Source organism: Crocodylus siamensis, chromosome 10 (genome assembly GCF_052110815.1).
Source record: "Crocodylus siamensis isolate JL-2025a chromosome 10, ASM5211081v1, whole genome shotgun sequence".
Classification (NCBI taxonomy): Eukaryota; Metazoa; Chordata; order Crocodylia; family Crocodylidae; genus Crocodylus; species Crocodylus siamensis.
The window spans coordinates 36386739-36530917 of record NC_143404.1 but is presented as its reverse complement, the minus strand read 5'-3'; the positions used below and the strand labels follow the sequence as shown (position 1 = coordinate 36530917).

The following is a 144179-nucleotide window of genomic DNA, read 5'->3' as shown; positions in this document are numbered from 1 at the left end:
ATGCTCAGTCTTGTTTCTTAGATGTTCATGATCAGAGTTGTATGAATAACTAATATTTGGTTTGCTATTAGTTCCAAAACTAAAAAATGCTTTAGAAAACCATTTCCCTCCTTTTTTTAAAGTTTTCATAGATGTTAGGGGCTAGAAGGGATGATCATCAGGTTCCATCCCCCCTGCACTTGAGCAGGAAAGACTGCTTGGGTCAGATGACCTCAGCAAGGTGTGTGTCCACTGTGCACTGAACAGTTTTGTTTGGGACCTTTTCAGTAAAAGGAAAAGGAATATGTGAACTGATGGTCATATTCAGAAGGAGCCTTAACTGCCAGCCTCAAAATGGGAGGAAGTAATAATTTCCTTGTACTCTGTAGCCCACAAGTGTTGGGCTTGCACTTTGGCACATTGAGCACCAGGTTAAAATCTCTTCTTTGCCTGATGTTATAGCAGGCACTTAACCCTAGTTCTTCTAGATTGGTGGTGAAAAATACTGAGCTATAGAGAACACTTTTTGTAAATTAATATTTACTTGAGACAGAGTGAGTGACTCCAAAGTGTTGGTTAGGACACTACTGTGAGGAGAAAAACCGGAGTTCCAGTTCCTACTCAAAAAATACTTTGTACAGTTAATATAATATTGGGGTGGAAGAATTTCAACAACATAGATGAACAGATACCTAGCCCACATTATTCCAAAGCCCGTTAGTTAGAGATCTCATGTAAGAGGTTGAGGCCTGGATTTAAGTCCTTGTTCCAATTCTGACAGAATTATATCTTCTGCATTCTTGGAGAGTGGTCTAACTACTGGGATATATCTCATACAATGGAACCACTGTTTTCTCTTTACTTGGGTGACACTCATAAAACTAATGTCATAAATCTAAGCCAAAAATCATAACATTTCATTCTGAAAATGCCAAAATCAGCTCTCTGGGGAATTTTTATTTTGTTTTGTCCAGAACTATTTAAAGTCAACCTGAATTCAAGTTTCAGTTGCCCCTAAACTGCATTTTTGGTAAATAAATTATTCCTTCTAAAGAGTTTCGCCCAGTCAGATTCATGAACAAATTCCAGCCCTGGATAATTTGTTTTCAGTTGCTAGGTAACAAGCATTACTTTTGGTACTCCTTAGTTTTCTCTTGTAATTAAACATTCCTTTCATATTGATATTATGTCACATCATTCCAGGGTCAAAAGAGTACATAATTATATCTATATTTATGATAAGTTTGTTTTATCACTTTCTCTGATGCTTTACTTGACTTTGCTTCTCTTCCTATCACCAGAGCAATGTGCATAAAAGCAAAAGTTATGTGACCTGGAGCATTCTAGTATTCACAAACAAACTGTCAGTTTTACTTGACTTGGTCTTCTGAAGAGTTGTACCTCACTTTTTCACTTTCATCTTTGTGCAGCTCTTAAGAAGATATATAGCCCCAAAAAATTCTAGTCACTTTTTGCATTGGTGTAAGGGACAGCCTTTCTCTTCAAAATTGGGTATATTGTCTTTCTTAGAAGGCCTGGACAGATGTTAGTAACAGATTAATACTAGAGAAGTGTAAATATGGTTTTACAAGCCATAGCACTGAAGTATATATGCACCCCTGATACAGCCTGTGGGTTGGATCAGGCCTGCGTATTCATTTCATCCAGCACACAGGGCTCCTAGAAGGGCTGGGAATTTGGGGGCAGGGTGAATGGCAATGGAACCCACTGCCAGATTCCCAGCTGTGGAACGATGTTGGGGGATACCTGTTGTGGGGTAGAAGCAGATGATGGCTTCAGTAATCACTTGATCCACCACTCCTCCCATATCCAGCCTGTGAAGCTCCTCACATTCTGGAACCAGCCTAAGTGACTGCATGAATTTGAAGCCCCATCTTAAGGTTTGTCTACTTAAACATATTGGCACATGGTAAGCTACAGCGTGAGCTTCCAGCATGTTAGCTATGCTGTGGTTGTTATCCATACACGTACACTCCTGTTGTGGTAAGTGGAATATAACTTGCTCCATTTCCACTGAGGGGCCAACCCATTAATGAGCATGTATCTTGGTTGTGTTAGGGAATAGCTAATGTGCTCTAAGTTGACACCCTATCTTAACTTATGGTATCGTTGTTGTGTACCTGTACTGTTAGCATTAATAATAATCCCAGTCACCATTCCATCCCCCTGCACTCATCTAGCCAGCACTGGTTGATAATGTCCCTTGTTGATTTGACCAAACAAAAAAGGAATTAAATCTGCTTTGTAAGGGAGTTTTCCAACTCCGCAGCCTACATTTGGAAACCTACCTAAAATGTCTCTTGCAGTCTCTTGCATTTTTTTTGGCTTAAAAATCTGTGGATAGCCTATGTCTGCATATTTCAAACAGAAATTAAAAGAGGAAATAGGAGAATATTGTGGTGCGGTGAGGAAATATGTGCAATTCTTTTTAAAAGAAGAATGTTGTTTTATGTTAATTCTACTTTTCTACCAAAGAGAGATCCTTGAACATTTACTCAAACTCTTATTATTATAAGGAAAATGCAAACTAATTATTTTTTCAATGCAAACTGAGATTCCACCGCTGTCTTGATCTAATCTCCAGAAAGAGTGGACAATGCCCTTTAAAAGCCGACTAACTACTATATCATTATTTTTGCTCATACTATATTTATCACAAACTCGGAGGTGTACCACTACTTGCTTTTTTTAAAGAACTAAGTATGAACAATGGTATAAATCTACCATCTAGTTAAGTGTCTAGCAATGCAGAAACTGCTGTTTGGAAGCTGTGTTACTATTTCTGTTTATTGAAGTAATGTAATATGCTAGAGCTGTTGACAGATCCAAAAAAAGTAAAAGCTAATGTAAACATGTTACAGGTGTAGGGCAAATACTGTTTTTTCCCTATCAAATGGGACAGGTGTGTGTTTCTGGCATACCACAGATAATTTTGAAGAAGTAAAGAACACCGTGTTTCGTTCTTTACTTTTAGCCCCTCAAGGGTAAGTAAATTTTATCAGTAGCACATATTTAATCTAGGTAACCTCTTGGGCATGTTAACCTCTTGTAGTTGCCCACACAAAATTAAAAATGGAACACTTAAAATATAGTTAATCCCTTTCTCTGTTAGTGCCATGAAGCTTTCAGACTTAGATGACACAGATATTATTGAATTATACACATGTTATTACACCTATCTTATAAAAATTTTTAAAGGTTTATTAAACCCAGTGCAAGGACCTGTCCACCTGTGTAATAGTGGAACACTGGATTAGATTTTTAAACTGTTGTTTGTTAGTAAATCATCATCCTGTTATAGACAAAAATAATATTTTCCAGCATAATTTTTCCCCAAGCAGCAAATAAGTGAAGTCTAGCTGTACTGAGAATTTTCTGATTCTTATCTGCTGTCCCTGTGACATAATCATAGGAGTAACTCCCATCCATTCTACGTCATGTGAGGTTATGTAAATGCGTCAATCAAAGGACATAATCTGCTTAATGAGATACAAAACCACACTAGAAAAGTAGCAAGATCTAGATACAAGAGCGGCAGTGGAAACTGTTTTTATTTAAAGCATGCGCAATAGTTGGTTACTATATTGTTTGTTAATCATTCATTGGAATTTATGGGTAATAGATAACTAGATGCAGTAAATAGGTTAAACTAAAGCTTAATTGGTGCGTAATAGTGTTATGTTGTAAACTACGTAGACAAATTATTTTTAGAATTTTTAAATGGAAGGGGAAAGGGCCTGTTTTAAGTGACAGTGATCTTGGACAGTACAGTTCTGTTCCAGTCGAGATGGATTGCTTTGGGATCAAGGTCAGATCATTGGAAGCCACACTTCCATTGGTTTTGGCCAGTGCTTAAAATGTGCTAATCCCATACTGAATTACTCTGAAAGCTTGAATGGCAGCACAAGTTCAGCATTAAAAAAATCTTTAAATAGATAAGGGCATGACTGGACTTAGCCCAACCTTTTCATGTTACTGAAAAACCTTGGTCTACAACATTGTGTGTGTGTGTGTGTGAGACGCTGAGCATTTGAACTAGAACATTGCGTTTGTTTATAAATATGCTAGGGTATAGTACATTGCATGCCAAATCATATGTTTACAAAACTATATTAAAAGAATATTAAGGTACTCGAAAAAGAACTGAATTAAGGTTAATTGTGGCAGTCCTCAGTTTTTCATATGCAGTCATAATATAATTTTAATGTGACATTTTGCTTGTAATTTTTTAATTTAAAAATTAATATCAGATTGGAACCCCAAAGCTGTCATAAAGTGGAACCACTCAATCCCTTGGTCAATTTGGAATCCAGAATCCTTTAATTCCATAACAACATCCTTTCCTACTTGAAATAAAAAGGTCATAGTACTAGTCTGTTATCCTCTCCAGGGGTCAACTACCAAAAGGGATGGGAGAACATTTTGCCAGGGACTTGCACAACTTTGCTAGACAGCAGAGGAATATTTAGAGCCAGGAATCTTGAGTTCTAAACTTGTCTTTGGAGTGTGACATGTGACCTAGTGATTACATAGCAGAACAAAGCACAAATTTGGCACATTCCTTGTGAAGGCAATGAAGCTAATAAGCACATGAATCTTGGGTCCACCATATTAGAGAACTGGGACTGTGTTCTTGTCCTTGCTCTGGCCCATTATGCTATACAACAGTGCTCTGCATTATGCTGCTCCCCTTGCAGTCTGTGGTTTACAGTACTAGAAACAGGAAGGGAATACTGTTGATTTGTATAGTGCCAGGAAGTTCTGAGTTTGGCAGCAGCATGTAGGCAGGGTGTGCAGCTGCAGTAAGTTAAAGTCTTAATTTTCTCTGCTTTACCTATAGCAAGTCAGGGTAGGTATGATGTTTTGGGCATTATGTTTGGTAGTTGAGACAAGGTTTTTGTGAAGCTTTTTAAGAATACATTAGATGAACACTTCTTTAGGATGGCTTAGATGAGGATGTTCTGTTTTAAGCAAGTGGTTGGACTAGATGACCATCTCAGGGTCCCTTCCAGCCCTACTTTTTATGATTCTAAGCTGTCTGCTTCTATACACAGCTCCAGCAGATGATGCTCTATTCAGCTACCTCATCTGTAAAATGGGGTCGTGAATTTTTTTCCTATGGCCAAAGGTGGGAAACATGTCACACCTAATGATCAGGGGTGAGGTGTACAGAATTATTAATGCCAATTTAGAACCCTGTGTCGCTTCGGCACCCATAGCTTCCCCCCAAGTTATTTAAGTAGAGGAGCTTTCCCACACAGTAGAAGGAGTTTTCACAAGCCTGCCCCCTGTCTCCTTATTTTTAATGTCTGCCTTCCCCTCACCCAGTGAGAGTAGAAATTGTTGCATTGACCCAAATCCCTAATGTTATGCTGGACTGCAGCATGCTCAGTGCAGATGAAATATTCAGATCTTAGCCACAAATATGTTTTACTGAGCATGTACAAATGGCAATTTTTACAAGTTTAGAACCTGGCCAAATTCTCCCTCGCTGGAAAAAAGAATGTGAAATTGGTGCAATCCATTGCTAAATTCAAGTGTAAACCTTGGAGGCATTAGAGCTTATCAAAGAAATGGTAGCAAGGATTGTTAACACTTGTTGAACAACATGTTTCTTCATAAGAAATACCTTGAACTAATTTTACTTCATTATTTTATATATATATATATATATATATATATATACACACTTCATTATAGTATATATAATGAAGTAAAATTAGTTCAAGGTATTTCATATACAGAGATAGAGATATAGATATCTATACAGAGATAGAGATTTTTACATTATTGTTTATAATATTTTTATTTTATTTTTGATGCATTTTACATTGATATATCTTTTGCATTCAAAATTTGCTACCTGAGCTTTATGGACCATTCTTTTAAATGAATAAAACATCAGGAATTGATTAATCTGTTCAACTATTTCAGCTGAACACTACTTGTACTCATACCAGTAAAAAGAAAAAAAAAAAAAGTGTATTGTACTGAAAGTGTATATGTGTGTGTGTGTATCTCACACACATGCGCGCACACACACTTTCAGTACTGTATGTATGTGTAATATGACATTTTCCTGCCATGGAAAATGTCAGCCTGAATGGTTAATTTGACAAAATTTTAAGTAACAGAAAACAGGGGCTCATAATGGAAAATGTTAAAAAAACCCCTATTTACTAGACGCATCACTAGAGCTCCTCCTTTAATAACTTATATGTCATAATATACTGCTTCTTTAAGTTGTGGTGAACAAGTATCTCCATAACCTCATCCAGCAACCGATCAAATATTTTTAAATGAATACCGTGTTTTGAAGTCAAATATAGTACATGTATTTGGTATAAACAAGTTGTGAGTTAATGGAATTGGTTACCCTGTGTAAACATGACTGGGTGTGTTGTGTGACACCAAAGAAGCTGACAGGTGATGGAGCTGACAAAGTTGCTGACCAGTAGTAGGAGTCTGAAGACTCCTTTGGAAGGAGAGGATATTGTAGTGCTCTCTACAGGAGTACAAGTATCTGGACTCTTAAGGGAAAATAAATTGCTTGCTGCACCTTGAATAAAGTCTGTAGTTGGGGACCAGCAGAGGGTTATTATGAGGAAAATAAAAATCACTCAAAAAATGTTAAAGCATTTTTTGGGAAGAGAGAGGTTATCTTTCTTCTGCTGCTTGGTACTTTGCTTTTTTCCACCCCCCATAAACTTCAGAGCCTGCAATCATTAGGAGATTGGAGCACATTAAAGAGGCTTAGTCAGAACCTTTTGGAAGAGCTGTCTTTTTTTTCTGGCAGCTTCAATTCTGGTTAATTCTCAACAGAATCTCACAAATTGTAACAGAAGAGCCTGATTTGTCTTGGTAGACTATAACTTGTTTTTTACCCCAGTTTTTAAGGACATTAGGGAGCACTTAATGTATCTAAAACATCTCTTGTCAACATTGATTAACTTTTCACTGGTACCACCAGCACAGGTAGTATTCATCTGATATAGTTGGGCAGATTCAACAATTCTTGACATCCTGTTCTTTTGAAAGAATGGTCCATAAAACTAAAGTTATATAAATAATATAATATTTGATATTTGACTGTTCTTACATTCAAAACTTGCAACCTTAGTTTTATGGACCATTCTTTCAAAAGAACAGGATGTCAGGAATTGTTGAATCTGTCCAACTATATCAGATAAATACTACTTGCGCTGGTGGTATCAGTGAAAAGTTGATCAATGCTGACAAGATCATGATTAAGCTTTACAGTTAACAGCACATAAAGCTGAAAGAGGCAATTCATATTTTTTCCTGGGAGGTGGTTTCATGCTATTTGGTTACAACATTCAGAAGGCATCAGTTCAAAAGACAGTTTCTGTTGCTCTGCTTGTTGGGGGTGAACAGTTTTTTGCCTTGGAAGAAAGAAGTGAAATGAGTTTGGCTTCATTCCAGTTCCCAGTTAATCCATGTCAAAATTTAAAAAAAACTCTGTGGAGCAGAGGTTGGCATTGATCTGGGATTTATACAGCTTTCTACATTGTTGGGCACTTAAAAAGCCTCACAGTTTAAATTAATAACTCTTGGGCTCTGTATGTAGGGGAAGCTTATTAATTGCCTCCTTTTATCCAGTTCATGTCAGTTCAGTTAGTTTTGCTCATTCAACTTCATAGCTGAAGGAACAAACCAATTGCTGTTATAGTGGCTCCATCCCACGCCTGTCCCACCCTGGCTGGGCAGCCCCAACCTCAGTCCCACTCCCTCACCGCGGGGGTCTTGATCTGCCCCCCACTCCCTCCCTTTCTCTTTCCCTTTCCCATCTCTCCTCTTCCCTTCCACCACATCAGATTTACCAGCTTCACACAGCTCTCCAGGCTGCTGGGTTGTGCTGCTTGCTGCCTACGTGCTGCACTGTGGCTACATACGAGCCATTTTTTGACCAAATTATCAGCCACATTAAGCTGATTTCTGATGCAGACAATTTTCTTTATATCTTTCTGATATCAGATCGACATATCAATGCACCTCTAGGGGCAGTGGACTTCAGTTGAATGAAAGTTGACAGATTATGTGAGCTGTAGATCTTTTCCTCCCTTTTAAATGTCTCAGAGTAGTCCTTTGTATGCTGGGTAGAAATGGATGTCCTAAGGCAGTAGTTCTCAACCTTTTTTTGTATTGGGACCCATTTGTAAACATTGATGGCCAGTCCTGATCCATTGCTCCTCACTCCCACACCCAGCGTGTGGGGTAGAGGGGGTTGTGTGGGGCATTGGGGTCCCAAACAGCCCCTTGCAGACTGGAACTCTGCCAGCCTGCAAGGGAAAAGCAACAATATCCTACGTTTTTTATTTCCTTTAAAGGAGAATCCATTTTAAAAGTTTGTTTGCTACCTTTTCTTGCAGCCCATGGGTTGAGAAACACTGCTTTAAGGGTTCAAGTCTCTGCAGTATCAGCTGGTAGTCGGTAACTTCATACACTCTGTGCCACATTCAAAATACTTTATTTTATTTGGATGTATGCCAAAGAAAGCACCTATCCCAGACCTTCCAGGTTCTTTTGACAAACTCAGATTCAATGGATTTAATACTGACATGTAACAGAAATAAAATTGTGTGTAATCTACTATAGTATGTACCACAGGAAAACATAAGTGTCTAATTTCTCCCATACTCAACAATGAACTACCATTCTAGTTGGGGCAGGGGTTGGCAACCTACGGTTTGTGGACCCAGTCTTGCCCATGAAGAGGTCAGATCTAGCTCCCAGGAGTGGTGGCATGGAGCTGTACTGTGCCACCTGTCCCATCTGCAGTGTTATCCTCTTGCAGAGCCTGATACTCTGCCATGTCTTGATTTACCTGCACTGCAAATGGGCCAAGAATCTGCAGTGAGAAGGCAGCTGGCCATTTGGGAGAGGCAGAGACTTGGGGTCTTGTAATAGGTGGTTGGTTTGCTGCAGCAGTTGGGTCACGAGCTCTGGCTTGCACCAGCAAAAGGTTTCTGACCCCTGAGCTAAGGTATTGGCTACATTCAGTAATATTTCTAAAGTTGGGCTAACATTGCTGAATTGTGTTTATTAAAAATATCCTGCTTTTGTGGTATACTACCTGTTTTTTGACTGCACAAAGTAGGCCTCCCTGCCTCTTCCAATGACTGGCAGAAACATCCTGTTTCCATAGCTGGGTGAAAATTCCATAGCTAGTTGTGGGGGGTGCTAAATAAATTAGTAAAACTGAAACTCTGGCACTTCTGAAAATGAAGCCAGTGATTTAGGTGGCTAAAAGTCAATGTAGTTTCTAGCTTTAAAGTCTCATTGCTTTCATTAGTTACACTGCATTTGAGAGTGGCCAGTCTAGCCTTGGGCTCTGGCTCATGGAAGGGCGTGCAAAGGGAAGATATTTTTTTTTCCAACTGACTGCTGTTGATGTATGCAGAAGATAAGCTTTTATTCAAGAGGGAAAATGTCCCATCTGGAAGATCTTTTTAAAATAAAGGTAATGTTCTGTAGTCTTCTGAAGTCTGCGTGAACAGCTTCAGTGGTGCTGGAACTGATTGCAGATTTTGTCAAGTTGCTGCACAGTAAAACTTAACCAGAATCATGTCAGTTTATTTTGCTGTTCAGAACAGTGGGCAGTAGGGGTGTGTACAGCGAGCCCTGTTTGATTTGGATTTGGCCTGAACCAGGGACAGTGATTTAGTTCATTGATTTGGATTTCACTTTTTCTACATACTTTGAGGTACCAGTGCAACTCGTGATCTCTGCGAAGCTGGGGCGGATAGAATGTCCCACAGGAGTGGGGGCGGGGGCCGCCTCTGTGTGCTCCGTGGCGAACCTGGAAGCGGACCAGAAATACTTGCGGTCTACTTCTGGGTGTGCTGGGGAGTGCACTTGGTGATTGGGTGCAGGGGGACCTCAGGTTCCCACCCCTCAGACCCAGGAGGCACCAGTCACTGAGCTGGGGGGGAGGCCACGGGACCCAGAAGTGGACTGGAAGTGCTTCTGGTCCATTTCTGGATCTGCTGCTGAGCGCGTTGGGGAGCCCCCTGCACTTCTGTGGGACGCTTCAAGCACCCCAGCATCACAACATTCATGAGCCCCTGCTACCTAGAGGTATGTAGAAAAAACTTTTAAAGCTGTGTCAGTGTTCACATTGGAGAGTTCTGATTCAATTCAGAGAGATTATAGGGTCCTCTGATTCTATTCGGATTCAGAGATTTGGCCACCGGGCAACAGTGAAACCAGATGAAGATCGGGGTCCCTTTAACTTGGGAAGGCAGTTTACAGCAGTGGTGTCAAATATATGGCTTGTGGTCAGATTTGTCCTGCCCAGCACCTTTATCTAGTCTACTAGGCTACTTGAGGGCACTAGAAGTTGGGCCCTTTGACACTTCTGGGTATGGCTGTCAGCAGTAAGCTTAGCTTGCTGCTGTTGGACCCTGAACTCCTGCCAGACCCTGTACTATGGCTCCTGCTGGATCCTGCATCATCCCCGCCATCACAGGACCATATGTCACTGCTGCAGTGGCTGTAGCAGCAGACCTCAGGCCCTGGGTTGCATCTGGCCCACAGAAACTCCCGTCTGGGGCCCTTGGTAAGTTTGATACCCCAGCTTTTCAGCAGATGTAACAGGTACTGAAGCTTTCCTTTTAGAAAATCCAACTCCACTGTTCCCTAACCCATGCATATCGTACAATAGGCAAGGAAGTGGAGATGTACCCATAACGAGAGAGGAAGTCAGAAACCAACTGCATGCAGGAGAAATCATTTATGTTGTAGCAACACTGAAATGCCCCTAGTTGTGTACCGGGACCTCATTTTGCTAGATCAGGGGTCAGCAACCCCTGGCATGCATTCCAAGCATGGCACGCAGGGCCATTTTGCTTGGCATGCCATAGCCAGCCCTGGTTCTGGGTAGTTGCTGCCAGCGACGCAGCCTGGGCTGCTCCTATCAGGGCTTGCAGCATCCCAGCTGTCTGCTGGGAGGAGCCTGGGTTCCTGGCTGGCAGCAGCTACCCAGAGTTGGGGCTGGCTGCAGCCAGGAGGGTCAAACAGCTGTGCCGGGCTCTGGAGCCCCGGCATCAGCTTCATACTGGTGTGTGCAGGTGTACCTTGGAGCTGGCAGTGGGGGAGGGGCCTGAGGCAGTGGAACCCCAGTCTCTCCCACACTCCTGGCACAGAGCTGGTGACTGGGCTCTGGAGTCTGCGCAACTGTTTGTAGCCAGCCTGGGCCCTGGGCAGCTGCAACACAAGCAGTGGGCAGGCTACAAATAGCTGTGCTGAGCTCCAGAGCCCTGGCATCAGCTCCATGCTGGTGGCAACTGTTCATGTGCCACGGGCACTTTGGGGCAGGCTTTGCTGCCCTGCTGTCTGCCCCGAGATGCCTGTGCAGTCACCACCAGCATGGAGCTGATGCCAGGGCTCTAGAGCCCGGCACAGCTGTTTTCAGTCTGTCTGCTGCTTGCTGCAGCTGCCCAGAGCCCAGGCTAGCTACAAACAGCTGCACTGGGCTCCAGGGTGGGGGGCAAGGGGCACAAGCAAGGCCTCCTGCCACGTACCCCTTGCCCTCATTTAGTTTTTCTGGCATGCCGGCACTTCAGCACTGTCCAAAGTAGGCATTGTGGTATTTTTCGGCACTGGCCAAAAAACGTTGCCTACCCCTGTGCTAGATGCTTTATGAGCACAGAACGGCACGACTGTCTGTGCCCCAAAAAGCCTACTGAGGTGGTGGAGGAGGAGGAATACTATCTTCCTGCAATCAGGGGTTGTGAGAGAACATAAAATATATCAATTCCCAGTAGCTGGAGAGTATTAAAGGTAGAAGAGTGGACAAGATGGAAGAGTATGCCTGATGGGAATGCCAGCAACATACCCTTCCTTCTTGGAGGTTGTGGGGTTGGGCTTAGCTTTTTACAGTGGCTTTGCTCCTGGCTGACATGACCCTCATTTTCATCTTAATTGTCTGACTGTTAAACAATTTTTATCTGCAAATGATACCAGTGGACTGGGATGAAGCCATGTGGGAGGGTGCAGGGAAAAGGCAGAAGGTGAAGGAATGCATTTTGTGGGTTTTTTGGTTTTTGTTTTTTTTAAAGGTATACAAGGAAGAGAGATTTGGGAGGAAAAAAGATATTGGGAAGATTCAGAGTATTGTATATAGGGAAGAAAGGAGCAGAGCTTCTGAAAACTACACGAAGTAGAACTAAATTCTAGAAGATGTAGACTACAAGCTGGTTAACTTTAGGTGGAAAATTAAATGTTAATGATAATGGACAAAGGAGAAGAAGTTTAAAGCCTAGAAAAAAATCACCAGTAAGGAGTTGAAAGAAAATACAGACAACCACGTAGTGCAGAATTACATAGGGAAAGGTAATGTAAGAGACGGCCAAGACAGTTGGACTCAAAAACACGAAATACACAGTAGCAGTGAGAGAGTGGAGTAAAACAGTGAAGGGGAAGTAAGTGTAAGAAAATCAGGAAAAGCATTGCAAAATGCAATTGAATATAAAATTCTCTTTACTGTTAATTGGCAACATATTAAGAATAAGCATAATATTCAGCTCTTCTGTTCCTATACATTTCAGGACTGATGGTACTACGCAGCTTTCATCTTGCCTTAATCCTGAGGCTGTTAGGTTTGAATTCATTTTCCAAGCTGTACATAGGGATGCCCATTTTTGTTCAAAGAGCATCTTTCAGCCCCTGCGTAAACATGTTAATAATATACATTTGTCATGGGACACAAGTTGAAGTCAAACTTTTGTGCAGGAGACGAGGAATGTCATCTGGCTCTGCCTAGTCTAAAGCTGTTTGTTTTAGTTGTTCAGTATGAGCACTTGTTACCTGGCATGAAGACATGGACCCAAATGCCAGTTGGCACTGCAGGGAGACCTTGAATACATTGATATGACCTGTGGGGGCTACTTTTAAATCCTTTTGGGTGACTTTGTAAGTAGTGAAGTGGCTAATCTATTGCTTGGACGTTTTTTGATGAGGGGTGGAAGGGTTGAAGGAAGTTATGTAAGGTTCCTAAAATGTATTTGAACTCAGTTATCCGTTACCTCTTTGCAAGCCGTCAGTAACCTATTCTGAGAGCTGTTTCCAATTCTGTTTCCTCAGAATGCTACTGAGAGTAATTTGGGAAGAGACTGCTTATGATAGCTGCATTGGATTGCTGTGACTAAACTGGAGTAATTGATAAGAAATTTATTGTCATGACTTATTTGCAAATTTGTCAAAAGGAAGAATAAGAAAATTGTGACTACAGTTTTAAAATAAGAAAAGGAGAAGAAACTGAACATTTTTAAAAAAGTGTAGTGGTTCAAAGTTCACTTAAAGCCTACTTGCTGGGAAAACTATAAAAGATCAGTAAAGGTACATGAACAATCAGAATTTTGTCTGTTATGACAGCAGTCATGAACCCTTTGGAACAGACTTATCTCAGCCATCAGACTGGTTTATAAAAACATTAGTACCCAACTCATTATCATTGAAACTGAACTGAGTTCAGCCTTTTTGAACATATGCTGCCCATGGATGAAGTCTTCTTTTAATGATTCTTAATTATACACATTGCATTTTTAAAGTAATCATTTTCCCTTTTTCCAAACTCTTGCTGTGAGATAAAAGAATGATGGGACCAACACCAAATACTAGTGGTAACAAAGTATCGTTTTTGTAGGGGTGTACCGATAGGGATTTTTGAGGCCGATACTGATAACCAATATTTAAGAAGGCATATTGGCCGATACCACTCTGATATGTAATGCACTGACTGCAGCAGGTAAGTCTGGTGTGGTAGGAGGAGGGAAGAGAAGGGGCAGGGGGAGAGGGAAGGGGTGTGGGGGGCAAATTAAGGCCCTGCTGTGAGGGAGGGGGGCAGGAGCAGGTGCTGCCCAGTCAGGGAGGGTGGGCTGGGGACAAAGTCGCAGCTGGTCTAGGGGGCATGGGATGGAGCAGGGCTCACCTGGCGGGGTGCAGGGAGAGGAGGAGACAGCTGGTCCGTTGGCTTGTCTGCCAGCTCCCGCCACTGCTGCTGTCACTCATCCAGCGGGGTGGGGCGGGGCATGTGCTCCCAGATCTGACCTGGGCAGGGCAGGCTGGGGCTGGGGCTGTTGCTCACAAAGCTGGGGTTACCTGGGTGGGGCATGGGGTGGGTGGTGGTGCTGCTGGGGGCTATGAGGGGGTTATGGCAAATTTTGGGGTGACTGCAGCCCCCACCATAGCCCCTTCCCTGTGACGCCAACCACCGCCCAGTCCAGGCTTTGCTGGGAACTGCCTTGGCCCCAGTCTGCCCCATGCAGATCTGGGGCCTGTTCCCTGCGGAGCCTTGGCTGGCTGGGCTGGGGGCCAGTGCTGCTGAGAGGGAGCTACAGCAGGGGCTGCAGCCACCCTGAAATTCTCTGTAGCCCCCACTTATAGCACCCCACGCCCTGCCCGTCCAGGCTCTGCTGGGAGCAGCCCCAGCCTGCCCCATGCAGATCTGAGTGCAGGCCCCCTGGTGCCCTCCTGGACAAGTGACAGCAGCAGTGGTGGGAGCTGGCAGATGAGCCACGCACAGCAGTGGGAGTCGCCTCTGCCTCCCCCTCTCCCGTGCCCCCTGGACAAGCCCTGCTCCATCCTGCACCTCTGCGTGAGCTGAGGCTTTGTTGCCTTCCTGCCCACCCCGAGTGGGCAGCACTTGCCCCTGCCTCCTTCCTTCCCTCGTGGCAGGGCATTGATCTGCTCCCTCCTCTCCCCCCAAAAACCAAAAAACCCCCGCAAAAACAAACCAAAACACTTACCAGCTGGAGATAGCTCACCACACTACGAGCTGTGTCTTCACTGCTTACATGCTGCGCTGTGGTTGTGCACAGCACAGGCATTTATTGGCCCAAATATTGGCCACTTAAGGCTGATATACAATATAGATAATTTTCTTTGTATCAGTACCAATCCAATATCGGACTGATGTATTGGTGCACCCCTACACTTTTGGCATATTTTAATAGTTATACAATGTATGCCTAAAGTTCATCTGCAAAATTGTGATTTCTCAAAATTAAGGCCATCCAGAAAAACAGGAGGTTGGCAACTGTGTTGCAAGGGGGGGTGAAAAGGATTAGAGCCACCTTGGGAGGAAAAACCTGCAGCACCCTTATAGGCTCGGCAGTGCTACGTTGGTTAGCACTACAGAAGAAAGAGACTTGGGGGTCATCATTGACCACAAGATGAACATGAGCCTGCAATGCGATGCTGCGGCTAGTAAAGTGACCAAAACGCTGGCATGCATCCATAGATGCTTCTCGAGCAAATCCCGGGACGTCATTCTCCCCTTGTACTTGGCCTTGGTGAGGCCGCAGCTGGAGTACTGCGTCCAGTTTTGGGCTCCACAATTCAAAAAGGATGTGGAGAAGCTTGAGAGAGTCCAGAGGAGAGCCACGTGCATGATCAGAGGTCAGGAAAACAGATCTTACGATGACAGGCTGAGAGCCATGGGACTCTTCAGCCTGGAAAAGTGCAGGTTCAGGGGTGATCTGATGGCCACCTATAAGTTTATCAGGGGTGACCACCAGGATCTGTGGGAACGTCTGTTCACCAGAGCGCCCCAAGGGATGACGAGGTCGAACGGTCACAAACTCCTGCAAGACCGTTTCAGGCTGGACATAAGGAAGAATTTCTTTACTGTCCGAGCCCCCAAGGTCTGGAACAGTCTGCCAGCGGAGGTGGTTCAAGCACCTACATTGAACACCTTCAAGAGTAAATTGGATGCTTATCTTGCTGGGATCCTATGACCCCAGCTGACTTCTTGCCCTTTGGGCAGGGGGCTGGACTTGATGATCTCCCGAGGTCCCTTCCAGCCCTAATGTCTATGAAATCTATGAAAGTAGAGTGTTTTTCATCTGTCATTGAGTACAGTCCATGCAGTCTTAAGTAGATGATGATCTCTATTACATAGCTGGGTTTTCTTAGCCTGTTGACTGAGTACTTGGAATTGCTTTTGTTATACTGAAAGCAGATGTCTCAAATATTTCTCATAGAGGATGAGAGTGAATAACTTCTGAATATGAATGTACTGTATTTATTTGAATATGACTACCCCAATAATTAAGTTCTATATATGAAAAAATTATAAATTTGATATAATTTTCCAGGTATAGAATCTAATTACTGGAGGTTTGTCTTGAATTTGTCCCCTACCCACTGATACTGCATGGAAAATAAATTTGGGGAGGAGGCACCTCTGTCCCCTGCAGCCTTTCATAAGACTGAAATAAACAGAGATGTAGTAATTTGCATGTAAAGCCCATAGACTTAGTTCTTCCAGAACTGGTGCAATTTATCTTTTCTGGAGCTGCTGCAAGTTTTAGCACAGGTACTCCATAAACACACTTTTAAGTCGGACTTTGGCATCTACTTATACATAATATAAACTATGCAAAATATTAGTCTAAAGCCAAAAGGCTCAGGATTTACCATGTTGTTCATTGGGTGGGCCTCACCAGAGTCGTCAACACTTCAAGCCATGGTGACGCCACTACTTGGTACAGCTTAACGCTACTCCAGATACCACCCAGAAAGGATCCATGTGCTAACTAGCACCCACTCATGACTGGGACTGGGTGTTCTTGCCGTGAGTCTTGGGATCCTCTGAAAACTTATGTGCAGATGAGGCACAGGGAAACCTGGTCTGGCTTCATGTCACGGAAGGTGGGGCCACAGTAACTATATGCAACAGGCTGAGAGAGGCTGACGGGGATTCTTAGTGAACTGTTTGAGGCTCAATTTGGTGATGTTTGCCAGACATATAATGCTGGTGAAGAAACAGCTATTATTGGAAATGGGAAAGAAAGATGCAACTCAACTGTAGGAGTGAAGAGGAAGTTGAAGTATATGCAGTGTGGTGGCTCACCATGACCTGAAAAGAGTTGGTGTTCAGGAGAACTGTGCTCAAAGGATGCTACCATAAATTTTATCCAGGTGGGCTGTGCTAATTTCTTTATGGTAGGTTCCCATCAGCATCTTGATCTTTTTTTGGCTAAGATCAAATGTAGATCAAAGGCCTTGACTCTGTGGCTATGATGCAGAGACCTTCCCCCATGCCAGAGCATGGCAGCTGTGCCACAGTGCTGTCCAGGACTGACTAGCCAAGGCCATCCTGGTCTCAGCAGGGTCTGTATCCATCAACTGCATCATCCTAGGCTGCGAAAGTCAGCTGCTCCTGGACATCATTGTGACCAATGAGGACAGCAAATGTTGTGATGGTAGATGTCACCATCCTCTTTGAGACCCAGCACCAAGCCTTTGTTAAAGCCTGTGAAAGGAAGCATGAGAAGTACCAGTTGCTGGCAGACATCCTGTGGAGCTGGGGCTGTGAAGTGACGGTTGAGGCGCTGGTTGTCAGGGCACTTGGAGCATGGGACCCCAGCGACGAGAGCGTTCTCCATGCCTGCTGCGTATGCCTGCTGCGTATCCCACTGCTACAGCAAACTGATGTGGCATCTCACAATGTTCAACACTGTTCGCTGGTCCAGGGATGTCTATGTAGAGCACATCACAGGACGGTGCCAGTACTTACTTGCTTCCAGTTAGGTGGGTCCAAGAGGGGACTGCCTGACCGAATCCCACTACTACATCTAAAGGATTGCCAGGACTTTCTAAATCCTGGACTCTTCTCTACCCCCATAACTGTATCCAACATCTTTCTTATAACTGTGTGTGTGCCTACAAAACATCTCCCTACTCAAGTGTGGTATTGTGGTGTTGTGGGAGGGTGTCAGAGCTGGCTCTGGCCCTCCTGGCGCTGAACTGGTATTGTAATATCTTCCAGTGCCAGTTCCCTGTGGAGGGAACACTCACCTGTTGTCTTTTTTTGTTGTTGTTTTTTTGCGGGGGGGGGGGGGGAGGTTTGAGATGCACACGGTTCCCTTCAGTATTTTTGGCACCAGGAGGAGGGTGTTGGAGTGTTCTCTGGCTTTTCTGAGTACCAGCCTGGTATTGCACTACCTGTAGACCCTGTGTTCATTCCCTTCAGGGGGAGCAACTGCAACTGCCTGGTTTTTTGGGGGTTTTTTTCAATTTGCCTGAGATGAGCCATGCGCTTTATAATTATGTTCAGTTTTAGCTGCATTTAATCAGCTTCATAGTTGTTTTCCATTTCTGAGTACATGCTTTTAGCAGCAGTTCAAAGATAGACAATGTACTCAGTGAGGTTTCCTCGTATGTGAATGTAAGCTTGAGAGCTTCCCCCCCGCCATGCTGACTAGAGGGAAAAACTCATCTTTTATTTAAGTAAATATGGTAGTTTAAGCGGGTGAGGGTTAAATCTTGGAGACTGTGGTAAATGTCTGACTTTCTTTTTTTACTCTAGGTTTATCCTTCAGTCAAAGGGAATGATTCACAGTCAGCTCTTAGAAAAACAGAGAACAGCAGAAGAGAAAATTAAGGAATTAGAGGTAAGCTTTAAATGAATGAAGGTGATGGCAGTGGAACCTTCAGAAAAAAATCTCAATGAGGTAGTCTTTGTCTTTTGTGCAATTTTATTTAATACTTTTTATCTTAAAGGATAATAATATATTAGAACTTTTATTCACCTGAAATGCAGTGAGGTAGAATGGACCAAGTCTCTTAGGAACACCCTGGATGTAATTAATGATTTAGTCATTTTATATTGTTTGAGTGATACGATAAATATATGGGAAATATGCAGTAGTTTCATTTGATTAACATCCTTTGCCAGTGCAAATTTGTTGAAACAAGAACTTTTATCCACTGCATCTTGACAAACATCTAGTGGTTACAAACAAGTGTCACTGTATCTGCTCTTGGCCTTGCTTACACTTGTTAATTCCACTGTTTTAGAAAGATTAATGCTATAAATGTGGTGGTGTTTCTTGTTTTATAAATGCTTGTAACATCTAAATAATTATTAGCATTTTGACTGAAGATTTTTTTTTAAACTAGGAATGTGTTTGACCAATCTGATGCATTAGTACAGGCTTTGGAGAGGCAAAGCTATTGAAGAAAGTGGAGGACTTGGTTGTATATATATAAAAGCATTGTGTTTTCAAATACTTTACATAGTTTTACTCTGATAAGAAGCACTATGGGGTTCCCAGTGTATTGATTCTCAGTGACACCAGATTAATTCTACCCTGGGGTGATTTAAAAAAAAAATGTTTTGTTTTTACTTTTTTAATATTTATTTTTTACAGTTGCTAACCCTGAAAAGTCAATTCAGTTTGTTCTGATTCCAGGCTAAATGTTATCTTTTGGATCACTCTCTTTAAAGAATCCATGATCAAAGCTTAATTAATGATTCTCTTGAAGTAGAAGGCAGAATAGAATCAAATTCATTTTATTGAACATCTGTCTTGGTTGTTGGGCCAGATTTTTTTTTCAGTGATAAGCCACACTAAGTCCCAGCATGCCCTGGAGTAGAAATGGTCCTTCAGTCTTGGAAATCAGGTTCTCAGATAGCATGCAGTAAAATATTTGACCAGGATTCTGAATGGGAACTGATCTGAGGTGTAATAATATGCTGGTTGGGGATATTTTTTTGGAGTATCCATTGTAGAGTCTGAGCATTGTAGAGTCTGAGCACTTAATGGTGTGAAAGTCTTTTTTGGCATTTCAAAAAGAAGTTTAGAGAAAAACAGAGAGAGAGTGTGAGTAGAAGAACTTTCATTCTGCATTTCCTTTCTTCCTAATCAGGATTTTTTCAAGTTAGACACTTGAAAGTAGTATATTCTTTAAGCTGGTGAGGTGTTTCTTAACCTTAACTTCACCATGACAAGACCCTGGTGTGGGGGAATATGTTCTTCCTAGATTAGCGTCTTAATAATAGTAGAGCCTGAGGAAAATTCACTTAACTTCTGACATTTATTTCTAATTGTGTTAATTTTAAAGGAGAGGAACAAATACCTATATCTAGGGGCAGACGTTTCATAGATTTCATAGACATTAGGGCTGGAAGGGACCTCGGGAGATCGAGTCCAGCCCCCTGCCCAAAGGGCAGGAAGTCAGCTGGGGTCATAGGATCCCAGCAAGATAAGCATCCAATTTACTCTTGAAGGTGTTCAATGTAGGTGCTTGAACCACCTCCGCTGGCAGACTGTTCCAGACCTTGGGGGCTCGGACAGTAAAGAAATTCTTCCTTATGTCCAGCCTAAAACGGTCTTGCAGGAGTTTGTGACCATTCGACCTCGTCATCCCTTGGGGCGCTCTGGTGAACAAACGTTCCCCCAGATCCTGGTGGTCACCCTTGATAAACTTATAGGTGGCCATCAGATCACCCCTGAGCCTACACTTTTCCAGGCTAAAGAGTCCCATGTCTCTCAGCCTGTCATCATAAGATCTGTTTTCCTGACCTCTGATCATGCGCGTGGCTCTCCTCTGGACTCTCTCAAGCTTCTCCACATCCTTTTTGAATTGTGGAGCCCAAAACTGGACGCAGTACTCCAGCTGCGGCCTCACCAAGGCCAAGTACAAGGGGAGAATGACGTCCCGGGATTTGCTCGAGAAGCATCTATGGATGCATGCCAGCGTTTTGGTCGCTTTATTAGCCGCAGCATCGCATTGCAGGCTCATGTTCATCTTGTGGTCAATGATGACCCCCAAGTCTCTTTCTTCTGTAGTGCTATCTAACGTAGCACTGCCGAGCCTATAAGGAAGCTGCAGGTTTTTCCTCCCAAGGTGGAGAACCTTGCATTTATCGGTGTTAAACACCATGAGGTTCTCGTCTGCCCATTTGCTGAGCTTGTCCAGGTCAGCCTGGATCACCCGCCTATCTTCTGGCGTGGATGCTTTGCCCCAAAGTTTGGTGTCATCGGCGAACTTGGCCAGTCCACTCCTGACTTCAATGTCCACATCATTAATGGAGATGTTGAACAATATGGGTCCCAGGACAGAGCCTTGATGGACCCCACTGGTCACAGGGCACCACGATGAGTGACTGCCATCAATCACAACCCTCTGGGTCCGACCACGGAGCCAATTTCCCAGCCAGCGGATCGTGGTGGAGCCAAGGCCACAACTGGGCAGTTTGGCCAAGAGGTGATCATGGGATACCAGATCAAAAGCTTTTTTGAAGTCAAGATATATGACGTCAATCTTTTCTCCCTTGTCCAGGTGATAGGTCACCTGGTCATAGAAGGAAATGAGATTGGTCAAACAAGACCTACCCACAACAAACCCGTGCTGGCTATCCCTTAGAATGTTAGCCTGGGCCAGTCCCTCAAGGATGGCCTCCTTAATAAACTTTTCTAAGATCTTCCCCAGGATAGAAGTCAGGCTAATGGGCCTGTAGTTAGCCGGATCCACTCTCCTCCCTTTCTTGAAGATCGGCACCACATTGGCCTTCTTCCAGTCTTTGGGCACTACACCAGAGCACCAGGAGTTTTCAAAGATCCGTGCCAGGGGCTGGGCTATGACGCTCACCAGCTCCTTGAGTACCCTGGGGTGCAGATTGTCAGGCCAGCTGACTTGAAGGTATCCAGCTTCTCAAGGTGTTCCTTCACGAGGTCAGCATTTATGGAGGGTAGGGGATCCCCCTCACCCAGATTTCCCTGTCCCATAGCAGGCATGGGCATCCCATGTGACTGATGAAAGACTGACGCAAAGTACCTATTTAATAGGTTGGCTTTTTCCTGGGCGTCAGTTGCCAGTTGCCCCATCTGGTTTAGCAGGGGTCCAACGTTGCCCTTGCTTTTCCTCTGGCTCCCCACATATCTGAAAAAGGACTTTTTGTTGTCCTTGATGCCTAAAGCTAGTTGGAGTTCAGTTGCAGCCTTGGCTTTCCTGGTTTGCTCCCTGCAGGACCGGACCAGCGCGGAGTAATCCTCCTTGGAGGTGAATCCCATCCTCCATCCTTTGTAGGCTTTCCTTTTAAGCCACAGGAGATCCGCTAGGTTCCTGGAGAGCCAGGGGGGCTGCTGTCCCTTCTTGCTGCCTTTCCTCCGTGTTAGAATAGATTTAGCTTGTGCATTGAGGATCGCTTCCTTGAGGAGCAACCACTCTTCTTGAACTCCCATCACCCTGGAGTCATGCTCCCTGAGGGCCTGACCGACAAGCCTCTTGAGCTTGTCAAAATCGGCTTTTCTGAAGTCAAGGACTTCTGTGTTGCTGACTGACTTGCCAGCTTTACGGCGGATGGTGAAGGTGATCAGCTCGTGGTCGCTGTCACCCAGCTTCCCATCGATCACTAGGTCGCCGATTAGGTCGTCCCCCGTAGCCAGTACCAGGTCGAGCAGCGCTTTGCCTCTCGTTGGCCCATAGACTTCTTGAGTCAGGTAGAGGTCATCCACGCACGAGAGAAAGCTTTGTGACCGCTTGGATTTTGCTGAGTGATCTTCCCAGGAGATGTCCAGGTAATTGAAGTCACCCATGACAACCAAGGTCCTGGAGCAAGCAGCCTCAGTCAGTTCCTGGGCAAACTCCTGGTCAAGCTCAGGACTTTGAGTGGGAGGTCTGTAGTAGACTCCCACCGTTGTGTCCCCTGTGCCGTATTCCCCACGAATTTTTACCCAGAGGGTCTCCTAGCTGTCCATGCCGGTCGCCAACATCAGCTTGCAGGGACATGTAGCTTTCCTTCACATAGAGAGCTACACCCCCGCCCCTTTTGTCAACACGATCCCTCCTGTACAGGGTATAGCCCTCTATACCCGTGGTCCAGTCATGGGTGGAGTCCCACCAGGTCTCTGTTATCCCAATGACATCGTATTTCTTTGCACTGAGCAGGAGGACGAGCTCGTCCTGCTTGTTGTCCAGGCTCCTGGCATTAGTGTACAGGCAGGCAAGTGTCCCCTTGGGGGCTCTTGCCATGCCCACAGATTGTGCCAGGGCTGAGGCAGGGGTGGGCTCCCTTAAGTGCCTTGGTCTGCTGGCTTTGCAAGAGTCGCTCAGCAGTGGCAGTAGTCCCCCCATCTCCCAGCGGGCTTAGTTTAAAGCCCGGTGGAGCATCAGCCAGCCTGGCTGAGAAGAGCCTCCTCCCCAGGGGAGAGAGGTGGAGGCCATCTCTTCCCAGCAGCTCGCTGCGTCTGTCACCAAAGAGCGGGCTATGGTCATGGAAGCCAAAGCCTTCCCGATGACACCAGCGCCACAGTCTTTGGTTCACTGCGTGGATCCTCCTCTCCCTCCTCAGCCCATAGCCCGAGACTGGGAGGATCGACGAAAACACCACCTGAGCTCCCAAAGCCCTAAGCCCTGCTCCCAACTCCCTCTAGCGCCTCATGACCTGGCTGGGGGTGCTCCGTGTTAATGATGTGATGAGGCAAGCTAACATTTTATTTTACCCTTTTGGAACTTAGCAAATAGTGCATGTTGGATTTGATCAAGCTGAAACTGAGCAGATGTATTGCCAGTCGATCCAGAGAAGTGTTCCTCCCCCTCTATTTGGCATTAGTGAGGCCATAGTTGGAGTACTGTGTCCAGTTCTAGGCACCACACTTCAAGAAGGATGTGGACAAGCTTGGAAGGGTACAGAGAAGGGCCACCTGCATGATCAAGGGTCTGGGGGATAAGCCTTATAAGAAGAGACTTTGGGACCCAAGTTAGTTCAGTCTGAGTAAAAGAAGGCTGAGGGGTGACTTGATAGCTGCCTACAAATATGTTAAGGGAGAGCACCAGGATCTGGGTGCAACATTTCAGAAAAGCGCCCCCTGGGAGGAAGAGGACCAATGGGCACAAGTTAGCTGGGGAAAAGTTTAGGCTAGACATAGGGGTAACCAAAATCTGGAACACATTCCGGCAGAGGTTGTGCAGTCACCATCTCTGGCGGTGTTCAAGAGGAGGCTGGACAAGTGCTTCATTGAGCTTGTTTGAGCCCGTTACCCCCTGCCCATGGCAGGGGACTGAACTTGATGGATCTTACAGGTCCCTTCTGGTCCTTCTTTCTATGATTCTATATATTTACAGTTTTAAAGCAATTTGGAAGCCTACCAGTGCCTTAATCATTATAATAAAATAAATTCTAAATGCCTATATATTTTGGCTCTTGTTTTGTTTTGTTTTTTTTAAATTGTGGAAAATCAGAGCCCCCCTGCTCTCTTCACTCATTGGACTGTGGGTCCAGCTGTGGCTGTGTCGTGTTTCCCCCCCCGGCTACTTTGTGGTGCTGAACAGCCCTGATATGCTGGTACCCTGCCCCTGCCATTGCCTGTCACTCCCAAGCCACAGCCCCAGTCAGCCCTTCTCATGCCTCTCATTCCTAGCCCACAGTCTCCCGGCCCTGGTGGCATCCCTGACTCCCAACCCACTGCTCTCCACCAGGCCTTAGCCCTCCAGTTCATGAAGAAGTGGGGTGGGTGTGTGGGGAACGGGGTATGAGCACAAGCAATGTGGGGGGACTCCCCCAACCTGTTGGAGAGAGAGACACATGCCTTCCCCACCCCACCTCCAGGTTTCTGCACCTACAAGATGTACGGGGCATGGGGCTGCAGCCTGGCTGGACCAGCTCTGGGCAGGAGCTGCCACGATGGCCCAGCGGGTAGGACCCAGTGTAGGTTGCAGTGCTGTACCCCCATGGCCACCAAGGTGAGGCATAGTGGCCGCACCATGGAATTGTGCCCCGTGCTGCTGCTGCTGGGCAAGCAGGGGATGTCTCACCTTGGTGGCCATGGCGGCAATGCACTTCCTCCTGCACCAGGTCCCACCTGATGAGCCATGGAGGTGACTCCTGCCTGAAGCTGTTCTGGTCCGGCTGCAGCCTGGGCACAGGAATTTGGAGGGGCACATAATCTCTCCTCACCCCCCCGACACATCACTTGTGCCCTGCCGCCCTCCCCACGCATTGTCTATGTTGTCCTGTGAACAGCAGAAAACTCAGATCTGTGCACATTATATTGGTGTTGGTAGCAACACTTTAATATGGGGAAACTTGGGAGTAGCCAAACTACAGACATTTCATAGATTTCATAGACGTTTGGGCTGGAAGGGACCCCGGAGGATCATCGAGTCCAGCCCCCTGCCCCAGGGGCAGGAAGTCAGCAGGGATCATAGGATCCCAGCAAGATAAGAATCCAAATGTGTCTTGAAGGCGTTCAGAGTGGGTGCTTGAACCGCCTCTGGCAGCAGTCTATTCCAAACCTTGGGGGCTCGGATAGTGAAGAATTTCTTTCTTATGTCCAGCCTGAATCGGTCACAGTGGAGTTTGTGACCATTCGATCTTGTCATCCCTTGGGGCGCTCTGGTGAACAGATGTTCCCCCAGATCCTGATGAGCACCCCTGATAAACTTATAGGTGGCCACCAGATCACCCCTGAGCCCGTTGACAATTCCACCATTGGTGGCACTTAGTATAGTTGCATTCAGACCTGCAGCTATAGAATTTTCTGGCTGGCTTCTTCTCTAATGTTAACTTAATGGAATGTGGTTGAGATCCTGACTGAACGCCTGACTTCCATGCTGCCCCTGTTGCCAGGCTGTCATCAGTTTCCAGTTATTATATAATCTTCAGCTGTATGTCTCTGTCTCTTGCTGTGTCTGGTGGGAAACAGCAGTTCTTAACCTCCTGAACTTTCAGATTGCTGGGTTCAGCAGAACGGGTGGAGTTCCCCTTAAATTATAACCTTCACAATTCTGACGCAGAGCTTCAGAGCTGGTCACTTGATGGATGTTTTTTCTCTTTGAAGCTTACCAGAAGTGGTAACTGATGTCAGAAAGTGGTAGAGTGGGAATATGGCTGCCAGTTGGATTGCTTTCTTTATTTTTAGCTAAAGATATCAGTGTGTAGATTATGTGAAGCTTTTATACTTTTGTGTCAAATGAAGATTCATCTTGAATTTGTGGTTTGAGCTGCCTGGCTGTCTTGTGAGAGCCAGGCTTCCTAAGCCGCAGTTTCTTCTGAAAAAGGCCAAAGCCTTATATTGATGTTGCCTTGGAGCTGAAAATGTAAGGGGTAACACCTGAATCCAAGTTAGAAGGTTGTTTATCATGGAAATGGTGGATTTCCCTGGTCATGAAACCAACTTGTACCACAAACAGAAAAGAATATATGAAGCATGTGTGACCTTAGTGTTTGCACTATGCCATTCTAGACAAAATACCAACTCAGATGATCAAGTTAAAAATACCCCAGTCTGGATTACTCAGATGGGATAGATTTTAAAGGTTGGATTTACCTTTTGCTGTGTTAGCTACTTTACTTGTAATTCCTTTAATTCATCTTCCACAATTAACCCAGAGAGCTGATTTCTCTAGTATCCCATAACAAAATTATCCTAAGGGTAGGCTGCAGACAGAACCATTAGAAGTAAATAAAGCTTTTGCCTGAAATTGAAACAAATATTCTGGATATATTTTCTTGCATAAAATTCAAGAAAGCTGTTATGCCCAGAGCTTACCTACCCAGTAATGTCCATTTTAAGCAGATCTTGAACAAAGTAATTGAGGGGGTATAATCTCTGCTCAGAATTCTTACTCGCTAGTCAGTGGTCTCTTATACAAGTTGAGCAGTTTGAAATGTCAAATTAAGGTTTTGTGTGCCTACATTATCATAACATCTTTAACGCTTTAATCTCGTGCGATTTTTTCCCCCCCCCAGGACGCTTGCCTCATCCAGTTCATAGGAGATGTAGTCATGTCAAACTAATGAAATAGCTTATGCTTTTTCATCAGTGTGAGGCGCTATATAATTTATTTCCTGCATATTGTTGAAACTCTGCTCTGACAGCCAAGTTGTTACCCTTCTTTTCAATTTCTGTGGCAGTCATCACTACAGTATTCATTCTTCACGGATATTGGTTTTTAAGAAGTTCGTGGAAGGGATGGTGGTATTCCCATTTTACACATTAGGGACAGATGCACATATGTTAAGGCCAAAATCATCCATTTGTTTTGGCTACCTGTTTGAAATAGCTGGGACTTGAATAATTACTTTTGTCAGAGTGATCAGCATTGTAGATACCAATATATAGTGCTATGTTGTAACTGCGAGTACTCAGAAGATCAGATTCTAGCATCTCAAGTCATGGACCCAAAAATTAGGGAATGTGCAATAATGATAATCTCTGTAACATGTTATTTTAAGTGACTTGCTGGGTCTCACATAGGAACTGTATGGCAGAGGCAGGGATAGAATCTAGTTCTCTAGGTCAGCATTTAATTACTTTAACCATTTTTCTTCTTGCAGGCCTCATTCACTACACATCTTACAAGCTGTGCAATAAAAGACAGCACATGTGGTCTGCCTCGTGAGTTAAAGGACTAAGTGGTAACAACAATAGGTTGTCATCCTATGTAAATAAGCAATATAGTGAGCTGAGACTGGTACTTTGCTGGTATATGATGGTAAAAGAATGGTTGGGGTTCACTTATCCTGGGTTCCATTCTAGCTTCTGAAGGGGCTGTACTCTGTTAAGCCATGGTTCTTTAGTTTTGTTTTCAATTATAATTTTCTGGGATTTAAGAACAAACTCTAAAATAAAAATTCCATTGTGTGATACTGAATTGACCCATAGGTCATTGGCAGATTCACCATAGAAATATCTTTTATTTGAGATATAGCAGAGTAACTAATAGCAATATTGGAAGTCATCTTCTATGTCAGTGGGAGTCGACCTTTTTGGCAGGTGTGCCACAACTTAGCCCTGCACCGTCCCTGATTGCCACGCAGTTCCCTTTACCTGGCCTGTCTGCCACTGTTACTTGTTCCACGCCCCCCATCTGCTGCATGTCACATGCAAAGACTGCTTCTGTCACTTGTGGCATGTGTGCCACAGTTTGACTTCCCCTGCTTTATGTGGACAAGCAGTACAGTATGATGAGATATCTTCTGCTGTCTAATTGGCAAAGAAAAATGGGGGGGACTTGTGAATCCTGGGCTTCATTTCAGCTTCTGGGAAAGCTGTGCTCTACTTTGCCCTGAACTTTACTTTACCTGTTTGTCCCAGTCCTGTTTCTTTCTTCAACCCTGGCTCCTTGTCAGAGTTTATCTCCTTTCTCCATTTCTTATCTCCTTGTTCTGCCATTCTTAGTCATGCTTTCCTTCCTGCCCTCACAGCTCCTTGTGTTCCCTTCTCCTTGCCAAGTCAGTCGGTTTCCCTGTTATGGTTCAATCTCTCATACCCTCATTCCTCTGGCTTTCCATCTCTTGTGTTCTTTCCCCCTGCTCCAGCTCATTCCCCAGTTTCTTTGCTTAACAAGTCCCAGCCCTCCTTCCTACCACAGGTCTTCATCAGATCGCCCACTCAACTGGCACCCAGTCTTTTTACCCAGTCAGTCCTAATCTCCCCTTCATCTCTTTATCTAGTGTCAACTTCCTCCTTCACTCGTTATCCAGTGTCAGCCTCTTTCCACCCACTGGCTCCCAGTAATCCTCTGTTTCCCCTGCTAGTTCCCATTCTTAATCTTGCTCTGCCAGTCTCTATATACCACTTACTTTTTTATGCCTTTTGCCCACCCTCCTTCTGCTAACTTCTGGTCTCTATCTCCCTTGTCCCCTTATTTTTTTTTGTTCCAATCTCCTCCCCTTTGTCATGTACCCCATACTCCAGGTGTGTAACTCTTGCCCCCTCTCCACTTAAATCTCTACTTCCTTCCCTATTCTGTCTGGGCCAGCCTAGTAGAGACATTGAAATCACAGGAGAGGGAGTCTCCCTGCCATCAGTTCTAATGCCTGGATCCAGCCTGTCCTGTATCATCTCAAAGATGCAGTTGCTAGAAAGTCCTTCTTGCCCTGGTTGCTATGTTGGAGCCTGATCGGTGCAGATGAAAATTCTGAAGAATTGATTTGTGAAGCTCCAGCTATATATGGGGAAAAATCACAGTTCACATAAAGGCTTCTGTGCTTGGCCACTTTTGCGTGGCAGCAAGAGCTAGATTTTTAGCTCACTGGCTCAACAACAACACATACCCATTTTGAAAGGTCTGACCACATGGGTTATGGTGAGAGCTGCTAGGTATTGAGTATTTGTGAAAGCATAACTCTGAATTTACTTTGAGACACGGCTGCACTGGAGTGCTTGGTGAGCTTCTTGAATTAATTTCTGAAGAGAAATGAAATGTGCTATGTAAGTCTTAATGCTGCAGTAGTACCAGAGTTTGGAAAGATTAAAAACCACACATACAAGAATTGAGGTGCTGTGTCAGTGGGGTCAGGGAGCAATATACTCATGGTCTAGCTCCCGTCCCATACAATCTCAGCTTCAGGAAAAAGGGAGAGGCTGGGATTTAGATTAATATACTAGTCTTCATATTTTGGTGCTCTGTCTTCCACATCTTCCTTTTGCTAGTAACCTGACTGAACTTGAGGGAGGTTTGATTTCAACCTGTTGGACTACTGGAAAAGAGAGAGAAAACTGTCGTTCCTCACCTTCCAGGACTTGTTACAGCCATATGGACTGGGGGAAGGGAAGGAACAAGGCGGTCTCTGCTGTTTTATTCTTCTTCTTCTGACTTCCTGGATCCTGTTTCCCATATAACTTTCCTCAAGGCAGTATTGTGAAATTGATGCAATTTTGGTTCGTTTTAGAGGGATGTTATTGTGTGGCAGAGTTTTAGGAACAGCATTAAGTGGAAACAGCACTGTCTGTATAGAAACCCAAAGATCGCACTGCCTTGACTTCACTTTCCCAATGTATATTGAATATAATCTTTGCAATTACAAGGGCCAGTCCTGCAACCACTTAGCACACTTACCTTCATACCTGTGCATAATCCCCTGGCAGTAAGTGGCATGTCTCTTGTGTTTATACTTGCAAGGTTGGGCCTATAAGGTATTTAAAAAGCTGCTTAAATTGTGCAGATATTGAAGGCCTAAGTTTATACCATTACAAAGGAAGCTTCCCATTTACCATTAGCAATTGGGTTTTTCCAGTCCTGAGGATGTCACTTTCTTGTTATGTTTGACTGTGCTAGGTGTGTGTGTGAAATGTATTTTGAAAGCGTTCTGAAAAGGTGAGCATAGGCCCTTTTTAGCTCAGCAGTGTTTGTGCAGCATTAGGGGAAAAAAAACCAAGTAATGTTTTTCTTCTCTTATTTTTAAGGAAACGTGATATGTGAGGGGTGGAACAATGCTTTTTTTCAGGAAATGTTATCCGTTTCCACTGTAAAGCTAGATGGATTCTGTTTTTAAATGTGGCATTTTAAAAAGAGCAAACTCTGTGATGTTATAAAGACATGGAAAATTATTCTTCCTCGAGGGTGGAGGAAGTGATTATTGCTGTGTCTTTCTTTTTTTTGTTTTGTTTTGTTTTTTTTCCTCCCTCTGGTAGTATCTGATAATCTCCTTCTCTCCTGCTATTCTCGGCATGTTTCGTTGTCAGGCGTTGTCAGTCTAAAGAGCTAAAAATAACAAACAGGGGGGAGGCTACTCTGGGGCAGCTTTCTCCTCTATATGCAATGTGTTGAATTTAGTTCCTTCATGGAAAGGGCAAAATGAACCTGCTTCTATTCTTGTTGAATGGGATTTTTGTTTTTAAAATGCTGACAAAAATGTTGCTGTGCATCTCGCATTTCCCAAACATTAATACTCTGCAGCATGTATGGAGGCTGAAAGCATGTGCTGCTGTAGAGTTGAAGTCCCAGTGTCTATTTACAGGAGAAAAAATGAAACACAAACATACAATTCTCTGAAACCACAGGGAGATGGAGGTAGTTGTATTGTAATTAAAAAATGTATGCGACTTCTTTGAACCAGCATAGAGAAACTGTCTCAATCCACTCCCAAGTTCTATCTATTCATCCTTTCCCATGATACTGGAGCGTAACCCTTCTGCCTGGCACCAGTCAGTGCAGCCATCAGCAAAAAGGGCTGGGTTCATATTTTGAGGTACTTCATAATTTATACCAGTGGCTCAAGCCCCCACCCAGAAATCTGGGAACACTATATGTGCTGGTGTGTCCCGTATAAACAACCCTGCCACCCCCTGCAAGCAGTATAAACACAAAACCCAAATCCAAAGAATAAAAACGAAGCAAAAGAAAACACTAAATATAATTTTGAAATGCCATTAATTACCAAGCAAAGTCTATAGGTGGCACCCTCTTGGGAAAAGATTCACTCGTATCCAGGCAGTCTGGGACTTGGGGCTCCCCAGTGGGTAGTTCTGGGGGCCTACACCCCTAAACCTGACCTTCAGGATGGGCTTGAGAGGGGGGCCCACACTGGACAGTCCTGAGGTGCTTCTTGGAGTCACTGCACTGTGGGGAGCTGCTTCAGAGCGTGGGTCCCCCTGTGTTGCAAGGGGGGCACCATTGCTCCTGGAGATGTGGTAGAGCACCGACCAGCACTTTTGCATGGTGACTTTGAGGAGTTAACTGCAGCTTTTGGTCTAGTCCCAATCCCAGCTCTGCTGGGCAAAAACCTGCAGAAGAACTCAAAGTAAAGGTCAGGCCTGTCTTGGCATGGGCCTGAACTACATCTAGTGCCCAACCACACCACTTGGTTGGGGCATAACTACAAAAGGGGCAAAGGGAGGCCCAGTCCTATTTGACTGGGCCTGAGCTGGGCAGCAAAAAGCTGGCCAGGCCTATACTGCGCTGAGACCTGGATAGACAACAAGTACAGCCAGGCTTCACCCTGGCTCAAACTGTGCCAGGCTTCACCCTGGCCCAAATCTGCCAGCCAAACATATGGCTGAGGTTCAGCCACACAACTAAACTGAAATGCAGTAGCTGTGAAATGGCAAAAAAGGCCAACGCCTGTGGCTGCAATGTGAACGTCCAGTCTCAGCTATACCACAATGCTGAAACAATACAGTTAACAAAGCAGAAGGACCAGTAACTGCCAGGACCCATTTCTGGTCAGTCTGCTCCAGGAATTAACACCCCCACAGTATTATCCCACTCAAGTGAAAAAAGGGGAAAGAGGAAGGAAATAGAAGTCTCAAACTTTGAGACAGACTTTCTCTCCCTGTAACTGAGGCTTTGCCATCCCATAGCTTTTGCTTGCCTCTCTAGTGAAGGCGGGGAAGGGAGACCCCCACCCTGCCCCCATGGGGAGCAGGTTTTCTGGCTCCCAATTCAGCTGTGCAGCTCTCAGCAACTGCAGGAGAAAGGGAGGTCTCAGACCAGGTGGCCTGAAACAACTTGTCTGACACCGTCATAGGGTCCCTCTCAATCAAGAAACAGCATCATTTGAACACTGCTAATGCAGACCAATCAATTCAAAGGTAGTCACTGCTCCTGGATCTGGCCAGTTAGTCACTAAACTGGTTTTACAGGTTCTTTTAAGGAATCTTAAGACAGTGGTCTGGATGCAAGGAGGGAGAGGGGAGGTGGTCCTCTTCCAGTCTCAAAAAAACCCACAATATGTAACAAGTAGAAACACACACTTTACCATGTACAGCCTTGAGCATGTGGGGGTGTTACAAGATAAACTAATATCTTATTCCACCTTATTTGGTCTTTCAAATACTGTTGCACTCCTTTAGTAAGAGTGGGAGTAGCAATTTGCAAGGCTACTTTGTAGTGGAATCAAAGGAAAAGGTCAGTGGCTCCCACTACCTTGCAGTGGTTAAAAATGAGCTTAGATGTCAGGACTATTGGGTTCTGTTCCTGACTGGTCATGAACATTGTCTGTGTTCTTCTTCAGGCCTCAGCTTTCTGTTTTGTAAAAGTATTCTACTTTGTTCATAGAGTTGATATTATTAGAAAGATAGCTTTCAGTGAACAAGCGGTACAAGGGAGTTTATTGGTTAAAAAGTGCCAATAAAAAAAAGAGGATGCACTAAGAGTTCTGGCTGTGTACGAGACCAGCCAGTTGCAGCACTGCATGGGAGGGCTCAGGAGCAGTGCAGTGTAGGGTGCTTGGAGGACCAACCAGATTTGTCACAGAAGACTTGGTGTTCTATGAGCTGGTTCAAAATAGTGCTTGATTTTTCCAAGTACACTTTTAAATAATTCTGAGTAGATTTAAACTAGTCTAACAGGCTTGTATGTCAGTCTGCCTACAGCTTAAACCACACTTGAATCTTTTTAAGTACCTAGTATGTCCATGCCAGCAGTCAGTGAGGAGCATGTTTGAGTCTTTTGACTCAGTAAATCCTTTGGTATCTCTGCCGAGACCCAGTAGAGGCTAACTGTGAGGGTAGCATAATGATGTGAAAACTGTTCTCTTGAGGACTGTGGAGAACCCCGATTTTAGTGCACAGACTGCTAGGCAGCCACTCAGAGGAACAATCTTTGGTCATTGCCAGACTTATTCCCCTGATTTTACAAGCTGAGAGACTCCATACCTCATTGTTGCGCCCAGACTGTGTGGTGGGTCTCTTAAACAACAAGTATAATGACTGTCCTTGTATAGTTTTTTGTGAGGGTAAACCTCAGGAGTTGTCCTTTTTGTGTTTTTCATTGAGTGTAGATTTTATTTTGGATATCTGTTTTCTCCTTTTGATGTATTAAAAAAACACAAAAAAACTCTACCAGCCTAGAAGCAACACATTGTTTTTAAGAACTGTTCCAAGTATGCTTTGAAGATGCCCGTTGCTGGCGTGCCTGATGATTGTCTTTTGGTTTTAGGCTTGTCTGCACTAGTTTGCAGATATTTGGTACCATTCCTAACACCAGTTTGCTAATGTTTAAGGGTCCTGGTGCAGTGTGGTTTCTGGCAGTTCAAGTACCATGTCTTTCTAGCATTATAAACCCCAAGCTGAACTGGTGATGCTGTTGCTGGTAGGAAATGTGTGTAAAATGTGTCTATTGGGTACAGAGTAATGTAGGATTATGCCTTTGCTGGATGTAAAATTAGTTTTAATTTGTAGGTATTTGTTGGGTGACTCGCTCATCTCTTTTGACAGCATTGGCATGGAAGCTCTGGGGCAGAATTCTGACCCCTTCCTTCCTCACATTTTAGGATGTGTAACAATTCTCATCTCTGAGGCACCCCATGACTTCATCAGGGCTGGAGGGTTTGGCTCTTGAAGAGAGCTTTGAAAATGCTTATGACACTTGGTGTGTGTGCTGTAAAGTTTGCTGTTCAGGGACTTGCACACTCTTAAGAGTCCTGTGTTTGGCTGTCAAAGCTGTGATACCTCATCTTAAATGGCCTCAAGTGATAGGTTTCAAAAGCATCTGCGTTGTATCTGACAGGCCAGTTACTGTGAGGGTATGAGGCTCCCATAATTGGACAGGAGGATGTCCTCTTACAGACTTATTCCATGTTGACTGCACTGGTAGTTTCCATGCTTTAGATAGTTAATCCAGCTTTTAGGGATGCCTACAATGGGTTTGTTCTGAGCTGTGTACACTAAAGCAGATTGGCTAGCATCCTCACATAGTAAGGTGTCCCAAATTACATCTGGGGTACTGTTGGGCACTGGTAAAATGATTGCAGAATATTCTGATTTTGATTGTTGCTATCCAACATCCGCCTTCCATGTAGTGTTTTATCCCAGGGACATTTGTTGGTGCTGGCAGTAGCTGGAGAGAAAAACCTAAACCTATGCTCCAAGCAAGTAGACAGATAGCATTGCACCCATCTAGCTCCCTTTTCTTTCATTGCCCTACTCCCTGTTCCGTGCATATGGAGAGCAGGACCCCTGTACTTCCATTTCTCTGCTTCACTTAGTGAGTCAAGATGTTCTAAAAAAGCTTTTCCCCAGTAGTAATTAGAACCTGCATCTGTGTATCCATACTAATGCAGTGTGGTCCCTGGAGCCATCTGCAAAGCCTCCACCTCTCAGGTTTTCCTGTGGCTTGTTTTGAAGAGGAAAACTGTTGAAGTTTATTTTTCTGTCTAGATCAGGATATTTTGATTTGGGGTGTGCCATCCACATCCCAGTTTCCCATTTAAAAGGGAAACTACTCCATTCAAAAATGTCCCTTAAAAGTACTATTTCTAAGAAGATAGAGAATATGGAGTACATACCATAAGCACTAGTATTATGGGGGTGGGGGGAGAGGAATTATGCTTGTATAGAGAGACTTGATGTCGCTTGCTGCTTTACAAATGTGATTTTTACTACATCAGTGAATACTGCAAGATGGGGAAGAGTTAGTGCACTAATTCTGTTTGTAGCCTCCTGCTTTTGTCTCTGTCCATAGTAACACCAGTAGCAGGAAAGGAGCAATTCTTACTACATAGTTGCAGCCTTGCAATTCAAAAGGAGAGCAGCTGCACTTTAGGAATTGCAGTGCTAGCTAGCAAGTCCATTTCTGTGTGCTGGTGGCATTAGGGATCAGTACTGATCTCAAATGAAATGCCCTTGTAAAGTGTGTGTTTGCACTTTTTAAAATTCATAGCAAAGCAGGGGTTGTATTAAGTGGTGCACAAACAACAAGGTCCTATAGTAGTAAACTTTAAACCTCAGTAGAAGAGTAGTAGGAGAGCTCTGCCATTTAGAAGAGATTTTTTTTAGCTTTCTAATAGGCTCATCTATTTGTCTGGATGGTTCTGAGTTGTAGAGACTTTTTTAATGTATGAAATAACTCTTTCACGTTACTGTGATATCAGTGTTTGCCAGGATTTGGAAAAGTACTTCTGTATGTCATTGCAGGCTTAGGTCTTTAATTTGACATCCTGCTTCTTAGCAGTGATCTTTTTGTAAACCCTGAAAGTTGCGTGGATAGCTGCTTGATTATTCTTTTCCCACAGTGTTAGCTCACTAAACCAGTCTCTGCTTGAATTGTAAATGGTACAAAATAAACATGCAGATTATCTGGGGGACTAAGGTTCCATGCAGTCAAAGTCTGAAATTCCAACCATGCCACTCTTATTGTTTTGTTTTGTATTAGTTCCTTTGACGGTTTTCCTGTCTTTATTTTTTTTAGGTGTATAAACATTTAGCAGATGTGAATTGAAGAAAATGATTAACATGAGTGTTTTGTTAATTGCTTTCATGAAAACCACCATGTTAGTAATTATTGGGAATATACTTTGTCACAGAATTTGGGGTTGTTTTTTTTTTTTTTAACATACACCATGTGGCTTATCTTTTTTAAATACCAGTTAAAAGAACTTACAAAAACATTTTCCTGCAGCGTTTGCATCCTATCTCTATCTCTACTGCAAGAGAACTAGAAAGTAATAGGGACTAGAAGCAGTATGGCCATTTCTAGTGAAATATGAAATCCAGGCTCCTAAATCTGTATTTGCATCCCCCAGGCGTGAATGTTTCAACTTTTACCTTTAGCACAAGAGTCTGTTCTGGTGAACAAACTGAAAACATGTTTACACAAAGCTGGTAGGTTAAATCATTTTCTGGCATGTTGGATTATAATGTTAAAAAGGAGGAATTATCCAAAGGAATAATCAGAATCACAGAAGGGTCCCTGCAAATTGTTACTCAGGTGAGTAACCCTTAGTCACAGAACTAGTGTCACTACTCACCTCTTAGTCACTGTGGTCCATGCAACTACTTTTCATTGTCCCTTACTCAGTACAGTTCTCTGCAGGGGAAAACCCATATTTTACCCCTCCCCCCTATTTTATTGGTGGGAACAGGAAATGACTGCTTAGATAGCCTAAATTGTTGCATGCCCTTACCTGTGCCAGATTCCACCAAGCCTTGTGAGTCAGCATAGTTAAACCACACCTTAGCTCTCAGGTATGCAAAGGTGTTGTGGCTTCTTGTTGGCATGCATACCTCTACCTTGCCTGGAGTTAAGAAAAATGTGAGTATGTGGCCACTCGTTTCCTTTTTTAATCTGTGAGGCAAGCACAAGTTCAGTTAGGAAAAAGGCTTATTTCTTATTGGCCAATGGCTGTGGCTTTTTTTTCGTTTTTTCTTTTAATAAGTACATACAGCTGCTGTAGGAGGAGTCCTTTTGAAGCCTACATGTTAAGTATTTTCCAAGGATAAAAGGTATCATTTCTGAACCAATAGTTCCAGATCTTTGCATTTAAAATATTTTCTAAGACATTCATGCAGCATCAAATGCCCAGTCTCTTTTAGGTGGACTACTCTGTGAATTAGTTACAATTGACTTGGGCCAAGTAAGCAGCAAAGTGACAGCCTTTCAGACCTGTCATTTTCAAAGATCAGGGGTAGACAAAAATAATTGACTTTGCCCCTTATCTTTGTGGGGACAGCAAAGTATCCTTTTGCTATGGCCTAGGCTATGTGAATGATTTCAAGAATCCCAGTGGTGGCAGCAGCCCTGTAGAGTAAGGGTAACCTCACACCACTCCTGTCTGACTCCTGGTTGTAGAGCAGAATCACTTTCTTCCCACTTGGGGAAAATCCTTCTCCAGACAGATTCATATGCCTAGCTATATCTCAGAATCTAATTATCGCTTTCCCAAAGAGTGTTTGCGCGCAGCCCCTGAGGAATGCTAAATATGACAAGTGTTAACTTTAGAGAGATAGAAACTCTTGGCCAAAAAGTTTGAGACAGTGTGACAAGATGAGTTGTATCAGGGGTTCTATTTGAAGCATTATGTCATGTCTGAAGACTTTAGAGCTTTCCTCAACGAAAGGCTTCTGATTGTGAGAATAAAATAACATCCGGCAGGCTGACACTCCAGAATGCGATGCAACACTTGGGGAAAAGGTGCTTTGGAAAAGAAGCTGCTGACTTGTTACTCATCATTTAGGGATTGTAAGAGCAAGGTTTTACAAAGCATAAAACTAGGAGGAAAGTTTCCATGGCAGATCTGTCAGTTTCCATCGTTTGGATTTAATTGTCTTTTGGCATTCATAGCTCAGGTGCTTGAGCATTGATCTGCAGCCTGAAATGTGAGCCAGAGGTTGAAACTAGCTGTTTGGTTGTCATTTTCCAAGCAGGAAGAGAAAAGCTAAAGTGATGAAAACTGTATTCTAAATGATTATTTAATAGAAAAATTATGTCTATAAATCTTGGGCATAGGCTAGTCCCGAAGAGTTTTTCCTTTCACATCCTGGTTTGTGGCTGAGAGCAGAAGTATAATATAGCGGCATTCTGTGAAAAGAAAGAATATATTCCCCATGATAACATCGCAGAGTGACTTTAGGCCAAGCCTAGCAAATGTATAAGTAACCAATCTCTCCCAGGAATGGAACTTTAGGTTCTTTATAGATATGCCCAGGCCAAATCCAACCAGCAGCTATCCTGCTCTCTCTGCATGTCGATACAATGTTTTAGCCATGGAGCTGCAGAAAATATTTCTTTAATCTTGTAAAACTGGTTGGTAAGGGTTCTGAGTCATAGGATTTTTTTCCCCTCACTGTGGAACTCTGTACACTGGCTTTTTAACGTATTAGGAATGTATAGTTTTCGTGTCATACCTCTGTCAGAAAGGTACCAGTTTAGCAGCTTGTTCTAGAGGTGATGCAACAAAATCTGCAGGTAGGAAGATTCCACACAGGAAGCTTTTTCCTGGAATGCAAGAGAGTGATTCTAATTTCTGTTCTCTGTTACCACTTTTTTCCTTTTTGAGAGAGTATCATCTGTACCACCCTTTGCCTTAAATCTAGGAGTACCTCAGTTGTTGATGAGACCCAACAATGGTGCTTAGATCAGAAAACAAGGTAGCAACATACACTGTGAAGAAGGGTGTGTAGCTAATCACAGGATCACATCCTTGAAGTTAGATGAAAGACATGAGCAGTAGTAGGTATTTATAATATCCTTCTTATTGTAAGAATAAGACACTAACTAGGGCACCAGAACAGCCTCTCAGATAGCCTATAATAGGAATTAACGTGGGAGTAACAGACTGACTTGTGTAAGCTCAAAACATGGAGGAAGACTCTAGTATCAGTAACTGAGAACATATGCTTAGAGTTGCTATATCCTCCTGGGAAGTAAAAGTGTGGAGGAAACCAGACCAATTCTTTTTCATCCACTATAATCACTGGTTTATCTGGCCCTGGTCAGCAGTGTCCAGAAGCCATTATCATCTGAAGACAGTATCTGAAGTCATTATCATTGGCATCCAGCAGGGGTCTGTGGACTGTCTGCTTCCAGTGTATGCTGTCCATTCATGGGAGAGTGGCTTTCCCCTTAGAAGGGAATCCCACTGGTGATGTGTGGTGGCGTGAAAGTGAACTTTGCAGTGCTGGCAATGTACTTGCTCTTTGGACAGAGAACGTCATTCTGAAGGGGTGCCAGGCTGGTACTTGGCGTTAAGGGCTAAAGGAGATGCAAGATCATGAAGCCAGGGAAATTAACATGAGCTGTTGGTATGACAAGAATGCATAAAAAGCTAGCACTATTTTTGCGTGCATCTCTGGCCATGTGGGAAGTAACACTTTTACTCTACAAAGGCTTGTCGTATCCTATACAGGTTATCATGTGTGGTTCTGCTTTCCATGCATTGGAAAAAGCAAAAGATTACAAAACAAGGATTCAGGAATGATACAAAGAGGCAACTAAGGGGACACAACATATAAGGTTTAGGAATAAGAGAGTCTAGGACAGGGGTGGGCAAAATATGGCCCTGCCCCTGTCTGCCTGTCAAAGATGACAGGAGATGGGGGCAATAGGACCCAGAAGAGGACTGCGGGTGATGGCCCCAGTCCTTGGAGCTGGACTGGCTCCTGCTGCGTTCTGCCATCGTGGTCAGGCAGCTGGGAGCCATGTGGTGCAAGAGTGGCCAGCAGACTGGCAGGAAAGCAGGGAAAGGGGCAGCAGGGGAGTGGAAGTAAACAAGAGCATGGGTCTTGCACCAGTACCCCGGGGCCAGTGCCGGTGGGACCCAGAGCAAGGCAGCAGGAGCACGAAGTATGGGCTGGCAGGGGTCTGTGGAGCCAGGCTGGGCTGCCCTACTCTGGGCCCTCCTGGCACTGGCCCCAGGGTACCAGTGCGGGCCCCATGCTCCTGTCCGGCTGTTGCCACGCACCCACTCACTCCCAGTCCCTTCCCATCCCAGCACAGCGGTACATGTGGGGACCAGCACCCACGGCCCCAACCTTGTGTGCTCTGCACTTGCCTGTCTGGGCTGAGCAGCGGCAGCATGGGACAAACTGCTGCTCATTGTGGTGGGGAAAGTGGCCCCACACGGTGCCTATGTTTCCTGGTGAAGCTGCTTGGAGCCTGCGCTGTACTGCCCTGCATCACTGCTGCCTCTGGGCTGCCTCGCAGGAAAGCGGTTGCAGTGCAGAGCAGATGCAGGGCAGCCCCACGCAGGCTTCAAGTGGCTGTACCAAGAAGCACCAGCAGCAGGAGGGAGAGGGGCTGCTTTACCCCCACACCGAGCAGCAGGTTGTCCCGCTCTGCTGCTGCTCAGCTGCTTGGGCCCCAGTGCCAGTTCTGGCATCACCCATCGGGGCTGAGCAGTGGCAGCAGCAGCTGGGCAGAAGCTTGGTATGGGGGAAAGCAGCCCTTCACTGCCTCTGAGAAGTTCTTGGTGCAGCTGCCTGGAGCCTGTGCCTGCTGGGCTGCCCTGCAGCTCCTTTGCTGCCACCCAGCAGCCTCACCAAAAACTGCCAGGTGGCAGCAAGGGACAAAGGCCACTTTCCCCTATGCTGAGCAGCAGTTTCTGCCCAGCTGCTCTTGCCTCTACTGCTGTTGCTCAGGCCCGATGGGCAAGTCCAGAGCCAGTGTGGGGCAAGCAGGGTTGGGGCTGTACACGCTAGTCCCCACCACTACGGCTGGTAAGATCAGTGCACGAATGTTTTCTATAAAAGGAGAAAAGTGCTACAATTCACCCTTGGGTGGCAGAACAATGAGCTTTGATTATTCTATATTAGGGGTGTCAAATTCACCCCTGGCCAGATCTGGACCACAAGGCTCCTCGCGTACCGGATCCAGATCTGACAGCAGCAGGATGAGCACTATTCCAGTGAGCCCCATAGCCCTGAATTCTGCGGCAAGCTCTGTCATTGTTTGCCCCACTCTTAAATTCCCAGCCCCTCTGGGAGCCCCAGGGGTTGGAGGAAATGGATCTGTGGGTCAAATTTTTGACACCCCTTGTCTAGACCCATGGAAACTGCACTGGTAATATTACAATATACACAATAAATTTCTATCAGAAAATCCCATCCCTCCCCCTCGCACCCCTTTCCCTCTCCCTATTGTAATGCTATGATAAATGTTTCTGCTGAGCAGGAGTTTTGGATCAGTGGAATAAAAACTAAGGAGTAGTCTGGGTTTCACCTTTGCAGATACAGAGTAGGTTAAAAGAGACCTCTTTGTGAATGGGATAGTGAGCAGTAATGTCAAGCACAGTCACTCATCTCTTCTGGCTCCCTATCTGAATTTAGGTTTGGTTTGGTTTTTAATTGAACTTTACGTAGGCCCTCTGCCCACAGATTCAGAATGGCAGGTCTCATTAAATTCTCACATGCACTTGGATGCCTTCAAGGCAGCCTTCTACATCTGCTCCTCAAACATGCAGAAGTTAAGACATTGCTTGGGTACATGCCGAATGGCGGTTGTAACCTCAGGTCATTTCTCTAAGTTTGGAAGTTCTTGTAAATGGCAGTTTAAGGCAAATGCCATAGGAAGAAACTGTCATTTCAGAAACCAGTTTCCAGGCAAGCTCCAGCCAGTCAGTGCTGGTGAAATGAAATGTATAGGAGTCCCTGGTCATTTTCATGTCTGGGTGACAACCTGTGTAAGATTGTGTATTGGTATTGCTGAGTCCTGCTGTTTAGCAGCAAGGAGTTAAGCCACTTGCCACAATATGTGCTAAGTAAACTTTAATAAAACTAAAAAGATGTATTTTCTTGGTAAAAAGGTCCTGATATGCAGATCCATAGCGAACTGAATTGAAGGGTCACTTGTATCCACAATGAGTTGGGGAGAGCTTTTCAGAAGGATACAAGATTTCTGCTCCAGACAAAGGCATCAGCTGGCAAACTGGTCTCTTTGTGCCACTAAACCGTTAATTTCCTCCCTTTGATGTAGCAGCAATTTAGCAATTTGTACATCCCTTCTGATGTAACCAGAGCTGGGAATTCAGTCCTCTTCACTAAGTCTGTATTTAACAAATATCTGGGATTCTGCTTGTGCTGTAAGTTCTGTCTATTGCACAGGTTGTGACATGGGTGCAGAGTGGTTGAGGTAATTAACATGGGGATTTTCCAAGACCCAGAGGCATTAAGTATCTGAATCATATTGAGATTTTGGAGGAATTGAGTGCCTAGGTCACTTAGCTTCCTATGAGAAGCCCAGTCTACAGTCCCAGTGTGTATAAAGGTAATAGCTTAACTGTCCTACTTCACAAGATTAGGTTCTACCTGTACAAAGTCCCCCTTCAGTTCCAAGTCTGTCTTGGTATAATCCATTTCCTCCACTGTTGTGTAATCACTGTGCCATGTAAAGCAGCCATCACTCTGAAGTGAACACAGCTGTTTTCTGGTGCCGATGACGGGATCAGTAGGTGTAATGGTCAACAGGTGTAAGCTCTGCAGTTTGTAGCAAAAATGTCATGCTGCACTTTCATGGAGCTGTTCTGAAATCACTGGGAATCTACACAGGCAGATCTATTCTAATAGTATGCTGTCACTTCTAGAATTAGGGCCATAGTTGGTAAACGCCTGCATTACAGCTTCTTAGAACATGCTCAGTTAGCAGGGAGATGCTGGCAAAGTTTTTCTCCCCTTTTAATTTAAAAAAAAGAAACAAAAAAACCGCATGAATTGACTGTAATTTGCTATCCATGTATGGAGAAGGGAGGGTGAAGCTGTGGCATTACACATATATCTGAATTTTTTTGTATAACTAGTTTCCTTGAAAAGAAAAGAAATAAAAAACAAAGACATCATGTGAATACCTCATGGTGGTTGGAGATACTCAGATAATCAAGCAAAGAACTGGAATATAAATTTGAAAGCCTGAGCATCCAGATTTGGAAACTCAAAAGCCATCCAGAAGAGCGAGCGAGGCCTGTGTTGAGCCAGCAGTTAATGGAGCATGTATTACTACCAATAAGGCTCTGTCACGTTTGTGTTAGTTGAATTGTCCACAAGCACAAATGTGGCAGTGAGAGGCAGGCTGTCGCAGAGATCAGCAAACCAGATGTTCTAGAAGGACCACCGAGGTAGGACATACTGGCATGTCCGGCATTGGCAGAAACAGTTCCAGCTCCACTCCCAGCACGATTTTGTTAGTGTGTTCCAGCTCCACAGTGTGTTCTGGCTGGTCATTGCTGGAATGTTAATGTAAAAACATGCACTATGGAGGTGAGTGGGCAGACCGGAAATGGAAGCCAGGGAGCAAAAGAACTGGACACCAGGCTGGATTGTTCCAGCAGGAGCAAATGGTGGGAACCGGAGCTGATTCCCATGAATTAGAGGCTCAGAGGAGCCTGTGTACTTACTGAGAGAATGGCAGCTTGGAGATCTGAATGGGCAGGGCGTCTTGGAGCATTGGCTGTCCTATATGAAGAGAAAAGAAAAAAACATCTAACCATGAGTGAAAAGGGAAGTGAGAAAAAGCTAAACCTCTCATTCTTCCCTCACACCTATTACCGATTATAGAAAGATTGTAGAATAAGCACCTGAATGGTGCAAGGAAGAATATTATTGTCTGGGCACAAGACTTGGTATAAAGGATAGCCTGTTGCTTTCAGAACTTTTTTTTGTTAAGCGAGGCTTCAGGATCAGTACTACGTAATAAGGTCATTCACAAAGATGCTGTGGGTACACAGTTGGTCCCACTTACCTATTTGTGACATTAACATCAGGCTGGCACTAGGACGGGATGTAGGGGAGGTGGAGCCCCAAGGTACATTGTTAAACCGAGCTGAAGGTTGATGTAGGAGATATTCAAACTTACACCTCCTCCAACCTAAAAGAAAACATCAAGATGTAGCAGGCTAGAGAATTTTTACCGTAACATTTTGGCAATTCAATCAAACTGTTCATTGTCAGGAGCAAGGATGTAGGAGACTGCCACAAGAAGTAGATGTCCAGCTAGAGAGAGACACGGACATCTACAAAATCTTTAAAATGTTTGGATCAGATCATGGTGGGTTTTTTGTTGTTTTTCTTTAAACTGGTCTGACCAAGCAGATTGCATTTCAAACTATCCTGCCCAGTGCTTTGCTGTCCAGGAAAGAGTGAGCTATGGAGTTGCGTACTAGATAGGAGTTTCTGTATAGATTCTGGTAAGTGGGGAGTGAGAACAGGTTCTTATATAAAAAGTTCCTGCTGTTGCTGCTGTGGTTACCTAATCAGAAACCAGCCTGCAGCTCTGGGGAAAACCAAGGTGCTCTTTTCTCTAAGTTACACTTTATAAGCGGATACTGTTGCAGTATGCGTGTCACACTCATTAGGATTCCAGCCTATTAGTCAGAATGTAACAAGCCAGGTATTGCCCTGATTCTTAAGTGCTGCTGGCTGGTTTGTGAAGTTTGTATGTGGTAAATTGTGCCCCCAGTGTTCCAGTTCCAGTTCTCCCTCTGGTGGTGAAATTTGTATCTAGCTCTCAAACCATTAATGTGGTGCAGGGAATTTACTGGATACTGGGAAGCACTCTAGAGCTCTGTTGCAGAACATGCTTGGGCTTTTCTTTCCCCTAGTTCCCTCTCTCAATTCCCTTCTCTCTACCTGAGGCATAGACATCCACTGTCTTGGTTGTGGAGCTTGTTGGGTTTGATTCTCCCTTTTTGCCAGGTCCTCAGCTTGCATTTGAGCTTCATCACTGGAATTGCTTACATGGAGATTTCCCATGGCACACTGAATGTGCTGCACTGCCTTATCTAGGACAGCTGCTGCCTTTGGAAAACTGGTCTATTGTGGGGCATCCTGGATGGAAGGAGAAGCAGAAGCCCTTTGGCAGACCAGGAATAAGTAGTAGATTCTCTAGGCCAGAGGTGTCAAGATCAAGCCCACACAGCCATGTTACCTGTTCCATGGGGCTCCTGGCAGGAGTAAGGAATCTGGGGGCAAAGCAAATTCCGAAGTAGTAAGCCCAAGTAGAGACATGGTTTGTAGCAGTAGGGTGAGCAGCAGCTCTGGCTTCTGACCTTACACAGCAACTCAGGCACCTGCAGCAGTTAACACTACTGATGGTCATCCTGTTGCCAGAGGTGAGTTGGGATCTGGTGGGAGAAGGAGGGGTTACACCCCTGCTCTAAGCTATTTTGCCTTGATCTTCAAAGCCAGGTAATGGGACATGGGTGCTATAAAAGGTGCGCTCTGAATCTGGAAACCAGGAACTGTTTATAAACAGTGCCGTCTTTGGTACTAAGGGCACTTTATGCTACCTCCCATTCTCATCTGTATATCAGGCTGAGACCCCTCACTGCCAACACAGAGGGAGCCCTGAGCATGGAATATAGATTTTCATGACCTATTGGGAATCTAGGTGCCTGAATGGTACTTAGGTGGAATTTAAATTCCTGTCCCCACTCAAGCAGCTGTAAAACAATCCTTCATTAAACATTTTGGTGAAAAGCTCTTTTGAGCTTAAGGAAGGTCCTCTATTCTTGGTGTCACTGCTGGGGTAGTCTTGTGTGAGAGGGCAGGGAGCTTATAAATTGTTCAGCCTAGCCCTAAGGGATACACCAAGTTGTCTGCCATGTTGTCATCCTGCCCCAGAGTTGAATAAAACCCCAGCTATGACTAGAAACATGTGCTTGGAAGGGATTTCCTTCTTGGAAGTACATTTTTAACCTCAGTCTTCCCAGGCAAGGTCAGCTCTGCATCTGGCATCACAGTTTGGGGTGGAGTTGAGCACCTGATAGTTACAAAAGAGTGAGCTAGGGACCATTTAGAAAAGCTGTACATGTGCAAGTCATTGGGGCCGGATATGATGTGCCAAAGGGTGTTGAGGGAGTTTGCTAGTATAATTGCAGAACTGCTGGCTGTTTACCTTTGGAAACTTGTAGTGATTGGGAGAGGTCCCAGATGGTTGGAAAAGGACAAATATAGTGCCCATCTTTAAGAAAGGGAAGAAGGATGATCTGGGGAACTATAGATGGGGCAGTCTCACCTCAGTTCCTGTAAAAATCAAGGAATCCATTTCTAAGCATTTGGAGCAGAAAAAGGGATTAGGAACAGTCAACATGCCTGACTAACCAACCTGGCATCCAGTATCAAGTGGAGTGCCCCATGGGCCAGTCTTGGGGCTGGTTTTGTTCAATATCTTCATCAGTGATCTGCAAGAGGGATTTTCAACCTTTTTGGATCAGAGTACTCCCAGCAGCTGAACGCAGAGAGGGGGCGGCTGCTGTGTGTAAGCTGCCTCCACATCCAGCCGGGCGGGCAGCATCTACAACAGCACAGGATGATGCATGGCGGCACTCTGTCCCTGTCCGCCCACACCCAAGGCCTTCTCAAGTACCCCCTGGGGTACATGTACCCTGGTTGACAACCCCTGATCTGGAAGATGGGATGGAGTATGTGGGAAAAGGCCACCTTTATTTCTTCCCCCAAAACTCTGCTCAGTGACAATTTGATTAGGAGGGGCCCAGCAGAGGAGACACAACTTTACTCTATCTCTTTGGGTAACCTGAGCTGGATACATTCCTGAGGGAGGGGGAAAACCTGTTTCCTCTGCCTATCCCTCTGCCTATGTGGCTGGTATCACATGCCTGGGTGAGGCTTGCTCCCTGGTGGGCTAGAGTCTGCCCGGCAACTAGTGATGTATTTCTCAAAGCTCATGATCAAGGAACTGCCTGCCTCCAGAGGGAATCTCCAACTGCTTCTGGATGATACTTGCGAGTAAGCTACCTGAGATCTAACTATATATGTATAGCTTGCAGTAACTCCGATGCGTGATCAAAGGCTACCCAGCCACGGGAGTTTGCTCTCCAGGATTTCTCTGACATTGCTTTACCCTGTACCCTATTCTAACCCTACCCTCTGTAACCAATAAAGTTCTCCTTTGTACCTAGTGTGGGAGACTTATTGGGAGTGGGTCTAGATTATGCCTTGGGGGGGTCTCCTTGGTTTGGCTGACTAAGGGAGACCACTACTTGAGCTTCTGACGGAGGGAAGCATCCCAACTTCTTGAAATGAATCAAGTACCCTTGAGGAACTAGGCCTGTGTTTCCCAGGGTGTGCAGAGCCAGAATCAGTCTAGAGCCCTAGGTGGTGGCAGTGGAACCCCCAGGCTAGCAGGTGTGCTCCAGGAAGGGGGTCAGCCAGACATCAGGTGCCCCTAGGGAGGCGTTCGGAGCCTAGCAGGTGGTCGGGCACAGTGAGGTGGGTGGCTCAACACAGGAGCATCCCTACTGGCCCACCACAGAGTGCACCCTCAGCAAGTCTGCAGATGACATCAGGCTGGGTGGAGTAGTAGACAATGTTGAGAGGGTAGGGCTAGGATTCAGAGACACCTAGATAAATTGGAGGATTGGATCAAAAGAAATCTCATGAAGTTTGATAAGGACAAGTGCAAAGTCCTTGCACTTAGGAATGCAACAATCCTGTGCACTGGTACAGGTTGGGGACTGACTGACTGACTAGCTGGCTAAGCAGCAGCTCTGCAGAAAAGAATATGGGGGTTACTGTGGACCCGAAGTTGAATAGGAGCTAACGGTATGCCCTTGTTGCCAAGAAGGCTAACAGCATACTGGGAGGCATTAGGAGTGTTTCCAGTAGATCAAGGGAAGTGATTATTTCCCTGTATTTGGCACGGTTCAGGAGGTGACATCTGGAGTGCTCTGTCCAGTTTTGGGCTCCCCATTACAGAAGGAATGTGGACAGATTAGAGGGGATCTGATGGAGGGCAACAAAGGTGGTTGGAGGGCTGGGGAACATGGCTTATGAAGAGAGGCAGGGGGAGCTGAGCTTGTTTAGTCTGGAGAAGAGAGGACTGAGGGGGAATTTAGTAACAGCTTTCAACTATCTGAAGGGTGGCTCCAAAGAGGATGGAGCTAGACTGTTCTCAGTGGTGGCAGATGACAGAACAATGAGCAGTGGTCTCAGGTTGCAGCAAGGGAAGTTTAGGTTGTATATTAGGAATAACTTTCTCGCTAGGAGGGTAGTAAAGCACTGGAACAGAAAAAAACCTAGAGAGGTTGTGGAATCTCTGTCCCAAGACAAAGAAAAAGCCTTGGCTGGGAGGATATAGTTGGGGCTGGTCCTGTTTTGAGTAGGGATTGGACTAGATAACCACCTGAGGTCCCTACCAACCTTAATTTTCAATTATTCTATTTTAATCGAGTGTATGGAAGCTCTTTGACAAAATCTGGCTCTAAGTATGCAGGCACAAAGTGATGCTGATCAGACTCTACTCAAGCAGGTTTGTTCTGTAGCTTGGGAACCTTCCAGAGATCTGGGAGGGTTTTACCTGTTGTTTGGAAACCAAGAGAAAATAGTCAAAGAGAACCTGAGTGCATATTTTTCCAATCTGCTAGGACTGCCAAAAGCAGAAAGGAAAAATGTTACATGCTGAATTTCTGTTTTGGGATACCCAGGTTGTATTAATTTCCTTGCCCAACTTAGCCTAATTAGCGATGATGAAAGAAACAAATGTATTTTCTGATGATGCAAAGGAATTTTCAGGCACACACCTCAAAGAAAGGGAGGGGATGGGGGGAGGATCAAGCTTGAAAACCTGAGTCAGTAGAAGATTTGATGGACGTTCCATTATTCCTGGAGAATGGGTGGATTTGTTATGCCTTTGCTTTGTGCCAGTTGATTCTTTAGTTGTCAGTTTACACTAGTCCCAATTTTCCCTAGTCCTGTTCCTGTTTCTTGCTCATGCCATTGAGTTTAAGTATGTGGTTTATTTCACTTTTTGTTCATTATTGCAGCTAATTTGTCAATCTCTTAACACAATATTACTGATACATAAATTACTATTATGAATATAACATGTTTTAAAAAATGAAATGCAAAGACATGTACATATCACACATCTAAAAAGACATAGAATATACTTCTTTTTCCAGAGATGCCTCTGGAGAAGGAAGGTAAAAATAATGCCTGTATTCAGAAGCCTATGGCTTCATAAACCAGGACTTGTATTTGCCATAATTATAATTTGCCTGAGATCTGCCCAGAATCAAAGACATTCTGCTGCACTTCCACTGTCCATGGTGACACGGATATTGATTCTCTTCTTGATTTTTGTACCTTCCAGCAGAAGAAGTCATACCTAGAACGGAGTGTGAAGGAAGCTGAGGATAACATCCGAGAAATGCTGATGGCCAGGAGAGCGCAGTAGGTGTGTGGTTCCTGCAAGGCTGTAGGCGAACTGGTTCATGTTGCTGATGTCTGAACTGGTTAGACAAGGATTTCCAGAAGTGACACTCAACTGTCCTGTTCACTGCTGGCCGGAGGAGCTTGTGTTTGTTTGTGCTGAATCTTGTGTTTTCACACTTTCTGTAATTGGAAGTTTTAATAAACTCTGCCTGAAGAGATTGCTGTATTAACAGGTTCAGTGTGAACATGAACTACAATGGTAACATGTAGCAGTTTGGCTGTTATACTCATCATACTGTTGTTCCCCTTGATTGAGACTTTTCTCAACTGAAATCCCAACTACTTCTGATACCTTCCTTCAGTTAGCACTGGGCCAGATTTTAGGAGCTCAGAATCCACACTCCGGTCTAGATTTGCCAAAGCAGTACCTATTATGATGAAGCTCAGATTCTTAAAAGCTCAGTGTCTGACATGCCTCCAGCATGCTGGGCTCTCTGGAAGGTCTGGCTCATAAAGTTTCAAATGAAAGTCTGATTCAGTGAATGATTACTGCCCAGCCTAGCACTTACTTCCATGCATCTGATGAGTTACTTCAGTTAGTCTGCTGTACTGGGATTGGGCAGAAGTAAGGCCTGTCTTGTGTTGAAAAACTGGGCTGCAACTTGTATTAAGAAGCAGCATGTTATCACCCTTCAGTGTACAGGGATTCCAGTCACAACTCGGACCACAGAGGCATAGTGAGCTTATTCAGCACCCAGGGTGAGTGGGAGAGGGAAGGGGATTACACAGACCACTGAAAAGCATGAGTAGGGGAGGGAAACAGTGTCTTATCTGCCCCATTTCTCTTTGCTTGGGCAGCAGCTGCTATTGCTATGGCTGCTGGTATAGCAGTGTGGGCTTGGCCTGCTGCCACTGGGGGACAAGCTCGCATACCAGCTGCAGCAGCTCTGTGGCACGGGTTCCCTGGGAGCAGCCCCTAGCACAGGGGCAGGCAATTATTTTGGGCAGAGGACTGCTTACTGAGTTTTGGCAAGCCATTGAGGGCCGCATGACAGGCAGCACAGGGCAGATAAAAACTTTAGAAAATTAATATTTAGGGGCTCTGCAAGCTGGATAGAATGGCCTGGCAGGCCCCATCCAGCCCTTGGGTTGCATTTTGGCCACCCCTGCCCTAGCACCATATTCACTCTCATCACCCAGATATGCCACTGGGTGGCAAAGACTCCTTGAGGACCTGCCATTCTTTCCCCATTCCTGTCTCCCCCCCCCAAGGTACACTACTGGGCAAGGGGGTTGTCAGAGGTCGGCAACCTACAGCCCATGAATGTGGGACTTTGGCAATCGTCACTCTCCCAGTGCCACTGGAGAGAAGAAAGAGTGGCAGCCAGCTGCGTATGCCTGTTTGTCCGCTTCTGACCTGAATTGTTCTGGCCCATGACCTGAACTGGGTGTTGACCACAGTGATAGGCAGTTCATAAACACAAAACAGATGTGGTCTACTTAAAAGGGTTTGTAAATCGGAGGTGGGATGGTGCTAACAGGCTAATACAAAGCTCACAATGCCAGTTTGCCACTGGGAAGCACACCTGAAACAAGCCTCTCTTCTGCGTAGCAGTATGTCCTGGCAGTTTTGTTCTGGTGCCACCATGTGGCTAACATTTGTAATGCATGTTCTTTGCTCTTGTGTAGAAAACAAAGTGAGGTGTAGGTTGTAGCCATGTTGGTCTAATGACATAGGCAGACAGTTCTTTGGGTAAATCTGATATCTTTTATTAGACCAACTTAAGCAGTTGGAGAACAATTTTTAAGCAAGCTTTTGGGTTCAAAACCAAATCAGGTTCCCCATCAGGGGAGATGCCTTGTTGGACCTGGTCCTGGCCATGGGCGACAACCTGGTGGGGGGTCTGCAGGTGCTTGACCACCTTGGCGACAGTGATCATCGCCTGCTGGAATTCACCATCCAGCGCGAGGTGGCAAAGGCCTGCAGCAAGGCAGCAGCCCTGGACTTCAGGAGGGTGGATTTCAATGAGGTAAGGAGAATAGTCAGGGAGGCACTGAGGTCCCAGAGGAGAGAGGAATCAGGTGTCCAAGGAAAATGGTCGTTTCTTAAGGAGACGTTCCTCCAAGCCCAAAGGGAGGTAATCCCAACATGGATCAAAGGGGGCAAGAAGGCGCAAAAGCCCCCGTGGCTCACCAAAAGCATATGGGAAAGTCTCCTAGCTAAAAAGGAGACGTACACCCACTGGAAGGGAGGAGCTGTCACCAGGGAGGACTATACTGCTGTTGCTCGGGGATGCAGGGAGCAGTCAGGAAGGCCAAGGCAGAGATGGAACTGGGACGAGCTACCTGGATCAAGGATAACAAGAAGTCCTTTTTTTAAATACCTAGGGGGCAAAAAGAAGGTACTGGCTAACGTGGGGACTCTGCAAGACATGCTAGGAAATCTGTTCATCACACCAGATAACAAAGCTAACCTATTTAACAATTTCTTTGCCTCCATTTTTCTGAGCAGTGACTGGACCACCTCCCCCACCAACACCCCCATAAGCCCCAGGGGAGGCGCACCCAGGTCTAGGGTCAGTGAAGATCTAGTCAGGGAACTTCTGGAGGGACTGGACGTATTTAACTCAGCTGATCTGGACGATCTCCATCCGAGAGTGCTGAGGGAATTAGCTGAGGTCATTGCAGGACCCCTGGCACGGCTTTACAAGCACGCATGGTGCGCTGGTGTGGTGCCAGAGGACTGGAAAAGGGCCAGTGTGGTTCCCATTTTCAAAAAAGGGAGGAAGGAGGACCCAGGAAACTATAGGCCAGTTAATCTTACCTCGATCTTACTGCGTCCAGTTTTGGGCTCCACAATTAAAAAAGGATGTGGAGAAACTTGAGAGAGTCCAGAGGAGAGCCACAGCATGATCAGAGGTCAGGAAAACAGATCTTACGATGACAGGCTGAGAGACATGGGACTCTTTAGCCTGGAAAAGCGCAGGCTCAGGGGTGATCTGATGGCCACCTATAAGTTTATCAGGGGTGACCACCAGGATCTGGGGGAACGTTTGTTCACCAGAGCGCCCCAAGGGATGACGAGGTCGAACGGTCACAAACTCCTGTAAGACCGTTTCAGGCTGGACATAAGGAAGAATTTCTTTACTGTCCGAGCCCCCAAGGTCTGGAACAGTCTGCCAGCGGAGGTGGTTCAAGCACCTACATTGAACACCTTCAAGAGTAAATTGGATGCTTATCTTGCTGGGATCCTATGACCCCAGCTGACTTCCTGCCCTTTGGGCAGGGGGCTGGACTCGATGATCTCCCGAGGTCCCTTCCAGCCCTAATGTCTATGAAATCTATGATCCTGGGTAAGCTTTTCGAGAGAGTTATCCTGGTGCGTGTCCACGAGGGGCCAGCAGGGGAGTGTATGCTTAGGGGCAACCAACAAGGGTTCGTTAGAGGCAGGTCCTGTCAGACACCTACACAGTCAGATGGCCACTAGTTGGCTGGAGGGCTGCACCCAGAGAGTGATGGTGGATGGGTCATTTTCAACATGGAGGGATGTGGGCAGTGGGGTTCCCCAGGGCTTTGTCCTTGGGCCCGCGCTGTTCAACATCTTCATCGGTGACTTGGACGAGGGGGTAAAAAGCACCCTGTTCAAATTTGCAGATGACACTAAGATGTGGGGGGATGTGGGCACGCTAGAAGGGAGGAATAGGCTGCAATTGGACCTAGACAGGTTACAGGGGTGGGCGGATGAGACAGGATGGGATTCAACACTGACAAGTGCAGGGTACTGCAACTGGGGAGGAAGAACCAGTGCCATACCTACAGGCTGGGGAACTCCCTTCTCATCAGTGCAGAGGCAGAAAAGGATCTTGGAGTCATCATTGATGCCAAAATAAACATAGGCCGACAGTGTGGGGGCACAGTCAGGAAGGCCAACTGTAACTTGTCATGCATCCACAGGTGCATTTCAAGCAGGTCCAAGGAGGTGATCCTCCTCCTCTATGCGGCACTGGTCAGGGTGCAGTTGGAGTACTGCATCCAGTTCTGGGTGCCACACTTCAGGAGGGATGTGGACAACATGGAGAGGGTCCAGAGGAGGGCCACTTGCATGATCAGGGGGCAGCAGGGCAGACCCTATGAGGAGAGGCTATGGGACCTGAACCTGTTCAGCCTCCACAAGAGAAGGCTGAGGGGGGATCTTGTGGCCTGTTACAAACTAGTCAGAGGGGACCAGCGGGCACTGGGGGAGTCCCTGTTCCCCCGAGCACTACCAGGAGTGACTAGGAATAACGGTCACAAGCTGGCAGAGGGTAGATTCAGGCTAGACATCAGGAGGTGCTACTTCATGGTCAGGGTGGCTAGGATCTGGAACCAGCTTCCAAGAGAAGTGGTGCTGGCTCCTACTCTGGGGGTCTTTCAGAGGAGTCTGGATGAGCATCTTGCTGGGGTCGTTTGACCCCAGTACTCTTTCCTGCCATGGCAGGGGGTCGGACTTGATGATCTGCTCACCCTACCAACTATGAAACTATGAAAAACCTTTTGCCAGGCTGAGGAAGTTTCAGCAGTTGGTGTGTGCTCTTCTTGGATGGAATGAAAAGTAAAAGAAGCCAGAGGCTGGGCTGGTACGCATACAAGATATGCAGTTAGTGAAGATGTAGATTGAGGAGTCAGTGAGCGAGAAACAGGCTGGGGGGGAGAGAAGAGGGATGAATAGTGGAGAAGTACCTGGCGAGTCAGATGTAAGGCAGGTTATAATGTGTCATAAATCAAATGTCTATATTTAGTCCATGATTTTTAGTATCCAGGAGGTAGATGAAGTAGAGTTCATAGGCTCATCCCTTGGAAGCATTTTGTAAGTTTCCTTTGAGGATCAGGACTCAGAGATTGGAGAAAGAGTGGTTTTCTTGTGAGAAATGTGCCCCTACAGGTAATTGGGTATTCCTGTCTTTGATAGCATTCTGGTATGCAGTTGTTGTTTGGTCTCTCCTACGTATTTTCCATCAGGGCATTTGGTGCATTGGATGAGTTTATTACATCTCTGGAGATGCAGCTGTAAGATCAGGAAACAGAGCCATCAGCAGAATGCTGATGCCTTGCCATGGCAATGTGGGGCTTGCATCAGCAGCATTGCTTCCCCACCTCACTCTGTCCTGCCACACTGGGTCCTGCCATACTGGGTTGCAGAGGTCCTGCTAGAGGGCAGCAGGGCAGGGAGCCCCAAGCCCTCAGTGGGCAACCTGTCCTTGCCCTGTGCACAGATCTGGGGGGCATGTGCTCCCCTATGGCACTCCCCTCCTGCCCCCTGGACAAGCCACCCATGGCTCCATTCTGTTCCCTGCTTGGGCCCTGTGGCCATGCATTATGGCCCCAAGGCCCATGCACCACCCTGGCTAAGCAGCAGCCCCAGCCCTGCCCAATTCCCTCCCTCACTATGGGGACCTCACCGCCCCCCCCCCCGCCCTTGCCAGACTTACCTGCAAGGAGCTGCTCTCCAGGCTTCCTGGCAGTGATGTGCTGTGTACGTGTGCACATGCACATGGCACTGCTCCCCCCCTCCCCCACACACACATCTGACCGCCCATCTCCCACTCCATCCAGCCCCTTGCAGGCTGGAACTCTACCAGCCTGCAAGGGGAAACCCACTGTTTGCTGCATTTTTCTCCTTTAAAGGAGAAAATCTGGGTTTTTCTCCTTAAAATGAGAAAACCAGGTTTTACTGCATTTTTCCATGGCAAACGGAAACCGTGGGTCCCTGCTTATGAGATTTCAAATCCTTGCACATATAAAGCAGTGTGAGTTCTGCTTTCTGCTCTGCTGTAGTGATAGGGAGATAGTTGAGCTTCTGCTTTCCCCTTACTAAACTAGGGTTAATGCCTTGTAACTCTAGGGAGCATCTAGAGCAAAGAACCACACAGCGTGTTTGAAAGTGCTACATAAGTGCAGTACGGGCGTTTACTGAGCTGTGCGCATGGTTAGATTTCACCGCTACATCGCCATAGCGGCGTGCTGTACTGGGGGAACACGCTGCTATGGCAGCATAGCTGCCAACTGTATGTAGACTCGCATGATCACTATATTGCCGTAGCATGCCATACAGCGATGTAGTGTGTCACTATTGTCACTGTAGGGCAATGTGTAGATGTGCCCAGAGATGCAAATGACAATGAAGGTCTAACCACATCGCTGAAGGCTGGATCCTAGTAGGCAGGTGTGAAGTCTGCTGAAGAGTCTAAAACAGTGTCCTGTGCTGATGCCCAGCATTGCTCCCTCCCTCATCCCAGCCTACAGGGATACCAGCAAGCCAGAGCTGGGGAAGGGCTGGAATGTCTGTGAGCTGCTGCCCTCTGCTGCCGGAAACCTGACGTTGCAGAATCTGGACCTGGGAGAGCTCAGCACCTCTGAAATAGCCACGTGTCATGTCTTTTATTCGACACCTGAAACTTCTGGCCACTGGCCCTCCTATCAGTTGTGGCCAAGTGATTGGCTACAGGAAGCTGGCTGAGTGTGCACATGCTCTCTCTCTCTGTCCCCCAACTGCAGCAGGTAATGATCCCACCCCACAACAAGAAAAGAGAGGGAACAAGTCAGACCTGGACAGGCATCTGTGCTGAGCTAACCCACAGCTATAAGTATAGCAGCCTCAGGCCTCTCAGCAAGGCCCCCTTAGCTCAGGTGCTGTAGGGCCTAGGGTTAGGGGCTATTGCTGAATGGTAGGCATGTGGGATCAGGGTGGTGCCACGAGTCCAGTGAGAGCTGCTCCACTTATTTAACTCCGTGCCAGAATTTAATCTTCCTGCCAGATGTGACACAGCCTTACTGCATCTTGCCTGGAGACACCTGGAGGCCAGGACTTGAATCAAATAATTGGCTTTGGGAGATCTGTGCTGGGGAGTCTGCCAACAGCTGGAAAAGCTCCTCCCATCTTGCCCACTATACTTCCTGCGCCATTTGCTGGTGAATGATGTTGGAGCTGCCCTGGTGGTAGGGTCAGTTTCCTGGTCCTCCAGGGATCTCTTATTTTAGAGAAGCCATCTCTTACTATGGGAGAGGTAAAGACTTTGGTATGAGCAGTCCTTCAGCCCCTGCAGGGAAGTTGTAGTGATTTTGCGGGGGGACTATTTGGACATGGAGAAGGGGGCAGAAGCCCACCTTTCAGTCTGGAGACCCCTGTTGGGTCCCCATGGCTTGCATAGACTAATGCAGTGCTCACTGTTCTTGATTGCATACAGACAAGGGCATTGTCTGTTCCCCAGGAAGAGCCTCTCCCTGAGCCCAGGTAGGTACTGTGAATCTGTTGCATCTCATGCTAGACCTTGTACTGCTCCCCAAAGAGCTCCTGTGTGGAGCAAATGATGGAGCCAGGTTCAAATTCTGAAACCATTTCTGAGCTGAATTAAGCCCCTGCCTTGTTCCCTCTCGAGGGTGCTGTGGATGCTTTTTGTCCTTGCCCCCTGCGACCAATCCAAGCCTTTTCCCATCACTCACAAAGTGCAGCTGCTTCCACCATGTTGTGGCTATGGATAGGGGGGTAATGCCCAGGCAGGCTGAAACATTCCTTCCCCTCCTAAATGTCAGTCTGGCTTTTATGCACCATGTGCTGGCCCTAGCTTACCCTTCCTGGAGCACCTGTACAGCAAGGGCATCCAGCAGTGGAAGTGCCCACCCTGATGTCAGGGCAGACACCAAGGGACACAAGTACTGGCAGAAGAGTGGGGAATTGAAGTCTTTGTACTCCTTGGCTTTGCAGAATCCCATATCCTTTGGTGCTCATTCGTCATGTCATCCAGCACTTGGGGATGTGGTATAATGGGTTGGTACCATGCCCTGGGTCTGTGTGTTGTGTCCTTTCTACCTTGCAAAGCAGAACAGTGCTTGCTCCAGTTACAAACACTGGTCTTGGCCAGAAAGGCCCCATGACTTGTCACATGGGGCAAGTCATGTTGGGCAGCACAGGCATGGCTTGGCACCACTACAGAGGAAGCTCCTTGAATTTTTTAGATGACAAGAGATTGGTTAAGCTTTGGGTGGTGTCTGGCATTTCTTCTGTGGGCTGGAGGTGTAACCCTGGCTCTGAGGAAACCTGGGTTTCCTTTAAGTCCATCTCTATTCCTACTGGTGATATGATGGCTCCTGTGACCAGATAGGCAGGTTTCAATGCACTTGCCTGGATGGGGGGTCAGATGCCACAAAAGAGGAGTGTGGTATGAAGATATGAATACTGGGCCTGTGGAACACCTAGCAATGGTACCAGGGGCTCAAAAGGCAAGAGCCATGTGGGTGATGCAGGTCTCTCTGTAACAGGGACATACAAGTCTCTACTGGTTTAGTTTTGGCTGCTTCCAGCTTGGTATTGAGTTCCAGAGTTATGGGTAACTGGAATAAACCTTCTTGGAGAGCCTGGGCTTGGGGGATCATCTCAGGGAGCCAAACTCCAAAGCCAGGGCTGGAGCAACATAGACAACTAGGCCCTGGAGGGACCTCAGGAAGTTATCTAGTCCAACCCCAGCCTGAGGCTCTGCTCGGGGGCCCCATCCAGCGGCAGTCCATAGATCCTGGTGGTCTAGACTGCGCTGCCGAGCCTGAGGCAGGATCAGCTCTATCCAAACCTTCCTAGACAGGTGTTCATATTACCTGTTATTAAAAACTTTGTGAACAACTCTCTCATGCAAATACCAGACACAATGCCCAAAACATCAAAAACACTGTAACTTGCCACAGGTAAAGCAGGGGGGATGAGAACCCTGCCAGTGTTTTGCCGCTGTAAGGACAGGAAGTGGTTAAAATATACTTAAAATCTGAGGAAGAAGACCGTGCCCTCTGCTATAGAGGAAGGCAAAAAACCCCACAGTCCATGCTGATCTCGCTGTGGGTCTGACTCTGAGAGAAGGATCAAGCCTGGAAACTCTCTCTGTTTCCTTAAGTCCCAGCAGGAACATCAACCCGCCCCAGTCAAAGTACTGAGCCTTGGTTTTGCCCAATACCCAGTGCTTCTGAAGGAGATTTAAAAAAAACAAAATGCCCTGGCATCCACAGCAGCAGGAAGGGGATTTTTTTGTTCCATTTCTTATGTGGTAACTAGCAAAGCTGAGAAGCGTGGGATAACCAAATACCCTCCACTGTACACTGCAACTTGGGGACTCCAAACATGACACCTCCATGCATAACACACCCTGACTGGAGAATCAGAATTCACCTTTATGTAGTTTTATCCCCTCTGTAAACTTATCCCCCAGCTCCTTTGATCTTCTTTCATACCCAACAAGTTGTGGTAGTGTCGGAGTGATGTAGCTGTGATGGTCCAGGAAACATGTGAGGCAAAGATTTATGTGGGTGATATATTTTATTGGACCAACTGGATGACTGGAACAGAGAACCTTTTGAATGTAGTTCATTCTTTTCCAAGACATGAAGAAGAATTACACTGCATCTGAAAGCTTTCTAGGTCTATCCCAACCATGCAACTGGTCCAATAAAAGATATTATGCACACAAAAAAATCCTTGATGCTTTCTTAACCAAGCTGGATATAGATAACTGCTTCATTCTTCTGCTGCTGAGCATGGTCCTCTCCAATTTCTGCCTATTCTAGGCTGCAGAGCTCTTTCCATGATCTCTGAATTACTTCTTTGTGTGGGGGGGAGGAAGGGGGGGTCTCTTGAATTTCCACCTCTTGCTCTTCACAGCACACTCCAGGCATACCAGCTCTTAAATCACCCCTAACTAATGCTTCTCCAGCCTCTTCTTGAAAACAATTCAGTGAAGGAGCTTTCCCTGCAACCCAGAAGACTGGCTGGTTGCAATCTTATTGGGCTGGTTGCCATGACACTAGTTTTTGGGAGAGTGCAGAGCTCATCACTACATGCTAAGAGGCTGCTTCTGAGCACAGCATAGATGGAAGGGCAGGGATTATCAGGGGATTAAGGGGAAAGGAAAACCTAGTTGTTGACTTTATCTTCTATGAATAGATCTACTTTGCTGCCTCCTGGCTCTGCTCCTTAAATGCTCCGGCAGCAGCAGGGACACTACTCAAGCAGCTGTTTGAACTGAGCTGCTATCAGGAGGCAGGAGTGTTCTCTTGAAATGCAGTAGCTGGATGGTGTTTTCTTCCCAGAATGGAAGCAAGTGGTGTGCTCAAGGTGGGTGAGATCCAGGAAGGAGTAATGAGCATAGATTCTGTTACTAGTATCACCAGACTAGAAATGGAAGCAGGCATGGGATGAGGGTAGTTCTTGCTGTGATGCAAAGCCTGCAAGCCTGCTATGCCATTCTCCCTATGGAGCGATTGCCCTCATATGCCTGCCCCACTGGCCTGATTTTCTTCTGAGTCAGGTGGCCATGGAGCTTGTACTCCTTGCTTTCCAGGCATCTGGCTGCCACCACCCCACGGCCCCACCCCCACCTCCACCTCCAGAGGGCATGCACAGCACTGTACATGGTCTGCATGGGGAAGAGGGTGCTTGATTGGTGGTGGGTGGGGTGGTTGGTGGAGGGGCTCTGTGGGTTGGGGGGTGGGGCTCTGTGGCTAGAGCCTCCAGGTCTTCCTGACTGCTGCAGTGGGGTGACACAGGGCCAGAGGAGGCTGGGATCAGGCTAGTGCCATGAGTAACAAATTTATTCCCAAATGGCTGCATGTATAGACACCTGCCCATAATGGCAGTAAAGCCATGTAGCACTAATTGCATGTGTAGACCTGCCTAGTGACAACAAAATGATAGAATTCAAGCTATGACAGGAGGAGGAAGGAAGGGGTGGGGGAAAACATTGGGCTTAAACTCAGGGAACTGGTGGACAGGATCCATGAGAGGCAAGTGTGAGGGAAAAAGGAGATTGTGAGAGCTGGCTGTATTTTAAGGAGGCTATATTAAGGACACAGGAGCAAGCTAACCCAATGCAATGGAAGAATGAGAAGTGTAACAGGAATGCAACCTGGCTGAACAGTGATCTCTTCAGTGAGTTGATAGTCAAAAAAGGAATCCTACAAAAAGTGGGAATGTGATCATATTACTAGGAAAGTGTGTAAGAGTATTGCATGGGTATACAGGGAGAAAATTAGGAAGGCCAAAGCATAATTTGAGATGCAGCTGGCAATAGTTGTAAAAGGCAATAATTCTGCATGTCAGAAGAGGAAGACCAAGTAAAGTGTAGGTCCCTTACTGAATGTTGAAGACAACATCATTTTGGATGCTGCAGAGAAGTCTGAAGTATCTAATGCCTTTTTTCTTCAGCCTTCATGCGTAAGGTCAGCTAACAGATGACAAGTGCAGTTGGTAGCAAAGATAGGGAAGGACACAAACTGTCTAAAGCAGTGGAAGAACAAGTTCAGGGATTACTCAGAGAAGCATTTTGTTTCAAGCCAGCAGGAAAAGATGGGGTATATATACCTTTAGGGTACTGAAAGAATTGGCTAAGTTAATTTCAGAGCCACACATTGGCTATCCTCTTCCAGAGCTTGTAGAGGTCAAGTAAGGTCCTGGATTATTGGAAAAGGCCAAATATAATGCCTATCTTCAGGAAGGGGAAGGAGGAGGATCTGGGAAATTACATACCAGCCAGCCTGACCTCCATACGTGAAAAGATCATGGAGCAGGTCCTCAATGAATTTATTCTGAAGTACCTACAGATGAGCAGGAACAGCCAGCATGGATTCATCAAGAGAAACTTGATTTCTTTCTATGCTAAGGTGAGAGACTGTGGATGGGGAGAGGGCAGTGGATGAGTTATACCTTGACTTAAACAAGGCTTTTGAAACCATCTCCCAAGACACTCTCCTTAATAAGCTAATGAAATATATACCAAATAAAAGCACTGTAAGATGGATACAAAACTGGTTGGATCATTGTCGTCAGTAAGTAATACTCATCAGTGGCTCAGTGTCTAATTGGGAGGAAGTATCAGTGAGGTTCCTCAGGAGGAATCTGGTGTTTAATATCTTCATTAGTGATTGGACAATGGAAGTGAGTACACACTTTACAAATTTGTGGATAACACCAAGTTGGGTAGAGTTGCAGATACTCTGGAGGGCATGGCTAGGATCCAAAATTACCTGGATAAACTGGAGAAATGGTCAAATGACATTAAAAAGGATAAGTGCAAAGTCCTGCATTTGGGAACAGAACAATTGCCTGCACAAATACAGACTGAGCAATGATTGGCTAGGCTACACTCCTGCAAAGAAGGACCTGAGTGTTACAGCATACCAGAAGTTGAAAGAAAGGCAGGAGTGTACTTTTGTTGCTGCACTGTATACAGCATTGTATTAACAGGAATGTCTCTTGCGAATCAAGGGAAGTGATGCTTTTGTTCCATTTGGCATTGGTGAGACCTCGCCTAGAGTACTGTGTCATTTTGGGCCCCATGCTTCCAAGATACGGACAGGCTAGGAAAAGCCCAGCAGAGAGCAACAAAAATGACAAGATGCCTGGGAAATGTGACTTGTGAGTAAGGACCTACTCAAATTGTGATTTTGCAATTTTCATGGAAATTGTGAAAAACTGGTTTCTGCGAACACCATGAAAAACGGCTGTTTCCACAATTTTGTGCAGAATTGCCAGAAAAAAAAACCTAACTAAAAATAAAATACTGGCTCCCCAGTGGGAGCAGCTAAGATAGTGGTTGCTCCCTTTGCTGCTAATTGGTTGTGCAAGCTGCCTTTCATGCAGCCCTGCTCCTCTCCACCAATCAGCAGCAAGGGAAAAGGCCACCTGAAGCACAGCCCTTTCCACCAATCAGTAATGAGAGGCAGGGCAGGTGGGGCCCTTTGGCCAATCAGCAGTGGAGAGGCCATGATAAGCCCGCAAAAATGGCAGCTAGCACCATGATCAGCCCACAAAATTGCCCATCTGCTGCCTCCATTTGGGCAGGTCTCTACTTATGAGGAAAGGCTGAAAGAACTAGGACTGTTTCATCTGGAGAGGAGAAGACTGAGGTGGGGATTTGATAACAGTCTTTCAATTCCTGAAGGGCAATTATAAAGAGGATGAAGATGGACTATTCTCTGTGGCCGTAGGGGCCAGGACTAGGAATAATGGCTTCATACAGAGGAAATTTAGTTGGAGATTGGGAAAAACTTCCTCCCTGTGAGGGTGGTAGAGCACTGGAACGGGCTGCCTGGAGCAGCTCTGGGATCGCCATCCCTGGAGCAGGTTGGACAGACACTCAGCTGGGACAGTTGTCAGGGATGCTCCTACCCTGCCAGTGAGCTGGGCTAGGTGATTTTGTGAGATCCCTTCCAGCCTGACTTTCCTATCAGCCTTCACTGGGACCAAGTAGAGGGCTATGGGGAGGAAAGTGCTGAGGGAGCATCCCATGAGTCTGAGGACTGCTGGATGACTTGGTTGATTTTGGGAGCAGAAGCCCGGTGGGATGTGCCCTGCCTGCGTTCAGCACAGCCACTGGCCTGGAGTAAGCCCTGCAGACTCCCTGAAGTTTGGCCGTTCTCTTCTGTTCTGAGTCCAAACTTGTGCCTCCAGGAACCTAGTCTGTGTAGCAAGGGTCCCCCACTTCTCCAAGATGCTCATTGCAACAGTGTCCTCCCAGCACTGGTCAAACCCCACAGTACCCAGGGACAGGAAAAAAACTGCAGTACCCTGTGCTAGGAACATCAGGCTCTCTCATTTACTTTTGGCACCAGGTGACAGAGAAAACAATAGCAGGAACCAAACGTGGCCTGGGGGAGGACTGAATACAGAACCTTCATTAAGAAGTAAGGGTGGAACACAGGCTCTGGAGCACAATGAGAAGCTTTGTGATAGCTCAGATAATTGGTGAATAGATTATTTAAAAAATCCATAAAGATCTGAGACCCCGCTCTAACTAAGCCCTCAGAAACATCAGCCTCTCACTACCCCTCCTCCCTGCAGCTGCTTTTCTACAAGCTAGAATCTGTACAATTTACTGGGAACTGCATCATTAGACCCGCGGTGTAACACATAAAGAAAGCAACTAGAGATCGGTCATGAGATTAACTCCTGAGAAAAATGTGTCACCAGACCCTTGACAGACCACAGCAGAAATTCACAGCACAGCAGAGATGTCAGACTCCCAGCAGAAGTACAGCAATCTGCTTAGAAGCTTCAAAGTGGCTGCAGAGTCCCTTAGTGTGGGGAGGACACAGGAGCAAAGTCTTCTGAATCTGAGAACCCAAATGGCTACTTTTGACCTCCCCCCAACCCCCCACAATCAGTGCAACCTGGATAGAACTGCAACATGTAGGCCTTAAAACATAAACAAGCCTCTTACTGCATAAGAGGCTGCAGAAGCCATTTCCTTTGAGACACAAGAATTGAAGTGAGAGCAGCTGTAAATGTATTCAGCAAGACTATTATAGTAATGGAAAAGTGGAATTTTTCACTCTTCCTAAGCAGACTACTTTATGAAAAATTGATATAATAAAAGCTGAACCAGGCAGTGTTCAGCTTTCCACATAAACTGGATTACTCTTAAAATGGTGTAATGCACATTTCTGAAGCAAAAAAAAATCCCACTGTATTTCCTCTGTGAGATGAGGTTTCAGAGCTGTTTGCATGTCATGGCTAATGCCACTCTCCCCCCCCCCTTTTCTGCATCTAAAAGGTTTGCACTTAGCATCCTGAAGAGCAGAGCTGGGTGAAATTCCAAGCACAATAAAATCAGGCTTAAGCAATAAACACTACTGCAATAAATTAATCCAAAGTCCTGCACACTCTCAGTGCTCAACCAGCATCACAAGGCATGAAAAACCTAAAACCAATATTAACTCTGCTACTAGCTCTAAGCATTGTGGCTGCTAACAGATGGGGGTGGGGGAGAGAAATGCTTTACTGGAAGCAGCAGCACATCAGTTCAACCCAGCTCTGCAACATCTGTATAGGTTGGGCACTTCAGCAGTGCTTTTTGGCACTTTTATCTATAGCTGATTCAATCAGCTATAGATAAAAGCACCAAAAGCCCCACTAAAGTGCCAGATCTATACAGACCCTGGGTGAACCAGGTCCAGATAACACGATGCCTCTTCTGGGCATGTGCAGGACTTGGTGCAGGGCTGTGCCAAGTTTGAAGTAAAAGCATTGTTTTGGGAAGTTTGTTTTGGTTTTTTACATCTGTAAGCAGCCATCAAGAATGGCTTAGGATGCTACTGTAGTGAAATCAAGACTCCCCAGCTTATTAAAGGCTTTGTATTCTGCAAATCCTAAAATTACTTGATATCATACCATTTTTCTTGAGAAAGAGACACAAGACTCCGGCCCACACAGCCAGGGGAGCATCTGTAGTTATATAGCAGCAGTGGGCAATTATTCAGGCTGAAGGGTCACTTAGGAATGTTTGGTGAGCTGTTGCACCCTGGGCCAGCTCCCCCTTCCTGTTCACAACTTACTAAAATTCTCAAAGTGGTTTGGGGGCAGCGTGTGGTCTCCATGGAGACTGGTTCAGGACCCCTTAGGGCAGGGCATGCTCAGCCAGGGGGATGGGATGATCGAGCCATTGGGAGTAGTATCTGGGAGCAGGATGGGCAGGTGGGGCTGGGGCCAGAATTGCAGGGTGGTGACAGTGTAGAACCGGGGACCAGGGCAGAGCTGCAATCCACTCCCTGCATGGCCCTCCAGTGTCACCACCCTGCAATCCCAGCTCTAACCCCAGCTACCTACCTTGCTCCTGGGGGCCACTTCCTATTTGCCCATGGCCCCAGGGCATGTGCCCAGTTAGCGTGCCCTGCCCACAGGGGTCCTGGGTCCATCTCCAGGGAGACCCTCCCACCCTGCTCATTCAGTACCCCTGGTGGTGGGTGTGGGGTGGACAAGCTGGAGTGCCTGGGCCACAGGGCTGGGTCCAGCAACAGTCACTATGCTGGTACTGTTGTACTTAGAAGGAGATGAATCTGGTCAGTGGCAGACCAGACCTCATATTGAAAGGGACATGAAATATTTGCAAGTGCATGCCATGCTGGAAGTTGTGCTGTGAATCTTCCAAGTTGTATCTCTTGGCTGGGTTTGCAATTCTGTGATTTCACATCTGGTACAAGACAAATAAATACAATGTTCCCACTACAGACTCTTTTGTTGCTGGTGAACAGGTACCAGAGGCTACCAAGGCGGGGACCCATTTAGCATCACTTGAGGGGGTGCAGGGCAGGGGCTGTTGCGCTGTGGCCAGCTGGCATGTCTTCCCCTCAATCCACGTAAACAGTATTTAAAATTTTCGTGTATACTAGCCTGTTGATTCTTTGAGGTTGTGTGCAGACCATCTTCATCTATCAGCTCACTGAGTAAGCTTCAGCCAGTGCAGGTCCATTCAGGGACAAAGGCTGATTTCACTGTGTTATTATTTACTTAACACTAATAGTGTTGACAACAGGAAGCTGCTGGTACCATGATAATAGTCTCTTACCTCAACTCATTACATGCACACATATCCAAGATGCCATATGGCAGCAGAGGAGACAATTACTGGTTCCCACAGCACCATGTCCCACAAAGCTCTTTGGGGCCAGTTAAGCAGAGCCCGGTTACTGTTTAGTACTGAATTTATACAGGAGGTACAAGATACCCAAGGGAATAAACAAATTAAAGCACCAACTCAGTATCAGACAGATTTATTGAAACCGATGTGGGAACTAGCAAAGAAAAAAAATAATTCAGTTGCTTTAATTATTGCATATTTCATTTCTAAGAATAGTAAATTTTAAAATGATAAATACATATTTCATAACAGTGAAGGCTTTGGCCAAAAAAATATCATTTAGCACATTCTTTACATTACAAACAAACAAACAAACTGTTATAAATGTATGTTAAAAAGGGATTTTCCTTTACTAAATTAAAGGAGTGCACACACCACCATGGCGCTAGGACTAACATCAGACAGATACTCTTGGCTGTGCAAAGCAGATCATTGATTACAGTAATAGAAAGAGGTCAGGAGAACAAAAGAAATCAGAGGAGAATGCATAGCACTCCAACTTAGAGGTATTGACAGTGGTGACTTCTTGCAGAATTCAAGTCAGCATGTCCCAAAGGCAGCAGCAGCACAGAGCAGTCCAACATGCCGTCAGACAGGTACTCTCTCCTGTGTCATCCCTTCTTCGCTCTTCTACAACATACACTGTGGGAAGAAAGGGAGAAATTTCAAAATGGCTGGGAACCCTCTAGGTAAAGAGCAGCAGCAGGGAAGTGCACAGTCAGTAGCCAGTGCCTTTGGCAAACTAGCCAGTTGCCTTCAGCCTTTTGTTCATAGCATGCCAAACTAGTCCAGACTGGTCTAGCTCTACCATCTGTCAGGCAAGGCTCCCGAAACCCCTGCCAAACACTAGGGCCCTCCATTCCTTGAGCAAATATCTTTAATGCACAAGTAGTTATTCCACAGGAGAAGGGTCTCCTTAAGAATGTATGTTTCTTGAAAGAGGGCAATGTTTCATTGTACATGTCTGCCGACAGACGGGGAAACATTAAAAATAGCCCTGGGTCTCCAAGGGTGGGTGCCAGCAAACTCCAGAAGTAGCAGCAGTTTGGAAACAGAAATAAATGGAAAAGGAGCATTCCTTGCCTCACTGTGGGTCAGAGGCACTTCTACCCATAATCACAGCATTTCCAAAGGCCCAAAGCACAGCATTTCCACCTGTGAAGAAGAGGGCCCACCCAGGACTAGCAAAAACAAAATGGGTGACCACAGTTACACTTGCAGGAGACACTGGATTTCCATAGTTGGTGGGGATGGGTAAGAAGGGGGCAGTCATCTGCTTGCCAGTGTACATAGATCCTGATGACATAAATATGGTTTATTACAAAAGCTTGGCTGGTATCACTTCAGTTCAACACACCCAGCAATAGTTGCATGTATGGGTTATTGCACTCACAATCTATTCTGGGAAATCAGCATGTGACAGTGTTTACAGTCACTTCTCCACCTCTGGGTAAACTGTTACGGCAGCACCATCTGTGGGGAGATGTATTTAGTGCTGCACAATGTCTTATAAAGAACCACATGGCAAAGTGGGCAACTTTCGAGCATCCCAGACCTAGCTGCTGCCTCCAGTAACCCCACCTACCCCAAGAAAGCCCAGAACTAGAACAGTTTACATTGCCCTAAGCTGCAAAGGGAGGTAAAGAGTCTGGACTACATAGGCTGGAGTGCACTATCACCTCAGCCTACTGGACAGGCCATCTGACCTCAGAACTGTTTAACTGCAGGCTCTTCATCGAAAGGACTAGGCCGATCATTGTACCAGAAAGGTTAATGGGACTTCTAAATGTGTTGCAGGAAGATTGAAAGCATGATGGTAACCTGGCAAGAGTCAGAAATCCAGCTTCCCGCTGCATTTGGTGCAACTCAATATATCCTGCTTCTATGTTGTAGACTCCTTGTTTACTTGGAGCAAACTTGCTCCAAGTAATATAGGAGCAAACTAGACAGCTCCCAACCTGGCACAGCATTCAGCAATAGATGGAAAAGACATTCTACACGGACAGCACCATAAACTGGCCACCCAGATTCCTGTCCTGTAATCACAAGGGGCCTTGCCACATGCCACAAAATGGGCATTTAAAGAGGCTTAAATGCCCTTTTACACTGCTTTAATTCTGCTACTGCTTACACATAGCAAAATAAAACATGTCCAAGGTGTTTTAGTTTGCTACCTTAGTAGCTGTGGAGGTAAGCACCGGGCCCTGTGCAGCTAGCGCTGTGCAAGCAGCCTGTGCAGGTAGGCTCAACTAGGGGGGTGAGGAAATGGTGAGCCTGATTTTCCCTGGCCTCGCCTCTCGGAGCCTGCCTGCCTGCCCGCCTGAGCTGCATGGAGGTTGCCCTCCCCCCCACCCCCTGGAGAGGCAGGTAAGGATCAGGCCCAGTCCTTGTGTACACGCCATGGGGGGGTTACTTTGGTTTAAATTGAAGCAGGGTTTTTTTAAAATCCACTGTTTCCATTTAGTGAGAATTAAACCGAAGTAAAACCCCATGGCGTGTACAAGCAACTAAGGAGGATTACCTGGCTTACAGTCCATATCAAACATGGGCTGAACTCTTTGTCCCTTGGGAGGATCTAAACTGCACTTGGGACAGTACCTACCTGGAGCAGCAGTCTTGGGAGAGGCTTGGGAAGGAAAGTGTTTCAAGGAAGTCATTTCACCCACCTGGGTATTATTAGCTAAAGGAGAAGCTTGCAGGAAGCAAAACAAAGCCCCATGGTTTTGTAAGCTTTTCAGTCAGGACATCAAGGTACATCCACACTGCAGAAGCCAGCACGATGCAGACATTCATGCTAGCACGGGTGCGAGTAGCAGTCCAGCCAGGAACTCCCAAGTTCTAATCCTGGCTCCAGCACCTACTAGCTGTGCAGCCCTTGGCAAATTACTTCCCTTCTGTACCTCAGTTTCCCCATCTGTCAATGGGGATCACTCTCCACTACCTCCAAACACACAGATGGTGAAGGGATTGGTTTGTTCTTGTATTATACTCCAAGTATCACCACTGTTACAGTTAAAGAGAGATATCCAAGTTTGCTCCATTACTATCTGTAAGAGACAGTTGTTTTCTCCCAGCTGAAATCCCACTCTAATTGGACATCTAAATAGCAGCCTCTCTGCATGCTGGAAACATAACCCATTACAAGGTGCCTCATGCTCTCTAGTCAGAAGGAAGCTCCAGATGAGAGGTAACAAGGCTCAGGCAGGGCAGCCTAGTTCACTTGGCATCTTCCAGGGACCCAGACTACATCATTCACATGTGAATTATAGCACTTGTCACCCTTCATTCTGCCTCAGATGCTGCAAAAGCAGATAAAGTGGCAAAACTGTTGCCAGCAAAGGCAGAGGAGCTTGTGTTGCAGTCCCAAGAAGGAGGCTGTCTACTTCCCTCCCCAGAACAGCAGCTTGAGGAGTGTTTCCACCTTGGCACAGCCTGGAGAAATGAGGACTCTTTCCTGCAGCTTGTTCCAACATCACAGCCCACCTGGACAGGTAAGAGAGGTTGTGCTGTTATGTGCATGCTACCCATCCTGTGAGGCTCCTGGGTTTTCAAAGCAGTATGTGGAACTGTGCGAGTGCTGTTCTCCCTTGGGTATTATTTGGCCCTCATTTGCACACTGTCCGAATGACTCGCACTCCTTCATGGATTTCCCCTCATATCCCCTGGGAGACAGGACAGTGTCACACTCCTGCTAGTCAGTCAGAAGACAGGCAGAAAGGGCCTGTCCACATGGTGGTGAATCCCAGCACCAAGGTGCTCACGATCCACCCATGCCTGTAAGCACACCCCAAACTTGGGACAGTTAGAGGTCAGGTTGTTCCAGGCCCTCCTCACCAACCATTCAAAAGCCTGCTGGAAACTAAGGGGGCTTAGTGTGGATTTGGAGGGATGAGCCCATAGCAGTTTCTTTGGTGAAGCTTTGGATCTAGAGCAGGGTTGGGCAATTATTTTGGGCAGACAGCTGCTCACTGAGTTTTGGCAAGCCATTGAGGGCTGCATGACAGGCAGCCAGCGGCAGATAGATATTCATTTTCTAAATGTTTTAGGGGCCCCATGTGCTGGACAGAATGGCTTGGTGGGCTGTTCCTGGCCCATGGGCAGCATTTTGCCCGCCCCTGGTTTAGAGCATGTCTACGGGCAGTGTGGTGGGGTGTTCTGCTGTCCCTCAGGGCTAGAAGTTGCTGCCAACACAGTGCAAGTGACCCCAGAGAAGTTATGTGAGTTGGGATGCAATCGTGCAGAAACACCGCCCCCCCGCCCCCAACTATAGCACAGCCACCGCTGCGTTATCTCATGGATTCCAAATGGTAACAAATCCCTTTCCCCCTCAGAAAGGGCTCAAGGTAGAAAATTTGCTCCAAAAGATGACAGGGTGGGGGAGTCTATGGATAGAAGAGGTCTCAGAGACAGGAACTGTGGTTTCCATCTAGTTAGCACAGAACAAGCATACTCTCTCAAGTGCCACCATTAGCTGCATGGAATTTCAGTGGTCTAAAAGGCAAAGGGACTAGACCAGAGACAATGCTTTGCTTTCCTCCTCAGATGACTGATTCTGTTCAGGGTCAGTGAAGCAAACTGGGGATGAGCTTGGATTTCCACTGGCCTGCCCTTGGGAAGAGTCTTGCCAAGAAGAGTGCTGTCAGTCCAGGCTCAGAACCAAAGATCTCTAAGTCCTTAGATTCAGAAATCACCATCTCTTCCCACCATCCTGAGAGGCTCTGGGGCATTGTTAAGCATCTGCCATCTCCTCCCTATTTTAGAGGTGGGCTAATTCATTCCTGTATATTCTCTGTAGAGACTTAAAAGGAGAGGAAGGTATAAGTGTGCATAGTTCTTTGAGATCCCCGGATTAGAATAAACTACTACAGAGACCACCTTAGGGCCAGCAATACTCTTATAACTAGGCAAGGAAGGGGCATATGCCTGCCCTGCTTAGACTGTATGGTGTTTCAGTCCAATTGCCTCAGGTTTCTTTTCTTTGCTGACCAAGGCTATTCAAAGAAGCCAGACACCTGCCATTCTATCCAGCTCAGATCCACTCCAATTACCCTCCTAAACATAAGGTCCATCCCTCCTCCAACAGATGATGGTCAGATTGATTCTCTAGCGACTGACTTTCCTCTTGGCATAAACACAAAAAGCTGCAACAAGAAATCAACTCTCATGCCATTTGTACATGCCCAGCCAAGAGAATACAGAGCTATTCAGGAACAGGTGGGAGCAAGTACACAATCTCCATTTATGCAATCCAAGGAAGGATGCAGTGTGTTTTAGGAGAATGGGCATCCAAACACCTGGGTTCTTTTCCTGGGCCCGATCCACCGTGTCGCTAACATTCTGGTGTCTTAGTAACTTCTCTGCAGTTGGGGGGAATAAGGTATGAGACTATTATACATTTGCAAATGTGCTTGGAGACCCTTGAACAGAAGATGCCTTTTAAACTGTCCTGTCTCTACAGCAGAAGGTATATAAGGGGCACATCCACACATGCAGGCACGTGTGCTTCCAACAGGTCAAATAGCAGCGGCACAATTTTTTTCTGGAGATTTTTGCCTCAGCACAAATGCCTGAACATGCATTTTGGCGCGGGTCAAGTTGTGCCACTTGGGCCAAACTGACATTGCCCAGATCCTCAGCCAAGGGAAACTAGGGGCTGGGGACAGCACCTGTGTTAGCCCCAGCTGCCCTGGTGAGCAGCTCAAGGCTATTTGCCCTCAGGAGCTTCTGAGGCCCAGCCAGTTGGTATCTGAGGACATGACCCCTTATGCCAGCTAGACTGCTAAAGCAGCTCTAACCTGGAGTGGTCCCTGCACCCTCTATCCCAGGGGTGGGCAAAATGCAGCCTGGGGGCTGGATGTGGCCCACCAGGCCATTTTATCCAGCTTGCAAGGCCCCTTAAATATTTAGAAAATTAAATATTTATCTGCCCCTGGCTGCCTATCATGCGGCCCTCGGTGGCTTGCTAAAATTCAGTAAGCGGTCCTCTGCCCAAAATAATTGCCTGTCCCTGCTCTACCCACTGCAGCAGGCTGGCAGTGGGGGCTGCTGCCTGGCTGTGACTTGCTGCCACCTGTGACAGCATCCACCCTCTTGGACCTGTGGCCCCATGGCTGCATGCCTGCCAGACCTGGACACAGCTGCCTGGGCTGTGGTATATGCCACTGCAGCAGAGCCTCCTGTACCTCTGGGCCAGCTGCCAGAGGGCTGTGGCTGCACAGTTGGCTTTTGGACAGCACTGCTGTCACGACTTCTGGTGGCCCCACTCCACCATCTGAGCAACTACTGCCCAGAAGATATGCTCTTTGTAGCAGCCTGCTTTGAACTGTCAATGCATGTCCTCTTGGCCCCAAATGGCCAAGAGGTAGCAACCTAATCTGCCCTCTAGCTGGCCCTAGGCAAGCTCCTTCTCTACCCAGGTCTTGTCACTTGTCTCACCAGCAGAGATCCTGGTGTTCTCTGTTTAAAAACCGCAAATTCTCTGACAAGAAACCCAAATGCTCCAATTAAAATAACCAAAATTCATGTCCTTCTGCTATTAAAATGAAATGCCACTATAAAGAGAGATCAGTTGGGCAACATTTTATTGACATATTTTCAAGTTTAAAGCAAATTGGAAGCCTGCCAGTGCCTCTATCATCATAATGAAATGGATTCTAAATATCTATACATTTTAGCATTTGTCAGATAAAAATCAGAGCTGGCCCTGCCCCCTTCACTCACCAGTACATAGCACCAATATGCTGGTGCCCTGCCCCTGCCCTTGCCCCTCATTCTCAACCCACAGCCCCGCCAGTGCTCCTCACTCCTGACCTGCAGCCCCTGCCTGCACCCACTAGTTCCCTCTTGGCCGCAGTTCTGTCCCAGCACCAGGACATGAGTCCAGCTGCAGCTGTCCCACCCGCTGCTTTGTGGCTCTGAGCAGTGCCAGCCCTTGCTGTTCTGCTCCCTGCGCCTATGCCCAGGCCCCAGCCATCCCCATGCTGTTCCTGGGAAGCCCCTGACTGGGGCTCAAGGACTGGGCTCGTCAAGGCCCTTCACTTCCAGGCCGGCGTCCCCCTGCACAGGGTGCTCTAAGCCTGGCTCCTGCAGCCTCTCCTACCCAGAACTCTTCCCCACCCCAGACCCCCACCTCTCTCTCTTTTACCCACATCCCTGCTGCCACCTCCACCACCCCTCCCCCCAGCCCATCACACACCCAGGTGGTTCGTGGGACCAGGAGCGCCCCCCCAGGCTGGGGCTGCATGTCCCAGCACTGGTGCGGGCAGGGGGCAAGGACTGCAGTGTCAGAGTTGCCCCTGCAGGAACAGTTCCTGCCAGCAGGTCACATCCCATCCTATGTGGCTGGTATGCAGAGTGCGATTTGTGTGTGGGGGGAGAGGGAGATGTGGGGAGTTGGTGTGGGAACTTCTTGGGAAAGGTGGGTCTTCCGCCTGCCCCCTGCACAATCCACAGTCCCCCTGAAGCAGCAGCAACAGCTGTGGGGGTGCTCAGGCCTACTCCCAGCAGACCCCCCATGGCATAGTGCAGTGCAGCCCCAGCACCTGGCACCCAGCACTGCCTGTGCCACATCACGCAGCTGCGGCTCAGGGCTGTATGCCTTTGGACAGAACGGGCCACTTTTGCTGTTACCCGGGGTCTTGGTACCACTCACAGGAGCCGTGCACCCTTAGGCTCACTCCACGGAGGCAGGACCCAGGCTAGCTCAAGGGTGCGTGGTTCCTGCAAGCAGTGCCAGGACCCTGGGTGGCAGCAAAAGTGGCCTGGTTCTGCCCAAAGGTGAACGCCCCCGAGCCAGGCCAGACCTGTGCAACGTGGCACAGGTGGCCGGGGCCATGCCATGTCACAGAGGGGGCTCTGCCAGGAGCGGGCCCTGAACAGTCACCCCCTCCACACCCATGTCCCTACTTACCTGGGACAGCACCTGGGTCTGGGTCACTGCTGCAGCCTTGCCCCATTCCTGCTTGCCCTGCACACTGAGGCAGCATGCCGGAGCACCAGGGCAAGGGGCAGCCAGAGAAAAGCTCTGGCCGGCTGCTAGAGCCTTTCTCTGGAGTACCCAGCTTCTGGTTGCCTCAGGGCACACTATGGGACCATGTCCTGCACTGTTGTTTTTCACTGGGTTGTTCACCTGGATTTCCAGGTATCATATTTAGAGCCTGCATTTTTTTTTTTTTGTTCCCAGTGTGCCTCTTGCAGTGCGTCAACTGCTTTGAGACACTGCAAGAGGCACATGCTCACTCATCTGGATGCGCCCAATATGTCCAGAGTACCAGAACAGATTGCCTGATAAGAAAGACTGATAGGTTGCCTATCCTGGCCCTCCCGTTGCACTTTGTCCTTCCTTCTACCTCCTTAGAATGGTTGGATCAGCTGGCACACCGAGGGTCCAGAATCTAACCACTGGAAAGAACTCAGAGCACACTGGTGGCAGGAGAAACTCGTTTCCCCTACTGATCTGATCAAATGATATGCTGCCCTTCGGGGCACATAGCAAGGCTTTGCTGCTCACTGTGGTGTTTACCTGAGGGGACTGGAGTTCTTGGGGCAGTTCCTTTAGCAGGCTGTTCCCAGTTTAGTTAGCTGTCGCTTCAAGGCAGTGGTACAGACTGCTGCTTTAGTTTGCAGAAAGCAAAGAAAACACTGAACAATTTAGCAGGTTCCTAGAAAAATCCCTTCCAGCTGCTTTCATTCTCATCAACTTCAGATGTTGAATGATGGCCTATGAGGAACTTTACATCTTCCTAGGCCCAGAAATAGAATTGCAGCATGGGTGAAGCTCTTCAGCCAGGCACCTAGTAACAGGACAGTGGCCATGGCCAGCATCACAAGACCCACACCTCACATGGCTGGGCTGAGCTGGGAGCATCTCTCATTCTCAACCTTTAAAAAAAAAAACACAGGGTGCAACAGGGAGCCTACAGTTCCTGTTACTTAGAGAGGAAAAATAGGGACAAATGGAACCCAAATTGACAGAAAGAGGTGGGCTATTGAGAGAGAGAGGGGGAGAGAGAGAGAGAGCGTGCCTAGGGAAGGAAAAGTAGGAAAGGAACCTGGGAAGCAGCAAGAGAGCTATGGCACTACTAGTTCTACTGCTATAGGCCATCCTGAAGACCAAGCAAGCCAAGCCCATTGGAGAACAACTGCAGACTGCCCAGGGAGTCACCAGATGGGAAGGGGGCAGGGCTCTACTGCCCTAAGACAGGTCCAGAGCCAGAGCAGTCATTGGGCCCTGGAGGCTGGAGGGCAAGGACCTCTGCAGTAAGATACCTGCTGAAGCTATCCTGCTATTCCTGACATGCCATCAAGAAGCTAAGTGGGGATGAGACTCTGAATGGAGGGGGATTTTAGATTGCCAGTGGGCTTAGAGAGTTATGTTACAGCCAGTGAGCCAATGCATTGGTTTGGGTTTTAGCTGATGGTTTGTAGAAAAGACTGAGGGATGGTTTGGAGGTCCCATTAGTGCCCTAGGGGCACGTGATTGCCTTAAACCCTGCTAAGGGCAGGTTCAAGGTGCAGTCAGAGGGCCCAGAGTCCAAGAAGGGCAGAGACAGGGGCCAGGGGCCTCAAGCCTGGGAGGGGCTAAGCCAGAGCCTGATAGGGTAAGGTTGGGGCTGTAGCCCAGAAGCTGGGTCCAGCATGGTGGATTCAGAGCTAAGTGGCCCAGAAAGAGAAAAAGGGGTGGAGGTCAAGTGGGCTGAGGCCCCAGTAAGGGAAATCAATTGGACAGGCAACATCAGCAAGGCACTGGTGTGGTGTAAAGGGAGGCTGGAGCCATGCAATAAGCCTTCAAGGCAAGCAGAGTCAAGAGAGTTGACCACTGCAAAGGAGAGAGCATCTTAAGTATATCAGTCTCTGAGGGCAGCCTCTCTTTCCTGAAGTTTCTGTCAAGACAAAGCAGGAGAGAAAGCAAGGCAAGAGACCTTAAGAAACAGGGCATAGATTAAGCTGGGCAGAAGCCATATGGCCAGAGGGCGTCATGGTAGCCCCGGGGCTCAGTGCTGTTAGACAGGGTCATTCCATCTCAGCTGCTCCGCTGTAGGATTTAGGGCTGGGTGTGCGCCACTGGGAGCTGTTCCCTTTTGCTGAGATGAGGATAATGGAGCAGGCTAGGTTTTCTGCCTCAAAAATACACACATCCCTAGGCTCAAGAATAGAACCAAGCGCAGGAGGGCAGGACAAAATAGCTATTTAAGCAGGCTGTCCCTCTGTCCTCATTGTATATTGCTATGGAAGTACTTCTGCCATTTCCCTCCTTTCCCAGTAGATTTCACAAATAGGAAAGGAGTGGACGCTCTTGCAATAAGGGCACAAGAAAGAAAAGCAGGAAACCCTACTTTAATTCTTAGCAGTGCAGAAGTTTTCCTAAAAGCCCTTACCAAAATCACAGCCACCATGCCTTGGTTTCCCCACAGGCAACCTAGAGCTGTCCTCACAAACTGAAGATGCCCATAATGGAATGAAGACAGCAGTGTCTGCAGCCATAGACAAGGCAGGACTCTTACCAAACAATCACCAGTCAATTTTGACTCTTAGAAAAGTCCAACAGTTTAACAGTCAGTAAACACAAGATAAGAGCTGGTATCTCAAGTTAGCAGGACAGTGCATTGCCTAGTCTCCTCTTTTCATTCACCTTCCTAATGAAGTCTGCTCAAGACAAAGATAGAGCCAACAGGAATTAAGCTTGGCCTTGAGGAAAACTGCATCTGCAGTCAGTACAGAGACACCATTTACAAAGGTGCAGATACCTAAAGATTTAGGACAATTATTTGTTAACACCAAAGTTAAAGTGTCCCACGAATGCTCATGACTCAGTACTTCTCTTCTGCTTGCCTGGCATAGAAGCAAGAATTATGGGTCACTCTGGATGGCAGGGAACACACAAAAGATCATCACAACAACCTGCAGCACCACTGCAAGCCAGCATACTCCTTGCTGACAATTTGTTAACAGAATCAAATTGAATTTAATTGCAAATTTCACTGGGCAGAAGTTTGGCTTCAGAATAACAGATGAGGACAATTATGCAAAATGCTGAAGTAACTGCAGTGCAGTGCAATTTGCATCAGGTATTCTGACCAGGAGCATAAAGAGGTTACTTGCGTATCTATGATTAATCTATTAGGAGTTTTGAACTACAGAGTTCTAAGGGCACTTCTACTCTGCAAATAATGTTTCAACAAGTGTTTCAAAACAGTAAGGTATAACATGGACGTTACATCTAGGAGTAGCCCATCATGGAACAAATGCAGAGAAACCTTTAAAGAACTGAAGATGCTGTCTCCGAGAGAACAACTGGGCAAAGATGACACCAAACTAAAACAGGAGACTTCTAAATCTAGCAGTACCCCCTTTCAAAAAGCTGTATAATCACAGTATAGTTAGATTACTGAAAAATACAGCAATCCTTCTGTTGCAAAGAGGTTAGAATGTTTTTTAACACTATGGTTCCCTATTTGAAATATTTTGGTTTATTTTGTAAATCATGGGCAGGTGTTTGCACATCTAATGGTGCTAATATTTTAGAGTGCTGTGAAGTACCCATAAAAGGATCTCGCAGCACCCCAGGATGCCATGGCGTCTCATGTGAGACTCACATTTTTAGGTGAGGGAAACTTGGAGGTGGGGAGAGTTACTGGTGTTTGGAAGTTGCAGACATTCCTGCTATTTGAATGCTCCTCTGTAGTGCTGAAAGCCTCCAGTATTGCTAGTTGTTAGCCACTAGTAAAAATAGACCTGATATATGTCAGGAAGCAAAACTGATCTTTGGTAGAGAGTGATTAAAGAGTCCTTTTCATAAAGCATCTTAGATTAATGCAACCGGAAACAACAGTTAATAAGATACCCAATATACTGTAAGTGGATTCAATATACTGTATTTACTGGAATCCAAGATGAGATCTTCCCTTTTGCCCCCAAAATCAGTAGGGGGAAAATAAAACCTTGTCTTGGATTCAACACTGACTTGGGGCACACAACAGCTCAGCTTCAACTCTGGGCTCAGGCCTGAAGCTGGAGCTAAGCCACTGCCTGTCCCAGATGGTAATGTCTCATTTGGAGGGGGAAGAGGCCCACAGTGCAGGAAGCACAAGGCGGGGGAAACCGCAGCCCTCCCCACCATCCCTTATCCCTCTGTGCCTGCCCCTGGCCCTTGCCCATCTCCCTCCTTCCCCCTTACATTCTGCTCTAACTTTGGTCACTCCAGCTGCGACTCAACCCAGCTGGGAGCTGCCACCAATTCTCCCTGGCCAGGCTGGGCTGGGGCAGAGTGGTCCCATTGCTGTTGCTGAGTGCCCCATCCAGAACAGAGCTGCAGCAGAAAGTAAGGGAGGCAGTGGGACGGGTGGGTAGGTGCAGGCAGCGGATGAGCAGGCACAGGTGCAGAGGGGCAGGCACCAGTGGGGTAAGGAGGGTAGTGGAGAAGCAAGGAGGCAGGAGTCTTTTGGCCCTCCTTTCCCCTGCCACAGCAGTGGGGGTACAAATTTAGGATGACCTTCCACAAATTAGATTCCATACATGGAAAATTATACCACATTTATCATTTTCCATGTATAGAATCTAATTATTTAGGGAGGGGGTGGTCTTACATATGAAGTCATCATGGATTTGGGTAAGTACCATAGTTATCCTGCAAACACATCTTTAAAAATGATCTGCAGGCTTTTAAACAGTAATGTCATTTGAGGTCAGCCACAGAGGATGTGAGGACTCGCAAAGCACCAATATATTTTAAGAGACAATCTCCTTTATTGCAAACCCTCCTGCCAGAGAAGAAAACCTTTATAACACAGCAGCATTGGGTGGATGCAGTATCAGCAGCTGTTGAAGCAAAACAGGGAAAAAATATTTAAACCTCTTTGAAAAGGAATGTTTCTTGCTGCAGGCTCTCACTGACTTGAAAAGACAGGTGTATCAGGCCTTAGAATATACATATACGTACACATAGACATACATGTATATTTAAGTGTGTGCACACACAGAAAAAATGGAGGGATTGATCTTCAAATTAAAAGTGAATCCTTTTAAACTCACTTCTTGAAGTCTAATCAATTTTTATAAAAGGAGTTTCAGCTACAGCTGGCGCTTGATGCTGCCAACCTGGATTTTACAGTCCGACTGTATTTATCTTCAGAATGCTTCCCTCCTCTCCTAACAGGAGGCCCCACCCAACAAGCCATAAAGGGAAGCAACACTATTTGTTTTGTGTATTTGATAGCAGTAAACACTCAGAAGACATGTTTCTCCCTAATTTCTTCCAGTCACATTAGCTTGTTTTGCTCACAAGAATAGCATGCAAAGCATTTCTAGCCAAATGCCATTTTAGGTTGAAGACTTAATGTTGTAATCTACACAGATCCTTCATTAGCAATTTGTGAACTCAACTAATTTTACTTATAATGAAGTTTCGCAATAGACATTACAGACTAGAATAATGATGTTTAATGTCCAGGAATAAGTGTTACTAATCACTGCCGCTTACATTTTTAAATGTGGTGTACCAATAAAGTCACTAGACTTTGGTAGAAAGGTCTACAAATCCAGGCAATTTTTTTTTTAGCTGATGGGATAAGGATTGGCATAGTACCAGGGAAACCTAAGAGCCTCATTCATCCTAATTAAAAAGAGCCTTGGCAGGCCAAGTCAGCACACCGCATCACAAGCAACAATTCACCAAAACTCCTTATGTGGGATGGGCTATGTGCAAGTGGGGAGTGATGTTCAGAAGCAGGACAGGTGGGCAAGGCTGGGATCATGGGGCAGTGACAGTGTGGGGCTAGGGCCCAGGGCAGAGCCACAATCTGCTGCCCACATGCCCTTACGGCAGGTGCGGGTTTTGCAGGTAAGGGCACACAGGGAGCAGACTGCAGTTCTGTTCCAGGTCCCAGCCCCGCACTGTCACCACTCCAAGATCCTGGCCCCAGACACAGCTCCCCACCTGCCCAGCCACAGGGACAGCATGGAGCCTGGGGCTGAGCCCCAGTTCTGTGGGCAGGGACCTGCAAGGCTGAGGCCCAGGGCAAAGCCATGATCTGCAACTTGCGCAACCCCTGCCTTGGGGGATGGGGGTGTCCACATGTATGTGTAGGCTGCCTGGGTGCTTAGCCCTGGGAGATGGGCAGAGGTCATGGCACAGGGTTACCATATTTCCAGTATCAAAAAAGGGGACAGCTATGAGGGGAAGGAGGTAGCAGGGGGAGGGGTATATGATTGGGGTGGAGGAGGGTGGCAGCAATATGCCCATGCCCTGCATCTGCCCCTCACTCCTAAGCCCATGCCCCCCAGCCCTGCCAGCCCCTCCTCACTCCCAACCCACACTTCCCTGCCCCCCCAGCCCTGCTGCCACCCTACTCCCATTCCACAGCCCCTTGCCCCAGCCCTGCTGCCCAAGCAGTTCCCTCATTGCACACACACATCTCTCTTTACCTAGGAGTGGCTTGCTGGGGCTGACACAGGAAGTACATGGCCCCCAACAGCCAATCACCTTGACCACTGCTCCCAGACCCAAGCAGCCAGCCCAGGAAAGCAGAAGAGTAAAAACCTGGACATTTGCTCTCATTTAAAAACCCACCTAGACACAAGGAGAAGGGGCCAAAAAATGAGGACATGTCCAGGAAAACCTGGCCATATGGTAACCCTACAGTCAGGGGGAGCAGAGGGCAGGTGCAGCACAGCTTGCCCAGTTACCATGGTTCAGACCGTGGCTGGCCCTGCAGCACTCTGCATGAAGCCAGGCCCCAGCTACTCCTGCCCAGGGCAGCCTGTGCTGTGCTCTTATCCACTCGCCCAGCCCTGCACACAGTTTCTGGGACGAGCTGTTCCTGGTGCAGCTGCAGCTACCTGGACGCTGCTCAGCTCCTCACCTCCAGCGGCTCCTCTACCTCCTGCCGTGCTGTTTCAGGCAGCAGGAAGGCTGCAGCCGGGTGGCTCCTGCCATAGTGCACAGGGTTCCAGCTCCAGCTCCCAGCCACCTTCCACCCACTCAGCCACCTGCAGGTGGCTGTTCATTGCACTGGGCGGACAGAATGGGTGGAAGGCATCCAAGAGCTGGAATTGGAGCTGAAGCCCTATGTGCTGGGGCAGGGGCCACCCAGCTGCAGCACACTAGGGGCAGGAGGAGAAGCCACCACTGGGAGGTGAGGGAAGCTGAGCACAGTGCTGGATTATGACATGTTGAGGCCCTAAACTATGCCCATCTTAAGAGGCCCCACACATGATGAAATTAATCCATGAAATCAACGAAAATGGATTTCCATTAAAATTTAAGGCGAGTTATTGTTATTTCTGCACAGATTTAGGAACTCAATATGACTCCAATAACTGTGGAGCCATATATATGTATATTGTTGTCATGTTAGAACAAAAATGTCCAGATTTTTTCTTATTTAGAGGCCTCTCATATTATGAGGCCCTAAGATTTAGCTTAAGTACCTTAAGCCTAAATCCAGCACTAGTTGAGCAGCACCTGGGTAGCTACAGTCACACTGGGAGCAGCCCTACCAGATGCTATGCATGCTGGCTGGGGCTTGGGCTGGCAGACGCGCAGCGTTGGCTGCCTTGGGCAGGGTCTGGCTCCATGTGGAGCACCACTAAGGCGGCCACAGGCCAGATCCAATCAGTTGGTTGGCTGGATCCGACCTATGGGCCATATTTTCATAGATTTCATAGACATTAGGGCTGGAAAGGACCTCGGGAGATCATCGAGTCCAGCCCCCTGCCCAAAGGGCAGGAAGTCAGCTGGGGTCATAGGATCCACCACTGCTTTAGTGCCTCACCTGTGACAGCTGGGGGTGGGGCCCACCCTGCTCCGCTGAAGCAGACTGCTTTGCAGTGCTGGGCTTGTGCTTTCTGGGATGCTGCGCGACCGTGAGTTAACTTGAATAGGGCGATCTGGGACAGAAGTTCCAAAACTGTTTTAAACCAAAATAAGTTAAGGTCTGACACTAAATCCAACCAGATTTATTTTAAACTGGGTTCAGCCATTCTGAAAGCAGTTTATGTGCACTAAATGTCTGTTCTGTTACATGTTTAAAATAGCTTTGGATTAGTTAACTAGTTTGTGTCATTTCAGTTCCCTAGTTCTGATGATACTCAGCTGTCAAGGATTCCCATGAAACAATGGCCACCTCTTACCCTAAGACAAGAACACAGGACATCATGGCAGAGAGAGTCCAACTAGGTTCAGAGAAGAGACTTGGAACAGGAAGTACTTTGGCAAAAATTGTGGAGTGTTTGGCTGAAGTTCTGGTATTTCAGTTTTTACAAAACCCCCCCACCCCACCAACAGAAGTGACTCCTCCACTTCCTGGTCAACTCCAATATCTCATTTGTTTTCCAGTTACGCAGTTTGATGTCAGAATGAATCATTCTTTCATATCCTCTAAGGTATTCCTTGTAATCACAGAGTACCAGCCTGTACAATCCAATGCAAATAGCCAGTGTTGCTTTGTTTTAAAGGCAAATATTACCTTTCCATTTGAAATGAAGCCTACTTTATCTTAAGCATATACCTTTAGTTTCTGCCTGTACCCATTCGCATGTTACTGGTTAACTTCACACAGAAAAGATTGCACCAAGACCTTTCCCCTTCTACAGTGTTAGTACTAGTGTTAACAACGTCAATACTAAAATTCAGATTGTCCCCAAATCCACATAGATTGTGTACAGCACAAACTCAGATTTGGGACAGCTGACTACACTGTATTTTCCAAAGGTCTTGGAACCAAGAGCACATTACATCAGAGTATAGGTACACATCTGTGAAGGTTATCCTCTAACAAATTGCACAGACTAGTTAAATGCATGTGCCCATTTACAGGCCTGGTAGGACTCCCATCGCTTCACTCTAGAATCATTAGGCCCAGGCCCTTGCCTAGGATACTTTGGCTGAGACACCAAGTCACTTCAGGACAACCTTACAGGAAATGAAAATACATTTCTAACTAATCCGAGTATGAATAGACTGACTGAGAAATTAAAGGCTCCTCAATTCTTTGGAGAGGAGCGTGGGGATCCATTAAGATGCATATCTGCAGAGAACAGTCACAAATAAGCAATTACATCTTCTAGACAGGGAAATCTCAGAGGATTCCCACCTTGAGGACTAAAACATCAGTATTGCCTTCTCTGACATCACTGAGCCAAAATGCAACAGGCAGTAAAACATTAACATTCAAGACAAAAGAAAAAAAAGAAAGAAAGAAACCTGAAAGATCTCTTTCCATCAAACGTGTGGACACTGTGTCTGACCCTACAAGAGCCGGCTCAGCTTAACTTGAGAGATGGATTTCACTGGGATAGGCATACAGGAGAAAGGCTGGCTTGGACAAACAACTAAAGTCATTATCTTTGAAGATAATTCAGAAGGCGCCCATCACACCAATTTCTAGGAATCATTTGTGACAAAACGTGAATCAGCTACAGTTACAAGCACAATCACTCAGCTGAAGTCACTGACACCAAGAAAGTAACCTTCTAGGCAACAAATCTAGAGGTCAGAGTTATTGAATGTCTCAAAAGCCAAGTGTTCATGATTTAAAATTTGAAAAACTAAACTAATATGCTGCCCTACCCAGGTCATTCTCTGTAGTCCTTCAGTGTGTTGAGACAAGGCACTCAGCATTTCCATGTGAAACATCTACTAGGTACACTTCAGAGCAACTCACTTAAATCCACACTGACACGTAAAAGCAGCAGACAATGGTAGAACATGTGACATGTACCTTTTAGACAGCAACCATTACCATCCTCAGTGGTACATCCTCCTGGGAGACTACTTCCAACCTCAGATATGCAGTGAAAGTCCACAAGCCTCTCCCATCATAGGAATGATGATGATGATGACGATGAGAGGAAGAGAACACTTAGGACAGGATGTAGGTGTCCTAGTTCTAGCTATGGAGTGATCCCATTACAAGGATAAGTCTTCTCCCATGCTACCGGCAGAGTTACTCAAAGTATAGGATGTCTGATTCCAACAAATGTCCTGAGGGGCTAAAAAGGACTTGCAGAAGATGCCAGCAAGGTCTCATCCTCTCTGCTTGTACAGGTCTTGTTTTAAAAGGTTTACATAATATGCAGGCAACCTGATAACAGTCTTTTACATGAAAGGGTAAAGATAACGTAAGCCTCAGAGAAGGGGACAAAGTCCATCTGTTTACTGCAGAGTAATACATTTCAGCAAATGGATGCTCAGAATAAGGTAACACTTGGTTTATTTAGTAGTTTGGGGCATGTCAGTATTACCATATTTACCTGAATCCAAGATGACTCTGAATTTAATGTGACCCCCACTTATTAGGCTCTACACATGGAATATTTATACATTTGTTATAATTTTCTACACACAGAATTTAATTATGGGAGGGTCATCTTAAATTTCACCCCTTCCTCAACCATAACAGCAGTAGGGTGCCAAGTGAAAAGGGAGGTGGTGGGAAGGCAGTAGGAGTCGAGTGGCCTGAACACTGCCCCTTGCCATCTGCTGCCGGTTACTCCCACCACTAACCCCCATCAGTGTGTGCACACCCTGTGCCTGCCTTCCAAGCACCAGCCCCCTACCCCACATGCCCCCTAGTGCCTGTCATTCATCCGTCCCCCCTCTCTCTCCCTCTGGCTGCAGCCCCAGCACACATGGCTGGCCTTAGAATGACCATATGGTCCATGTCCTGGGTTGAAGGGCTGGAGCCAGAGGGTAAGTGGAGAAGAGACAGCAGGCAGGCTCCACAAGGGAAAAAAAAATTGGGGATTGGGCTTGCCACTCCTCCCCACCCCCTGCGAGCTGCTGCTAGGACTTGCAACCCTTGGGCTGCAGGGGGCCCTGGTCCTTCCCTCCATGGTGGTGCCCCCTGAGGTCACCTGGTTGGGGTGCTAACAGGAGGGTGCTGCTCAGGGGTCGTTGCCACCATGGAGGGAAGGACTGGGGTCTCCCCACAGCTCAGGGGCTGCTTGCAGCTTGCCCCCCAGTTGTGCAATAGACAGGCAGGCTCTGTTGGGGGGGGGTGGAAAAATCAGGCCTTTCGTTGCCCCCCGCCCCTCGCAGAGCCTGCCTGGGGGGAATCTGATGGCAGGCATTAGGCCATCCTTGTTCCATGGCAGTGCCAGAAGCCCCTAAATTGAAACAGTGGGTTTTTAATTTGTGGGTTTTTGTGATCCACCATTTCAATTTAGAGGAACTAAACCCTCCCCACATGTACAAGCACCCTCAGGCTTGAGTAAATGTAGGAACAGCGCTGCAGGCATATGCAGTGGGAGAAGGGGCTCATGGCTGGCAGCGGGGGTGGGGGGAGGAAAAAACAGGAAGTACAGGGGAGAACTGCAGCCTGTTCCCCCCACCCCCCTGCCTCTCCCACCTGCAGCTGCCCCTTCCTCCTTACCTTCTTCTCTAGCTCCGGTCCCTCCAGCCCCTGTCCTGCTCCCTGGCCATGTTGGGCTGGAGTTGTACTGCTGATGGGTGCCCCAGAGCCAGGGAAAAATCCAGGAAAAGTTGAGGAAGGGTGAGGAGGGGGGCGGGGGGGGGCAGGCACAGAGGCCCAGGCAGTAGAGTAGGGGTGGGGAATCTTTTTCCTATCATGGGCCACTGACATGTGGGGGGGGGGGGGGGGGGGGGGGGGGGGGGGGGGGGGGGGGGGGGGGGGGGGGGGGGGGGGGGAAATCAATCATGGGCCACACACAAGTAAAAAGCAACTTTAAATTTTTTTTTTTATTTTTAGAGAGAAACATAAAACGTTTTTAGTCACCCGCTTCTTTAGTGTGATGGCTGAGGTTGCTTTTCTTCGGTGATTTTTATAATATCTGCTGGCTCTGAAGATGTTGTTACTCACAACTGGTTCTGCAAATTCATGTCTTAATCTGGCATACAGGCAGATACGAGTGATACTGCTCACAGCAGTATGTAGTACCAAATAGCAATGCAATTTTCAGCGCACGTCTCTTCAGGTTTGGAAATTCATTGGCACCCGGAAGAGGTAGGTTGTTGTATTTAGCCGTAAGTTCACTGTTGCTTTGTAGTTCTATGACTTTGTGTTGAAAGTTTTCAGATACATCGACTGCTTCAACATTGAATGGTGTGGCAAAAACATTTAATTCAAGTTCCTCCACTTTTAGGTCTTGAAATTGCTCACAAAATTTCTGAAGTAAATTTCCACACTCCCTTGCATACTCTGCTGTTGATGCAGGTTTTTGTCCCTGAAAAGTTGGAAACTGCACTGCGTTGCCCTTTTCCAGTTGCATTTGCCACAGCTTTAATTTAGCTTCGAATAATTTTACATTTAAAAAAAAGGAAAGTAAGAAGCTGGTTAGGGCCTTGCAATTTGACTGTGAGCTCTGAGATACTGAGTAATGTTGACCATGAATGTTAGGTCACAGTCACTTTGGGTCGCTCCGCTCAGCAACAGGTTTTCCCTTTGTCTCCATGAAAAGTTTCACTCCCTCAATTCATAAAACCGCTTCAGCATACTCCCTCGGCTAAGCCATCAGACTTCACAATAGTAAACTAAATCACTATATTCTGAATCAAAGTCTTTCTTTCAATAGCTCCTTAAATTGGTGGCTGTTTAATCCTCCATTTTTAATAAAATTAATGCTTGATACTACTACCAACATTACATTTTTCAGTTGCACTGAATGCGTGCACAGATTCTCTTGATGGATGATGCAATGACACACAATCAACTTACTCGGATTAAGGTTGGGGTGACCCATTTCTTTCTTGACTAGGGCAATTAATCTCTTCTGAGATCCAATCATAGCTGGAGCACCATTAGTAGTAAGACCACTTAATTTTTTTTTTTTTAAACAATAACTGAAACCCTTGCACTGCCAACGTTACCTTCTGTAATATATCTTCACCTTTGGCAGCATCAGACATTGCTACTAAAGAAAGCAAGTCCTCTCAAATCTCAAAACCAGGTGCGATTCCACACGGAAAAATAGCCAGCTGAGCTGTACTCGTTATGTCTGCTGTTTCATCAATAGCCAGTGAGTAGAACTCAAAAAATCAGCCGCAGAATCTTTCAGAGACATTTCAATATCCCAAGCCATATCATTAATTCGATCTGACACTGTCCTGCGAGATAAACTCACACTCTCAAATAATTTAAAGTTTCTCTAGAGCCAATACAGCTGCAGTTGCGACAATGCACTCCCTTACAAACTCCCCTGAATGAGGCCTGAGTGCTTTCGCAGTAAGTTCACTCACCACATAACTGGCTTGAGCAACACCGTTCACCTCCTTCCTTGGTTTTGTGAAAATTGCTTGTGAGTAGTCAAATTCTTCTTAAGGGCTATAATTTTGTCCGCACACACCTGCCCTCAAAATTCTTCATATTTGATGTGCTTTGTGTTGTAATGTCTTTCTAGGTTTGATTTTTTTACCACAGAAAGCGCTTCTCCACAAATCAGAGACAGGGGCTTGCACTTCACCTTGTGGCAGAGTACTGCTGGTGTCTGCCACTTTAACAGCCTGAAGAGGCAATGGGCAGGTGCTACCCAGCTCTGATGAGTGCCCATTTAAGATTCAGGCCAGCAGAGCTGGAGGCAGCACTCTCCTGCCCGGCACAGAGGGAAAAAACATCTCCTGGTGGAGCTGCTACTTTGGTAACACCAGGAGGTATGGGCAAGAGCTGATGGGGATGGTTAGGAGGCTCTTGGTCCTGGGCAAGACCTAAAACTACATCCTGCTGGGAATGGGTGGCCTGGTCAGGCTGTTTATGGCAGAACAGCCCCCCAGAAATGCCAGGCCAGTTACCACTCCAGTGGAAGGTGAGCAGGGGTGCATAAATCTCAGCCCCCACCTTCAGGTGGGTCAATAAACATTGGAGGTAGTCTGGGGCCAGGTACAGCCACCTGAGCCTATGGGGGGGGGGGGAGGGAGGTGACTTCAGTCCCCAGCATAGTGGGGGCAGAGTATGGGCCTCAGTGGATGCAGAGGTGTAGAGCGGGGTTCAGTGGGACACCTGACAGACTGTACCAGAGTGGCAGCTGGGAGGCCTGGAAAGGGATATGGAGCCTAGCAAAGAGGCAAGGCGCCTTGAAACTAGGAGCCCCGACTATGTGTGTGTGGGGGAAGGAGCCCAGTGAGGATGAGGGGGCTCAGAGCCCAAGGACAGAGGCCAGAGTTAGGGGCTGGGATATAGTTGCAACATGTGAAATGCCAAGAGGGGCGAGTAGTGAGGCCCTATGAACAGGAGTCCTGAGATGAAGCCCTGGGAGGAAAAAGTGCAAAGTGGGCCCCGGTGAGCAGGGGGCTCGAGGGTAAGTCCTGCTAACATGGGGGCCAGGCTAGGTCCAGGTAAGCCTTTGGGTGCCTGAAGCCACAGGTGGGCCAGAGGACCGATTAGGGAAGGGCCGTGGGTAAACAACGGAGCGAGTCAGGGCAGCTGGGTGAGCAACCCAGCGAGAGACTAGAGGCAGAGTCACTCCAGTGTTTTGTAAACCACCCAGCGCTCGCTCAGATGAGGGTTGTGGGAGAGGCCCAAGAGGCCACGCACTTGCTGGCTGGAGAGTGCAGGGAAACAAGCCCCAGGACCCTTCAGGTGACGGCAAGGTGAGTATGGCCCTGGGAAAAGGAGGAGCGGTCTGAGAGTGGCCCTGCAAAGTGGCAGGATCAAAGAGACCATGTGAGAGGCCTGAGTGAGAGGGAGGCAGTATGAGTGTGGCCTGTAATAGGGCAGAGAGTGAGAGGCTTAAATTTGGGATGTGTTGAGCCGGGGCTGGAGCAGAGCTCAGTTGTTAGGAACATCTGGAAGGCATGGGATGCAGTATAGAGATGGTTGGAGCTGCATACATAGGCCCAGGAGACCAGGGCTTGGAAGGGCAGCCTCCCACCCAATTAACACCTTAATTATGTGTTATCAAGGTGTGGCAGGAAAGAAAGGTGGGCGGTGTGCCCAGAGCCAGGTAAGGAGACTAGCGCTGTGGCTAGTCAGGGAGTTCCCACTTTGCCATGCATTTCCACAAAAAAATAACTGTTTGTCCATTTTTCATTATTCCACATCTACTTTTCTTATTTTTTTTGCAGTAGCCATTGTAAAAAGTAAAGGTTGGAAGAAACACTGTTTTTTTTTTTCCGCAAGCAACGACTGTGCAGAGTACCTGAAGAATGAAAGTTAGGACACAAGAAACACGCCGCACAGTTGGGACCTGAAGAAAATAACTGCAAGATTCAAAACGCATGAGATTTGAAAATCAGGCGCTGGTCGCTGTTTCAATGCAGATGTTATGCTACCAACCACTTCACCATCAGCACATTTGCTTAAGTAACGATGAAGATAGGTTGCAAGCACTAAAAATGCAATTTTAAAAAAGTTAAAAGTGCTACTGTCATAGGTGTATATTTTCAGAAATACAGTATAACCTCAGGACCAAGCACCTGCCATATATTTGAAAATTCTGGATTTCTGAACTAAGCAAAGTGCATAGTTTTCATTGTGGGGGGGGGAGGATAGTGGTGGCCGATCAGGAAGCCATGCTGTGCTGGATGACCATGGTGCACAGCCACGTTCAAGCTTCTCTCTCCAAAAACTGGGGGGTAGTGGCAACCAGGCAGGGAGCAGCCACCGCACCACACTGTGCTGGATGGCTGTGGCATGACAGGTCCCTGCCTGCTCATTGCTATGCCCCAGTCCCTGGAGGGATGAGCTTGCATGCAGCCATGTGCCATGGCCATCCAGCACTGCATGGCACAGCGGCTGCTCCCTGCCTGGTCGCTGCTACCCCCAACCCCTGGAGGGGGAAGCTTGAATGTGGTAGCTATCACCACCACCCATACCACAGCTCCGCGTATGGCTGGTGCTCTGGGACCAGCCATGCTACTCCCCAATGTATTTTTAAAAAACTGCCGGGTTTTAGAGCATTCTGGATTTCTGAGTCCCGGGTTTATGAAGTTACTAGCCAATTACCCACCAAGAATGCCTGGGTTGGGGAGGAGGGGGCTGGGATGGAGTACCGCCACCTAACACCCCATGCTGCCACTGTTCTGCCTCTTGCAGGGAGCAGGGTGGGGGAGCCGAGGCCAGCAGTGCTCCGTCCAGTCCTTTAACACGGCTTTGGAATCATGGCGGTGCTCCCCCATACTTGGAGCACTCCAATAGGCTGTTTCCATTAGCCAATTGGAGCACAAATAGAGCATTAGACAGACTTAGGCTTTTATAATATTAGAATTCTCTACTTGCCGTGGGCCAGATGAAATTATACTGCAGGCCCACAAGCCGTAGGTTCCCCATCCCTGCAGTAGAGGGTGACATGGTGTGGGGACAGGCACAGGAGAACGAGGGGCAGGGAGGTGAATTTTAGACAACCTCCCCAAAAATTAATTAGATTATATACATGGAAAAATTACTACAAAATTTATAGTTTTCCCATGTATAGATTCTAATTATGGCAAAAGTCATCTTAAATTTTATAGTCATCTTGGATTCAAGTAAATACAGTATATCGAGTATGAATCTCAATATTGCCATTTGTACATTTATTTTAATATCAGGCTGCCCAGTTCAAAACTTCATTCTCTCCTGTAGTGGGCAAAACACTCAAAAGGTAAAACAGGATTATTTTTTGGCTAAGTTGAATCAATAGTGAAGCTGGCTACAAAAAGGGTAATCCGATCTCATGCTTTAAGGCAGATGTAAAGAATCCTACATACTGTATACACAGCACTGCACCTTGGCCAAGCGCACAGCGAAAGCTTTATTTGCCTTTCTCTGAAATATCAGCTGGTGATGGAAACTACTTCTTTTAGTGTGGCAAGCAATAGTCTGGATCCATTATGCTGCTCTGAACCAATACATGCAAGGTACCAAAGCTGAACAGATTGCTAACATAAGCTGGTTCTTTCAAAATCTGTATGGCACTTTGTACTTTGGCTGGAGTTGCTTACTTTTAAAGCAGGCCAATAATATCTTTTCATTTCAACTTAATTTATAGCAGTGACAAAGTACCTGCTGACTAATCAGTGAACATATTGGCTTTCCTTACTCCCGTTGACACATTAGAGGGGGAAAGAGGGAGGGGAAATAAGATAGGTTTCAAGAATATCTTCCTTCTGAGTCAGTCACAGGACAGTAATTTAAAGAAGCCATGCCACACATTGTGTGTCCTCTGCACCATGCAGACTCACTAAATTTAGTACTGCATTTAACAGCCTCATTTCATTAAAGTCAAGGTCAGGTTTTTCTATTTTTAATGAACCAAAATGTTCCATGGTGTTAGAATAGCTAGTAGCCCAGTTTCCTTTGGTGTCCAAAATGAAGCCTACAGAATCTATAATTTACCATCGCAGGGGAAAAAATCACTGAAGATAGATTAGTGAGCTTTTTAGGAGGGGGACAAGATATAGACATAGAAAGTTAACAAACCACCGCACTGAACTAGAACCTTAGCTCAATTAACACCAGGGTATGAACTGATCAGTTATGAGATCTAGAAAAATGCTTTCTTCTAATGAGCAACAGTTGTTACAACAACGTTGTGGGTGTTTAGGGGTTGGGAAGGGATTTATTTTTAGGAAAGAACTACACAGTGCTGCTGAAGGCAGGATTGAAACTAGCTACCTGGAGACAAAGTTGATTAGGGCACTTGTCTAAGATGCTTTCAAAACAAGTCTTACATTTCCACAGGTATCCTCATGTTCTATATTTTATCCCTATCCTTCCAACTGCTTCCAGTAAACAAAAGTAATTTTAATTTTAATGCCGAGACAACTCCTTGCTTTTCACTTAAAATTTCTGCATGTCTTTATCATAACGTGAGATTAATAAAATCAGATGCAAAAGTCTGAGAAGTGTACGGTCTACAAGAAACATGACATTGATCAGGGCACAGCTATCATACCTGGTTTTTTGTTTTCCTCTTTTTCCTTTCCTTTTTACATGCAAGTGACTACTGAAATCTGATGCTGTGGGTGATGTTTAGTCTGAGGAATCCTTTAATTTCAGCTGTGCAGAGGCAGTTGTTTCTCAGATCATTTCACTGAGCATTTAACAGAGTGGGTGGGATTAGTATGATCAATGCATTGTTCATCATCCTTAAGGCCCCAAGGAGTTCATGGAAAGATGTGCCCATTACTGCTAGAATCAGATCTTCCAAGCTGCTTTTAAAGGGCCATCTGGCCAAGCTAATTCTATTATTATTTATTACCCTGTAGGCAGGTTATGCAACTTTGAACTGAATTTAATTCGTAAAATGCTGCCAGCTTTAAAGGTTGCTTTCCTGCCAAGTTCTTTCTGGAAGGCCCTTTTTTTTTTGTTGAAAAGCAGATTATCATATTTAGTGATTGATACAGAGAGGCATCCTAACATGGGGGATATAAGGATTCTTGCAGAATATACCAGGTGTGTAGTCACTTCAGCTACTTGGCAAAAATTTTATATAGCTGGAATCCACTTTGTGTAGCATACCAGGGCGCATTGCAGTATACAGTAAAACAGAATTAGTAATATCCATGCATTGTAGCCTGCCAGTCAATCTATATTATAGCAAAATCTCTATTTAAGGCTTGTCTACAGAAAGTTAGATTAGACTATGAATTCAGAGCAGAATAATTTTTCCTACTTAACTACCTGTGTGGAAGCTCTCCTTCTGAAATAACATTTTCCTCCCCCTTGGCTTGAACAGTAAATGAGCAACTACATTACTGGCCGTTTACCATAGCAAGAAACTGTAAACCTCACTAATGAAGGAAAACAAAAATTCATCCATCAAGCCACACAGGAACTGTGCTACTTAGAAATACTGAGATAAAACTGGGTCAGGTTCCAGCTTGCATTGCTGAAATGCTTCTTTCCTCTCCCCCTCCCCAGCCCCCCACCAAAAAAAACAAACCAACCAGGAACGACTAAGCAGAGCTACAAAGGAATCCCCACAACAACCCGTTCAGAGACAGGTCGTTGGTATGTCCTGGCATGAGCATTGGATTTTGTTTTGATATCTGGGACCTGTAGCACATGCATTTATACTGCATTTAGCTGGCTTTAGCATCTAGAACTTAATTTTCAGAAACTCTATGAGCTTGCATATAGCTCAGTAGCTATACAAAATGATTTATTTGGGGCTGGTCCTGTTTTGAGCAGGGGGTTAGACTAGATGACCCCCTGAGGTCCCTTCCAACACTAATTTTCTATGATTCTATGAATAGGTCTGAAATTAGTCAAATTACAACTGAACCCAAACTGGGCTAAATGCTGTCCAGATGTGCAGAATGCTAATTCTAACAGGATTCAGATATACAAACTATCTTTTGGTTTAATTGAGGCTCCTGGTTTCATTTGGATCATCAAGCATTAATTCCTACTGACCTGCCATGTTTTCCATTGTTTGCTGCAGAGAAGTTCTCTCACAAGGGAGCCTCTTACCCTGACCTATCATTGCAGAAACATAACATTTCACCCCTTTGCCAGGCTGTGGTCCTAAGGCTGGGAAACCTGGGAGCCAAAACATTTGTTTTCAGTCCGATCTTCCCTCTAGTCAATGGGTTAGAGCAAGTAACTTGGTAACATGGTACCTGCCACAGCAGAAGACTGGACCTGACCCAGGAGATCCCCTTAAGTCCTGTATCAGAGGGTTGAACATCTTCAACCCTGCTCATTTCACCTGTAATTTAAAACAACAAACACACCCGTTTCCTGGAGCTACAGCTGAACCTCCAAAAGATGTTACCAGTTGGTGCCAAGCTCCAACCAACCAAGACAAGTTTCAATTAGCCGTAGTTTAAGGAGCTCCAGCCTGCATTCTTACAGCACTACCACTGGATTGGCCTCTACCTACTTAAAAGCCAGCTCTGCTTTTTCCAGAAGATGGGCTTCTCAAGCACTTCATTGCACACACAGGTAGGTGATTTCAGGGAGGGCTCTCTTGAAAGCATACCAACTCCAACATTGGGAAAGTCCAGCTTGATACAGGGGCAGTGGGAACATAGAAGAAAGGCTCAGTGGGATATTACTAAGCCAAAAGAGAATCCCTTTCTTTCCCTCCTCACCCCACATACCCTCTCGTCATCTTCCTTATGCCAGCACATGAAAGGGAAGAGAAGGGCAGTGGATAAGGTCCCACCCTTCTTGTCAGCTCTTCTGTCTCTTTGGGCATGCCAGCAGATGTCACAACCAAACAAAACACAGCATAGCAAGACTCCCAATACAAAAAGGAGTGAATGGCTTTACTGAAAGTGAGTTTGGAACCAGATAAAATTGATGAATCTAAACACAAAATGCCAGTAAGAGCTAGCACTGATTAAAGCTCTTTCTGAACAAAGCCATCCAGAGTCATACAAGCTAGAAAGCCCCGTGACAACTCAGAAGCTGAATCTTATATGCCAAGCAGATAACGGTGCTACACATTCAACCCACTCTAGAGACACAGTTCTACACCAAGTTGCTGACTTGAGCAGCCGGCTAGTATTTAGTTGCCTTGTTTGAAATTCCACTTTAGGGCCCCCAATATAGTAGCCCATAGCCCTCAAGGAATTAGAAGGTTTGTAGGATTTTATTCCCAAGAAAAAAAGGAATGTTTGGATTTAGGTTCTGGCAGGGACTGGCTGATCCTTTAACTTAGTGGTTTTGCTTATATTAGCCTGTCCTTCACGTAGGAACACTACAAGTTTTCTCTTCCGAAAAAACATACATTCTCAAATGGGGAAAGGGTGAAGGAGTGGATGGGAGGCATTTTCAGACCCCCAAGGAGGAGAGAAGGGCAAGGTGAACCTGTTTTCTTCCAGAACAGACATAAACATCTACTTGTTTTCCTAGAAGTATAAAGTTAAATGCCACCATGATTATGTAGGTATTTTGCTAAAGTCACATACATGACACTCTTGCTCATGGTTTTCTCTTTCCCTTTCCTTCATTCAGTTATACCTTCTACTTCTGCCTTAAATTTCCAGGTGTCCGTCACCTCTTCCTTCTTCCCCACACCATTTCTACAGACACTTTGCTTCCCTGCTGTACTGTGTTCTCATTTCCCTGCCTCAACCCCTTTCTCCTAACTCCCCTGGTCTCGTACACTCTCCATACACTGTTCCTCCATCAAAGCAAACCCTACTGCACTCTCCTGCCTTCACTTCTGGAGCCAGGTAAACCCATCTTCAGCTCCTGGCCTGGACTCCAAAGGTCTGACCCAAAACCCATTAAAATAAAATTAAAAGATACCCACTGATTTCCAGTAGCTTTGGATCAGCCTTCTCTATCACCTTACTGCAACCAAAGCAACTTATAAACATATGGCACCTATACACATGCTCCAGGGTGGGGGCATTCTAATTAAAACACCAACAGTGTCTCATGTATTCAGCATCCCACATTAGAAAATGGTGGTGGGGCACTTTAACTAAAGTTTGATAACATGTAAAAGTGCTCATGGGTACAAGATTCCTCATCTGAGGGTTATTCTGATAGTCTCCAGCTCTGTTCCATGCTACAATTAAATAAAAGAAGCTCTCAGGACAGCCATTCAGCCCACCCCTTCTCAAATGAAGAGCAGGAGGTGGCTGGACACCATTTTGCCCAACTCCACTAAAGAACATCTAAAAGCAGGGGTGTCAATGATATGACCCACGGGCCAGTTCCAGCCAAGGCAGCCCTATCATCTGGCTTCTGGTGCTGGCCCTGGATTTAAATTGACCTGCACGTGCTGACCCAGCCTCATGGCCAGGGCCCAGGACACACTCACGTTGCAGGTTCCAGAGTAGCTGGAATGGGTGCTACACGTGGACCTTTCTCCCACCCCCAGGCAGTCTGGGACCCACACAGTACGCAGGCTGGAGACCCCTGCCACACCCAGCTCTAGCTAGGGGGTGCTGCATGCAGCATGGATTCTGGAACAGAGGCTGCATGCAGTGTAGTTCAGCCAGGGAAGCTGCTGTGTACTGCACACACTGCTTGCTCCAGCCAATCCAGGACCCATGGTGCACACGGCACCCGCTCCAGCCAAACTGTGCTATGTGTTGCTCTTGTTCCAGCTGCTTTGGCATCTGTGCCACACAGTGCTCACTCCAGTCAAGCCAGGACCCATGCTACACATGGCACCCACAGCACCACATGCAGTGCAGGTCTTGGAGTAGGTGGAACTCGAGTGGCATGCAGTGGATCCACCACGCAGGGGGGACAGAAGGAGGAAGGGGTGGGAAAGGCTTTGTGGGTTAATATCACTGATCTAAAGAAAGACCCTCCAACAGCAAGAAGTTGCTGCATTTCTAAATGCAACTCTTAACTTCAGGTCGCATAGGCAGCTTGCAGATGTTAAAAAACAAATCCATGCTTTACCAGAAGAAGCAGTGCATTAGTTCGACCTGGCTCCGCAGTGTCTGTATAGACTGGATGCTTCAGCAGGGTTTTTTTGCACTTTTATCTAAAAGCTGATTCAATCAGCTTTTAGATAAAAAAGTGCCAGAAAAGCCCCACTAAAGCACCTGATCTACACAGATGTTGGCAAACCAGGTCTCAACTAATGCAATGCCTCTTCTGGGCATGTGTTTGGTGCAAGAGTACACCAAATTTAAAATAAAGTGGGGTTTCTTTGGTTTTAGTTTTACATTTTTTTTTGGATTGTTAGTTTTTTTTAAACATCTGTAAGCAGCCTCTGTGTATTTTTGCAGAACCCAATCTTGGTAGCTGCCTGAGGGGGCAGGGCGAGGAGGAAATCAGAGACCTACAGAGCGCTCTGGATGTGCATACAATACAGTAGAACAAAGACACCTGCTTTTTTCTAGGTTTAGATATAGAACTCCCATTCATTCCTATAAAACTGTGCATCTTAAATCACTAAAGTGGTATCAAGTCTCTCAGCCTAGGGCTGGACAGTTACTAATTGCAGAAAAACAGGGCAGAATGAAGGCAAAAAACAGTTGTGAAAGATGGATGGAGAATAAGCAATTAACAGAGATTACAATGACAAAATGAAGCAGTACCTGAAAAAATATCACAGGAGTCAAAACAAGAAAGAAACAACATCTTCCACTCAGTCACCTCAACAGGATGCTTCTTGAAGCCCAGAAAGTAGCAATCCTATCACTTCAGGCTGAAGTCTTTCAGGTCAAAGCAGACAAGGCACAACAGACAAAAAGCACACCAGCACAATGCCATTAGGGTAACATCTCACATGCTGCTTAGCATACCTGTGTTTTTAGGTCCATCAGCATAGACTGGTCCAGGAGGTGGTGGTGCATTCTGCCATCCATACTGTGGATACCCTTGATAACCTGGTTGACCTGGTGGATATGGTCCGGTAGGCCCTGGTGGATACGGTCCAGTAGGCCCTGGTGGATAGCCTGGGTATTGATTGGGGCCTGGAGGTCCACCTGGCTGTTGTGTATATGGTGGGTATGGAGCATTCGGGCCTGGGCCAGAATAAGGTGGAGGATTTTCGTAATTCATGTGGGATGCAAAATCTTTCCTAAGGGGAGAGAGGGTAGGGGGAAAGGAAAAAGAAAGATATGATTTTGCTTTAGCCTGCTGAGTTTCTTATAAGCAGGGCACATAAATCCTAATTCAAATAACGATAAAGCTTTGCTTTTCCTCTGCTCCCTTACAGAGACTGTGTAATTACTTAAAGGCATTAAATATACAGACCTGACAAGGATCCTGTCAGGCAGATACAAATCTTGAGCCTGAACCTGGCTCATGAGACTCATGCTGTCTTTTAATTTTCCATGCCTCTGGTTCCCATGTTATTGGGTAGGGTTAATTCATAAGCACTACTATGCTTTAGCTACAAAGTCAGCCTGTATAGTAATTGCAAAGAAGATTCCTGAAACTTCCACAAAGTTAAAGAGATTTGGTATGATCACTTAAAAGCAATTATTTTGCCTTTCTTCAAGAGCTTGAAAAGAAAAAAAGCTAAAGTAGTTCACATCATCTGTAAATTATTTGCAACAAGTATGGGACAGTGAATGGATTTAATGGAGTGAGGGGAGAGAGAGAATCTGATCTTAGTTGCAGTACAGCCAAGTCTGGGACAGCACACACCAAAATGTTCCTTTCACTCCTAAGCTGCTGTAAATACCTATATTCAAATCAGAACTAGAGAGGAATGCAGCATGCGAGTAATTTGTTAAGTTCAGATTTGGTCAGGAAACGGCACTCACTTCAAAAGTGACAAAGCTGGAGCATTAACAGCCACAAACAATCCCAGATTTCAGGTATCACTCCAAAGCATGACTAAGGAGACTGAAAGTTCATAAACTGTGCCTAATTATTGCTCACAGCATTACCATCTTGGAACCAAAGCTTTGTAATTTTAATAAGCCTACAAATAACATGACAAACTTTTTTTCCAAATGGGGCTATCACTAGTGAAAGGTTTACAGCAGTATTTTTATTTAAAATGCATTGCTGTAATGAGTGTGGAATAAGGAACAAATTCATCCATCATCTTTCAATGCAATATGTACAAGGACAATAGGAGAAGGGATATAAAGTTTAAAAGATTTTTGAAAATTTTGTTAATCAGAAATGTTATTAAATTTCACAATAATGTAGGTTAAAAAGACATTCCTATTTTCTACAGTGATTCTACTGTCTCTCTACAGATCAGGAGAGTTCTGCTTCCTTTCTCAGTCTGTGTTATCTACCCCTTCACAAACTCTGCTGGTTCATACTAATACTCTAGAATTGGATGATTCATGGCAACTGCAAATTTCTGGTGCTGGCACCAACAAGGCAGCAGAGGTGTGACTGGACTATTAATTGATCATAAATCTGCAGGATTCTCCTCCAAGAACCCCAGACAGGGAAAGGGTGGAGGGAAAAAACAGCCAAACTGGGGTGACCATTTTTCTGCACTAAAATTTGCAACTTTACTGAGGTTTAGGTAGAAGAAACTGTTAGATTAAGTCTGACTTCCTGTATGTCACAGCCCAATACTTCTTACTGGACTAAGTTTGAGATGTGAAGAGACTCACCCAAGGTTACACTTCAGGTAAGTGGCAGAACCAGGAAAATAACTGATCTGAGTCTGACTCTGAGTCCTAACTGCTGGACTATAGCCCATCATGAATAACCCATACCAATCAAAACTAAACATCCTTTCTAGCCATCTGTAAAATATAGAACAAACAGCATATGACATTTTTTCCTCTAGAGCTGTGGCCAAAGGAAACATTCCTGTTTTACAGACAGGTAAATAATTCACCTTTTTGTGCCTTCATTTTTCTAGGGTCACACAGCAGATTAACAACAAAGATTACAGATCACATTTAAAAAGGCAGATAATATTCAGCAGAAGCAACTAAACATCAGCTAGCGTGATCAGACAAACCAGTCAATGGAGCTAGTTTCTGCTTTAAACAGCATTCAGGAGGAAAGGCTGCAAATGTTTTCTTTTTGAATCAGGTTTTAGGCCAGTTTAGCTGCTGCAAGCTCTGACTTAATAAGCCATAAACAAGCCATGTTGTTCACATCAACTGTATTTCATCAGAACCTAAGCATCATTCCCCAAGGCTTGATCTCTAGGTCCTCTGCTTATTTACAGGTTGCTCTTGCCTGGGTAGAAGTCAACATCATGCTGATTTCTATCAGCATGCATGAAGAAATTAAGGAATACAAAACAGAGCCACAATTTTCGCAGAGGCCATAAAAGCCAGGATGATTACAGAGTTATCCCAGCAATATACCCCCTGAAGGTAATGGGCTGAATCTCCCACATTACTGGAAAGTCTTTAAATCGCAGTGGACTGACAGGATTGGGGAAATCCGAGGCTGAATTTTTGTAGTTCATTCTGCCACTTGAGATCCTATTCCAAGACTCTCTTTGCCACAGAGGCCAGAGACAGTCAGACTCATCAACTGCCTCTATTGAAATAATTATGTTGTTGTTTTCTTTATCCATCCACACACAGCGATTTTCTATTGCCAGGTGCAGTGAACTGAGCTTAAGCTGTCCAGCTAATAAGGCAAATACAAACAGGGGTCCCTCCACCCCACCCCCCACTTTTTTTTAAAAACCTGTCATTAGGGTAGACAGACTTCAAAAAATACCTGCCCCAAATGAACCAAAATATGGCCAACAGCAAACAGCAACTTGATTTATCAACAGTACTACTTTGCTATGATTTATCTTCTGTCAAAGTAACAGCTATGGAAAATCCAAGGAAGAGGCCCACAAGTTAGTAACTTAGACGGCTGCGCAAAATGGCACCACTCCATTTCAACTTGCGTTTCAATGGAACAATGTTTCATTTAGAATTTTGTTTGGATTGGAAACCGCTGTTCCGTTTCGTCAAAACAGTGACACGGTTTCGTGTTTCGCTCATAGGCTATAACGGGGAAGCTCAAAACAGCCTCTCTCATCTGGCAGGCAGATCGGGGCCCACCACCCTGGGAGGGCTGCGGGGACTGTGCAATAGGGTTCAGTTCCCTTCTCCAGCCCAGTCGAGCTGGAGAAGGGAACTGAGCCCTGTCACTCAGTTCCCCTCCCCAGCACTACGATCCATTAGGCTGGGGAGGGGAAGTCGGGTCAGCTGGGCTGAGTTGCCTTTCCCAGCCCAATGGATCGCAGCGCTGGGGAGGAGAACTCAGCCAGGCTGCTTCAAAACTCAAAGTGTTTCAACTGCCCTAGTTTTGTTTTGAGGCTGTTTCAAAGCTCTTTGTTTCATTTCAATTTCGCTGTTTTGAGCTTGAGATGAGTCGAAACAGCGTTGAAATGAAACAGCCGGCGAAATTTCGCACAGCCCTACTAACTTAGCTCCTGATCTGGCAGGTGCAGATCAGCCCACCTCTGCCCAGGAAGAATCCAATGTTAATAGGATGTGTACACAATTACATATGCACACAGGGAGCTTCAGTTATGTTTTAGAGCTCTCAGGAGGCCTAGCAGTAAACTAGTGCCCCCCTAGGCTAGGCTGCTGCACAGACATAGAATAGACATAGTCCCTGCTCCCAAAAAAGCTTATAACTCAAGTGAAAAGACAAGAGATGGATAAACTGAGACAGGAGCACAAAGAAGGAAGTGGCAGGACAGGGAGCAGTCATATGAATTCAGCCGTATTTGATCTATTTTTTCCAGCTAGAACAGCAAAGGAGAGTTTAAAGGGGATAATGAGTAGCTTTGACCATGTTTATAATGGGGCAGCATGGGAGAAAACACAAAGGTGTTGTCTGAAAAATATAACACATGATGGATAACACATGATGGATGCCAGCTTCATGGATTGAGCAGAGGCAGGATTTCATAGATTTCATAGACATTAGGGCTGGAAGGGACCTTGGGAGATCATCGAGTCCAGCCCCCTGCCCAAAGGGCAGGAAGTCAGCTGGGGTCATAGGATCCCAGCAAGATAAGCATCCAATTTACTCTTGAAGGTGTTCAATGTAGGTGCTTGAACCACCTCCGCTGGCAGACTGTTCCAGACCTTGGGGGCTTGGACAGTAAAAAAATTCTTCCTTATGTCCAGCCTGAAACGGTCTTGCAGGAGTTTGTGACCGTTCGACCTCGTCATCCCTTGGGGCGCTCTGGTGAACAGACGTTCCCCCAGATCCTGGTGGTCACCCCTGATAAACTTATAGGTGGCCATCAGATCACCCCTGAGCCTGCGCTTTTCCAGGCTAAAGAGTCCCATGGCTCTCAGCCTGTCATCGTAAGATCTGTTTTCCTGACCTCTGATCACGCGTGTGGCTCTCCTCTGGACTCTCTCAAGCTTCTCCACATCCTTTTTGAATTGTGGAGCCCAAAACTGGACGCAGTACTCCAGCTGCGGCCTCACCAAGGCCGAGTACAAGGGGAGAATGACGTCCCGGGATTTGCTCGAGAAGCATCTATGGATGCACGCCAGCATTTTGGTCGCTTTACTAGCCGCAGCATCGCATTGCAGGCTCATGTTCATCTTGTGGTCATCTTGTGGAGATGCAGCAGCATAAGGATGCAGCAGCATAAGGGCAAGCAGGGCACGAGCCGCAGGCACTAAGGGTTGGGGCCACCAGAATGGACCAGAGAATTCCTCACTCTACTGTCCCCAGTCCACCTGCATTTCCCAACTCCAGGCCCAACAGTAAGCAGCAGTAGCACAGGAACGCAAGACAGTCTGATAAATGTAGTTCTGTAAAGCAGCCTTATTTTTTGCCACTGAAAACAGGAGGTCTGTGTGTCCCACTTCCCTTACAAGTCCCTCTCTGACTCATTTTATGCCCTTTTCCTCACGTCTGACAGAATGTTGTACTTGTGTGTGTTTGCAAAATTTGTCTAAGTGTGCACACACACACACAAGTCCTATTTGCAGACCTGTATAAGTATTTACAGAACTGGGGATGTCATCAACTATGCAGGTACTCTTTAATAAACGGATCCTGCTCAAAACCTGCCTTCCTGTGAGCCCCTAAATCAACAGGGATGTCAAGCCCTGATTTCCCATGGTAGGGACAATATACTGTCAATACATCCTAACTAGTAATTTCAGTCCATCTACAGCCTGGACTAACAAGATTATACATTTAGAGTAGCTACATGCTCTTACTTCATATGAATCATGCCATCTGTGTTTCCTGATTTGATTTTTTTTTTTTTTTGTAATTCACTAAACCAAAAGAAAACCAAGGGTTTTTCTTCTGCCCTTGTTTTTCATTCTACTCCTAAAACGTTTTTCTTAACTCAGGGGTATTAAACTCATCCAGCCCTGATGCTTGGCATGGGGCTGGTCCACAGGCTGGATCAGCACCACAGACCAGATGTTGCATGCAGAACAGTCCCAGAGTAGCTATGCTGTGACACGAGCTGGAGGGTGTGTACAAGACTAGCCAGCACACCCCACAGGATGTCTGCAGATAAATTCAGAGACCCACAGGCAGCACCAGGGGCTAGATGATAGGGCTCTGTGGGTTGGATATAGCTGGCAGGCCATTACTAACACCTCTGCCTTAAATCAATAAAGCACTAATAGTCCTGGCTTAACAGTTCTTAAAAAACAAACATACTTTCTTATTAGAATTTAAAGGGATACATTTTAGGTCCCAAATATAGACTGGTGAAAAGAAATTGTAAAAATTTTCATAGAATCATAGAATCAATGAGTGGGAAGGGACCTAGACAGATCATCCAGTCCAACCCCCTGCCATGGGCAGGAAGGAGCACTGGGGGTGGCAGGGGTCATAAGACCCCAGCCAGATGCCTATCCAGTCTCCTCTTGAAGATTTCCAGGGAAGGTGAGAGCACCACCTCTCTGGGAAGCCTATTCCAGGCTCTGGCCACCCTTACCGTGAAGTAGTTCTTCCTAATATCTAACCTAAACCTATCCTCAGCTTGTGGCCATTGTTCCTGGTGACTCCAAGGGGGGCCCTGGTGAACAGACTTTCCCCGAGTCCCTGCTGCTGGCCCCTGATAAGGTTATAGGCAGCCACAAGATCCCCCCTCAGTCTCCTCTTGCGGAGACTGAAGAGATTCAGGCCCCTCAGCCTCTTCGCACAGGGCTGGCCACAGAGGCCCCCAACCATACGAGTTGCCTCCTCTGGACCCCCTCCGGGTTCTCCATGTCCCTCTTGAAGTGCAGCGCCCAAAACTGGACACAGTACTCCAGCTGCGGCCTGACCAGTGCTGCATAGAGGGGGAGCAAGACCTCTCTGGACCTGTTAGTGATGTCCCTGTTGATGCATGACAGGGTGCGGGTGGCTCTGCCTATTGCTTCGTTGCATTGGCGACTCATATTCATCCTGGAGTCAATCCTGACTCCAAGATCCCTCTCTGCCTCTGTGCTGCTGAGAGGGTCAGCCCCTAACCTATAACCATAATGCTGGTTCCCTCTCCCCAGGTGCAGCACCCTGCACTTGTCCTTGTTGAACCACATCCTGTTCAGATCTGCCCACTTCTCTAACCTATCCAGGTCTGCCTGGATGCGGTCCCTGCCTGCCGGTGTATTCGCTTTACCCCACAGCTTGGTTTCATCAGTGAACTTGAACAGGGTGCACTCCACACCCTCGTCCAGGTCGTTAATGAAGATGTTGAACAGCACCAGCCCAAGGACCGAGCCCTGGGGGACTCTGCTGCCCACACCCTCCCAGGTTGACATTGACTCATCCACCACCACCCTCTGCGTGCGCCCCTGGAGCCAGTTTGCCACCCATGTGACTGTGCATTCGTCGATGCCGCAGTCCCTCAGCTTGCCCACTAGAATTGGGTGGGACACTGTGTCAAAGGCCTTCTGGAAGTCCAAGATGACATCAACTTCCTCCTTCACATCTAAGCTCTTTGTTACCTGGTCATAGAAAGAGTCCTCCTTCACATCTAAGCTCTTTGTTACCTGGTCATAGAAAGAGACCAGGTTAGTCAGTTTCATAGTTTCTAGGGTTGGAAGGGACCTGAGCAGATCATCTAGTCCGACCCCCTGCCATGGCAGGAAAGAATACTGGGGTCAAATGACCCAGGCAAGATGTTCATCTAACCTCCTCTTAAACACCCCCAGGGTAGGAGCCAGCACCACTTCTCTTGGAAGCTTGTTCCAGACCCTAGCCACCCTGACTGTGAAGTAGCGCCTCCTGATATCTAACCTAAACCTACCTTCTACCAGTTTGTGACTGTTATTCCTGGTCAGGCAGGATCGGCCTTGCACAAACCCATACTGGTTACCCCTCAACATCACTTCTCCTGCAGGGCTCTCACAAATGTGGCCCTTGATAATTTTTTCAAAGACCTTCCCCAGGATAGAAGTGAAGCTGACTGGCCTGTAATTGCCAGGCTCTTCCTTCCACCCCTTCTTGAAAATAGGGACCACATTGGCCCTTTTCCAGTCCTTAGGTACTTGGCCCGAGCACCAGGAATCCTCGAACAGCCATGCCAATGGCTCCGCAATGACACCAGCCAATTCTCTCAGCACCCATGGATGAAGGTCATCCGGGCCCACCGACTTGGACACATCTAAGCCCTCTAGGTAATCCTCAACTACATCTGAACTAACAGTCGGAGGACTCGCATCCTTCCTGGGCCTCTCTATGCTATCACCCGAGAGCACCCATTGTCAGCAGACAGGAACATGGAGGCAAAGAACTTGTTGAAGAGTTCTGCCTTCTCTCGCTTATCCGTCACCAACTGCCCTGCCCTGTCCCGTGGGGGTCCAATGTTACCCCAAGATTTCTTTTTTGCTACCTATATACTTGAAGAAGGACTTTGTTATCCTTAATCCCAGAAGCTAATCTAAGCTCTAGTGTTGCTTTAGCCTTCCTCACCAAATTCCTACAAGCTCGGGTCACAGGTGTACTCCTCCTTTGTCCCTGCCCCCTGCTTCTACCGCCAGTATGCTTTTTTCTTTGCTTTCAGGCCAGCCTGGATATCCATGCTCAGCCATGAAGGTTTCTTGGACCCTTTCCCCACCTTCCTGCACAGAGGAATTGCGTCCTGCTGCGCCCCAAGGATAGCCTCCTTGAGGAAGGACCACCTTTCCTGGACCCCCCATACTAGCTACCCCCTGGGCTCCGAGTGCCTCCCTGACTACTGCCCTGAGCACGTCAAAGTTGACTTCCTTAAAGTCAAGCATTTGTGCTGTGCTAGTTACCCTCCCCACCTTTCTCTGAATAGCAAACTGGATCATTTCATGATCACTGTCCCCTAGCCTCCTTTGTACTAGGACTTCACCCACCAGGTCATCCCCAGAGGCTAACACCAGATCCAGTATGGCGCTTCCCCTAGTGGGGACGAGTACCTCCTGCACGAGGTGTAGGTCCTGTACGCACGTCAGGAACCTTCGTGAGTGGCTAGACCTTGCCGACTGCTCCTCCCAGTTGATGTCAGGGTAGTTCATATCACCCATGACCACAACATCCTTTGCACGCACGGCCTCCCCCAGCTGCCTTGAAAATTCCAGATCCAGCTCTTCCTCCTGATGTGGTGGCCTGTAGTAAACCCCTACCACCAGATCCCTCTCCCCCCGCTCTCCTTGAAGTTTATGACCCACAGGGTCTCAGCTAAGCCTTCCTCTGGTCCCATTTGGAAGGTAGAACTGGTATACTGTTCCCTAACAGAGTGCTACCCCCCCACCATCTTTCTCCTTCCTATCTCTTCTAAACAACCTATAGCCCTCTATGTCTACTGCCCAGTCAAAAGTTTCATCCCACCATGTCTCCACTAGGCCAACCAGGTCGATTTTACTACTTGCAAGCAGGAGAACAAGCTCCTCCTGCTTGTTCCCCATGCTTCTTGCATTAGTGAAGAGACACCTTAATCCCCCCAAGAGTGCCCTGGACACCCCCCCACTTCCTGAGACACAACTGTTCCCTTGGTATATACCTGAGCTCTTACCTGGGCAGGTCCTACACCTGGTTGAGTTTTCTCTTGGAAAATCTACTTACAAAGAAAAAAAACTTTTTATAGTTTAAAATCTTATGCAGTGTTAATGCATAAGAAAAAAGGAAAAGCAAGCATTGGAACCAACTGATTATTGGTCTACTTTCTTCATCTGCAGTAAAGGAAGTATATCATTCACACAGAACAAACTGGAAGAAGTAAATTAAATTTTAAGATTTCCTATTTTAAATAGTTTAGGAAGTCTTGTAATACAATTAAGGAAACTTGGTTAAGTAAATGTGATTTTTTCCATCCACATCCTTAATATGTATGGCCAAGTGATCAAAGAGTCTATTGTTATATAATGCTCTTCTTTCTCCGTGAAAGAAGTCACTTTCCACATGCTGTACATAGTTAATTGATTTTTGGACATTTCACAAAGATGGTCCTATATGAACCTTATGGCCACAAGTCCCGCCATCCCTACATGGAGAAGGAGATGAAACAAACAATAACCAACCAAAAACCCACACAGGATTCAGACAAGAAAGGATAAGAAAGGATAAGAAGAAACCTCCTCTTGACCCATCTTCTCTGAATACAGAAGCCAGTACCAAACTCCCCATGGTACCCAAACTTCTCTCCAGCCAAAAAAAGCCTTCTACAAAAAATAAAAGTTCATCTAGATTGTTGTGTTTTCAAATTTGGAGTCTGCTGCAAGTAGCAGAATAGTTGCTCATGAACTTGATGGAAGTCTCTGTGGGTGCATCTACATGTCCACTTTACTGCAAAGTAAACTAAATTAGCTCCACAGTAAAGTGTCACAATCTACACATGTGCTGGCTTTAGGGCACAGTAAATTAATTAACTCTGCCATAAGACAGTACCATCAGCAGAGTAATTAACTGCACTGAAATGCACAGGTAGATGCTGACCAGGGAAGCAAGTTGTGCCTTGTCAACCCAGTCAGCTGGGGGCCTGCTCCATTCCAGCTCAAATTGCTACTGTCCTGTGCATACTCATATGCACTGCAACCTGGAGCAATTTCCTCCAGCTCAAACTGCTTTAGAGTTTATTGCATCACATTAATTGTAAGTGTAGATGTACCCTGTAAAAGCATTCTTACACCATCTCCCATGAGAGATGATACATTCAGACATTTAACTCAGTGGAACACAACATATTTAATGTTGTTTCCCCACCCCTAGCCTTCTCTGCAGTCTTGCTTCACTAAACAAGCACTGGACCCTTCCTTGGACACCAGCTACTTTTACTGGTAGAAAAGCTTGAAACATTCTTTAAAAACCTCCTAAGCTGACCAAAGCTAAGAAATCTATACAACTGCTTCTTCGGGGTTAGGAAAACTGCACTGCAGTACAGAGTTCAGACACTCTGATCAACAGGTATGTTCTTTCATTCCAACATCCTGTCAAACCAGCTTTCAAGCCAAACTGGGGAACAGTGTTTAAAGGCATTCTGATCATACAGCAATGTGGCCCACTACAAGTACCTAGACTGATCTAGCCAATTCAATTCAACACTGGCTAGGACTCTATTTGTAAACAGTTTGATCCTAGATGCACTGGAAATGGCTTATTCAGCAGTGTCTCCTCGTAGGTTAAGCTCCACAGAAGACAAGATCAGGCACCTTATACTTTCTATAGTAACTCCCATGTATGCTTTCTACTGCCAGTTTGCCAACAGCATTAACAGTGCTACTGAAAGCAGTGGGACACAGATTCCAAACTCCTGCATGCCAGGATTGTACCAGAAATAATTGTACAATTGTACTAGGATTGTATACCTGCAGTTTTGGCTTGAGAAGATAAACTTGGCAAAATGGTCATATGATGGAAAACAAGCAAAGTGAAGAGCAAGCAAGGAAGAAGGAAAAGCAAGAGAGTAAGGAAGAAGTTATAAGGAAGTGAGGAAACAGATTCTCACATCTTGCCATCTTAAAAGGATTTGCAAAGAACACACAGTGAAAACAGCCTGCACAACCTGCCAGAGATGCCTGCCGAGCAGTACTGCATTTTTCACAATGCAGCCTCCCCCAGGAATGCACTTACAAAGCTGGCCTTTCACAAGCTTCTCTTTGAAATCAGCACATTTCTGGCCTTTAAGACACTAGGAATCAGTACAAGTTTGCCTTCACACGTAAGCAGCAAGACTAGACTGTTCCTGTTATCTCAGCCATGGAAAAAGCATTAGAGAATATGAGCATGAAAGCGCTATATACATTTTTTTTTTTAATGTGGAGGATGCTCACAACTGCTAACCTGGCTGTCTAAAGATGACAAGCAAAAGAATATCAGGAAGGACTGGCAAGTCAAAGCAAACACTCCTGTTCAGTGGGAAAGTGTCAGATTTAAGTTGACAAGGGGGAGTTCATTTGTGAAACAACAAAAGCTTGATTTGCTAAGAGGATGGAAATAAGAAACATGAAGAGTCAGTCCTATGGGAGTGGGAGATAATGGGTTTAAATGTACCCATGTATCAGTACACAACACTAACTTAGGTATACCCAGACTTTTCTTCAGCACAGAACTGTGTTAGTAGATGGCTGGGAGACTGATGTCCAGAGATCCTGGTTTTCTCTGCCAGTGCCTCTCACTCCCAACCCGCAGTCCTCCACCACCTCAGTTGGTGCTCCTCACTCCAAACGCAGTCCCCTGGCCCTGCCGGTGCCCCTCACTCCTGACCTGCAGCCCCCTCCCCAGCCCTGTCAGCAGGGGCCCCATGCTGCGCCCCCCCCCGGAGTGGACACACAGGATGGTGGTCTGTGGGGACACAGGAGGGACAGGCTCCAACATGAGGAGCAAGCAGCACAATTCATGAGGAACCACAGGCAGCAGCTGGGGCACCACACACTGCCGCGTGCCATTGGCTGGGGCTGGGGCATGGTGAAAAGGATCAGTGGCACACGCTACAGCAACAGCTTTAAGCAGAGCACAGCTCTAGCCGGGGCCATGCTGCGGGCAGCAGGAAGAGGGTACAGGGCTCCAGGTGCTCTCCGCTCTGCCTGGGCTGAAGTGCAGCAGCTATGGCTCCTGCAGGCAGCTGTGGAGCTAAATGGGCCTCTGATGCAGGCTGGAAGGAGGAAGAGGGGATGCCTGTGGCACCTGCCCTGGGCTGGAGCTCCCATGCCAAGCCAGGCACCCTGGCCTAGTGGCACTGGCCTCAGCCACCACACCCCAAACAAGGGCATGCAATCAGAATGTAACATATTACTACATATTGATCCAACTGGCCTGTGTGCAGATAAAGAAATAGCTGTAACTGGGGCACCCCTAATGTAACTTCCCCTTTCCAGCTCCAGGAAGTAATTTTCCAGTATAGAGCTTTTAACAGCAAATATACTCAGCACCAACAAATCCCAGCTGCTGGCAACATGCCTGGAATTTAAATTATGTTTTGGATAGATACAATCCCAGTATCTGTAAGAAAGAAAGAAACAGTCTCTGCTTCTATATTTTCCATAACTGACAGGTACTTTCCATGCTCTGCACTGAGAGTTCTATAGCTATACACAGCAGTAAAGTCTGCCAGAGCTGCATTACAGACAAATATTTACTTTATTTGTACTCATAGTGAATCCTTCCTTTCAGGGTTGCCCAATTCCTGCTCCATGTCCTTACTAACTTAGTGCAAGAGAATGACAGAGTACTTCATCTAACCCTTTCTGGAGCAAGCAAAAAGCACCTCTAGTTTGCTGATCACTACTCTGCTAGCTTTAATTTTCAAGAACTCCATCTGTCAGACTTTTTTCTACTTCTTAATAAGTGTCAACATTTTTTTTGTCAAAAAACTTTCCACAAAGAACAACCTAATTTAAGTGTAAAGAATTCTTGGTCAACTCTTAGTAGGATTATCGTATTAGATATGAGTATGAGGTAATGTGTTACTTACACACTTGAGTTTTGTTTGGAGTTTGTCTTTGGACATGATCAAAGATTGATCATGCCAGTCAGCAAGCAGGCCATCACACCTCAACTCCAATCAGGACTGAAAACTTTCTGCCATACTTGACCTGGCTCAGATCAGCTGTCCGTCCCTAACAACATGCAAATACCACATAAAAGCATCAGCCAATCTGGATGATCTAATCACATATAGACCTTCCTCTCCACCAGCCTGTTTTAGCAGCTCTTCTTCCTTACCACTAGACCATTTGACTCAGAGAGCAATATTCTTAACTCGGTTTTATTTCACTTCAGTTTAAGCAAACACAGACAAAGTACTGCAGTCTCCAACTTTGCAAAGAACTTCCCCTGGGTTGAAAGGGGGTAGTGGGAAATCCCCTCCCCTATTCTCCCTAACATCTTGCCTGAGGTCCACTACTTGACGAATCATAGACACAGGTCTATTTGCATGAGCTTCCCATGGCCTTAGTGTATGACTCTGCTGGTGTAAAAACCTACAAGCCCGAGTGATCATCTTCCAAGGAATCCTGACCCAAAGTCTGCCTTGTTGTTGGATTACTGACATAGTACCTTTAGAAGACTACGCAGTAGGGTTGTATAAGGTAGCCCATGATATCCAGGAACTGACAGATTCCCTTGACTTAGTCCAGGCAGTTGGAGAGTTCTGCACAGTTGGCCATATTCAAGATCTCATGTTAGCAAGGTTGCCCCTGGCCTGAATTACTTAATAGAATTGTTTTTGTACCACTGCAAGAGCTAGGCCATAGGGGATGGGGAAGCAGGGAAGAGGCTAGGAGTGGAGGTGCAGCCACTCCTGCAGTGCTAGTCACTGCTTCTGCACCCCCCTTTTGCAAAAACCTGGATCTGCTTCTGGCTGTAAGGCCAAAATATCAACTTTGCACTCTAAAGCTAAGAAACACCCCCTGAACTCCGATGGCACATACTTTCTCAGGGTACCCTTTACTCCACTTGCAATTCATCCAGATAATGACAGAACTTCCTCTGCAAATAAGATTATGACATCTCAAGGCTGGTCTTGAGCATTTTCAATGATGATAGATCCAAAATCTCAGAGTTTTTGGCCAATTTTGGTTATGATGTTGAAATTCTTCTGCATACTTAAGGTCCCCTATGTATATTTTAATTGAAGATGACAAGGGGTATAGCTGCATTCTGTTATTAGTCAGCACTATCAATGCTTCCATTAGAGAAGAGAAGGTGCTGACCTTCCTTGAACACTAAGTGGGTCTGTGGTGAGTCAAACTCCCCATTTTTGGGGAAAAAGAGCTCAGAAGACAAAAACTACTGAAGTGCTAGACAAATTCTATTCTTCCTTCAGGATGTCAGACATGCAAGTGGTCCCCTACTAGACTGCTATTTTGGCCATGTTGAACTTCAACACCTTTAAGTTTAAGGAACTTTTGGGGAGGGGTGGGGTGGGGAGTGTGTGGAAAGGAGCTTCTTTGGTAATTAAAGGATGCTCCTAGTATGACCAGAATTGTCTGGAGGACTTACCTAGAAGAGAGAACAAGTTGATGATGGAGATTTGTCTCTTAACCAGTAGCGCGCTAGGATTCTCAGGAACTGATCCCTTTGCCTATGTCCTGTAACATATATAGACTAATCAAAAACCATTTCTGCCAAGACATGTGGGATATTATTTATATGCCCCACCCAAGGACTCTTGCCCCAAGGATCCTTCAAATTCAGTCTGGTTTGGAAGAATGACACTAAAAAATCCCCTTGCCATATAACCCTAGCTGTGAAATAGTTTGACTGTAGCATGGAGGTCAAGAGTTAAGAAGTGACTAGAGACAAGTTACATTTCACAAGATGTTTTAAAATTTCAGAAGCTGTTTCTAGGGGTGCACTGATGTATTGGTTGGCTATCGGATCAGCACTGATAAAAGGAGAAGTGATGTTATTGGCTAAACGGCTTTTTTTGGTCATTATAGCTGATAATTATAGCCACGTGCCTGGAACACTCTGGTAAGTGTAGTCTGGTCCTTGTGCCCCAGCACTGGTTGGCACCTGCAGCAGACTACAGGTCCTGGCAATGGGATGGGAAAGGGGTGCCAGGGAATGGTCACGGGGCACCATGCTCAGCAATAAACAGAGCGTTACTGGCTTCTGCTGCCATGGCAGTGCCTGGTGCACAGAGGCCTGAGCACCAGGGTTGCCATGGAAACACTGAGCTGAGCATGGATGGGGTAAAGTGCTGTGCGAGGGCCATTCTGCTCTACCAGGCACTAGGCACCTTTGCAAAAGTGGCTTCTCCCTGGCGGCTGCAGCTCCGCTGCTGTGCAGGGCTTGTCAGTGCTGAGGCAGCAGTGTGCTTTGGGGCCAAACATGCCTGGCACCACTGTCCATGCAAGAGTCCACACTGCCTACCTGGGACAGCAGCTCAGGCAGTGTGGAAAGTAAGGCTGCAGGCAGGAGCTGTGGGTGAGGGGAAGACTGGACCGCCTTCCCCAACAATGGCCAGAGCAGACAGGCGGTGTGCGTGGGTGGCTGTGTTTAGAAATGCAAAACAAAAAACGGTTTATGTCAGTAACCTAAAATGCCTTATTGGTATCAGCCAAGAAAATCTTTATCGGTGCACCCCTAGTTGTTTCTGTTCTGAAGAGATCCATTAGTTCCCCCTTGGAACTGTTTCTGAAGGAGGTAGGGTGAGAGTTTCTGGCTGTGCCCTGCCTAATTTGAAGCCACATTTTAAATCTGGGCCTACCTCATTCTAGGTCAGTGCCCAAACCTGGGCAGCTCGCTAGATAGTTCTTCCTTGTTTTGACTTGGGTCCACCCTGGACTCAAGAAACCTTCTTAGAATCGTAGAGAATAGGGCTGGAAGGACTCCAGCCCACTCAAAATCAGATACTTTGATCAGTCTGTCAATCATCACAGTATAGCTATTGATAGTGTCCTTCCCATAGATATCCCCTATTCGTGGAGCATGATATGACTGTTAAAGTCCATGCGTGTTTGGCAGTGAACCACTGGTGCTTGCCACTGTAAGGGAAGGAGCAGGCAGCCGCCAGGTGCCTGGTGAGGGCAGCCATTTTCAAACACAGGCCAGAGGCAGCAAGGCAACATCCGGCTGAGCTGCTCCTGGAAGACCCTGGAAGTAAGGGTGAGGCTATGGGGAAGGAGGAGGCCTCACTGGTCCTGGGCATGACTGAAAACTGCACCCTGCTGGGGAAGGAAGGCCTGGTGGGACTGCCCGTGGTGCAGCACCTCTACCCAAATACCAGGACCCCTTACTTCCCTGGTGAAAGGTGGGTTGGGGCACCTTAGTAACCCCATTAATTGTAATGACTTTACAACAGCAATTCAGTCCCAAATGTACTTAGGACTCCTTTGGTGAAATTCCCTTGTGAAGAGAGAATTACATCCATCTACCTCTGAATCATTAAAGAAAAAAACCGAAGAGCTTAGTCTTTGAAGACTCCACACTTGTTTAGTTTTCTTGGCTTCGAGACTGCATTTTATTCTGATGCTTGCAATTCGTTCCCCAGTTCATACCCTTATATCTTTGTTTATGCATAAAAGAGCAAGTGCTATATGTGCTTCCATAGAAAAAAGGCAAAGCATTAGGTATAATATCATCACTGAAGCTTTTTCCAACTATATCAATCCTAGTTTCATAGTTTCTAGGGTTGGAAGGGACCTGAGTAGATCATCTAGTCCGACCCCCTGCCATGGCAGGAAACAATACTGGGGTCAAACAACCCCAGCAAGATGTTCATCTAACCTTCTCTTAAAAACCCCCAGGGTAGGAGCCAGGACCACCTCTCTTGGAAGCTGGTTCCAGATCCTAGCCGCCCTGACCGTGAACTAGTGCTTCCTGATGTCTAGCCTAAATCTACCCTCTGTCAGCTTGTGGCCGTTATTCCTGGTCACTCCTGGTAGTGCTCGGGGAAACAGGGACTCCCCCAGTGCCTGCTGGTCCCCTCTGACTAGTTTATAACAGGCCACTAGATCCCCCCTCAGCCTTCTCTTGTGGAGGCTGAACAGGTTCAGGTCCCATAGCCTCTCCTCATAGGGCCTGCCCTGCTGCCCCCTGCTCATGCGAGTGGCCCTCCTCTGGACCCTCTCCATGCTGTCCACATCCCTCTTGAAGTGCGGCGCCCAGAACTGGACGCAGTACTCCAACTGCAGCCTGACCAGTGCCGCATAGAGGGGGAGGATCACCTCCTTGGACCTGCTTGAGATGCATCTGTGGATGCATGACAAGGTACGGTTGGCCTTCCTGACTGCCTCCCCACACTGCCGGCTCATGTTCATCTTGGAGTCAATGATGACTCCAAGATCCTTTTCTGCCTCCGTGCTGACAAGAGGGGAGTTCCCTAACCTGTAGGTATGGTGCTGGTTGTTCCTCCCCAGGTGCATCACCTTGTACTCGTCTGTGTTGAACCCCATCCTATTCACATCCACCCACCCTTGTAGCCTGTCTAGGTCTAGAAGGAAGCATCAGGCTTCAATCAGTGTGCCCACATCCCTTCACATCTTAGTGTCATCAGCAAATTTGAACAGGGTGCTTTTTAACCCCTCATCCAAATCGCTGATGAAGATGTTGAACAGTGCGGGCCCAAGGACCGAGCCCTGCAGAACCCCTCTGCCCACGTCCTTCCAGGTTGAGAAGGACCCAACCACTACCACCCTCTGGGTGCAGCCCTCCAGCCAGTTGGCGACCCAACTGACTGTGTGGGCATCGACACCACAGTCCCCCAGTTTCTTAATGAGAACGGGGTGAGAGACAGTGTCGAATGCCTTCCGGAAGTCCAGGAAGATTATGTCCACTGCTACCCCTGAATCTAATGATCTGGTAACCTGATCATAGAAGGCCACCAGGTTGGTCTGACAGGACCTGCCACTGATGAACCCGTGTTTGTTGCCCCCAAGCATGCAGTCCCCTGCTGGACCCTCATGGATGTGTGCCAGCATAATTTTCTCAAACAGCTTGCCTAGGATCAAGGTAAGACTGACTGGCCTATAGTTTCCTGAGTCTTCCTTCCTCCCCTTTTTGAAGATTGGAACCACGCTGGCCCTCTTCCAGTCCTTTGGGACCACACCAGAGCACCACGAGTGCTCATAGAGCCATGCCAGGGGTCCTGCAATGACCTCAGCCAATTCCTTAAGGACTCTAGGGTGGAGATCGTTCGGGCCGGCTGACTTAAACATGTCCAGCCCCTCCAGAAGTCCCCTAACTAGTTTCATGCTAACATTTGGCCCAGGTGTGCTTCCCCTGGGGCCTGAGGGGGGCCCAGCAGGGAGGTGGCTGTTCTGGTCCCTACTTAGGAAGACAGAGGCAAAGAAATCGTTAAACATGTTAGCTTTGTCATCTGGTGTGACGACCAAATTCCCCAACGCGTCCTGCAAGGGCCCCACATTACCCGGGACCTTCTTTTTGCCCCCTATGTATTTAAAAAAGGACTTCTTACTGTCCTTAATATGAGAAGCTAGTCCTAATTCCATCTTTGCCTTGGCCTTCCTAACTGCCCCCCTACAACCCCGAGCAACTGCAGAATAGTCATCCCTGGCGATGACCCCTTCCTTCCATTGGGTATATGTCTCCTTTTTTCCCGGATGCTTCTGGTGAGCCATGGAGGCTTGTGTGCTCTCCTGCAATTATACAGTATAAAAATTGGATGCTTATCTTGCTGGGATCCTACAACCCTAGCTGACTTCCTGCCCTTTGGGTAGGGGGCTGGACTCAATCTTCCGAGGTCCCTTCCAGCCCTAATTTCTATGAAATCTATGAAAAGACTTTCAGGTCTTGCCACTATGTGGTACAGCTGAGACAGCCATGAAGCTTGCACCAGATTCTTCAGCTGGGGTGAATGGCAATAGCTTCACTGAATTTCTGTGATAATAATACCAGTTGCAGATCTCCCCATAAATGTAGGAATCTGCAACAGCTCTACAATGGGCTGGGAAAGAAAAGTCCTTATACTCGCATGGAGCTCCCTGCAGGGGAGGGGCCCTTCACACAGATTTCATAGACATTAGGGCTGGAAGGGACCTTGGAAGATCATTGAGTCAAGCCCCCTGCCCCAGGGGCAGGAAGTCAGATGGGGTCATAGGATCCCAGCAAGATAAACATGCAAATTTCTCTTGAAGGTGTTCAATGTGAGTGCTTGAACCACCTCCAGCTGGCAGGCTATTCCAGACCTTGGGGGCTCAGACAGTAAAGAAATTCTTCCTTATGTCCAGCCTGAAATGGTCTTGCAGGAGGAGTTTATAACCGTTCAACCTTGTCATCCCTTGAGGCGCTCTGGTGAACACTCCTTATAAGCTTATAGGTGTCCATCAGATTGCCCCTGAGCCTGCACTTTTCCAGGCTGAAGAGCCCCATGGCTCTCAGCCTCTTCTGTTTTCCTGACCTCTGATCATGTGCGTGGCTCTTCTCTGGACTCTCTCAAGTTTCTCCGCATCATTTTTGAATTCTGGAGCCCAAAACTGGATGCCGTACTCCAGCTGCGACCTCACCAAGGCTGAGTACAACAGGAGAACGACGTCCTGGGATTTGCTTGAGAAGCATCTGTGAATGCAAGCCAGCGTTTTGGTCACTTTACTAGCCACAGCATCAAACTGATGGCTCACGTTCAACTTGTGGTCAGTCATGACCCCCAAGTCCCTTTCGTCCGTAGTGCTAGCCAGCATAGCACTGCTGAGCCTATAAGCATGCTGCAGATTTTCCCTCCCAAGGTGCAGAACCTTGCATTTTTTGCCGTTAAACACCATCAGGTTCTCATCTGCCCATTTCCTGAGCCTGTCAACGTCAGCCTGGATCACCCTTCTGTCCTCAGGCGTGGACGCTTTACCCCAGAGTCTGGTGTCATCAGTGAACTTGGCCAGCCCACTTCTGATACCAATGTCCACATCATTAAATGAAGATGTTGAATAGTGCAGACACAAGGACAGAGCCTTGAGGGACCCCACTGGTCACACAGCATCATGATGATTGACTTCCATCAACCACCACCCTCTGGGTCCTACCATGGAGCCAATTCCCCAGCCAGAGGATCGTGGTAAGGCTGAGGCTGCAGTTGGCCAGTTTTCCTAAGAGGGTGATCATGGGATATCAGATTGAAGACTTTTTTAAAGTCAAGATATATGACATCAATCTCCTCTGCCTTGTCCAGGTGTTAGGTCACCTGGTCGTAGAAGGAAATAAGATTGGTCAAGCAGGACCTACCCACAGCAAACCCATGCTGGCTATCCCTCAGGATATTGCCACTGGACAGTCTGTTAAGAATGGCCTTTTTGATAATCTTTTCTAAGACTTTCCCCGGGATAGAGGTCAGGCTGATGGGCCTATAGTTTGCTGGATCCACTTTCCTCCCTTTCTTGAAGATAGGCACCACATGTTCTTCCAGTCTTCAGGCACTTCACCAGAGAGCCAGGAGTTCTCAAAGATCTGTGCCAGGGACTGAGCTATAATGCTAGCCAGCTCCTTGAGTACTGTGAGGTGTAGATTGTCAGGGCCGGCTGACTGGAAGGTGTCCAGCCTCTCAAGGTGTTCCTTCACAAGGTCAGCACTGATAGAGGGCAAGGAAGGAGGACACAAACCTGTCCATTTCAAAACATGAAAGAATATCCTGCAGAACATATTCTATTTTACAAAAATACAACTAAGACACTGCACAGCTGCTCTCTTAGACACTTGGCCTACATTTGTCTGGGCCTACATGAAGTCTGGGCCTACATTTTAGTGCTTACTGTAAACACACTAACTGTTACAAAACATAGAAATCTCTCTCTCGTATCAGTAGAAACAGTCTGATTTTTTAACATTCACTTGTAGCCCTAAACACAATGCATAGAATCAGTATGGAAGTATCAATAAGAGTGAAACAAACTAAAACATTTTCATTGGTCACGTTGAAAGAAATGTGAACCATTAATTATGTGGCTGCAAAGCAGGTAATTAGAAACTGAAGTTGACAACCCAAGGATTTTTTTTTTTTTAACAAACTTTTTTACCAACATTTTTTTTTTATATAATACTAGCCAATTGCCTATCAAGAACAATGGGGGGGGGCCCTACCCAATGTCCTGTGCTGCCGCTGCTCTGCCTCTGCTCCATGGCCCCCCTCCCCTTCCCCCCATTGGCTCCATTTGCCCTCCCCCTCCATATCTGCTGAATCCACCTCTGGCCCCATGCAGTCTGTCCCAACCTCCACAGTGGGGATGACCGCCACCATGACAGTGGAGACTGAGGGGCTGGGGCCAATCTCTCCCACCCCTCAGTCCACAGTGTCATGGGAGGGGCGGGGATGGAACCCCATATCCAGCCCCACCCCCGCTTCTTGTCCAACCCCATCCCCTCCCCCCCCCAATGTCAGGTCTGGGCCCATTTCTCCCCATGCTCTGTGGTCACCGCCTGTGGGGGGCAGGGCTGGGAGGGGAGGCAAAGCCAGTGCCCCTCCACCTGCTCCACTTTTGTGACCTGCATGGAGCAGGGGGGCAGAGCCAGCGCTGCTGGCCCCGCCTCCCCTCAGTCTGCTCCATCCCTGTTGCCTATAGGAAAAAGGGCAGGGGGAGTCCCCTGTGCCCCTACTGTCATGGGGCCCCTGCTGTTCCCCCTCAAGCCGGTCTCCCTCTCCCCCTTGCCACTTCAGGCCTCACCTACCATCCCCCCAGTCTATTGCCACTGTCACCTCAGGCTGTCGGGAGGCAAGGCCAGAGCTGGCTTGGCCACACCCCTGCAGGTCATGGCAGCATGGCCGCAACCTGCTGTCCGAACGCTTGCACTCTGATTGGTTGTTTTAGACAATTAGAGTGTGAAAAAAGTGTTACGGATAGACAGACTAAGGTTTTTATAAATATTAAAATAATCGACATTAGCAAACATACACACTCCATGGAGGAATCTGGCTCCTCTTCTCCAGAGGAGACTCACTGCATGAGGTCCCAGAGGAAGCTAGTGTGAAAAGATCCCAGGAGTGCTCCAGACTGGCTCTTTGCCAGGGCTCACTGCTTTGGGGGCAGCCCTCAACTGCAGGCAGGGCACAGTGCTGGGATGCGCACACAGAGCCCAGAGGCACCTGACCCCTCTGTGGCAGCTCAAGCTCCACAACCTGTCCTCTTATCTCTGGAACATCACTGCCTCCGTGTCCAGTCCCTGAAGCACCCTACTCTGTTCCCCAGCTGGCTCCATGCTAGCTACACTGCCACAAGGGACACATGCTCCAGAAAGTGTGTGTGGGGGGGTTCAAGTACAGGACTGGGACACTCCAAGCCCCAACCCCTGTGTTCAGACACACTCCCTGCCATTCAGTCCTTTACTTCCCTACCCACTCTCCCCTCCTTGAAGAGCAAGGGAGAAGAAATCCCCCCTCTCACACACACAATACCCAAGCATTTTTGCTTTCTGAAGGGGGGTGGGGAAGCAGGGTTAACAACCATCTGTAAACTTTACAGACATTGAAATATGTTTACAGACTTTATGGACAAGCATTTTAACCACATTTTTTAAAACAGTGACAACTCTGTTAAAGATCCTGAGTAAACATGCAAAAGGTGTTCATTGCTTGTTATGCAACTGCTAGCCCCACCACACCCATCACATAAGACCAGTAATTGTCTATATCTGCAAGTTAAACATTAACGACTGGTTGGGATGTTCTAATGTCAGATACTACCCTCAGTCTGAGAAGAAATTTTCACACTGCTATATGGAATACAAATATCCTCCTCGATGGCCCTAGGCATTGCTCTTTCAACTATAATCACATTTATTTAAGAAATGTCTGTCCTCTTCCCACATTGTCTTATTCCTCATGTTTCTCAAATTCAGGACTCTCCAATCAGACTGACTATTGGAATGGAGTAAGATCATGGCTTTTACCTTTGCTGTGCTCTTTAGCACGTGGAAAGTGAGAGAAATGGCAGCAGGAGGGTGCAAAATTCCTGTTTAATAGGTCCACAAGCCACAGAGCAAAGGGGTGCAACTAAAACCACACTGACAACATTAGTCTACTCTTATGCCAGGGGATAACACTTGCAAAGCTTTCATTTTATTTTACTAGAAATTCTACAGAAGCCTTTTCCATGCTCATTCCTACATTCAGTCCTGGGACAGAAAAGATGACAACCCAAATTTGCTCTAGATTTTTGGCATCTTTGTAATCTGATGTTGTATAAGATTAATTTATGCATAAGTAGTTAGGTACATTGCTAATATGTTAAATTAATCTTTAAGACATGACACTACAGCATGAGCTAAAATACAGATACAGGCAACCCCCACTTAGTACTTTTAATTGGGGCCTGAAAAACTGAGCGTTAAGCAAAACAAGCTTTAAGTGAAACCGAAAGTTTCTGGCAACCCAAGATGGTGACTGCACGCGTTTTTAATGACCCAAGATGGTGACCGTGAGCGTTACAATGGAACTCACTGAGCACTAAGTGAAATCAGGTATCAATTTAAAATGAGCCTTATTGTGAAATAGCGCTAAGCGAAACAGCGTTAAGCAGGGGTTGCCTGTATTAGTCAAATTCTTAGTATGACTGTCCAATTTATTTTAGATTGTTAATTGTAACTGTATGTCCAATTAACACTAAAGCCTGAGCAGAAGTGATTTCATCCTATCACATAGGAAGGCCAAGTCTTACAGACCTGATCTCAATTTACCAGCATCACATAAATTAACATGGCACCAAGCCAAAACCTAAATCCTCATCCTACAGTCTGTTTGACTGACTCATGCATCTTACTACTATCCCATTTCCTAGAAAACAGATCTATTTCTGCCCACTCCTACATTTCCAAGCATATGTAAAACAACAAATAGCTAATGCCTTCTTTGTGTGCCTACTTCCAGTATCCCTTGCTCAATGTAATGACTTCTAGTTAATAATTTAAGTTACTGTAGATAAGCCTATGCCAGTTCAACCCTGTTTTTTAAACCTTGCTTAATCAGACAAACATCATTTAAACTTGAATTGAAAGTGTATTCAGGACTACTGATGGAAGCAGGCAACAAGCCAACAAATCATCACGTAATCTACCATAGCTCCTGCCCCAACTCTCTCTGGTTCCCAAAGGCAATGGCACATAATCAACAAACTGCACATGCAGTTTCACATGGGTTTCCAAGGCAGTCTATGGAAGCCAGGTACTGTATCCTTCAGAAGGGAACACAGGCTTGTGATAGTGCCACTGAGCTCTCTCCAGCCATTAAGGGACTGGCAACACCAGTTACTGAACAGAGATGAACTTTAAATAAAGGTGGAGCAGAGACATCACTGACCAGAGATGGACACTTTCATGGCCTTGTCTTGAGAAGAGATTGGCCAGGGAGCGCAATTCCTCACCCAGGCTGCACCCATAACACCCAGTATAAGAGCTGAGCCACCTTCACCCACATCCCGGCCGGCCCCGCTCCAAGCAGGCACACTGACTCCCGGCTCCTACGTTGCAGAGACCCCAGGAGCTGCGCCGGGCTCCGACGTGAAAGGCAGATGGAGCGAGCGCTGAGCCCGCCCCCGGGCCGCTGCTCCGGGGAAAGAGGCGCCCCCCCAGCGGAAACCGCCCGCCCGCAGGGGGCGCAGGCGAGCAGGCCTCCTCCGGCCCCGAGCACCGCGGCGATCGGTTCTCCAGGGGGCGCGAGGAGCGAGAGGTGCTCGGCGCGGACGTGCCTCCCTCCCGGCAGCGCCAAGCGCCCGCAGGACAGACCCCAGCGGAATGGAACCGAACCGAACCGAACCAGCCCGGCCCTCCCCGGCAGCTCCGCCCGGCTCCCCCGCGCCGCTACCTACACGCCAGCCCGCTGCTCCCGCTCGCTCTGCGTATCTGCCGCACCTGCCACTGATGTTGCTGCGGAATGACGTAACAGAGGGAGGGAGTCACCTGACTCCCTGGTGACAGGGGCGGGGCCGTGCGTCACAAAGGGGCTGGAGCCGGGGGGGGTGGAGGTTCCGTGCGAAGCGGGGGGGGGAGCTGCTGCTGGTCCGGCCCGACCCGACCCGGCCCGGCGCCCAGTGCCGCAGCCCGCGGGGTAGCTGGCCCACCCGGCCCCCCGCTGTGTCCCCGGAGCCGAGAGCCCGCGCGGGGGGCGGGGATTGCATGTGAGACTCCGAGTCAAAGCCGGAGCTGTTCTGGGGCTGCGGGAGACTCCTGTCCTGCCCTGCGCTGGGCATTGAGGTTACAGTCAGAGGCTGCATGTGTCCCGGGACAAACCGGTTTATCCTGGGACAAAATGCAGTGGTTCAGACATCCATATTCTCTGTTCCGGGATAAATCCATAAAAGAGCCACAGGATGAGAAGTGCGTGCAGTTTATCTGGGGCTGGGAATCCCTGAGTTGCATCGCTGCAGTCAGCTTGCTAAACCCTGATGGTTAGGGATGTGTGCACACACCAATCCCAGGGTATAGCTGCTCCAGGACAAACGCAGCTTGTCTGGGGGCAGATGCAATGTCTGTTCCTAGCCTGACCACAAGTGCCTCTCAGAACACACCTGTCCCATTGTTTGGCCCATGCAGGTGTTGCACACCAACACAGTCTGTCTTATATGCTTGATTTATGAAACATAAATCCAATTTGCATGAACGTACACATGATCACTAGTAAAGAAATGTAGAGTCTGGAAGATGCAGACTGGCTGCACTGGCACTGGGTAAAGGAGAGATGATAAATGGGTTGTACTAAAGGGGGTGAAATTAACGCAAGATCAGTTCCAAGACTGACGCTTACTTAATATTTTCACTAGCCATCTTGTAAAAAATACCTGGGATTCTGATGAAGAAACTTGTTGATGATGACACAATGATGGGAGGAGGTTTAGAGTATTACACAGGAAAAACACAGGAAATATACAGGAAGAACATTGAAGGCTGCAGTAAGGGAAACACAATGAAAATAGTACAAAGGGCAAGGTCTTGTACTTAGGCACTAATAACAAGTATTTCAGCTATGCTTTAAGGGATCATTAGCTGGAAATGACAGGAAGAAAGACCTCAGTGTATCAGGTGATTCTATAAGCCACTAATATATGGCTATGAAGAAGTTCAATGCAATTGTGGGATGTGTCAGAAAAGGAATTTCCTGTAAAGATTGGGAAGTATTAATGCCATTGTATAAGACCTCACCTAGAATACTGTGTACAGTTCTGGTGACCTAGGTAAACGAAATAGGAATGTGAACTGGAATGGGTAAGTCAGGTGACTGGGGAAACGGAGAGGAGACTAAGGGCATGTTCCTATTGCTTCAGCAGTATTCTTGATTAATTGGGAGCCGAACACTAGGGAGGAAGGAAGATGAGCTACTTAAACTGGCACAAGAATAAAGGGTTACAAACTGGTTGTGGATGGAGGCAGGTTAAAAATTAGAAGGTTTGATCAGGATTAAAGCAACCTCTGGGGGCAGGGGGAAGGGAGAGGGGGACAGGAAACCTAACCCTGTTAAAGACAGGTCTTGATAAATTTATGAACAGGATTAGGTGACTGCTTGCTTTCCTTAGGAGGGCACTGGACCCACTGACCCAGGAGATCCCTTACAGTCCTATGTTCAATCCAAATTCTTTGTTAGGACTGCAAAACTTGCAGGTGCTCATAGACCAGACTACCTGAGACCTTTATCTAGATCAAAGATTCAGACTCTTGTAGCGCATCTCAGCCTACATGTTACTGTCGGAAAATTTGCTTATGAATAATTACAGAATTAGTCTTGGTCAAGCAGCTCTCCAGGTCTGCCCAGATAAAATAGGTCAAAGATACATTATGCAAGTCATTAACAAAATACTATCATGCCTGTCTTAATGCACATGAATGACTCACTTCTGGCTCTCTCTAGTGAAGATAATAACCTGCTACCTAGTGGAGGATGGAGCTATTCTTGTAGCTGAGGTGACAGGAGGGAATGGGGTTGAAACCTCTGTACACATTTGGGAACAAGAGAAGATTTTAGTTTCAGCTGACATACAAAATAGGAGCTATGTCATCTCATAACTAATCCTAGGAGTCTAATGAGGCATAAGCCATTCCAATAGGGTTTAGAGTTTAATGCCAGCAGAATAATTTAAATTTAAGCTGGCTCAGAGAAAAGAGCAAAATATAACCCTTCCCTAGCACCCAGAAAGACAGGCTTTCCTGGGACATAAGAGATGCTGGGAGCTGAGAAGTATTTGGTCTTGGGGTCAGGGGCACAGCATTATGATCCATGTAGCAAAATGTTCCTTTTTGACCTTCTTTTACAATGTGAGTTTCTCTTTCTCTGAATAACCAATCATACTTGCTGTTATTTACAAACCCTAAACTGGGTTGTGGATGGTGGATTCTGGAAAAATTCTGATCTGCTCTACACAAAATCTGCACCAGTTTCATGCTGAGAAAAAGTAAGTTCTCCCAGTTATAGTACAGTAAAAGTTGTGTTAACTATTAACTGGCACGCCGGTTGATGCAGCAAAAGGGAAATCGGAAGTGTAGTATGATTTTCTCTTGTAGACAGGGCCTTAATGCATCATTTTAAAATAACCGAATTAAAAAGGAGCAAGTTTCTGTCTGCCTTTTGCAAATCTGAATCTAGCATATGTTACAGCTAGAAGGTTGGAGGCACAAGCTAGCTTAGTAGAATCAGTTTTAAACTAATAGAAGAAGGCTCTTGGGGTGGAATTTTTCAGTGATTACATTGAACTGATTTAAGTTAAACCAGTCTAACTTATGTTTGTAAACAAGCCCTTAATACAGACATCAGAGAACAAGTGAAGTGGATAAAAATGACTTGAGACAGGTTCACAAGCAAAGAGGGTTGTAATCTACCTTCCTAATGCTGGAAAGCTGCTTGTGAGAATCACTAGGCACATCTACATGTGCCTATTAACATGGAGTAATAAGCTCCGGAGTCTTTTGCTGCAGAGCATATTGCTCCAGGGCATGCATCTGCACTTGCACCCAGACCACAGCATATTGAGCTGGGTCACAGCAGCCCTGGCTGGCAGGGGACCCAGGAGGTCAGCCTGCCAGACCAGGGCTGCTCTGACTTGGCCCATTGTGCTGCAGAGGGGCTGGCTGCAGGACAAGAGTGCTTCAGCTCAGGGCTAGCCAGCCAGCAGCCTCTGCACTGAAGTACCCTCAGGCCCCAGCCAGCTGGGTCGACATCTACATGGGTACTGGCTACTCACAAAAAAAACTCCCAGCAGGGTAGTACTTGTATTTATAAGTACTATTCTGCTATGGAGTTTATTAGTTGTGTGCCCTAATAGGAGTGCATGTTTAGATATTGAGACATTTATTGTGCAGTTAATTATGCAGCTATGCAGTAAACATCTCATGTAGATGCACTCACTATGCCCAACAATCCAAATGGTAGGAGGCATTTTATACCAGCATTTCAAAATTTGAAATCTTCTCTAAATGAATATTCAGTAGCACCAGCAACGAGCCAACAGGGAAGTGTCACTTCTGCTCTAGAGACAACACAATGCAAAATCTGGACAAGCCTTCAAGCAAAAATTCACTAAAATCTTGAAATCAACTTGAAATGCAGTATGCTTTAGAAGAGGACTTAGCATTGCAAACCTCAAGCAATAAAAAAGTCGGGCCCTAAAACCCATGAGATTGGCTTAAAAATTATGTATTTAAAATATAAATGTGTGGGGGGTGTCCTCTGGTGCAGGAGATGTTAAGGATTCTCAAGTATGATTCTAGCAGCTGGAAGTTTTGAGAAAACCCACCAAATCATGTGACTGTTGCCAGTACCATAGCAAGGAGGGGGCAAGCAGAACAACTGCCCTGGGAGCTGAAGTGAAGGGGCGCCAACAGGTGCTATCCAGCCAGGGCAGTATGGGATGGAGCCGTGAGTGGCTCATTTTGGGGGGCACAGGGATGGGGGAAGGGCAGCTCCTACTGCTATATGCACTCCTGGGCAAGCATGGGGGGGCATGTGCCCCCCAGATCTGTGCACGGGGCAAGGGCGGGCTGCTGATGTGGGCTTTGCCCTGGGTGCCAAACTTTGTTGCTATGGCACTGACTATTGATAACATTGCTAGAGATAATGCAACACTAACTCTTTCACATTCCCCTGCTTTCTCCTGCCCGTTTCAGCACTTAATCTTATTTCTTTCAGTGTCTTTTTTCTTCCATATTACCCACACAGCCCAAAGGGGAAACTGATTGACTTGACCTTAAGAGAAACAGTGAAACTCAGTATGTTCAAAGGCACGAAGTAAACAGACAAAACAAGAACAGAACACAGAAGAATGCCAATCTTAGCTACTGGAGCAACAGGAAATCAAACTGTTCTGTTGTTTCTCTTCATCATTGCAGCTTCTTGTTTCCATACAATTATTTTCCTCTACTATATAAATGTAACCTGGGTGGCAGCCCAGTAGTTGCCACCCCTGCCCAATATCAGGGATGGTGTGCTGAGAGTGGGGCAGGGCTTCTGGCCAGCACCAATTTACTTTCCAGCCAGCCCCTGCTCCCCAGAGCAGCCCGTGGTCCCAAGAAGGTCTAACACTTAACTGATTTAACTATTTACACGGTATTTACAAAGCAAGAATAATAGAAAAGGTTATTTACAAGTTAACTTAAATGACATAACTAGAATCACAAAACAAACCAGAATGCATTAGTCAACCCTTGACTCAAGAACCACAGGTAGGGTAACTGGCAGCTTTCAGCCTCTGCTGAGGTACTACCACAAGGAAGCAAGGTGCTCACTACCTGAAGCTCCAACAGGCTTCCTAATAAGTGACAGATTGCTACAGGTTAAGCTCTTCTGGTCTCCAGCAATCAAATTGTATCAAACCCCAACCCCCCAAAGAGGCTGAAGGGTGACCCTCTGTGGCAATGAAAAAGGCAAGCAACAGAGTAGGCTCCTGCAGCAATCAACATGACCCAAGCACAAAGCTCAGGGACTCCATCCGATGACACTCAGCTGCAGAATAAGGGACAAGACTGAGTCCCCTCTGGGGCAGTCAGTGGCAGAGGGTCAGCAGCAAAGGAACTTCCCGGGGGTTGCTGCTCCAAACCTCTGTTCCAGATGACTGGCCAGGAACCCTACACACCTCGCAGCTCACCAGTCCTGCTCCAAGCGCTGACCTATGCCCTGAGCTCCCAGGGATGCTCGTCCTGGCGCTCTGGTGGTCCTCAGGATCCCAGTGCCTTGCCTGCTGCTGTCCCGCTTCCCCAGGGAAAGTAAGGGGTTTTCTCAACTCACTGGCCCAGCTCCCTGCTCTGGATAAGGATGCTGCCTGTGCTCCTGGCCGCTGCTTCTTCTCTGCAGCAGAACACGGGGCCAACTGCCACCCCTAGTCTCTGGGACCCCTGGCACGTCCAGCACACTGTGATGGGGCCTTGGGGCACCAGCTTTCTGCCCCAAGCCCTGGCTGCTGCTCCCTCTCTGCTGCAGGGCTGGAGGCATGGCTGACTGCTGCTGCCTTCTTCTCCCAGGGCCTTTAAGGCTCTTCAGAGGGGCCTCTCTGCTCCCTCTGTTGGGTCAGCTCACCCAGCTCTTCTTAGGCCTCCTGTATCATTTCCCCAAGTCACTGTCAGCAGCTGCAGATACCACTTTGGCTGCTGCCTTTATCCCCTCCAGTAATCCCACCCTGGCTGGCAAACCCGCCAACCAAGGCTCAGGGTGCCTGGCCCCCAACTCTGGCCATCCCCCTTCCATGTGAATGAGGGGATTGAAAACCCCTTCTTTCCATTGGCTTCTCCTTCTCCACAGGGCAGGGCTCCCCTGCTCCACCCTTGGGGTCGCTCAGAGCTCACCAGCCTGTTTCTAGCCCAGGGTAAGTATCTCAAGCCAATCTGGTGAGCCCACATTGGCAGTCTGTTACATAAAGAAGGGTTAAACCTCACTGAGGCTGGTGTGTGAAAACAAAGCCCTTTGTTTAAAATGGTTGTAAATGGTCATTAAGCTCCTTTTGGGAAACAGGTCACTGAAATAATAGCAGTCTTCCAATCCCAAACCAAGAATATGTCCCCATTCAATGCAATGGCAGATGTGAGTGTTCAGGGATTTAAACTATGTGGGCAGAAGGCTTATGTTGGTGTTTATTTTGACAGGGATGTGCAACTGGATGAGAGAGAGCTCAGGTGGAGAAGCAGTGAAAGTACTCAGAAGCAGACTGAAGGTCTGTTTACAATGCAGTCACTGGAGGCTGTAGGTACATGTGCCTTTAATCTGACTTGTGTAGGTACTGAGAGCAGTGTAGCTGTGGCTCCATGGAGTTTAGTGTTACCTGCAAGACTTGCTCCAGAAGTCAGGTAAATGCTTGGGCAGTAGTCTGTGCCGAGCTCCATGCTACCATAACTCCACCACTAACAGCACCTCAGCTAGCTGCAGAGTAGATATAGCCTGAGAAGAAAGACTGCCATAACCAGGGAGAGTGCTGGCATATGGCTATGGAAGAAACACTGATGGGGTCCTTTGGGTCAAGATGCTGACCAAAAGTGATGGTGCCATAAGCAAGAGACCTATCTTTGGTTGTTTGATTTCTCCTGTGTTCAAAAAAGCAGGAGTTTGCACATTCATGTAAACGGACAGGATTGCATCAAAGACACTGTTACAGTTCTCTCTAATGGGGATGTTTTTCCTGGATATCCCTCTTGCCCAGGCATTGCTTCTGGTTCTCTTCTCCAGTTTTGCCGCTTCTCCCCTTCTTCTACAGTTGTGTGGCAGTTTTGCTCTCTACTCCCCAGAATCTGATACACCTATAGCATTTGACCACTAATACAGCTGCTCTGCACACACTTTTGCACTGAAATAGCTAAATGGGTTTGAAATCACAACTCCTGGTATCTTGGTGAAAATCTGTGCATTTGCCCAGCCTTGGGTTTGTCCAATTTTAATTCTTTCCTTTTGGTTCATTTCTTTGGTTCCTTCACATCCTTCCCCTTAGAAGTAACTCAAACTTTCATGCAATAACTCAGGGTCTAATAGTAGAATCACAGGAAAGTTGCATTAGAAAGGACATAAGAAAGTGTTTTAGCCCTTTTACACACCCCTCAACTTCTGAAGGGTGTAGTGGTTGGAAAGTGGAGTTGCAAATTAGGATGCCTTGGTCTAGGCTTGACTGTCACTGACTTATTTTATAATCTTGGGCAACTACATCAACTGCTTGTGGCCTCTGTTTCCCCGATCTACAAAAAGGTGACACTGCCAGCTATACTCACCTTCCTCTGTAAAGGGCTTTGAAATCTCTGGATAAAAGTACTTTTTGCTACAAAGATGTAGGGTATTGCTATGATAACACCAATGCAGGGCTGTCCCCACCCCACAAGCAGTAAGTGTAATATACTGGTCTGTAGAGAGAGAATTCATGATCTCTTGCAACTTGCATGCTGCTTTTCTGTTCCTACCTCCCAGAGTTCTGCATGCTCTCCTGCCTGGCACTAAGCTCTTGGCTAACTTTCTGACCTCCTCTCCCAACTCAGATCACTTCCTTGATCAGTGCCTTTCAATTTAGGGCTGTTCTGAACATAATTCCCCATGCCATTTTGCAACACTGGGCTTTCTAATTTATACTTGTCTCCATTAAAGACTCATACAACACCCTAATCCAGTAGGATTTATGTAGGGACAACACTTAGAAAACAATATCTAGAAGCTCTTATGTGTGGGGATTTGGAAACAATATGTAGCTAAAGCCAGGCTGGGAGTGGATGCCAACAAAGCTACTGGTTGGCTTGAATGGAATTATTTCAAACAAGCACTGGACATATCTGGCTGTGGGCCCCAATCATCCTACAAGACAAAAATAATATTCAGAATCACAGGCATAAAATGTGCCTAATAAATATGTATCAGGCTTTTTGTGTAGTTTCACATAGGAACACCTGATGGTTATTCACTCTCTCTGCCTGTTTGTTGTAAGGCTGGTGTCTTGGTTACAATAATGAGTGAGGATTTGGTTATGATGAAGATAAAAGTTTTGTCAGGGATGTTCCTGCCTTGAACAGGGGACCAGACTAGATGACCTTATGAGGTCCCTTCCATCCCTACTTTCCTATGATTCTATGATCCTAAATAGAGCTTTGCTGTGGGCATGTGACAAAAAGCAATCCTCTAGCACAAGGTAACTTTGACTATATCAGTTAAAGGCAGGAAAGATTTTCAGGGTATAAAGCATATTACAATAAATCAACAGATTCTTCAATCAAGAAACTTCCACAGAAAACAGGATTATGACAGATCAATACAAACAAGCTGGGAATTTTTCTCTTTGATCTTTGGGAAATAAGGCTAGTTTCATAGCCAAATCCCAACAACAATGCTGCAACTTCCAAAGACATCTCTTCCAGTTCCACTGCTGCAGGTTTGCCAGTGTATAAACGAAACCAAACAGAAATCAGATAACTTTTATTCACTGTCAATCGGCCAATCCAGCTGACAGGGGAAATATGGTGGGATACACACGCATCCAAAGCTCTCCAGAAAACACACATCTTTATACATATACTTTTCTTTGAACCATCCAATCACAGGCTAACACATGGATGCATAGACCTAGAGCATATTTGTAGCAGACTACACACCTCAGGGGCTGAAGCCCAGCTGGAAGCAGGCAGAGGGTGATTGCAACTCTGCCACAACAGAGTGGGCCAGCTGATACAGGTAATTGTCTGACCCATGGGAGTTAAAAGGCTTCCAGAGAGATACTAGGGAAACATAGCAAGAGTGCTCGATTAGGTCAGCTTTTGGACAAATCCTGAGTACCATGCCAGGGTTGCCTCTCCTGTGGTGCATAACAAGGACCAAAGGAGAAAGACTGGAGGGCTATGAGGCTAAAGGCAGCAACCCAAGCCAATGCATTCTCCCTGGGTCTGTGTGAAACTAGGCACAGACAGAAGAGTAGCTCCCCACTGTAACTCATGGTGCCTCTCAGGAAGTGCCATGAGTTACAATAATCCCCTGGACCCAAGAGAGGTTTGCTGTTGGGTCTCAATGGTTGAGAGACTGAGCTGCTGTTTAGAGCAGCTGCAAGCCTGTAGCTCCTCTCCCCTAGCAATGCCTCTCCCCACTCCCAGGCCCCGTGCTGTTTTCAGAACGTGGGGTGGGGAGGAAAGGGAATAGAGAGAGCTCATTCTGGGGGTTGCACAGCTGGCACTGGAGGGTGGGGCAGGTAGATTACAGCTCCCCCACCCTCCAGTGCTGCCTGAGAAAAAAGCACAGATTGAACTCCGCCCCCCCCCCTTCTTAAGACAGTGCCAGCAGCAGGGCTCAGTTGCATCAGCTCAATCCTGCTCCTGGCACACACACACAAGTTACTGAGAGCACTCCATTTTGGATCATCTTCATCTGAACCCTCATGCTATAAGCATCCAGATTGTTGCCGGTCTGAGCCTTTTTAAAGTGCTCTGCCGCCATGCACTTGTGTTTGGTCACAGCTGTAGAGTGCTGTCAGGGGTCAGATAGGGAGAAAGTTGTCACTTGTGTCCCTCCAGCAAGTCGCAGGTGCAGACAGAAGAGAGAGAAGGAAGAGAGCAGGCCAGGGGTGGGAAAACCAAAGTCCAAACACTCTCCTTGGGTCTGGGAAAAGACTCCATGCCCTTTGTTTGCTTGACTAATTGTTTGTGCTGATTTCTGCACTGGGGGAGGTTGCCTGGGGAAGACAATAAACAAGGAGTGCAAACAAAGACAGTTTGGGCTTAATTTCCCAACCTGCTACAGTATTCCTTTCTCTTGTTTAGCAGTGCATTACAATTTCAAGACTGTCTGTCAACCTCCAAGTCACTCAGGAAGCTAGCCTTGATTAAAGAAAATCACCTTGCACTTTGATACCTCCCAGCCCTTCTAAGACATTCACCACAACATTTGTTCTATTTCCAAGGGGGGTTTGCTGGTTCTCAAACAATCTTGAGACAGCCAACAAGGAAACCTTGCTTCTAATCCCTCCTTGTCTGTACTTTCTTTGGTTGTCTTGGGGTGACCGGGGGGGGGGTACTTTAATTAGAGTGGCTCTGAGAGCCACTCTAATTAAATTGTCCACAGCGTCACATGTATTCAGTGTCCCATGCTTCAAAATGGTGGTGGAAGCACTTTAACTAAAGCTTGTTTGATGAGCTTCAGTTAAAGCACCCTTGCCACCATTTTGAAGTGTGGGGATGCTGAATGTACAGGATACAAAGGCTGCTGGAGTGTGCCAATTAGATCAAGTCTGCTCCAACACATGCTAATTGGCACACATCAGCGCAGATGTCCAGCATGTGTATAGGTCCTCTTTGTGACCTGGGACAAATAGCTATCTACTCCATGCTTCTGTTTCCCCATCTACAAAAGTGTTTAATGACCCCCACCTCAGGCAAATGGGTGTAGATCTTAATTCAATAATATTTGCAATGAGCATAGAGAAACTCAATGAAAGGTGGTGTTGAAAGTATAATTTTATTAGGACTGAAATCAGTTTAGATGTGAGACTGGGGCAATGAAGTTATAGGGATTACTGCTTCCATGGAAAACAGCACAATGACCTCTGATCAGGTGTATTCACAACTCATCCCAAAATCAGGGGAAGCTGCGGAGCCTGACAGGAACACACTGGGTAACAAAACAGTGCCATTTTTTTTCTCATTCCTCAGATGTCTTGAATACAGCAGAACGGATCAGTAAAGGTTTGGCAGAGATGCACAGACTACAGAAGGCATCACCACGCTTAGTCAACAGGGCTCCATAATGGTTTAGCCCAGCAATGCTACTCGATAATTTACAGCTCTGCCAACCCATGCAGATCAGGAAGAGAAACTTCAGTGACACTATGGGTGTCCCCTGCAAACAAATATGAATAAAAATGAACAGGGGAAGCCTTGGCAGACACCTCACTGTGCTAGACAGGATGGAAATCTAAAGTACCTTCCATCCTAGGATCTCAAAACACTGGATTCCTCCTGAAGCAGGTGAGTGAACGGAGTGAAATTTCTTCTGCAAACCCAAGGGCTGAACGAGGTCCTGAGTTCCTCTCAGGACCAGTCACACAGATGAGTGAAGGAAAAGGAGAGTACCCTGGGGAAAGACAGGGGAAAAGAAACAAAAAACAGATCCAGATGCCCTTCTGAGGAATTCCAGGAGTGTGAGCCAGAGCCACACATGGAAGGGGTACAGTAAGGAAGTTTTCCCCCGGCCATAGACTGCCTAATTTTTTTTTTTTTAGAAAAGGCCACAAATCACTTTTATGTAGTACTTAATGATTTTTTCCTTCTTATAATATGCCCCTATTGTGATTATAATGTTTCAGCTTAAAATACAGATACATGACTGAAAAAAATCCTAAATTCAGTCACAAAGAGGAATTTGGGCAAGAGATAGGGAAGGGATCTGACATACGAACTTGTGTTGGGCCCAACAGGTTCTGGCCAGCTCAGCTCACAGCAGCCAGATGGAATTACAGCCAGATCCCAGAGCTGAAAGAGAAACCACCTAAACTGCCCCAGGAGCCTGCCTGTGAATGAGCCACTCCAGAGGTCTCAGTGTACAGGAGGCCCTACCCAGCCCAACATCCCCCTTCCAGCTGCCTTTGTTGTGATCAGTGCACAGCAGGCAAGCAAATCATCCCATTGGAACTTTTACATTCTCGGTCAATTTTTAACCCCATAAAGGCATTTAAAATGGCAGTTTCTAAGCCTGAACTCAGGGGGCACATCCAGACAAGCATACCTGTGCCTCTTGCCAGATCTCAAACCCCTTTGAGATCGGACAAGAGGCATATGTGGGAATGAAAAAATGTTCCCTGCACTGCAAGTTTGCAGTGCAGGGAGAAAATTACACCCCTGGATATCCAGGGGGCTAAAAAAAATGCTCTGCAGGAGAGTGTAGCAAGGCATGGCCCCAGACTGTGCCTGGAGCCAGCAAGAGTCAGTCCTCCAGAAGAGACTCTCTGGTTTCGGCCAGAAGAGGGGTGGGTGGGTGGCAGAGAGGTGTGGGGGGTTTGGGGAGTGGCGGGGGCATGTTCCCAGGGCTGTGGGGTAAAGACCTGGCCCAGGTCAGTGCGGCTTGCTAGTCCGGCTTTGCACTGGAGTGGGTCACATGGGATCTAGTAGCTGGGCCCCAGAAGCTCCTGACTATTTGTATCACCCAGTTATCGTGGGGCCTGAGGCCCATGCGGCTATCTAATAGCTCCTATTGTATGGAGCCAATGAATGGATGATGTAACAAAATACTTGGGACAATTAATGAGAAAACTGCCTCCCTCTGTCAGGTGTGCCCCCCCCCCAAGTGTAGCTGTAGCAAAAAAGCTGGATGTGCACCTTCCCCACATCCCACCATCTCCGAGCTGAGGGGAAAGCTGGCTGTTGCTCCCGCCAGGCCAGCCAGAACTCCCGGAAGGCCTCCCTGAAGCCCACATCCTCCAGCAGACTGGCACTGAAATGCCAGTAGGCCAACCCTGGATGCCCAGGCCCCAGCGTGGCCTGGGCCCAGACAAGGTAGTGATCGCTGAAAGGGGTTGGCCAGATGCTAGAGAAGTGGGCCTGGGCAAAGTGCAGCAAAGAAATATAAACCCAGTCTAACTGGGAGTGGCATGCCTGTTCCTCTCCAACCCTCACATAAGTGAAGGCAGGGGGTTCGGTAGGCTGACAGGTGTGCCAGACATCCACCAGGGAGTAGTCCAACAGGATCTCCCTGAGGACACCCACGGTGGCCTGGTTCTGCTCCTTACCTGACCAGTCTCACGCATCTAGGGTGACGTTAAAGTCCCCACCAAGAACCAGGCACTTGCAAAGGTTGAGGGTGCCGATGTATGTGACCGCCTGGTGGAAGAAATCCACTAACTCCAGGTCCCTTGCAGGGGCATACACGTTCAGAAGGTTCAGGACCAGCCCCTGCACCTGGACCCAGAGGTGCAGCAGGCAGCCTGGCACCACCTCAATGTCCTGGAGAATCTCTGGCTGCAGGCCTGGGGAGAACAGGTGGCCACCCCACATGAGATAGCTGAGAGGTGACTAAAAAAAAGACCCTGCCTCCCCATTCAAGCTGCCAATTTGGTTTGTTGGCTGGAATTGCCAGGGTCTCCTGCAAGAATACTATGGGGTACCCTCCTTCCCAAAGGAAGGAGAGCACCCGACACCTCCGGAGACCCTTCCTGCAGCTGTGGATATTGGGGGTTGTAATCTTAAATGACCTCATGGCTGGGGGTGGTGGCGTGGTGGAGTAGACGGTTCAGCAGGGGCCTCATGCATCTCAATGGTCGGTGTGGGGCCCGCCAGTTTGCGTAGTGCCCTCCCACCATATAGAGGGCATCTATGAATCTGTGGGCCCGCCTATAGATCCAGGCATTGCAGCTTTTGGGCCCTTTGCTTTCCCCTGCCAGCACCCTCACAGTGGCGAGGATGGTGTCAAAATCTCCCTAGCGGTCCAAGGCTAGCTGTACCTTGCTGGTGGACCAGCAAGTGTAGTCATGTTCAAGAAATGCAAGTAGCTCACCCCTGGGGACCCCTGGGACTGAGGTCTGCAGCCTCCATGGAGTCTGCTGGTTCTCAGGCATCCTCCTCCTGGTCCTGGGGCTCAGAATGCTCCTTAGGCACCATCTGAACCCCCCAGTCTGCTAAGACCCTGGACTCTGGCTGGGATTGGGAGAGCTCTGCAGCCCCCTGGGACAGGGGTAGGACTCCTTTACAGGATGGTGGGGTAGAGCTGGAGCCCTGGGGAGTCTGTGCAGGGTCCCCGAGGAGATCGGCCCATTGATTAGGGGACCCCACCACAACCCCCTCTAGTGCAGGACTATGGGGCAGGCTGGGAGTGAGGTTTTCCTGGGAGGGGGAGGGAAAAGACTCACCAGGCACCAGTGGGTGGCTCCAGCATCTGCCTTAGGGTCCTGGGAAAGGGGACTTACTCCCTTAGGACTCACCAGGGTTAACCCCAGGGCCTCTGTATCCTCCAGATCAGAGGGAGGAGGCTCTGCTGCCAGGCCTTCCTTTGGGTAGGCCTCAGCCTCAGTGCCCATGGTTTCAGGGGGTAGGCCTTGGTCAGCAGAATGAGGGGCTTCCTTCATGGGCTCCTGTTCGAAACTATCCAGCAGCCCCGAAACCCCCTCCATGGGGATCACCCATTTGACCTTTCCTCAGGGTGGGGTGTCAGGCACAGCTGGGGAGGCCCCTGGAGACTAAGCTGTTCCTTCCCCCTATGTGGTGGTCTTGGGAGGGGGAGAGGAGTCCTCCACGTCAGAGGGCTCTAGCTGTGCCTGGGTCTTCCTCTTGCCTTTACGCCCTGGGTACCTGCACCCACTCAGCCATGGGGTGGTCCTCAGGTGGAGAGGCTCCAGCAAGAGAAGGTGAGGGTTGGGAGGGGCAGCCACAATGGCGGTATGACTAGGGGCAGGGGGGCCCTGCTCCCTCTTTCCGCTCCGGTTGCTGGTGCACCCCCTGGGACTCTACTAAACTTGGGTGGGGGGCGGGATCCTTTGAGCTCATTGTGTGGGCAGGGCACTGGTGGTAGAGGCATTCCTCTTTCCAGTGGGACCCGCAGATGCCCTCCACACCTGGCCCATGGGGCATTCATGATGCAAGTGCCCCAGGACAAGGCACTGGAAGCACCGCACATCCCCCAGTGTATAGAAAATCCTCACCAGGGCTCCCTGATAAGAAATTACCAGGCACCTCTCACCCTCCAGCCACACTCCCACCACCACCTGGATCGTGACCTGGCGACAGAAAGAGTGCATGTGGCAGAGGCCAGGGTCTCAGCATCCCGGTGAGAGGGTCACCACTGGGGAGATAACTCTCCCCAGGAGCTGGGGGAGCAGGGCAGAGTTTGGGATATAGGGAGGGATGGAGCTGAATACCACTCTGGTCTCCATCTCTTCTAGAGGCTTGAGGGGGCATACTTGCCCTCCACCACGAGCCCCCTCTCCACTGCCTTTTGTGCAGTGGCTGCCAAGGCAAGCAAAAAGACCCCCTTGCTATGAAAATGGGAGGCAACCACAATCTTGGGGGCCCCCACTACCCAAGGCAGGTCTTAAAAGTGGTTCTCTCATTTGGACAGTTGGCACTTCACCTTGTGCCTGTGGGCGAGTGCCGGAAAGGGGGCCCTGCTGCCCAAGCTGGAAGGGCTGGCAGTGGAGGGTCCATGCTCCCCAGCTGTGGGTCTCCCTGCAGCTGCCTGTGCATAGCTGTGGTTCCCCCTGGGGGGCCATGTTGGTGGGGCTGGGACTAGGGCCAGGGATAGGATAAGTGGGTGTGCTCGCTGGTGTAGTGCACCTGGTCACCTCAGGTGCTGGTGGTCCAGGCTTGGGGGCAGGGCCCTTGCTCTTTCCATCCTCACCTGTAGAGGGGGCTAAAGAGGAGCCCTTCCCACTGCCCTTGCCCTTAGTCCCTGATGACGGGAGAGTAGCCTTGGAAACCCCTCTGGGGGGGCCTGGCCAGGGGAGACTCCTAGCTCTGTTGGCTCCCTACCTAGTCCCACCTGTCCCTGCTGTGGAGGTTGCAGGCTTCTCCACCCCTGGAGGAGGCTGGTTGCATTTTGCCTCCAGGGTGGAGGCTGCAGAGACATGCATCCCTTTGGGGGCTTGGCTGTGATCCACCCCTATAGTGGGGGTTCCAGGAAGCTCTGTGGGGGCATCTGCCACCCCAGAAGTTTCCTGCCCTGCCATTGTTTCACATGAGGGCAAGGAAGACAATAAAGAAAAACAAAATATCCTGTGGGGCTGGTGAATCTAGTAGGGGCAAGCTGGGGTTGTGCGGGAGAAGGGTGATAGGGAGGAAGGAAAAAAACCGGGAGGCTTATGCTTTGAGAATGGGGGGAGAGGGGGAAAACACACACACACAAGGGCTGGGGAAACTCAAACTGGCTTACTCAGCCACACAACAAATACCAGGTCAGGGGGAGTGGACCACAGGACTTAGCACACAAGAGCAAAAAACACACAGGGAAGGCTGCTGAGGCAGATGTAAAAGATGGCTGAAGAGGTGGAGTGGCCTTGTTTGTGGAAGATCTGCCCAGAAGCCCTTCAAGCCTCCAGCCAGGCACTCAGCAGCAGAGCAGTAGGCAGGAAGACAAATCAGGATCAGATGCACTGAGGTAGCTGGGGTGGGGAGGGCAGGAGCAGTCAGTCACTTAGGAAGTAATTCAGTGCAGGTGTGGTGCCAGGTGGTACAGCAGGGAATCTCCTTCTGTCCTGAGAGGGGGCAGCAGCAGCGGCCATAGCCACAGCCATAGACTTAGCCACAGCCATCCAGTTCAGCCACTCAGGGCATGCTTCTGGTGAAAGTGGAGGTAAAGGTTGGGGTGGCCTGCCAAGGCAGCTGGGTCAGGCACGGTACCTTTAGGCTCCGGCAGTGATGGTGGGGGAAGGGGTCCACAGGCAGTGCAGTCCCCTGACCGCAGCTTAGCAGTGGGCTGGGCAGCAGACCAGAACAGGGGCGCAGAAGCTGGGGTGAGGTGCTGGGGTGTAGTGCAATGCAGTGGGCCACTCCCTGAGGGAAGGCAGCAGTGTGCAGCAGAGGACCCCCCCTTGGGGGGGCAGCAACAGCAGCAGCCCAAGGAAAGGGTGCGGCCAACTTACTCCAAAAACTCTGAGGCTAAGTCAGCAGCTAATAGTAGCCAGAGGCAGAAAAGGGCCTGACCATCTTCTCCCCAGAAGCTACTGAGACCAAGCTTGCAGCAACCAGCAGCAGCAGCCTGGGACAGGAAGGGGCCAATTTCCTCCCAGAGGCTCCTTCTCCAGGAGCTGCTTGCCAGGGCAGCTTTTTGTATGGATGGGGTCAGGACAGGGCAGGTTGTTATATTGCTGGGGCAGCACAGGTGCTGACCCCGGGCTTTAGCTTCCCCTGGCTGCAGATCCAGGAGGGGCTGGGCAGGGTTATTTTGCCCCAAGTAGCATAATTTGCTCCACAACAAAGTACATGCCTGAGCACGTGCACCGAGGCAAAAAGCCCCAGCTCAAATTTGCACCGCTTCTATTTGGGCTGCTGCAAGCGCACGTACTTGCACGTGTGGATGTGCCCAGGGAGTCTAAATACCCATATATACTCCTGGGCTGGGTCTTCTGGAGTGTTCAGTACCTGAAACATCAATATTCCACAAGCCAGGTCAGCTGTGCACTGGTAATGCAGCAGTTGGGAGTAGTGATCTGGAAGCAGAATTTTTCATGCAGGATATTACAGTGAGCTTGTTTCAAAATCCTTCATTATTGTTGGAATGAGTCTAGGCTCATGCATCAATGAACTGATTGAGCAGAGCAGCACCACCTGATATCTAAGCAGGAGTGCAGACCAGCACCTTGCAGGGAACTGGCTGTCAGCCCCACACCCAGCCATGTGTTGCCACTGGGGCTAGGAACAGGCATTCAAAAAGCCTGAGACTGAATTGATTAGTCTAACCTGCAAAGCTTGAACCAATTTAGAAGTGGATAGACATTCCCTTTTCATTCCAAAAATGCAGACACATGCCTATAGTAGCTCAGGTTAGAAGCTGCAGGGTGCTAGAGCAGCCCTCCCTTCCCTTCCACAATGCTGAGCTGGGGGAGGACATGACAGGATGCTCTGATTAGGGAGGGGCTCCCCCGCTTCCCTGCTCCTCTGTCACAAGCCGGCTAGGCGCTATGAGTGTATCAGCTGTTAGGCTGCTGGGGTTGGGGTCGAGGAGGCAAGTTGGGAGTGAAGTAAAGGAAAATTTACTTATAGCTTAGCATACAACAGTTAACAGAAAGGTTAATGCGACAAACAAATACAATAAGAAAGAGGTAATAGTAAATAATAACAACAGATAGACAAAATGACAAAGAGTTCCCACATGGGTTTGGCAACTTATCAGCAGTTCCTCTATGCCAGGTGTGCGCCAAGTTGTTCCAGCGAAGTCAGGTGTCCCCGATCAACGCTGTCTGAGGGGTCACCGGAAAGGTCCCTTGGTCAGGATCCGGTCCTTGCTCATACTGGGAGTCTGGGGTCCAGGCTTGGTACAGCGATGGTCCTTCTGTCCCGTCCTTCAAACTGGTTACTTGACATGCACGTTCCCTTATGCCTTATCTTATGCTAATCTGTTGGCTTTAGAGCCATTCACAGTCTTGCCCTATAGCTGTTACTCTATGGGATTAAAAGGTGTTAGAAATTATCATGAAAGGTTACCGCCAGAACTCGGGTTCACCCAATAAGCAAATTACACCACATTATTTTGAGGTTTGAAATTAGTATCACTCTGCCCAAGCTCAACCCCTTGATTTCTTATTCCTTGGATTCCTTGGAATGTGCTAATTATATTAGGTGGTCAGATCTTGTTATGGTTCACCTTTAAAAAACCTGTTAGATCAGCTAATCTTGTAGTTCTGCTTATTTTGGGGGCCCAGTCAGTCCCATGATAAGTGCAAATAGTTAGATTCAACACTTTGGTTAAATTGTGACAGAAGAATTCCACTTGCAGGTTGCAAACTTGCAAGCTTTGCATTAGCTAATCTGAACTGCTAGACAATTGCCTGGATGCCTCCAAGAGCATATATTTATTGCTCATGATAGTAACCCCACTGGTTCTGGCCACCACACTCCTCTGACTACTGAGGGAGCCAGCATGGATTTGCACAGCATTTACTTACACAGCAGGGAGTTACACAGCATATATCAGCCTATCAGCAAAACAACAGCTTTTCTCTCATTAGTTCAAGTTCTTAAACAATTTTTTCCAAGGAAGGAATGGAGGGACATTACTAGCTATCTGTTGATTTGCTCCAAAAAGCCCTAAGCCAACAGTGTCCTGTCTGCCTTTGTCCCACGTCCCATGTCCCGTGTCCCATGTCCCATAGCATGGACTGTAGCCAGTGTGTAGTATGCTAGCTAATGCTGAGAGGTGTTTGTGTAAGGCAAAGGACAGCAGGGAATCCCTGCTTCAGCAGGGGAGTGGGGGGATGGGGAAGGGGGTGAGCAGGAGGAAGTCAGGCGGATGCCACTGCAATCTCAGCTGTAGCTGTAGCCAGGGAGCAGAGGGGAGGGGCCAGCCCTGCTGGGCTGGGACAGAGAGCAGAGTCCCACCCAGTAAAGCATCTGGGATGATGGGGGACTCTGGTTTAACTTAAACCAGGAAGGGGTCTGGAACAGACATTGCATAAACCAGATTGACCCAAATCAGTTCATTCTGGGTGCAGGGTGCTGCACTTAGGCAGTAGAAACCAGCAGCACACTTATAGAATGGGAAACTCCCTTCCTGAGAGCACGGAGGCAGAAAGGGATCTTGGAGTCATTACTGACTCCAAGATGAACATGGGCCAACAATGTGAGGTCACGGTTGGCAGGGCTAACCGGACCTTGTCGTGCATCCACAGGTGCATCTCAAGTAGAGCCAGGGAGGTGATCCTCCCCCTCTATGCGATGCTGGTCAGGCCACAGCTGGAGTACTGCATCCAGTTCTGGGCGCCCCATTTCAGGAGGGATGTGGACAACATTGAAAGGGTCCAGAGAAGGACCACCCACATGATCCAGGGACTACAGGGCAGACCCTACATTGAAAGACTGCGGGACCTGAACCTGTTCAGCCTTCACAAGAGAAGGCTGAGGGGGGAGTTGGTGACTGTCTATAAACTCACTAGGGGGGACCAGAAGGGTTTAGGGGAGACACTGTTTCCCCTAGCGCCCCCTGGCATGACAAGGAACAATGGACACAAATTATTAGCGAGTAGATTTAGATTAGACATCCGCAAGAACTACTTCACAGTTAGGGTGGCTAGGAGGTGGAACCAACTTCCTAGGGAAGTGGTGCTGGCTCCTACCCTGGGGATCTTTAAGAAGAAGCTTGATGACTACCTGGCTGGACTCATTTGAGTCCAGTCTTTTCTCACGCCCAGGCGGGGGGTCGGACTTGAAGATCTACAGGGTCCCTTCTGACCCTACTTCTATGATTCTATGATCCTACATTCAACCAGATTTTTCTCAAACCAGTTTTAGCCATTTTCAAACTGGTTTATGTGCACTGAACATCTGTTCTGTTACAGGTTTAAACTAGTTTCTGATCACTTAAATTGGTTTATGTGTAATGTCTGTCCCTAGCCTGGGTGTCCTGGTTCTGGCCACTGCTTGCCTGTAACAGCTGTTCTGTACCAACCTCAAAGGTAGGAAGGGTCATGTGGCCCCAGGCAGGGTGGGACAGGAAGAGAGGTGGTACTGTTGGGATGGAGTTGCAGGGTTGAGAATGGAGGGAAAGAGTGGTTTGGGGTCTATGCCAAGGTAGGGCAGCAGGGCTGGTGGGGGGTCAGATTGTGGGGTGGGCTGGGAGGGAAATATTGTGTGAGGTGCAGTTGGGGGTGTCAGGATGTAGGGTGAGTAGGGGACCCCGGGGATGGGCTCAGCACAGTGTACAACCATTGCTATGATCCTCACCATCCCAATATGATTAAGGATGAAAAGACTTTACAATTATGTCGTTTCTTTAGCAAAAGTATTTCTTTCAGCACTAGACTCTGAAGTGCCACTTGGAATAATAAGATTTATTTTCAAATATAGTTAACTCTACTTTTTTTGAAGGGGAAAGAGCAGATTAGGATTTTAGAGTGATTTTTGTTTTTGTTTTCTAGACAACTGAGTCTTCATTTTTTTTCTCATCAGCGATTTCCATAATTTTTTTTTACTGACTATCTGCAAACTATTTATTGACAGCCAAATGTTTTACCATAGTTGGTGTTAAACCTCTAAACTTGAACCCATACCTTCTGACTGCCATCCAGGACCTGGCGGAAGGGTTACACTTACATTACATAAAATATATATCAGTAAAAGTGTGTCAGCAAAAAAGTTTGGTTTCAGTAAAAAGTTTGTAGATTTTCAGAAAGAAATATTTCTCTGGTTGGCAACCTTGTGTGATGGTTAGAGCAATCTGCTGGCAAGTCAGAAAGACTCAGGTTCAAGCCCCCTCTAAGCAGACACATGTCTGCTATACAACACAGGTCCCCAGCTTCCTGTACAAGTGCTCTAACCACTTAGTTATAGGGGCAAAATGAAAGGTCTTCTTCACTATCAGTTATTCACAGACTTCTGGCTAACTTTGTTTTTAGGACTTACACACAGGTGTATGCCCAGACTGGGTGTGTGTACATAGTCATGTTCGTGCACAGCCAGTGCGTAGCCTGCTGCACACACTCACGTCCATATTGCAGGGGAAGTCAAATTGCTATCTGCACGTAACTGTTCAAAATGATACTTAGATGGCTAGAAAACTTTCCTTTAGATGCACCAAGGGAAACAGAGTTCTGTCTTGAGTATTTGATAAGTTTCTAGAGCAGGGCTCAGGGCAAAGTTTTAGCATGGCAGTTGTTAGTGGCCTGGGCAGAATAGCAACTACAGCAATAGCTAGTAAGGTTTTCACCATGCAAATATTTTCCAGGGAATGTTTGAGGCACATGATGCTTGTGTAAATGCATGTTCCATAGGAATTTGAATACTCGCACAAAGTTATTGTCATATAGCAATAAGATGGTGCAAAGTAATATCAAACTAAGAAAGATTTCAGTTTCTCTTAGGTGTCAGGGTATTTTCTGGGCTCTCTCAGAAGCACAGATACTACAGAGGGGAAAAAGGCATTTCACAAACTTGGCTGATTGAAGAGTTACTGGATCCACTTTCAAAGTATTCTCCTTCACAGTAGCCTGGATATGTAGAAGCCCCAAGGGCAGAACTTCATAGCAAGCCAGTCCTGGAATGCAGTCAAGAGAGCATTAGAGAACAGATAATAATATCAGCACCTTAATACTAATGCCTCACACTTCTTAAAACTCTTTTAATCCAAGGATCTTGGAGTGCATTATAAACTTTAATTCATTAAGCCACACAACACCATGTCATTAGGTAAGTACAAGTCACTCCCCAGCAAAATTCAGCTGTTTTGGGGCTGGAACACAGCTGATTACATAATAGAGTAGGATGGAAAACAAAGTACACCTAACGCTGCTGAGAAGCACAGTATAACTGCCTGCTCTGGCATTTACCCAGGACTCAGGAGTTATCACCCCATCTCTGGCAGAATGTGTTCTGGGAGCTTGAGCGATTGATTCCACATAGGAAAGACCTTCTTTAACACCTGTCCTCGCAGAATCAGATTGTATTTGGTGTCCGTCAGATCCTCCTGACTGTCAATTACTAGCACCTGGCTGGAAGTCAGCCCTTTTTGCTCAAGGGTTTCACACTGGGCCCAGTTGAGTTACTTCAAACACTGCTGAGCTCTTAAGCTGAGTGCTGGAAAATTATTCTGGGCTGTTTGATCATAGACCCATGAAGCAGGGAAGTTTGATTCACAAGTGATCAGGAGCCAGCACTGCTCCCTGCCAGCTCCTTGAACTGCCTGGGATCTCTTGCAGAATACGCTTGCCAATGCTCAGGACATTTACACCTCAGCTAAAGGCCAAGTCCTTTACTGTCACGCCTGTGATGCAGATTCCCAGATTACCTATTTATATTACTACCAACAAGTTGTATAGCACTTGGGGCTATTAATAAGGGCCCATATTTTCCCTTCTCTGATTGTGCTACTCTTCCTAAGGATTTGTCTTTCTGCAGAAAGTGACTCTCCAGTACCCTGTTCCTGAGGAAGGAGGAAGGAAGGGCACAAGCCAGAGTCAGTGTCCCTAAACAGATGTTATTACCAGCTTCCCAGGTAGATGGCCTGAGAGGAGGGAGGCCAGTGACCTCTCCAAGGTCAAAGGGAGCCAGGAATAGAATGTGAGGATCCCCCCGCTCTTTCCCCTGCCTGATAATGGGACAATCTGCCTTTTGCTGCACATTCCTGGATAATCAAAAACAGCTCCTTTAATTTTAGAGGTTTTAGCAGACATTTAGCAGCTTTTAGGTACAGGAACAACTCACCTGAACTGACCTGCGGTCCCTTCTATGATGTCAGTGCAATCCCACTGTTCTACTTTATCTTTTGCCCTTCAAGCTCTATC

The 144179-nt window shown here is 47.0% G+C and overlaps 2 protein-coding genes across 2 annotated transcripts in view; one reads left to right on the top strand and one right to left on the bottom strand.

The window, feature by feature from the left end:
- PFDN1 (prefoldin subunit 1) overlaps positions 1 to 49078 on the top strand; it is a 61996-nt gene extending 12918 nt beyond the window's left edge. Inside the window, exons 3-4 of the mRNA XM_090020523.1 lie at positions 18335 to 18419; positions 48799 to 49078. Coding sequence (XP_089876649.1) covers positions 18335 to 18419; positions 48799 to 48882 — 169 coding nt within the window. The 3' untranslated portion in view covers positions 48883 to 49078. The remainder of the gene's footprint in view (positions 1 to 18334; positions 18420 to 48798) is intronic.
- A 16326-nt stretch (positions 49079 to 65404) lies between these two features.
- Positions 65405 to 121532, bottom strand: CYSTM1 (cysteine rich transmembrane module containing 1). The gene is made up of 4 exons (XM_090064061.1): positions 121354 to 121532; positions 121152 to 121286; positions 96384 to 96661; positions 65405 to 65929 (listed from the first exon to the last, which is right to left on the bottom strand). Exons 1-4 carry the CDS (start codon positions 121530 to 121532, stop codon positions 65823 to 65825), a joined length of 699 nt encoding a protein of 232 aa, XP_089920187.1. The 3' UTR covers positions 65405 to 65822.
- Positions 121533 to 144179: the final 22647 nt, after the last annotated feature.

Coding starts and splice junctions, on each gene's coding strand:
- CYSTM1 (XM_090064061.1), bottom strand. CDS start 121,532: ATGCCCAGCGCAGGGCAGGACAGGAGTCTCCCGCAGCCCCAGAACAGC. Junction 121,287..121,353: donor TGGGCGCCGGGCCGGGTCGG/GTCGGGCCGGAC, acceptor CCCCGGCTCCAG/CCCCTTTGTGACGCACGGCC. Junction 65,930..96,383: donor TGATGGACCTAAAAACACAG/GTATGCTAAGCA, acceptor TTCTTCCCACAG/TGTATGTTGTAGAAGAGCGA.